Source organism: Juglans microcarpa x Juglans regia, chromosome 7S (genome assembly GCF_004785595.1).
Source record: "Juglans microcarpa x Juglans regia isolate MS1-56 chromosome 7S, Jm3101_v1.0, whole genome shotgun sequence".
Lineage (NCBI taxonomy): Eukaryota > Viridiplantae > Streptophyta > Magnoliopsida > Fagales > Juglandaceae > Juglans > Juglans microcarpa x Juglans regia.
This window is the reverse complement of record NC_054607.1, coordinates 2,148,910-2,293,088: the sequence shown is the minus strand read 5'-3', so window position 1 is coordinate 2,293,088 and position 144,179 is coordinate 2,148,910. Positions and strand designations below refer to the sequence as shown.

Genomic DNA, 144,179 nt, shown 5'->3' with positions numbered 1-144,179 from the left:
TAGAAGAAAATTATATAAGTTTAAGTTTTTTTTTTCAATTGTCTAATAATATTTTTGTTACTTATACTAACTATAATGTTTTTTTATATGACAAGATTATATCACTTAAGGAAACTGTTGCGGATCCATCTGATGAATCATCTGTTAACGGTACTCAGATATTTTCTCAAGTTCTTGGACAACGTTCTAGATATTTAAGGGGCTTAGGACGTTACGTGAACTCATTCTCAACATCATCATCTTCTTCTCAAGTCAGATTGAATAACAACTCTTAGGCAGTGGATTTGAGGTCCAAGCAAAAAAAGTTGATGACCTAATTAGATCAGGCAACAGATTTAGATGCGAGATTAGAAGAAAACATGCAGAACAAGCTGGAGATTCAATTCCAAAAAATGTTTGAACAATAGCAATCAATGATGTTCCAAAACTCTATACTACCACAATCTTAAAACTTATTTTCTTTATTTGTCTTTTTATTATTCTGTCCCAAAAAATTTGAACAAATGTGATGTTTAAATTCCATTATTTAATATTAGTTTCGTATTTTGAATTAAAATTAGTTCTGTATCATGAGTACCGTTCGAATAGAAAATACCCTTCGGTAAATTGCAATTTATAAACCAACGATAGCTTTTTACCTTCCGTTTGAACCAAAAACCAAAACCATTCGAATGACTTGAGAAAAATCCAGTCCGTTCGAGCATCCAAACATAGCGTTAGAACAGAAACCATTCGAACAACCATTTTATATTCGAACTGGCATCAATTGTTTTCGATCATATTAATTTTGTTCGAACATCAATTTATCTGTTCAAACATACCTAATCTATTTGAACACTTTGTCCATTCGAACATGATCAAATATATTCGATCGTTCGAATCAAGTTTTTGTACCCCTTGAACAGGTGCGAGGATGTTTGAACGAAAAGCTTTCCATTCGAACGGATTTTTGGGACAAAAATGTTCCATCTCCAAAAAAAATTTCCGTTCAAACGCCTACGACTAGTTCTACCCAATTTCATCCCTAAAAGGCTTTTTGGGACGAAAATAAAATTTCGTCCTAAAAAACCTTTTGAGACAAGCTTTTTGAGACAACTTAGAGACATATTCTTTTCATCTCTAAAAACATTTTGAGACGAAAATGGAGTTTTTTGAGATGAAATGTTTCATCCCAAAAAACAATTTCTTTTGTAATGATACAATAAGCATTTCAACTTATCTCATTTCATTATTATAACTTTTTTAAATTTTCACACAAAATATAATAAACAATTCTATATTTTTAAATTCCAAAATGTTATGAAGAATGTCAACCATTTAATAAAGGCACATGTTAAATGAGAAGAGAAGTTGTCAGCCTATGTGGAAGACTCGAGTGCAACTGTTTTTGCTGATGTGGAACAGAGGCACTTGAAGGCTGTTATTATCTATTAATGAGAGTTGTGTAAGCTATAAAAGGGAGATGGTTGTATTCTGTAAATGGTATGAGAAAATTACACGAGATAAGAGAGAGCAAGAAGCGTGTGAAATACCTTTAAGAAAGTGAAAGAGACTTGAGTGTACTTGTAATCTCATAGCTGTTTTCACTCATCATTAAAAAAGGTTCTAGACTATTCCCACCTTGGATGTAGATCATTTTGATCAAACCACGTAATTCTAATTGTTCTTGTTCAATTTGTTTCATTGCATTATAAAACTTGCAAGTTTCTTAATAATCTTAGCTGGAAATTTTACACTAGCTATTGCAATAGTTTAATGATTACAACAAGTGATATCAAGAGCAAGGTTCGATGGGGGCTGTCAAGTTTGATGCAACAAGTTTACAGGGAAGAATGACTTTGAGTTGTGGAGGATAAAGATGCGAGCTCTTCTGGTTCAACAGGGTCTTCAAGATGCACTTCTTGGTGAAAATAATCTAAATTTTTAATCAAATAAGGAGAAATCTGGAATACTACAGAAAGCTCACAGCACATCATTCTCTCCCTCGGTGACAAAATCTTAAGGGAAGTTGTCAAGGAGGAGCCAATAGCTACGGTTTGGCTCAAGCTAGAAAATCTGTATATGAAAAAATCCTTGGCAAACAGACTTCACAAGAAGACAAGACTCTACACCTTCAGAATGGCTCTGGATATGTCTATGGAAAAACATCTTGATGAGTTTAACAAGATAATCTTGGATCTTGCAAACATAGACATAAATGTAGAGGATGAGGATCAAGCTATTCTGCTATTAAGTTCCTTGGATGCTTCATATGCTAATCTTAAAGAAACCAAGATGTCTGGTAGAGAAAGATTAACACTAGATGAAGTACAGTCTGTTTTGCATACTCGAGAATTGCAAAATAAAGCAAAAACAAAAATTGAAACTGGAGAAGGCTTGGCAACAAGGGGTAGACTACAAAAATATAATCACAAAGGGAAGAATAACAAGGGAAGGTCAAAGTCAAAAGGGAAGCAACTGAAATGCTTCATTTGTCATAAGGAGTGACACTTTAAGAGGGAATATCCTGAGAGGAAACAAAACTTGGATAATAAACAAAAGGAGGAGGGAAATGCAGCAATGGTTTTGGATGGTTATGACAGTGCCGAGGTGTTGAATGTCTCATATGTGGATTCAAGAAATGAATGGATCTTAGACTCTAGATGTTCAATTCACATGGTAAGATACATACCTGAGCTAAAGAGAAATCTTATTTCTCTGGAAATTCTCTATCAATCGGCGGCACATTCAGATCAGAATTTGGGATATTCAAGGTTGTCAAGGGTTCTCTGACGGTGATGAAGGGAGTGATAAAAAAATAAGCTGTATACTTTGGTGGGTAAGACAATTATTGGTGAGGCATCACCTGTTGAAAGCGCAATGGAAGACAGGGTTAAACTATGACACATGAAGCTAGGACACATCAGTCAAAAGGGGCTACAAGAACTGGAAAAACAAGGTTTGCTAGGAAAAGGAAAACTTGGAGAATTACCATTTTATGAACACTGTATTTTTGGAAAACCTACAAGAGTTAGTTTCAAAACTGCAATACACCAAACTAAGCAAACCTTGGACTACATTCATTCAAATTTATGGGGATCGACAAGGGTCACCTCACATGGTGGGGCAAGATACTTCTTGTCCATCATTGAAGACTACTCGAGGAAGGTATGGCTCTACATCCTGAAAAACAAATGTGACACAATATTTAAGTTCAAAGAATGGAAAACATTGGTTAAAAACCAGGTTGGCAAAAATGTTAAAATATTAAGAGCAGACAATGGTTTGTAATACTTATCAAATGAGTTTAATACTTTCTATCAAAGGGAGGGCATGGCTAGGCACAAAATAGTGAGGGAAACCCCTTAACAAAATAGGTTAGCTGAGGGCATGAACAAAACCATTTTAGAAAGGGTAAGGTGTATGCTATCAACCTTAGGATTACCAAAATCATTTTGGTCTGAGGCTGCGATCACAGCTATACACCTAATAAATAGAAGTCCCTCTTTAGCTATAGATTTTAAAGCACCACAGGAAATATTGTCTAAAAAACCATCTAGGTATGACCACTTAAAGATTTTTGAATGTGTAGCATATGCACGTACAAAAACTGATAAACTAGAACCTCGAGCACTTAAGTGCATTTTTGTGGGATATCCTGATGGAGTTAAATTATGCAAGTTGTGGATTGATGAACCTGGGAAACATAAATGAATAATTAGCAGAGATGTGACATTCAATGAACTATAAATGGCTCGAACACAGAAAAGTAAAAAAGGAAGTCAAACACAGGAGCTTACCACAGATAGTCTACAGCTTGAGGTGGAGCAGTTAGCAAGCTCACCTTGTCGCTAGGACAATCAAGTTGGAAAAACTGAGGATACAAGCTCAGAGGATAGAAATCAAGGTGGAGCAAATTCATATAATCTGGTAAGAGATAGAAAAAAAAGGATTATAAAGCCACCTCAGAGATATAGTCAAGCTGAACTGAAAGCATTTGCCTTGACAGTTATTGAATAAATAATTGACATGGAGCCAAGGTCATATAAAGAAGCCATGGCGAGTAAGGAGGCTAAGAAGTGGATGCTTGATATGCAACAGGAAATGAAGTCTCTAAACAAGAATAAAACAGGGGAACTGGTTCCTAAACTAGAGAAACTGAAACTGATTGGGTCCAAATGGATCTATAAACGAAAGGATGGCATACCAAGGGTTGAGGTTCTAGGGTATAAAGCAAGATTGAATGCAAAAGAGTTTACACGGAGAGAGGGGGTAGATTACAATGAAATATTCTCACCTGTGGTTAAACATAGCTCAATCAGACTGTTGCTATCATTTGCTACCTATCATGACATGCATTTGGAACAACTGGATGTAAAGACAGCTTTCTTGCATGGAGAACTTGATGAAGTTATATACATGCAACCACCCGAAGGGTTTATAAATGAAGCCAACAGAGATCAAGTGTGTCTACTCAAGAAATAATTGTATGGACTTAAATAGTCCCAAGGTAATGACATAAAAGATTTGACTCTCACATGATTGGAAATGACTTCAAAAGAAGCTGTTATGATATCTGTGTATATTACAAGCAAACTGAAGAACTTATGATATATCTACTACTATATGTAGATGACATGCTCATTGCTTGTAAGGATAAAAATTAGATTGATCAAGTCAAATGCATGCTCAAATTAGAATTTGAGATGAAGTAACTAGGCCTTGCTAAGAGAATACTAGGAATGAAGATAGTAAGGGAAAGGAAGAAAGGACTACTGTACCTATCTCAAAAGTCCTATATTTCCAAGGTTCTAACCAGGTTTGATATGGATCAATTAAAAATAGTAAATACCCCAATGGAGCAGCACTCCAAACTGTCAGTCACCCAAGCACCAGAGACTGAGGAAGATAAGGAATTCATGGCTAAAATTCCATATGTTAGCATGGTGGAAGCATCATGTATGCTATGATCTGCTCCAGACCAGATCTGACCTATGTTGTTAGCATAGTCAGTAGGTTTATGAGTAATCCAGGAAAACCACATTGGCATGCTATCAAGTGGGTATTTCAATATCTTTCTGGTACAAGATGTTTAGGATTGAAGTTTGGTGGAAGTGTGCAACTGGGAAGTGAGCTTAAAGACTTTGTTGACTCAGATTATGTAGGAAATGTGGACACTAGAAAGTCATTGACTGGTTTTGTGTTTACAGCTTTTGGAGGAGCCATCAATTGGAAGGCAAACCTACAACCAATAGTTGCCTTATCAATAACTGAGGTAGAATACATTACAATGACTAAGGCAATAAAGGAGGCTATATAGTTGAAGGGTATATCTCACGAACTAGGCATGTATGAAGGAAATATCACAGTCTACTGTGATAATCAGAGTACAATTCATCTTGCCAAAAATCAGGTATACCATGAGAGATTAAATAAACATCAGGCTACACTTTGTGAGGGACATCATAGCAGTCGGGCATATTAGGGTAGAAAACATCCCAACTGAAGAAAACCCATCAGATATGATGATTAAATCCCTACCAACAATCAAGTGCAGACATTGTCTGGACTTGATTAACATGGGAAACTGCTAATCCCCTTTTTGGGAATGAACTTGTAAGAACAATCAAGAGGAAGGAGGCAGCTTGGAAGATCTAAATGATTGCCAAAGTGGAGATTTTTTATGAAGAATGTCAACCAATTATATAAAAACACATGTTAAATCAGAAGAGAAGCTGACAACATATGTGGAAGACTCAGGTGCAACTGTTTTTGTTGATGTGGAATAGAGGAGGCACAAGAAGGCCATTATTATCTATTAATGAGAGTTGTGTAAGCTATAAAAGGAGAGGGTTGTATTCTGTAAATCGTATGAGAAAATTACATGAGATAAGAGAGAGCAAGAAACGTGTGGAATACCTTCAAGAAAGTGAGAGAGACTTGAGGGGAGTGTACTTGTAATCTCAAATCTGTTTTGGCTCATCAATAAAGAAGGCTCTGGTCTGTTCCTACCGTGGATTTAGATCAATTTGATCGAACCGTGCAATTTTGATTGTTCTTGTTTAGTTTGTTTCATTGCATTATGAAACCTGCAAGTTTCTTGATAATCTTGGCTGGAAATTCTACATTAGCTATTGCAGTAGTTTAAGAATTACAACACATAAAAAATAATAATATTAAAAAAATAATATTATAATAATATTTTATTCAACTTTCAAATTTTATCTCAACTCATCTCATTTTAACTCACTTTCCAAACTACATTTTATTTAATTAGTTATTTCCTCATGTTTCTTATGGTCCAAATTAAGGCTTTGAGTTTGAGAATTAATTAAAGTGGACACAACTTTTGTTTTACCGTGGATAGTACGTACGTACAGAGCTCACATGCATTAAAGACTCATGTCTTAGTACTCCATGATGACAAATTTAGCTATTTCCTCATGTTTCTTATGGTCCAAATTAAGGCTTTGAGTTTCAGAATTTATTAAAGTGTGAATGCAAGGGGTCGAAGTGGACACAACTTTAATTTTACTGTGGATAATACGTACATACACAACTCACATTTATTAAAGACTCATGTCTCAGTACTCTATGATGACAAATTGCTAACTCGTGTCTCACGGTATATTAAGAAAGATAAATGATATTTACAATCTTAGAGTGTATTATGAATTATTTTTAAATACACGTGTCTCTATTTGATTATTTTGTACGTACTATAAATACTGTTTTATTTTATTTTTGTAACTCACTTATAGGACTTTACTTTTAATAAACTGATATTTATTCTTCCCCAATCTTCTAGACCCTTCCTATGTAGGGGTTTCTTGTCTTTTCCTCTAGGGTTTAAACTTTACATGGTATCAGACGTTTTTTTTTTCCTTCCATGGTACCGTCTCACAAATCCGTCTCTAAGGTGTTCTCCTTGTTACTCAACCCCTTGTCGGCAACAACTACCAAGCTTAGTCTCGATCGATGTGGCGCTTTCGGCAAAGAACAAACTCTATTTTTTTTTATGGATCTCTCACCATGCCTTAAGAATCAACAAATCCTCTTCTTTCTCCATGGCTCCGATGCAATAATATGGTGATATCTTGGCTCTTAAACTCTGTTTCTCCTAATATCTCTGCTATTATTTTGTACATCACTACTGTGCATGAGATCTGGTTAGATCTTAAGGAGCGTTTTTCATAAAAGAATGGTCCTCGCATTTTTCAATTACAGAAATCAATTTTTGCTCTCTCTCTCTCTCAAGACGAACTTTCCCTGAGTAATTATTTTACTCGTCTAAAAGTTCTTTGAGATGAATTAGCTAATTACAAGCCTATTCTTGATTGTTCTTGAGGAGTTGTACGTACGTTGAACTCTTATGTTCAACAAAAGCATTTTTTACAATTTCTAATGGGATTGAATGAATCTTTTGCACCTGATCGTGCTTAGATATTACTTATGGAGCCTTTGCCTCCTTTTAATAGGTGTTTTCTCTTATTTTACAAGAGGAGCAACAAGGAGAAGTTTCTATTGTTTCTCTACCTTTTGTTGATTCACATGTGTTTGTTTCCTAAACTGATGGAACTAGATCTGTTAAATCATTTTCTAAGAAGTATAGACCAATGTGTAAACATTGTGGAATCCCTAGTCTCGTGATTGACAAATGTTACAAATTGCATAGTTTTCCATCGACTGTAAACCAAAGCCAAAGCAATAGTCTGTGGTCAATCATGTTGTCCTTAGGGTGTGCAGAGAGTGCCGCTGATATATAGCCGTGCTCTTTTGTAAATCACGTGCTGTGCACAGCTTGAAATTGCAGCACCATGATATTATCAGTGATCCAGAATCTGATGGGGCCCCACGCATCAACCTAATGGCTAATACAAATACAAATAAACCCTATCTTGCTCCACGTGTAAGGCCGGGGTCTCATGAAAGAAAATTAATACACACAACACATTTTTTCAATGAGCAATGCTAGGTACAGTCTCAAAATGGGGACTGCAATGTAAGCCTAGGCAATTTTAGTTTTAAAATTTTTTAAAATTACAAAATTATCCCTCTTAAAATGATGTTTTCTCTCATTTAATAAAAGGCTTGCACATGCAGTCCCCAAATGGAGACTGTAAATAAAATTTCTTTTTTTCAATATATTTCATAATAATATTGTAAGATAGGGATATTTTTATAAAGTAATATTACTTTTATAAAATGTTTTACAAAATTATTTTTCATTTAACACATTGTTGTGAAATGTGTTATAAAAAATATTATGTATAAATCATTTTACCTCATGAAAAGTATGCTCATGATATGGACAATGTTACACTGACAGTTAAGACCTCATTTGTTTTCACAATTTATCTCAACTCATTTCATGTTATCATTACAACTTTTTTAAATTTTTACATAAAATAAAATAAATAATTTTACTTTTTCAAATCTCAAAGTAAAAATAATATTAAAAAAATATATTATAGTAATATTTTATTCAACTTTTAACTTTAATCTCAATTCATGATCTCAACTCATCTCATCTGCGAAAACAAACATAAGTTCTGTTTGGATGTATTTCACTCATATGTGAATAGTAATAAATAGTAATAAACTATTTGTAAATAGTCTTAAAACAGTTGTGTGCATGTAGTAATTAATAATATTGATGGAAAAAAGAGAAATAAAACATTTGTTCAAAGAAAATGATTTATACAGTTTCAGAGTGTGCAAGTTTCACATATTTATTTTGAAAAGAATTGGATAAATTTGAAACTCAAATAAAAAAAAAAAACTCATTTTTTAATAATAGATTCTATTTTTTTCAAAAATAATATATAAAGCTTGCATACTCTATGACTTTATTTACCATTACTTTTTGTTTAATGGGAAGAAAAAAAAAAACAGTAGATTCAAAATTGCATCAGGTACCAACAAAAGATACCATTTATAAGTGCTATGGGATTTTCAAGGAGTCAAATTCTGTGATTGCGTACAATTATTATAATAATTCAGTTCTTGTGGCCATAAATGGCCTCCACCATAATACTTCTTCCTGATGGATACATTATTGCGATTAAATTTTATAGGCCTCACGTTGAAAAAGTGGGAAAAGATAAATTTCATAGGTCGAAAATAGGTCGAAAATAGGTCGAAAAATGGTTGAATATATATATATATATATATATATATATATATATATATACAAGATCACCAGCTAGCCTGTGATCACAGATCCAGATCAAAAAGGACCTATGAATTACTTCAGAGGATTATTGCAACTACGAATTACGGTCATTTACTTTTGCATTAATTGGTTCAAAATCATGATGTATTATAAAAGAGCAGTACTACACTTTTATTAATTATAAGATTCACTTTAAATTGTATTATAAAATCGTGATTATATTTTATAACGGAAAATATTAAATATACTTAAGAAAAATTTATAAAAAATTTAGTACTTCTACACGTGATCAGTTTTCATAATTATTTTATTTTATGTAGTTTCGATATTCTCGGGAAACAAACAAAACCTTACGGATGGATGCATGCTTCGTTCGAATTAAGCGAAAAAACAGCAACTAAGCCAAAGTTAAAAAATGATCAGATCAGATCATATATGGCCCACAATTTAAGTTTCCCCGAAGATGCAACGAGGCTTCCTAATCAAGAAAACTAACCTTAGTGATCACGGCCACCAAACATATAATTTTCACGTGAAATTGACAGACAATATCGATACTACGTTTGAGAATAAAACAAACACCATATTTCAACATCAGTTTAATTCATATATATATATATATATATATATACTTATCGACTGGTACGTACCACATGATACAAAAGGCCAAAGGGTACATACGTACGTACAACTTCATCTTAGAATGTCATGTGCGTGATCACTTAAGAATCATCCAAGTACTCTAAAATCTTAAATACAAAGATTTTAAGATTTCATATCTTCTACCATAATCATCATAAACCACGATTTATGAATTGAAAACATATTGGCCAAAAGATCGAGATTTCTTATAATTTTCTGGCTAAAATATTTTCAATGATTTGGAGAAATAAACCAAGTATATGTACTCCATTAAATTAAATATTAACTATGGGTAATGTTATAAATATAGTAGAGTTTACATGCTCGATTTGTATATGATCTGACTTTATATTATAAAAATTATTAAGGAAATCAGCTTGATACTCGGACAAGATCCATAATTTCGGTATGGTGCAATTAGGGCTGTTCACCCGACCCGACCCGACCCGACCCGAGAAGACAAGTTCCGACCCGACCCGACCCGACAACATATTTATATTTATTTATTTTTATTTTTATTTAGGACCCATAAAAGTGCATGGTATTTTTAATTCTTGGACTTCTTTAATCTTGAATATGACATCACGTGACGACTTCTGGTTAATGCACATGTTTATTTTTAGTCACATTAATCTTGTGTTGTTATAAAATATTAATGTGAGTTAGATGCAATTGGCCACATTGAAGGTTGGCTTGACATATACCAAATTGTTTACTGCTAACCAGATTTTTATTCTCCTAGATACTGACATGTTGCCAGAAAAGAAGCAATACCAAATTCAATGTGTTTGAAGCCTCCTTACTTGATGAGGGGTTTGGCATTGTCATCTTGCTGGTGAAACAAACAAACACACTTGAATCTATTATTGGTCTTTAATTACAACAAACTGAATATCCTACAAGCCATGAAATACATTGTCTTGTAAACTACTTTTATTATGAGGAATCTCTAACACATTACAAACTCAACAGAGTAGTATAATTCAAACTCTTATATTCAAATGCCACCTAGAATGTTCTCGCTGAAGTTGGAGTAATTAAAACCAACATTGACCTTCCATTATCCTATATCTAGAGGGTCATATGTGAAATTAATCATGCTTTCTTTATCTTCAACTAGGTTCAAAGGAAATTGTTTGGTTCCAAAAACCATATTTTATTCAATTTCATAGAGAATTCCAGCCTTACATCTTTTATATGTCAATCCAACCCTGGCAAGCCTCGCATGTGGAGTTGCCATTACTGTCTCCCCTTGTCTAAAGTTTTTTCTCAAGAAGTTATACACAAAGTTAACAAGAATCTTCTTAAACAAGGATGATTTCTGCTCTGCCACCACTTCTGCTTCTCCCAGGAGATAAACCACACCATTTTCCTTGGCATTCTGCACAAACTGCAGCTCCTCTTCAATCCCCTAGATCGGACAAGAGACAATTTGGTTTGAGGAATTTGTTGAGCTTGTCGTATTGAATGAATGGATGGAACCCCAAGGCACATGTGACGAGCTACGTTGTTGGCCCACTTCCCAGCAGCTTGATATAAACTTGTGGATAAAGCATGCTATTCAATTGCATCCTCCCTGCTATTCAAGAAATCTTCACTCGACCTCATTCAAAATATTTTTCAAAGTTATCTCTATATGGGAAAAAAAAACATATTAAAAATATAATCAATTGAAAGGACTAATAGAGGTTGATTATACCAAACATGTTCACCACTTTTTCTGTTGGATATTTCTCATAAATGGCATTCATATTTGAACAGAAACTAGCTGATATTCTTTCCTTGGCAATATTCTTGCCATTTGCAACCAGACTGGTTCATGTACCATACTCCATACAGAGGACCATGACATTGAAAATGTTAAAGAGAACTGAATGGGATTACTTATTGATTATTGTGGAAGCTATTAATAGTTATTATACGGAGGACCAAGTTCTAACCAGTTCACGTAGAAGGCAAGAACCAGCACAGACATTACAAAGCAAGCCTGAAATTATCATTAGGATTTGGGTTTACCCATTTGAACCATTTTAAAACCAGAGGATCCACTAGTTCTAATTCCATGCAATCGGCAGAATATGTTAAAATTAAACGCTTCTCTCTCTCTCTCTCTCTCTCTCCATATATCACTAGTGGAACCTCTTTTTTATATTAAAGCTAGAAATCCACCATTTTGATTTGGGAAATGCGCACAGCACATTAAACAATCTTCATCCTCAACATCTTAATTTAACCAGCAGAATAAGAAACCTAGATAGAAAGGAACTAAAATCATTCCAAGTTGGGAATTTAAATATTAATATTATATATATACTATATATCTACCTTGGGTTTGGGCTGTTCTTGACAAAAAATTTTCCATACTTCCTCCACTTAAACCCATCATCCATCACCCCCAGCTCCTATTGGGTTCTAAATGCAACCCTATGACCAGGGCAATCATTTCCAAGGAAAACGAACAACTTCACAAAACCTTACTAAACTTACAACCAACATCTTTCAAGCTTTCGCATTATCAAATATGCCAAGAGATTACATTAAATATACAAAACTTAAGTACCACTTTTCGGTTGTCAGAGAAAATGCAGAAACTCTGCCGTTACAATGGTGTTCCTTTTGTAAAGAGCTCCAGCTCTGGCTTGTATTCTCGTGGTGAGTCGACAAAGTGTGTCGGGTACGAGGTAACCCCCAATGAGTCGACGACGATTTAGAGACGGTTGGATTTGGTGCGCTAAGGCTCAGAAATTGTGCCATGGTTTGGTGTCCCACAACGTTAGAACCTGGGGAATACTCTTTGTTCAGGTTCAAATCAGCCGACCCAAACCCTAACCCTAACAGTTCAAATAATCCTTACTTGAGAAAGTGAAGATGCGACTGAGAGTGGAGAATTCAGTGAGAGAGCGACAAAGGTTGGAGCTGTGAGAGTCGAGATTGAGTTTGAGAGACTGAGAGATGACGGAGTTGGGAGATAGAGAGAAGAATCGAAGATGAGGGATGGGAGACGAAGACCCGATTCTGAGAGAGTGAAATTCAAACAAAAATGTAAACGTTGCAAACATTGGTCTTAATATTTTCGGGTATCGGCTAATTATCCCATATCGAACCGTTTAAACGAAACAAAATGGAAGCGGAATCATTTACTCATTTTTTGTGTTTAGGGTCGGGTAGGTCGAAAATTTGGGTTGGGTCGGCAGCTCGGTTTAAGGTTTCGTTTGAAAATATAATTCATTTTAATTTATTTTAATTTATAATTATAATTTTTTTAAATTTTAATATAAAATATAATAAATAATTTAATTTTTTTAAATTTTAAAATAAAAATAATAAATAATAAATAATATTCTAATAATATTTCATCAATTCAATTCAATATCTAAATATATTTGGGGGTAATTATTTTTATGGTATTAAGATTGCATGGTAATTAGGACTAAAGGCATCACAACAGCTAGCTGGATCGAGTCCACGTTGGAGTGATCAACCACCCCCACCCAAAAAAAAAAAAATAATAATAATAAAATTGAATGTGGACCCTCTCAATCAGAAGCTGTTTAGAAGAAGTTAAAGAAGTTGGACAACATGGTACAAATCCAACCCACGTTGTGCTTGTGCATTGTTTGGTCGCAATAATTACTCTCTGTAGTTTGTGTCAGCCGAAGTTATAATATATGACTTTTTTGGCATGATTCTTATCCCAAATTGACTAATTATAAAAAATATAATTTTTAAATAGATAAAGTTCGTATAAATATTTATAAAAAAATAACCCTGCCTTAAAAAATATAAAAAAAAATATTTTTTATCAATGTAATTTACTTTTTTACATAAAATTTATATGAAATTTGGCTGTTATTTCTGATAAAATTAAATATACATGCCACAAGTTATGGACATCCGTACAGAAAAGACATTTGAATTCCGATCGAGGCTAATATTATAAACCAGTGCAGTTTCTGCGTGAAATTAATTAAGGGATGTATCCATTTGAAGATCTTTACATTTCTGAGAACAGAAGATTAATTTCTACACAGATCCGATAATGAGAGAGAGGGAGAGAGAGAGAGAGAGAGAGAGAGAGAGAGAGAGAGGGTGATTAGATTTATGGGCCATCGAGCTGATTGATTTCTGTATAATATAAGTTTGTTCAGTATGTACATGCAATTAAACGGCGTGCTAGCTAGCTAGCTTACCAAAGGGGACAGCTTCGGGACGTCTTGACCAACCAATTTCCTTCGCCATTAATCCCAGAAAAATTTCTTGCTGCATGCATGCATGGCAAGTTTTTACGTTTTTATATATATATATATATATATATATATATATATTGCGTTCTCGATCGCCCGGCCGGAAAATACACAGTACGTACCACAAAACACTGAATTATATTATGAGTTATCAGTTACCCAAAATAAGGAAAGTCAAAACCTGCAGCCACAACTCCATCGATCTGCAACCAAACAGACACTATTATGGGAAAGTTTCAGTCTTCCGTCCACAGTTTCCCTAGGTAATGAAAAATAAAAAGTACAAAAACAACTTGGGAACCTGGTATTTTCCATGCATGGAGGATATAACATTAGATGCTCCATATATATATAGGATCGATGTTACAAACACCAATCTTGACTAAGCACCGAAATTCAGTGGGAAAACATGCATGAAAAGTAATCCAGAAAAAGAAAGGTAAATTAAACAAGCCGTGATCAATGTATTATTGCTGATAATCTAATCCCCCTTCCATTTCGACACAGTCACCCACTTGAGAATAAAAGCGAGCTTGACGATGCCCAAGAAGCCGTAGCTTGATAAGGTCGCTGCCTGAAGCAATCCAACGACATTCTTGGAGGCGACAAGGTCACGGTTACCGACGACAATGAGTGAGCTCCGGAGTCAGGCGGTGATCCTATGAGAGGAAAAGAACAAAAATCAATCCAAGAAAACCAAATCCTCCAGCTGCTCAAGATAAATTCCATTTTATTGTTCTTTTAAGCTCCACCAATTAGTTGCTGATCATACATTCTAGCAATTGCTTAAGAACATATAACGATCACAATAGATACGTTGCAATAACGGGTGTTTTCCTAATTTCGAAACTGTAAATAATTCACACATTAATTCATTATTTCTTTGTACGTTTTTTAACATATAGAGTTCTAGGTTTGAGTCATCTGATGCAATTTCAGGTGAATATGAGAGACTTACTCGTCAGATATTTATCAGAGGACGAATTCTTTTGAGCCTTTTCGGGTTGGCATGTCTGATTTTCTTGGTTTTGTTGCTGAATTTTCCGCCGGCGACGATTGTGGTCGGCCAGTCTCTTCCGGCAGCTGCGTTTTCCGTTATCGAACTCCAAGAGAAGATGGAATCTGTGAAAATTTGCATGAAACAGTCATCAAGCATTCGTTAACGAATAATGCAGTGATTGAAAAACAAAGAGATAACGTCGCTGCTATTAGTAAGATGTGAAATTTTACGGACATAAATGCCGTCGGGATCTCCTCATGTACTTAAGCCCCAATCATTGGGCAATTAGAAGCACAACTTCCAGGGCCATTTACGCCCTTACGTTGGCGTTTCAGCTATCTTTGGGATTGAGCCGACAAATTAATGATTACTCTAGTTGTACATTTCCGTTCTGATGCGAGTGAAAATACGAATGCATGATGATGGTCTTTCCGTCAATTCACAGTCAAATAGAAGGCATTTTTTTAACGCTTTAATTAGACAGACAAAACCCAAGGGGTATATTTATCAAAAAAAAAAAAAAACCGAAGGGTATTCTCGTCATGCAAAGTCTGCATTAGAAAAAAGACTGAAGAAGAAGGAAGCTCAAAAGCTATTATGAAGACGACGATGATGGTGATTCGAGGGTGGTGAAATATGGCAATATATATGAAGGGTGAATTCCGTCAAATCGACACAACCTGCTACACTGCTGGCAGAATCGCTGAGTCAACCCGGCGGTGATGACGGTTGAGGCCTTGGAGTGGTACTCGCAGACCTTGTGACGACGGTGGTAGTGCTTGGCTTGGCTCAGATCGGCATTGCACCCCTCGGCCTGGCACCGGGGTGAGTTGGTGGGACCGGACTCGGCCTGTCTGGTCCTGCGGTAGACCCGGTTCACGAACTCGTCCTCCGCGGAGGAGAAGTACGTACGGCCACCAAGGTTTAGGCCGAGTCTGGAGACGAAGTCCAAGGGTGGCCGAGAGACCTCTTCGCTCTCGGGGACGACCATGTACCGGCCGCCTCCTCTGGTTCCGGTGGGGACGGGGAGAGGATCGAGGGAGAGAAGCTGGGTAGGTGGGTAGTGCGACGCGCTGGGTGGGTAGGCCCGTGGGTCGAAGAGGGAGTGGTGGGGCTGGGGATGTGTTTGGGTCTGTTGCGGGATGAAGGGAGAGAACGCGGTGGTTGTGGGTTGAGGGACGTTAAAACTGTTGTCTTGGAATGCTTGGGTGTAGTGGTCGAAGATTTGAGGAGTTTGGTCCGAATCAGAGGCTGGTTCTTGCTCTGCCGAAAGCATGATTGTGCTGGCCGGATTGCCCCATTCATACTCCAGCATTTTGCAGTCAAACAGTCTCTTCGTCCGGCTGGCTAGCACGTTGTTTCTGCGCACAGTAAGAACGAGTTGAGAGAGAGATCGAGAAATTAATGGACTGGGCAAAGAGAGCTGGAGCCTCTTTTTGGAGTGGATGTGTGGGTTGGATTCTATCAACAATAGAACTCACCTTCCGAAAGAAGTTAAGAGTGTGGAACTCAGTGATCAGTGAGAGGATTGAGATCTTCGAAAGTCTGAAGTTGCCATTTGCACAATCTATTCCTTACCATGCATTAATATACGATGGCGTGAACATCAAGTTTCGTTCCTTTATTTTCTCCCCCTTTCTCTTTGATAAAGGCTTTCCCAAGTACTCCCTCTTAAAAAGCAGACCCTTTTGACCATTCAGCTATGTTTTTCTTTCTATAGCTAGCTAGACTCAGGCCGCTTGTTGCACAGAGAGCGAGAGAAAGGTGGGATTAGTAGTAAAGGAAGGGGGTAGGGGTTGTTTTGTTACGTAATTACTGATTTACCCCAGAGAAGGTTACACAATTGCTTGGAAAGTCACTGCAGTGAAATTCTGTGTAACAGTAGTACGTAGGGACGAGGGTCCCTACAGCTGCTTCCTAAGTCCAACTAGTTAGGAATGCAGACTTTTGAGTACTGTTCTCATGTTTGCGGTTCCTCAAATGCATTGCCACGTGGTGAGTTACATATTAATGTCTGGTCCCGCCATAGATCTGTTTCTGCCTTTGTAGTTACTCGTCATTCATGGATTTATGCATATAAAGAAGAAAACCTTTACAAGAAAGATTTTTCACACGGCTCGAAGAGATATATAATTTGTTTTCACTTATAAAGAATACATTAATAGACTAAATTTGAATATTGAGATAATTTCAAATATTCTATAATTAATAATTGTAAATAGTTTATAAATAGTAGTAAATTTTAGGGTTAATTACACTTTACCTCCTCTAACTATCGCTCAATTCACAATGTTTCTGCCGAAACTATTGATTGTATCAAAGTAGACTATTTTACTTTCAAAACGTCTCAATCTCCCATTTTGTCTATAACGAGCATTAAATCAAATGGAAGACTCACCCACGTACTTCTTACATGCTAATCCTTCAATGCAAATACAAAATCACCCTTAACTCCATCTACTTCCATTTTTTCAAACTGAACTTCATATCCGAAAATCTCCAAATTCCAAGGCCAAACTACTCGAGACAGGTCAAACTTATTCGAGAAATTCGATTGAGATTTCAGGTTCCCAGTAATTGTCTCAAGGATAGTGTAACACCCCAATGGAAGGCCCAAACCACATGGCCTATACTCCAAAAAGACTAGTCAATGATACAATTGGAGCTCCACTAGAACCTTATAAAGAGCAAGAACTTCTCATTCCCAAGCAATGTGGGATCCCATACACCACCTACCCTTATCCATATCATATGGGGTATCACAATCTACCCCCCTTAAATTCCCGACGTCCTCGTCGGGCCTGTCCATTGTAGGTGGCACGGCTCAAGTCCCACATTTCTGGTTGGGATAGGCTCTGATACCATTTGTAACGCCCCAATAGAAGGCCCAAACCACATGGCCTATACTCCAAAAGGACTAGTCAATGATACAATTGAAACCCTATTGGAACCTTATAAAGAGCAAGAACTTCTCATTCCCAAGCAATGTGAGATCCCATACACCATATACCCTTATCCATATCATATGGGGGCATCACAATCTACCCCTCTTAAATACCCGACGTCCTCGTCGGGCCTGTCCATTGTAGGTGGCACGGCTCAAGTCCCACATTTCTGGTTGGGATAGGCTTTGATACCATTTGTAACGCCCCAATGGAAGGCCCAAACCACATGACCTATACTCCAAAAGGACTAGTCAATGATACAATTGGAGCTCTACTAGAACCTTATAAAGAGCAAGAACTTCTCCTTCCCAAGCAATGTGGGATCCCATACACCACCTACCCTTATCCATATCATATGGGGTATCACAGATAGAGCTCTACTGCGTGTGTATATATAAGAAATATTTTAACTACGAGAGATTCACATGATAAAAATAAACTTACAAATTGACATGACTTAATGTGATATTTAGATTATAAAATAGATTTAACATATCATATGAAATTATGTTAATAATTTATGAGTTTAATTTTGTAATATCTTTTTATAACTATAACACTTTAGATATATATATATATATATATTTATAGGGTACTTGGATCGTTCAAATTTCGTAGCCACTTAAGTATTTTTATTCATGGATACAATGGTGTGAACTTTTATCATGTTTCTCGACAGTAAATTAGGTGCAAAAGTGTATTTTTCTTTTTTAAATCTATGCAAATTAACTAAGATATGACTCCTAAATGTGGTAACAAAGCATTAGTCAAATTATATTATGTACCAATATTAAATTAGTTATCTTTGTGACGACCATTTTCTTAATATTTAAACCAAATAAGAAAACCCAAAATCGAAACATTCAAATTTTTCATTGAGTTACTCTGATATCTTCTTTGATCATTATCATATATAAATTTGGATTAACCCATGCATCAGTTTTTGCTCAAATGGTTGACTCAAACTCTAATAAAAAAGCTCCATATCTGCCACAATTACAAGACTTAGGGTGTGTTTAGCTGTTAAACCCAACTTAACTCATCTCAAACCAATCATTGATGACCAAACTCACTACTTTTTCAAATTTTCATCTCAACATATTTCATAAATTTCAACCTAAAAAGTTAAATCCATATCAACCTAACAAATTTAAACACATCTTAATGAAACTCACAAAATACTACTATTCACAACTCAATTCAACTCAATTCATTTTAACATCTAAATGCAGTTTTAAAGAAAAAAAACAAAAAACAAAAAAGGAAGAAAAATTACATCACAAACCTTAACTACTACCGGCCTCCACCAAACTTTATAAAGTTAAACTATACAAGCAATTTTTTCTTGTTAATTGATTGAGTCAATTGTCAATGAGTACTCTAGGTCAAGTCTCATCATGGAAACTCCTTAAATTGAGTAGAATGAGTACTCTAGGTCAAGTCTCATCATGGAAACTCCTTAAATTGAGTAGAAGTACTTGGCATGATTGGCTTAGTTGATACTTAATTATGTCCAATTTTTCAATAATTTTACATTATTATGCATGTACCCATCTAAGTCAACAGTATATAAACAGTACTATAAAAACTTTAATTTCCATATTTCTATTACATGCAAAGTTCCTACACGTGAGAATCTGTCTTATCCTTTTCAACAGCAACCAAATTGCCAGACACCATTGTCACCCCCATGACTATCGTGAATGTTAGGTCCCCCTTATGGTTACCATCCAACAACTCGTTGGAATTGCACCATCAGCCATCAGGAGAGGGTTTATATCTTTCTATCTTCCCGGCCAGCAGGTTGGTGACAGTTTGTCTGTCTTCCTTCCCAGTTATTTTCGTTCTCCTTTTTGTGACTTTAAACTTGAATGATCTTTCTCATTTAATCCTATTTTAGGATCTCTGTAATATTATATAGTAGCCAAAAGGCACATGCACCCAGCAGTTTATTCCACTTTCTCCGCAAGAGAATGTTCGGATGTACGTAAGATTGTATGGACTTTTGCGAAAACGGTGGGAGTGAGACACAAAATATGTTGATATATTATTGAATTGAATGAGTTTTTGAAACATGTTTTTATTGGGGTTTGAAAAAATAGTACCGGGACTTAATTTGTTGAATGAATGCGTCATGTTTTTCACACATATAGATTGAAACACGACTCTCCCTTCTAATTTTTGTATAAGGTGCAAACAACTGCAAGTTTGTTTAATGTGAGCCATCAGATCATCTGTTTAATTTGAAATAAAAGAGCTTTACATTCTAATCATTATAAGAAAATTGTTTATTTGTGCACAGATATTTTCTGTGAAAATGACTATTTTTTATTAAAATGAGTCTGCTTTTATTACAAATAGTCATTATCGTCACAAATAATCTGTCACAAATGCTCATTTTTCTTGTAGTAAATACTCTACATCAATCCATATTTTATTTTGTAAGATATTTTTATAGACCAAATATTTCTCGTAGTAGCATAAATTTCTAACATGCTTTTGACATTTAAACTGATACAAGTCGATGAATCATCATTTCTATGACAATTGAACACCGAGAAGAGACGCTACCAAGTCTTGTATATAGCTTCCTTCTTGCAAGCTCCAGCTAGGAACCTCAATTATGGAAAAAAAAAAAAAAAACAATAATAAATGATAGTGAAAGAGGGTAAATCAAAGAGGAGAACTATGAAGGGAAGTTTCTCATTAGAACAGCCAAACCACTTAGAATTTGCTTTTAGGGTACCACAAAATGCCAGGAAGGTGATGTGATATATATTGTTCAGTCGCCGCGAAACTTCCACGTTTCTGGAAAAAAGTACAAAACTAGATGGCCCCTCCACATGACAGAAAAGTTTTCCGCTACATGAATTGAGTAGGGAGTAAAAAAGGATAGCTAGCGAAAAACGTGACATATTCTATATTTTCATCAAAATTCTATCACTCTTTGCTCATATTGTGGCATTACCCATCAACTATCGGGCCAACTCTTGTTTTGCAAAGTATCAAGTTTAAATAGGGACGTCAAATCGTGTTAACGGGTTGTGTTCGTATCGTGTCAAGACATGTATATTATACTATATGAGTCAATCCTAACCCGACCCGTTAAGCTTATCGTGTCAAAATTTCAAACCTTAACACGACCCATTAACATAACGGGTCTTGTCATGTCAACCCGTTTTAATCCATTTATATAAATAGGTTGAAGAGACCCGATATTAATCCGTTTGAACTAGTTAAGTTTAGCATAATTTTATATAAATGTTAAAATCATAATACCTATAAAAAATATATAAAACTAACTACAAGTCCAAAATTACGATTCAAACAATAAAAATATTTAAATTAAAATCTCAACAATTTTATTTTTAGGTATAAGGGTATAATTGTAACTTTAACTTTCTGGGTCAAAACGGGTTAACCCGTTAAGCAATCGTGTCTTAACGGGTCAACCCGTTTTGACGGCCCGAACCCTTTAAGACTAAACCTTAACCCGCTTTTATCGTGTCGTATTAGTGTTGAGTTAACGGATTGTGTCACATATTGTCCCCACTAAGTTTAAAGATAGATGGTTAATGCCACATCATCGTAATGGGGTGGAAGTGAGATGAGAATGCAGGATAAGACAACCTCCAAAGGTAAAAGAAACCAGCCGAAAGCTGTTATTCATGGTTGTAAAATCAAACATAGTAGACAACCACCACCAAATCTAGTGAACAAAACAAAGAAGAAAGCAGCTGCCAAAAGCTATCATTCGCGGTTGTAGAATAATATGTCAAACAAACATAGGAGACAGCCTCCACCAAGTTTGGTGAACAAAACGAAAAGGGAAACAAGTCAAAAGCTACCACTCATGCCTGTAGAATTATATACCATACTTTTAGGAGACTAACACCACCAAATTTAAACGTGGAAACAGGTCCCATATAATATGCTATGGGACACTTACCAGAGAGTTATTCACAATGGTGTCTGCACATGTTTACATTGTCAGTAATGCAAAGTGACACAGTGATCACTGAGAACCGCATGTTCACAAAAAAACAAAAAAAACAAAAACAAAAAGTGGAAGTTTAAATTAGGATCGAAAACTATAAGCATAACCACAAAGATTAAGATGTCAAAAACATAAGCAACTTCTAGGTTTGGTATCATATAACTTGTTCTTATATGGGGTTAAATGCTGCAGATGGCCGGAACCCAGGGCCATGAGCAGCAGATCATATTAGGGAAAAATGTTGCAGAACTAGATTATATGTTAATCATAACAGTTGCGAGAACGCTAGAATCGTGAGCTAGAAGGAAAAGATATGAAAGTTTCATCGTTTCTGCTCAATTGGGGACTCGAGGTGAGGTTACTGCCACAGGATAGACTATAACTTCCTCAATCACAGTACTAGAGTATCTTGTTCTTCTCTTCACCGTTATGTAGTACATGAACTAAGTATATTTTTCTCTTGTTTGAATGAGTATGAAAATGAAGAGTAGGAGAAATAGATTTGAGCTAATGATCCTCCTTGACATACATGCATACATACATACAAGTTAGGTACTGTATATACATACATACAAGTTAGGTGAGATTAACATTGTCAAGGTCCTAATTATTGGCCCATTCAACACTAGGAAGTATACAAGTTTGGCGTATATGCAGACATGCATACATACTGAAGCAATAAGTTCTACAAGATCGAATGCCGTCAAACAAGAAAAATGAACTTTGGGAGTCCCACAAGTCCAATCACGTATATGACCAAAAGCAGTACTCGAAACAGACAATGCACTCATGGTTTCTGTGCGTTGATGATGGCTGCCCCACGCTGCTGCACATTGGTGATGAACTCTTTCTAACCTATGAAAACCAAAAAAAAACTGGGATTTTACTTTCATGAAACACACTTCTTCCATGACTTTTGAACTGAAAGGATTTTAAGTGTATGAATTCAGTCAAAGTATGACACTTATACATCAAGCAATGCATTACAACTTTAAAATTTTCCAATCAAGTTTGAATAATCAATACCACCTAGATATTACAAACTGGGATCCATCAAGTACAGTACATGGGTACGTAGACAAGACTCGACACCCCAAATATTATCTAAAAGACAGTGTGATAAGTGATAACCCAAAGAGAGCCCAATTCCCCATGCGAGAGATACCGATAATCTGATACTGGAACAAACTACCTCCAAGTGATTCATACATATCAAACCAGAATCAATAAGTAAACATGTTGGCTATTTGGAGCTACCAATGATCATCAGTGACAAGTTCTCTGAAGGTTTCTCTCCACTGCTGGTGGTGACAGTTGCATTGTTACTGTCGAGTCGAAGAGTGATTGCCCCAGATGATTACGTTCTTGATGTCACTAACATGAACATTTAGCCTCTCAGATATTTGGCCTAATTCTCTGTTATGATCAAGTCATATAAATCATGTGATGTTTTTTTCTTGAGGATAGAAGGAGCAAATTCTTCCGAGATGAGTGCCTTGGTGTTTGCTGGGTTGGCGACAACTAGCACCTGCATGACAAAACCAATTAAAATGCATCAATTAGCAAACTCTTATTAACAATCTGACTGGAAAACAACCCTTTAAAACTTCACTCTACTGATCTTAGTCAGACGAATGTGATCTGGATTTCAATGAATATATCGTAATTGATCTGGCTTTCAACTTTATACAAAGACACACGAGGCTTGAGAGGATCAATAGAAACAAAATTAAATATCTTCAATTTCAGACAATTTTCTCTAAATGGTGAAATAAAACCAGTGGGTATGCCAATGATTATGTATAAAAAGTCATAGTGAGAAACTGAATGGAATATTGAAACAAAGTTACATGCTAATAACAACAGAACAGGGGATGCTAAATCTAATCTTAACTTCATGGATATCATTAGTTCAAAGCAGATGTGGCCATATATGCACAAAAAGATAAAAATATGAAGGTTACTTGCCCACAAAAATGAAGGTTAACTACTACATTTCAAATGAGTGTCAAGAGGGTTGTAGGAGACATTTAGTATGATACCTGAAATGTGTGGGTGATGAGTTACAAAAGGGTTTTGCTTAGTCCTGCATTGATTGTATAATAAATGGATTTGAGTTATAAAATGTTATAGGGAGCACTATTAATGACTAGCTCGTTTAGGATATTGTGTAGATGTGGCTAGCGTGTTCTTGAATCATGACAAATAAAAAATTATGTTTGAAACTCAAGCACTTGCACACAGGAAAGCACCAATCTTACACCTAAAACTCTCGCACATCTCCGCAAAATCTTATGTCCAAAAACTCAAGTAATAGCACACAGGAAAACACTAATCTTGCATCTAAAAGTCAAGCACAGGCATACACAAATATAAATATTATGTCATCATTAGTTCCGATATGACAGATATTACACCTTTCTTGAGCTCATAAAATACGTCATGAAGAATTAAATATAAAATTAATTTCATGCGGGCAAAAATTAAAATACGTCATGACAGATAGGACTTTGCTAAGTGATTCTATCGTTGGGGCTCTTAGGAGCTTCCTGTTCATCCACCACGTTGATTTTTCCTTCTTCTATGAAATCTTGGATTTTTTGCTTCAAAGAATAGCTTGCATCTGTCACTTCCAAATCATTCCCGCAGGAGGTCCAAACCCATTTTTTTCTGATCCTTCGATAAAACTGTGGTGGCAACCACACCAGTTGAACCACATCCCTTAAATGATATAAGAAATCTCAAGGATGGAAATAATTCCATCCACATTGAGTTGGCTCTCAACTCTCAAGTTACGAGGAACGCCATTCAGTAGAAGAAAGACAGCATCAATCAATTCCATTTTCACCCCATTCAAGGCTTCAGCTGCAGGTTCAATACCAAGCAAGTGCAGAAACACTGGCTGATCAGGGACTAACTTGATCCCCTTTCCATCATTCGAACAACAGCATTAACCTATTTGCCTTGTTGAACAGAATCATAATATATGCTGAACCCGATGAACTATTTCCATGTCTAGAAAAAATGGGAAATCACTGTTGTGAAATACTATGAAAAGCACACACACCAACGATGACAAATAAAGTAAAAGCAACATAATCAAGAACATAACACTGGTTCGGAAAATTGCCTATGTCCACAGGAGCTGCAAAAATCTTATTAACCAGAGGAGATTACAATCACTCAATCTCAACTCACACTCTCTAGGGCTTTTTGCTCTCTCACACAATATGCACTCACTAGACAATTATTCTCTCTCTAAATATGCTTGAGGCCGTCCAACACAAGTCTAATATGATGAATATATAGTGAGTGGCGCTGGAAACCTAATCTGGCAAAATCTGCGTATTTCGCTCGAGCGGAGTGTCGAGCGCTACTTGAGCGAACAGCCAAATGAACATTAGCTCGAGCGGAGTGTCGGGCGATGGTCAAGTGAACACTAGGGTTTGCGTCTCGCTCGAGCGGAGTGTCGAGCGAACTTCTCTGACTTGCCTTTGCTCGAGCGGTCTGTCGAGTGACGTCGAGCGAACTTAGCTCGAGCCAACTGTCGAGCCAACTTTCAGCAAACACTTTTTCAGCTCCAAAACTAGTCTCCACATATACCCTAACAATCTCCCACTTGGAGACTGGGTCTCCACATACCAGCCACTGTTTCAAGCCAAGCCCTATCATCTCTGCAGCTCACAGCTCCCGTCTTCAAGCTAGAAGACGCACTGAAGTCAAGCCCGACTTCAGTCTTTCACATACATTGCCCTTAGGGCTACTCACAACTCCCACTGCACTAGAAGTATCCGGTCTCAAATCGATCTTGACAACCTTAGCCAACTTTCTCAGACTTTCATGAGGAACGACAAAGCTGACTCCCTTTGGCTTCCTCACATGTTTCGCACGATCAAGCCTGCCTTTTTGCACTCTTGTATTTCCCTGCACATCACTGGATCCTGATATCAAATACAAAAACTTAGATCTCTTACCATGCGCTAAGACCAGCGCACCCTTATTGATCTTCCAAGTTCCTCCAGAGAACGCCACTCCAAAACCGTTGTCATCAAGCTGTCCCACAGAGATCAGATTTTTCTTCAGATTTGGAACATGTCTGACTTGCTGTAAAGTCCACACGCTCCTATTTGGAAGTGTGATATGCACATCACCCACTCCCACTACATCCAATGCCTCTCCATCAGCCACATACATCTTCCCAAAACTACCAGCAACATAATTCTGCATAATTTCTCGATGTGAAGTGCTATGGAATGAAGACCCTGAATCCAACACCCAATCATCAATCGGACTGTGCACTGCAAGAAGTAAGGCATCATGAATTTCTTCTGCCACTACATTCACAGCATCATCATCAGAACTTTCTTGATTCCTGCAGTTTCTCTTGATGTGGCCCGGCTTGCCACAACTCCAGCACGTGATCTGCTGCCTAGATCTCATCTTGCTATTTCCCCTACTCTTGGAGCTTGACCTGCCATGTCCTCTGCCTCTATTGTCAACAATCAGGGTAGATCTTGAACCCGAGAACTCACCAAAGTCTCTCCTACGTACTTCTTCAGCAAGTACCATGTCACGTATGTCATCATAGTTCAGTTTTGATTTGCCGGCTGAACTACTCACAGCTATCCTCATGGCCTCCCAACTATTTGGCAACGATACCAACAAAATCAATGCTCTGATCTCATCATCAAACTCAATCTCTACAGAAGACAATTGATTTGTGATCTTATTGAATTCATTCAAGTGTTGGGCTACAGACATACCTTCAGATATCTTCAGATTGAACAATTTCTTCATCAAGTGCACCTTATTGTTCGCAGACGGCTTTTCATACATACCTGACAAAGTCGCCATGAGATCCATCGTGGTTCTCTCCTTACTGACATTGTGTGCCACTGTTCTGGACAAGGTCAGCCGAACAAGACCTAGAACCTGTCGATCTAACAGGATCCACTCAGCATCAGTCATGCTCTCCTGCTTCTTTCCCAACAGTGGAAGGTGGAGCCTCTTCCTATAGAAATAATCCTCAATCTGCATCTTCCAGTATCCAAAATCAGTACCGTCAAACTTCTCAATCTCGGGTGCGTTTACTTTATCTCTAGCCATCATTCTCCTTCAGATCCAACCTTGGCTCTTGATACCAGTTATTGTGAAATACCATGCAAAGCACACACACCAACGATGGCAAATAAAGTAAAAGCAACACAATCAAGAACACAACACACAATATACGTGGTTCGGCAAATTACCTACGTCTACAGGAGCTGCAGAAATCTTATTAACCAGAGGAGATTACAATCACTCAATCTCAACTCACACTCTCTAGGGCTTTTTGCTCTCTCACACAATATGCACTCACTAGACAATTGTTCTCTCTAAATATGCTTGAGGCCGTCCAACACAAGTCTAATATGATGAATATATAGTGAGTGGCGCTGGAAACCTAATATGGCAAAATCTGCGTACTTCGCTCGAGCGGAGTGTCAAGCGCGACTTGAGCGAACAGCCAAATGAACATTGGCTTGAGCGGAGTGTCGGGCGATGGTCAAGCAAACACTAGGGTTTGCGTCTCGCTCGGGCGAAGTGTCGAGCGCGACTCGAGCGAACTTCTCTGACTTGCCTTTGCTTGAGCGGTATGTCGAGCGACATCGAGCCAACTTGGCTCGAGCTAACTTTCAGCAAACACTTTTTCAGCTCCAAAACCAGTCTCCACATATACCCCAACAAGGCATTCAGGTAACGAACACACTATTAGAATAGATGGTAGTACTAGAACAGATGATAGTGCTACGACACATGCACAGAAAAATAACCTTCTAGAATGAATTGCAGACAATTGATATTGATTTTCTGCAATACTTGTAACTACTTTTATTCTATTTTGCTTTGTATAAATACCTGATAAACCATCAATGAAATGCACTGAGTATTGAGCAATACCTTACTCTGTCATGGTACCAGAGTAGCAAGACTAGTTGTCGCACAATTCCATGGCCTTGTCCAACCCACCCCTTCCTTCCCCAAACACCTCCGTTGCCTCCTTCTCCCACATTGTCACCACCAAGTTAATTACTGAAAATTACACATTATGGAAAGTTCAGATCAATGACTATCTTCGAGGTCAGGATCTTTATCAATTTATTGATGGCTCTCGCTCCCCTCCCTCTGAGTTTTTACCCAACTCAACTGAGCCTAATCTAAATTTTTCTTCATGGAAATGAACCGATCAACTTGTTCTTAGTATCATTTTTTTCCTCTCTTTCCGACTCTATCATTGGTCATGTCCTCTCCTTTACAACTTCTCGAGAACTCTAGTTATCATTGGAAACCATGTTTGCTTCCCATTCTCAGGCCAAAGAATTTCATGTTCGTTTCCAATTAACCAATCTCACTCAAGGTACCCAATCAATTACTGATTATTTTGCCAAAGTATGTTCTCTTGCAGACATTTTAGCAACTACTGGTCATCCCCTTCCCGATAAAGAATTCGTAACTTACTTGTTAACTGGCCTTGGATCGGCTTATGAATCCTTTCTTACATCAGTCACTACTCGTGCTGAACCCATCTCCTCCCTTGAACTCTATCAACTGCTTTTACTCCATGAAGGTCGCATGTCCCATTCCACCATAAACTCCCCCTTATCTATTGAGCCCACTGCCCACTTTTCTGCTACTGGTGGTCGTAATCAGCAAGGGCGTGGTTCATTTCGAGGTGGATGCCAAGGTTGTAGTGGCAAAGGTCGATTTGCCTAGTTTTCTCGTGGCAATCGTTCCTTTTCCCCTGCTTCTCAGGCTCCCTTCGAACCTTCTATCTCTACCCGTCCCACTTGTCAGGTTTGAAACAAAACTAGTCATATAGCTCTGCAGTGTCTCTATCGGTTTGACCATGCATATCAACTTGAGGCTCCACCTTCGTTCTCCGCCAACCATACAACACCAAGCTCCTTCTCAGACTCCACCTAGTATCCTGATTCCGCTGCAACCCACCATATTACAAATGACCTCCGCAACCTCAACCTCTCATCCGAGCAGTATCATGGTGGTGAACAAATATGTGTGGGTAATGGCTCGAATCTTCCCATCGGGCATTTCAGTGACTCATCTCTCAACTCAAATTCCTCATTTCTTCATCATAATATTTTACATGTATTGTCCATCACAAAAAAACTTAGTTTCTGTTTGTCAATTCTGTGAAGATAATTGTTGCTTCTTTGAATTTCATACTTCTCATTTTTCTGGGAAGGACAAAACGACTAGGAAGAGCCTCCTCATAAGTCCAACCCGTAATGGCCTTTATGTCATCCCTTCTGCGACGTCCCCTGCTTCGTGTCCATCCACTCATCTCGGCGAACGCGCTTCGGTAGCTCAGTGGCATCAAAGATTAGGTCACCCTTCTCTTCAGCTTGTTTCAACTATCTTGCACACCAACCATTTGAAATTTTCGCACAGAGACCCCTTTTTTCAGTGCTCTACGTGTCCTCTTGCAAAGAGTCACCAACTCCCCTTTAGTACAAGTCGGGCCTCTTACACACGGCCCTTACAATTAATTGTAGCAAATCTTTGGGGCCCAACTCCCTTTATTTCTTGTAACGGGTTTTGCTATTATATATCTTTTGTGGACCAATATACACGTTACATATGGCTTTTTTCTCTGAAATTAAAATTGGACGTTTTTCATATTTTTAATTCATTTTTGCCTTATGTTGAACGTCTCTTCAATACAAAGTTCATTACACTTCAAACCGACGGTAGTGGTGAATTTAAACCACTTACTCCTATGTGTCAAAAACTAGGCATTGCTTTTCGTTTTTCGTGCCCTCATACCCACCAACAAAATGGGCTCATCAAATGTAAACACAGGCACATTGTAGAAACTGGGCTTGCTCTTTTGGCCCATGCCTCACTGCCTCTCACCTTTTGTGATGACGCATTTCAAACTGCAGTCTATTTAGTTAATCTTTTACACAACTCGACCCTTCAAAATAAATCCCTCAATTTTATGGTTCATCATCGTATTTCTGATTACAATTTTTTAAAAGTATTCGGATGCCAGTGTTGGTCCAATTTAAGGCCATATAATAAAAACAATGTAGTTTCGGTCTAAATCTTGTTTATTCTTGTGCTACATAGCCAATCACAAAGGACATAAATGTCTAGATCTTACAACTCACAAACTCTATATCTCATGTGATGTTAAATTTGATGAACTCTCATTTCCTTTCTCAAAATCACGGGCCATCCCTCCTTTATCCTCTCAAGCCATTCCTCATGCCCACCTTCCTCTCTTCTCATCATCCATTCTTGGCCCAGGGTCTAGCCCATCCAACTCATTTTCTTCAACACATTCACCTCCCTCCTCATCTACTTCATCCCCTGTCATTTGAGTTACTCCATCTTCCTCTCCGATTCATGTTCCTCCTTTCCATCCCTTCCATGTCTCACACCCAACTTCGGCTTTAGTCCCTCCTCGTTCCCCTATCATTACACTCTCACACACATTCTTCATGTCCTCGAATTGCCACAGATGGTACTGTGCCTTACCCATCACGAAGTTGTTTCACCACCACTGCTACTATGTCGGATAACCCAATCGGCTTCTCCATGGTCTCTAAACTTCCCGAATGGCGTGATGCCATGACCAAAGAATTTTCTACCCTCACCCAGAACCATACTTGGACTTTAGTTCCACCCAATCCCTCTTCTAACATCCTTGGATACAGGTGGGTCTATCGCACAAAATTGAAAGCAAACGGTTCCATTGAACGAAGAAAGCTAGATTAGTTGCCAAAGGTTACCATCAACAGGTTGTGATCAACTATGATGAAACTTTCAGCCCTGTTGCCAAGTCGCCCACCATCCGTTTGATCCTTGCCATTGTTGTAGCTCAAGGATGGCCCCTGCGACAGGTTGATATTGACAATGCTTTTCTTCATGGTTCCTTAACTGATACTGTTTTTATGCAACAACCTCAGGGTTATATTGACCATGTTCATCCCACTTATGTATGTCAACTTCATAAGGCCATTTACGACCTTAAACAGGTCCCAAGGGCTTAGTTTACCCAATTGAGTTCTTGGTTAGTAGGTTATGGCTTTACTACCTCCAAAGATGATCCATCCCTTTTCATCTTTAACCATGGTGATACATGCATCTACCTATTAATTTACGTAGATGATATAGTAATCACATCCTCCATTTCTTCTACCATTGATTCATTTATCTCTGATTTGGGAGTGAACCTTCTAGTAAAAAATCTTGGCCCCTGTCTTTTTTTCTTGGATTAGAAGTTGACTATTTGAAAAATGGCATCATACTGTCTCAAAGTAAATACATCAAAGACCTTCTCACCAAAAGCAAAATGCTTCATGCGGAGCGCATGCCATCTCCCATGGCAACTTTCCTAAAACTGTCCAAGTTTGACTCTCCAAATCATGAAGATGATCAATAGTTATGTATCATAGTAGGAGGTTTGTAGTATATCTCCTTCATAAGACCTGACATCTCATTTGCCGTAAACAAAGTATGTCAGTTCATGCACTCACCAAAACAGCCTCACTGGATTGCAGTCAAAAGAATACTTCGGCATCTCAAGGCCACCATCAATTTTGGTCTGTTCTTCTCCAATACTTATCCTTTTACTTTGCATGCATACTCTGATGCGGACTGGGCAGAATGCCGCCCAGATGATCGTTGTTCTACTGGAGGTTTTTGCATCTTCCTTGGAAAAAACCTCATCTCCTGGGGCTAGAAAAAACAGAGAACAGTTGCGAGATCAAGTACAGAGGCTGAGTACAAGTCTCTTGCTTCAACTGCTGCCAAGGTAATCTGGCTTCAAATTGTAATTTGTGAGCTTGGTATTCCTTTATCTAAGGCCCCAACCTTATGGTGTGACAACATTGGGGCCACCTATTTGGTTGTAAATCCAGTTTACCACTCAAAAATCAAACACATGGACGTTGATTTTCACTTTGTCCGTGATTGAGTTGCTGCCAACACACTCCATGTTTCCTACATCAGTTCAAAAGATTAGCTAGCAGACATATTTACAAAGCCACTGGTTTCAGAACATTTCTTCAGATTTCGGACAAGTCTCAATGTATTGTCCATCCCATTGGACTTGAGAGCGTATGCTAGAATATATGATAGTATTAGAACAGATGATAGTGCTACGTCACATGTACAGAAAAATAACCTTCTAGAATGAATTGTAGACAATTGGATTCTCTGCAGTACTTTTAACTACTTTTATTCTCTTTTACTTTGTATAAATACCTTATAAACCATCAATGAAATGCACTGAGTATTGAGCAATACCTTACTCTGTCACACACTCAGCAAGAAATGCAGAATAAGAGATCTCTTCGATCCAAAGAAAAGAACCCATGCTTCCGTTTGTTTCCAAAGAAAACTAAGCCTCGTTTGTTTTCACAGTTAATCTTAACTTATCTCATCTCAACTCATCTAATCATTACAACTTTTTCAAATTTTCATACAAAATATAATAAACAATTCAACTTTTTTAAATCACTATTCAACTTTTTCAAATCTCAAAATAAAAATAATATTAAAAAAATATATTCTAATAATATTGTATTCAACTTTCAACTTTTATATCAACTCATCTAAAAAAACAAACGAGGCCTAAAGGAACTTAAAAGAAATTTGTATCTAAAGTTTGAAGCTTTCCTTGAGAGAAAAACACCTTTCAAACCACATCAATCAATCTAAACGGTTGGCCTAGACTTTAGCCGAGAGGAGGTTTCGTAATGAAGAATAATGATCTCAGATATAAAATCACAAATTTCCTCATTTTCCTGCATATCCTCAGCTACCAGAAAGATAGAACATTGAAAATAAAGTCATGTAATGAGAAAAGAATTGTACCTGGCAGTGACTGGAATCCAAACTGGGGTTTTCGCCATTGTTGCAAATAATGGTGCTTGCAGAGAAAGAGATAGAGAGCGAAGGTGACGATGATAATGAAAATTGGAACAATGGTGGATATATAGAAAAAGAAAGTGGGGACACCAAGAAAGCAGGATTGAAGAGTGACGGCAATCGAGGATATAGCTAAGTACGATGATTATAATCAGTAGAGTTCTTCTACGGATCAGCCCCTATTCACTGCTGATCCGTAGCACACCTTACCTGTAATTTTTTTTTTTTTTTTTTTTATCTATGAAACGGTGCGCACGGACTTGTTGATGAAGATGAAAATTGTGCTCCTTCCAGACGTGCGAAACGGTGCATACTGAAGAGGGATTTTGTTCTAAAGCTTCTCTTCCACTTACAGCTCCTCTTTGAGGCTATCTTCGAAATCGAACCCAAGAAGCTTCTTCAAAATCGTGCCCATCTCGTGAGCATCTCCCTCTCCAAATTCGCAGCTGAAGCTTTTGCTTTCTTCCTTTCAGTTTTTTTTTGTTCAATTCTATTGGTTTCTTTTATGTGAATTTTGTTCCAGTTTCACCATCAAATCTTGAATTATCGACTCAGCTTAGAGCTGCATTTTGTTTAATCAAGAATTTATCATTTTCTTTGGTCCTAAACGGTAAATAATCTATACTTCAGAAGTTCAAATTATTTTCTTATACTGCATTTTCTTGGAAACCAAACAGAATTAATTAGGACTTTTTATGCTTGTAATTAGAGCCATACCTAAAAATCATGAATAATCATTGATTGTCGATCAAACGCTCACAAAAACTCCTGTAATTTGCAAAGTCGAAACCAAGAGATACACGAAGTCGCAGAAAAATACCAACAAAAAGAGGATAATATGATTCTAAACTAATATCCAACTTTAAGCTCTAATAAATACCCAAAAACATCAAGAAGAATATAGCTTGACTAGAGCTAGTGGCAGAAGATCAAGTTCTCCCTTCTTCAAGTGGATTGAAACAAAGACAGCGAATGAGGAAGGAAATGAAATAAAAGATAAAAGAAGATGGCGATGGGGAGGGAGGAGAGCTTGGCGACGCGGGTAGTTGTAGAAGATCAAATTCTCACTTCTTCTAGTGGGTTGAAACAGAGAGAGATGAGGAAGGAAATCAAAAAAAAAAAAAAAAAGATGGCGATGGGGAGGGAAGAGAGCTGGGCGACGTGGGGGAGAGGAAACTCATTTCAAACTCATTTCAAATGGGTCTGTTGTGAACTGAGTCTGTGAGAGAGGGAAACGTGAAAATGACACGTAAAGTGTGTGTTGGGATGCAGTCAAACAGGGGTTGATCTGAAGACTTTTTCATAATGAGTATGGGTATATTTCGAAATTAAATTCAATTCATCCCAATTTATTATTATAATTTTTTTAAATTTTAATAAAAAAATATAATAAATAATTTAATTTTTTTATATTTTAAAATAATAATAATATTAAAAAAATAATATTTTATAATCTTAACTCAACTCAATTCAATTGAATTCAATATTTAGACGCAGCCTAGACTGCAACGACACACAATTACCATACATAAAAGGGATGTTGGACTTTTGGATCGGCGTGCTTTGAGATTTTGAATTCACAACCCTTCCATGTTAGCTTCTACAACGTTAAAAACTAAACAAATGATTACGTCCTAAAGTACAATTTCTTTTCTAAATTTACATCCAAGACTGCTAAAATCAACTATTTGTATCTTGAATTATAACTTTTAATTAACAATTTTCTTTCTTCCTGGTTGAGTTAATAGTCACTTATCATAATCCTGACCGTCATATCATAATCAAATGATTAAGGCAGTTTGGATTGTAAAAATATTTTATCTCATCCTCTTTCTTATTTTATTTTGTTATTATAATTTTTTTAAATATAAATAAAATATAAAAAATAATATTTTATAATATTTTATTTAAATTTTAACTTCCATCTCGATTTATATTTAAATTATAAAAAAAATGTCAGAATAACTTTGATAATTTGAGGGGTAGGAAAAGAGACGATAATTTAAGGATGTAATATGGTATAACCCTTAGATAATTAAAGAAAAAGACAGTGAAATTGAATTAAAAATTTCCTCTAACAAAACTTTTTACAGAAGGAAGAAATCTTACGAAACATATTTTTTCCCTTTTCCAAAGGCTGTCATATTAACCTTCTTCACAGGAGAGTAGGGAGCCATTGGGATAGTGGAAGGTGATGCAGAGGTTTAAGGCAGCCTTATTGCTGAGGCGCAATCCTCACTTTCCTCGATTCCTCAACAAATACAGAGCCCTCTGCTCTCTTCCGGACAGTGCTGTTATCGATGATCTTGACGACCAAGTCTGTTTCTTGGTTACCCATTCGCTTGTTCCCTCCGTTTAATCCAAACCATAACTCTCTCTCTCTCTCTCTCTCTCTCTCTCTCTCTGCAGGTATTGGTTGAGGGCAAACCTTGGTCCAGAACAGCGATTCTGAACAGACCCTCGGTGCTAAATGCTCTGAGTACCGCAATGGTATGTGCTCCCATTTCTTCATATACTTGTTTTTGTTAGGTCATTTTTCCGTATACTTGTGCAAGTGTTTCTGAGCCTTTTATTAAAATGGACTTATCTTATCTCAATTAGATTGGATAAACGGGTTTCTTTGCGAGTTCTTGGCTCTTGGGTTGGGCCCCAAAGTGTAAACCTTGAAATTCAGGTGTTATCTGATATTCAATTGGTTCAATTGAAGGAATTAATATCTGGGTCTTTGTTCTTCTGGTGTTTGGTTGAGAACCGTTCTGTATGATTGTCTTTAGCACGTAATTCTCTGTATCTTTATTGTTATATGTCCTCCAATTGGTTCAAGTACGAGTATTACCTTCATCATTGCTTTACAGTGTTCAGTTGGCCACTATTATGCAGAGTTATATAGCTTAAATTTGCTCCCTAGTGGCTCAGTTTTTTATCTTTTGGTGTTCTTAAATAGTGTTTGTGTTGTTCTGTGACACTAATAAGAAAGATTTGTGTCTTGATGATGTATCTTTGGTTTTTAGGGAGCTAGATTGCAAAAGCTGTACACATGCTGGGAAAATGATCCTGATATTGGTTTTGTGGCCATGAAGGTAAAACTTTTGATGTTGAAACAGTTATTGGATCCATATATATGTAATATTTTGAGTCTGAATCATAATGTTTAGTTGCAATGACTTTTTGCTGAGTATCTACTTAAACATAGTTTTGCATTTTCTGAAGGGCAGTGGCCGGGCATTTTGTGCTGGTGGAGATGTTGTGACACTTTATCATCTCATAAACACAGGCAATAAATTCATCTGGCTTTTCATTTTAAGATTTACCTGGAAAAATTGTGCGCATAAATTTTTCATGACCAAATTTTGCTCTTCATTGTTTATGACTTGGAGAAAGTAAACCTTAATTAGAGGGAGATGGGATGGGGTTGGGTGAACCTAGGTTAGATCCCTTGGTTCACTCTATGCTTGTTTATGTCGAGAATCTTGTTTTGGAGTTGATGCTTGTTTCCATTCAACTTTTGACCTTTGGTTCCTTCTACGCAGGGAAGATGGACGATTGCAAGGAATTTTTTAGGACATTATATACTTTCATATACTTTCTAGGTACATATTTGAAGCCAAATGTAAGTGTTCTTTTTGTTTTTGTTTTTGGTGAAGCATTAGTGGTTAATATACTGTACACTCTTCAGTTTAGTCTGTGCTATATTTCAATCACATCTTTGATATGGTGATTTTTGCAGAGTTTTCTCTGAGGTACTTGGTCCGTTACACTGTGTACTGATCTTTTGCTCAAATTGCTTTAGTAGTTGAACAAATTTTCTTCCTGTTGTTATCTTTGTGGTCTGGCATTCCTCTGGTTCTGTACTTGGATCTGTTGAAATTTTCTGGTGCATATTGCATTTGAGAGTTTGTGTGGTATTTTCCTTGTGTACTAATCATAACAAAGTCCCCAAGTCATGAATGGATCTGTCTAATTTTAGCTACACCAATCATAATAGGTATGTTCATGGTAGTGCTGTAATGATCTCCATGCAGGTGGCACTTTTAAATGGCATTACCATGGGTGGTGGGGCTGGAGTATCAATCCCTGGGATGTTTAGGGTTGCAACTGATAAAACTGTATGTAGTAAGATTGCTTTTACTTTTATCCTGTTCCCGCTTTTCTAGTTGTTGGTTTTAATGATTGTTCCTTTATTATAGTTTTCTTACTGACTTAAATTCTTTTGAGCTAGAATGCACTCCCTACATCAGACTAGTTTATCAGTATTGATAGTATTGTCACAAGCAATTACTTTTGTACCATAGATTATAATATATTTCAGCAGATTTGCTTTGATGATTGCCATTAATGAAAGGTCCGTGTTTCTGAGAGATGAAGCAGTACAATCTTCTACTTTCATTATCATACAAATACAGTAGTGAAAATTATATGTTTAGTTCTTTTGTGGTGATGTGCTTGTGAGAAGTGTTAAATTTCTTACTTGTTTCACATCTGTCATTTGATGTTCACGTTGTGCTTCAAGAAGTTAAAAAACAGTCCATTCTCCCAAATCACAGGTTTTTGCTACCCCTGAAACTCTCATTGGTTTCCACCCAGATGCTGGCGCGTCATTTTACCTCTCACGTCTCCCTGGTCACCTTGGTATGCTTGCAGTACATTATAGTTTTTCCTTTGTAATCTACTTGCTTACCATGGAATATTTTGCGTCTTGTTTGTTTGATTTGGAGACATTAAGTGAAGTTTTTATAAGTCTTTCTTGTCCTCACATCATTCTGTGATGATATCAATATTTTAAGAAGTTGAGTGATATACTCGCTGCCCTTTTGTGAATATGCCTCTATCTTTATGATTTCCCTTGAATTGGAAGAAATATAATGGACAGATGAACTTAAAAGTTTAAAATAGCCTTTGAAATGACATAAAAATACTTTTTTTTTAATTGGCACCGGGTATCTGAGAACAAAGTCCCAACTAATTCCGGAGATGCACAGGCCCTCTGCAAGGAGCTTCCCTGCAAGCACACTTCAAGTAATTCAAGGGGAAGTTCCCCCAGTCTGATGACCCTTAGAAATTGTTTGCAGCCAAGAGGATTCTAACCTTAGACCTAGAGGAAGCATACCACCAAGACCAAGACTTTGACCACTTGAGCCAACCCTTAGGGTTAAAATACTTTTCTTTTTGGGAGAATGGAAGTAAATAGCGTGTGCAAATTTATTTATAGTTTGCTTCTTCTCATTTCTAGAAGCATGCTGTGGCAGTTGATTAGCAATGTTCTTTAAGGCCTAGTATGTGTACTGAGGTATTACCTCACTACTATTCATTATTTTATTATTACTTTTCACTACTATTCAATATTCTATCATTATTTTTTCATTACTTTTTTACTACCATTCACAAAATACCTAAAAATACCTCATTACCTAAACGCAACCTAAGTGAATTACTTTAGGAATCTTGTGATGATTTTTTTAGGCTCATTGCACAAAATGATTCCACATGTACCAGAGGCATGCTACTAATGCAGCAAAAGTTGTTCATTTATCCTTAAAATTGGTCCAAAGTCTTACTATAGTCATGGCTGTTGGTTTTCGATGCATAAGGAGCTACACTTGGTTCAAGTCCACCATAAGATTAGACTTTCTTTCATCGATTATTAGACTGGAAGTAGATGCTAAAATGGAAAAATCTTCTAATCATAGGCTTATTTTGGATATGACAACTAGCTAGGTGGCTTTAGTTCAATGTCTTTTTCCAAGTATTTTATGGGATTAACCTTTTTGGGCACTTTCTGCTCATCAAAGAATGTAATTAGGAATTAATTTTGGTGTTCATAATTAATTAACATCTATTTTTGTTTAAATTTAATACTTCATATATTTTTTCCGCAGGGGAGTACTTGGCTCTTACAGGAGACAAACTCAATGGATCAGAAATGATTGCTTGCGGGCTTGCTACACATTATGCACATACTGCAGTTAAGTTTGTTGGATAATCCTTATTTTTCAAATTATCTTTCTTGCTTATGTAACATTAGTATGTATTGCTTCTTTTTTAATGCAGAGGCTTCCATTAATTGAAGAACAACTTGGAAAATTGGTTACTGATGATCCTTCAGTCATTGAAACTTCTTTAGAAAAATATAGTGACCTTGTCTCTCCAGATAAGCAAAGTGTAGTTAAAAGGTATGGTTTATTAAACCACCTGATGGAGATTCAGTTATAAATATTTATGATGACATGGAACTCACCAAGGCACATTCTTGGGGATTAATGGATACATGATCCTATCTACCAGAACTGTGTATTGGATAATCCCAGAGAAACTCCTAGTGCAGAACCAAACCCAGAATGTCTAAATTTACAGCTCATCCCAAGCCCGCTCTTTGACCGCCAAGCTGCATCCTTATGGGTTTTCATTATAAATTGAGAAAACCAACCATTTAATATGTCATTAACTTTGGGTGAAGCTCTTGACATTAATGCTTATTCCATCTACGATATTTTAACTTTGGAGGGAACTTTTATGTGTTAATATTTAATGCTCATTCTGTCCACCGGATGGGTTAACTTTGCTGAACTTATTCTGCCATTTTTTCTAGGATCGAAATGCTTGATAGAACTTTTTGCCATGACACAGTTGAAGAAATTATCGATGCTTTGGTAAGCATATTTTTCTCTGTATGTTTCTATTTAGTTCAGAGCTATTAACTATCTCACAATGGATTGAAAAGCATTTTGCAGAGGTACATGTTATTTGTAGATAATTGAAGTTTGTTTTTAACTGGTTTACTTCTTTTTTCTTTTTGCCTATATCTATATGTAGTGTGTGCTGGGGTCTTAGTTTCTGACCTGAAGGTTAGGCCTTGTGAGTTGCAGTTGTTGAGTTCGAATATGATCGTCTTTATATAATTATCCAAAATATATTCCTCTAAATTTGAGACCCTATAATTTTCTGGATAAAATTTCTAACTGACCTTTTAAAATAAATAATTTTATCAGGAGAGTGAAGCAGGTAAAACAAATGATGCATGGTGCATTTCTGCCCTAAGGAGATTTAAAGAAACCTCACCATTAAGTTTGAAGGTTTCTTTGAAATCAGTGAGTTCCTTATCCTCATGGCTTAGCCCTTCTCTTTTTCTTGGTTTTTTCCCTTATGAGAAACAATTTCATTATGATCTGATCCAACATACTGGCTCAGATACGAGAAGCTAGATTTCAGACCCTTGATCAGTGCTTGATCCGCGAGTACCGAATGTCACTCCAAGGGATATCTAATCAGGTTTCAAGAGACTTTTGTGAGGTAGAAAATATCTTGATTTAATTTCAGTGGAACAAAATTTGATAATGTTAATTAATTCATTTGTTATATATTTTCATTAGGGTGTTAGGGCACGGATGGTGGAAAAGGACTTGGCACCAAAGGTATAATCAGCTGCTTGTATTATCTTCATATTTGGACAATTGGAGTTGCATTATTGTCAAGATTATATTATTTTCATGAATAAAAAACGTGTAAATTGAATATAGGCAGTGGTGCAATATCGATACTCCAGTTTAATCATGTCTAGATAAATTTCTACCTATTGTCTTTAAATTTGTAAAACTTCCATGTTTCTTGAATATATGCAGTGGGATCCTCCGAGTTTGGAACGAGTGTCTGAAGACATGGTGCTGCACTACTTTTCCCGGCTTAACGAGTTCGAGCCTGATCTGGAGCTACCCACAAAACTTCGTGAAGCATTCACATAATTCATCCATTTGTAGAAACGAGTTCCTGGTCGTATGTTTACAAAAGCACATTACGAAGGTATTTGAAGAAAACTGTCCGGGTTGTAGGAAATTATCAATACAAACGGAAGAACACTCCCACCATTTTGTAACCTGTTGCCGACTTTGGATGAAAATTTGAAAAATGAAAAATAAATTGGTCACAGATTTTGCATGGATAAGTAGATGTCGACTACAATGAATGTCAATGCTGCAGGAGACATTGATCAAAGCATGCTTCTACCCCTAAAGACTCCTACTTCTGAGTTTTGTCATCAGGGGTCATTTCTGTGACAAAATAAACACTGCCTGGTGTGTATATAGTAAAAGCTATCCGAATTTAAACATCAAACGCTATCGGAAGTCGTTGAGGCCTTACGATTGCTTTCGTAAATGCCTAGCTCGGACAAGCTCCATGGTAATTGACGAGTTTAATTCAAGATTAAAAAAAACAATACCAAAAGGCAAGACAAATACCATGTTGTATGGTTAACTGAGAATAATTTTGATCGAAAATGACAAAAATCTAACGTTCTCGGTAGATGAAACTAATATGTTACATTGTATATAATTGTTGGCAGAACAGTTTATGGTGCCTGTGGCAAGCACGGATATTATTGCTTTTCATCTATTTGTTCCATTTTAACCAAGGTGCTCCCCCGTTAACTAAACATGTATGTATTGTTACATTGATACTACGATGGGAAGCCAGTATTGTTGATGTGCTACATTCAAACATTTAAAAAAAAAAAAAAAATAGTAACAGAAATGAAGGAAGAAAAATTTTTGAGTCCTGTATAATAGGAAATTTGAAAATTCTACAAAGGCTGAATTTCCAAATTGCTTTGCTCGCCATTTTCGGGCGCAGATGGTGCGGACTCCTTGTTCTCGCGAGTGTCCATCTCTTGAACCGGTGGAGGGCTAACAACAGTCATGTTAACTGCGGCATTATCAGATAAATGGTTTTTCATCTCCCTGTGTTCCTGACATATGGCACACCAGTGCAAGCAGCAGTGCACCAGGCAGGGGTCGCATGGCGAGTTCTGCCAAAAAAGAAAAGTAACATAACCAGTCAGCACGCATCCATGAGCACATCTATGAAATACAGGTGATGGCATGTGAAAATGGAAAGTCCCACTTGCTTTTCTGTCCCAAATGAAACTTCAGGATATTCAGCAATAAAATCAGGAACTCAAAAAGTCATGATCAGTTGTCTAAAGCTGTACATGGCCAAGACCAAGTTACTCTTCTCATCAAATGATCAAACTCAGCACATCAGGGTATATAGCTACAGGTTTGTTTGCATGTCTACATGTATCTAAAGAGGCCTGGATAGCTCATCTCTTCACATCTCCCCTCTGGCTTGAAATTGGTGAGTATATAAACTAAGTTCATGTGCCAATAATTCCTATTTAACAAGTGTGAACCACACAAAAAAGTAACTCAACAACGAACCAGCTGCTTTGCACTTTTCCAACAAACCGCATCCATTTTCCCACACCGGAACCATCATCAGATTGAAAAAACGAAAGCAAACACAAAACAACAGGAAAAGATTTTAGTTTCAAGAGATCCCACAACTGAATTGAGGTTACTGATTGTAAAGAAACAACATCCAAAATCCAAATGCAGAAGCAAAAATCCTCAAACCAGCCTTTTCTGTTAAAAACTCAGTAGTACCCTCCCCTTGAAAAGAAGTCACAAAAAAGCACACTTCTCCCAGCAGTCATTCAAAGAAAAAAGTCTAAATCAAAACTGGTGAAACAAACAAATCTCCCATAAATTCATACAACAGAGGAAAAACTCTCATATATGTTATAACTATATTTGCTATATTCGAAAAGCTAGATCTAACAAAAGTTATCCATTTCCACATAATAAATTGAATCTCATTAATTATGAGGAAAAGAAATCATGCCAACTGTAACAAGTGGAAAAACTGAAAGTATAAGTGGACTAGACATGAGTATCTAATTATATGAAGATGATTTCCAAGACTGTGACTGATCTGGCTTTAGGTTTTTGCCAGTGATAAAATTCAAGATACTATGGAGAGAATATTGAAATTACCTTGAGATGATATTTCTTCTGCAATGATTGTCGAAATAAACCAGTGTAGATGCCACACATCCACCAACTAAATAACAGACCCTCAGCAATGAGAAATGATGTCTTAGGATCAATACCGTGGAACAGAGCTGTTGCTGCTGCAAGTGCAAGTCCACCTTCGACACACATGCCATGACAAACACATGCATTGGTCCATGGAATATCTTGCAAATTTTCAACATTACGCCCAAACAACACACATGGGCAGAAAAGTCCAGTCCAGCCTGCAAAACAACCGCAATGATTTTAGAATGAGCAACATTCATGAAAAAAACACAAGGAAGTTACGCTCCTCCCATTTCTAGCCCTTTTACTGCATGCTCGGAAATCTAAGCAATCTATGATCTAAAAAAATTTAGTGGAAAAATTAATATCTCCAAAATTCCACTGCCTGCCGATGCGAATGATGTATCCAATCTAATATTAACAATCAACAAGCACAACTTCTAGAATTACCATAAACATTGATTATGAATTCCATTAGATTGAAAAAATAAATGAAAAGTCAAGATTTGAATGCCAGCTCGATAACAGTACAGCAATGAGGCTCTTACAACTTTCAGTATCTTCAGCACAGCCACATATCCCAGTTGTCCAATCTTCATCAGCAGGTGGCTGGTAGCTTTCAGGCAGTGGTTGACCACATTCATTACATCTATGAACGACTAACTGTGAAATAGGAGATGCAATCAGCAACTAAATATAATTCATCAATAAAAATCAAATTGTAAGCGATAACACCATGCAATGGAACCATGCATTCTCTGCTTTGGAATGTTAACCTTTTGCGTTGGGAGAGGAGGCGCAGGAGACTAGGGGTTTAAGGCAAAGCCGTAGCTTTTGTGTATTGTTGTGGAGCATTCAAAGTTAATACAATGTTCTAGCAAACATCTCTCTCTGCGCATGGCGTTTGTGCAAAAGAATAATATCTAGCAATTGTAGGCAAGTTGCAAAATTGACGCTAAATTTTTTTATAGGTAGAGAGAGATACAATGCCCACATACAAAAGTACAATAACTTCTTTTATAAGTAAAAAAATACAGAAACTGGAAACTACGTATGTACAAATCAAATCACTACAAATATAATATTCTCAAGACGAAGAATCAACGCTCCATGGTCGAATGCTTTTTTCCACGAGACAAATAGCATATTCCAGGATCTCACCTTTAAACTATAAAGTATAAACACAAAATTTTACATCCACCAACACTGAAACAGAGTCAGCAATTCATCACGATACTCGCCCTCTCAATATTCGGCTGGCAAGAAAAACATCAAAATGGAGCGAGAAATAATAAAGCTTGACCATACAAATAACATATTGCTTTTGACCGTTTCCCAAATAACACTCCTTTCCATTTTTCTAGACAACCATACAGAGAAGGAGCAAATTCCGATACAACGCCAAAAAAACCAACAATCACAAACAGAGAATCAAAATCTAAGCAAAACATCGTGCCGTCGACCAAAACGCACAACTTAAATCAACAGAATTCAGTAGAATACATATATATACGAAAAAATAAAAAGATATAATGATTTCTAAAAAGAGAATTGAGATTTGAAAAATTGGAGGACCTGAGGGACTTGAATGGATTGGTTAAGCTCTCCGGGGGTGATCTCCTCCAATGGTGCTTGATCCTTCTTCAACTTCACGTACCGCGACTGCAAGTGCGTGGTCCCATCAGCCATCCTATCTCCCCAGAGAAAAGTCAACAAAAACAAAGAGATCAGAGGGAGAGAGGGAGGAATGTGAAATTAGAGGAACGGATAATGCGAATGGAAGAGGGAAATGGAGACTTCAAGGCTTCAATCTAACCTTCAATTCACAGTCGAAATCCGGAGTTTTTATTTTTTTATTTTTAGATTATTCTTCTCGCCATTGTCATTTATAGATACAGTTTTGATAAGTTGAAACAGTTTACGTAGTTTATAAAGGTAGTTGCAGAACGTTTTATAGTCTAATTTTATAAGAGAAATCATTTGTAAATATGTCATATAGATATATTATGCGCAAATATTTTATAAAAAAAAAAGTAGATCATATTTTAAAAAGGTGTATAAAAAATTATTATTATTTTAATAAGATCTACTTTTTTTTTTTGTTTAAAAAGAAGAATAACAATTCTTATTCATTTTAAATCAAGACAGCTTGAATACAATGAGGAATTCCCTCCATTACAATGCTCTCCTCATAGAGTTTTAGTGCATCCTTAGCTAATAAATAAGCCACATTATTGAGATTCCTTGGGACATGCTTAACCAACTAATGAATGATCATACCTATTGAAGTCCATTTCCCTGAATCACTATTAATCTCATCAACTACAAGCTTGGCATCCCCTTCAAGTATAATTCTTGACAAATGCATCTGTTGGCATAGAATAACTGCATTAAGAGTACCCACTGCTTTAGTCATCGTTGGATTTGGAAAAAGAACCCTTTGAGACTTGAGGGTAGCAACCACCTGACCATGCCAATCTCTAATGCTCACCCCAACACTTATTCTATAGTTTACACGATTTAATGAGGCATCCCAATCGGCCCTAAACACCTGTGGAGGAGGGCAGTCCGCTGAGAGACTTGGTATGCTGTCACCCCTTCTGCTACTTGCTTCTGGTTGGCAACCTGGAAATCACTAACAATTTGCATAGCAGCTTGAACAATTAAGTTTGGATTTGTAAATTTGCCCTCAAACACAAAATTGTTCATTCTTTTCCATATCTGATGACTGGTTTCTGCAAAAACTGCCATATCAGAGACACTCAAGACTGAAAATAGGTCATTTACCAAAGCCTTGAATTTTATTTCCTCTACTTTGATTTTCTGCAAACTCTTCAAACTAGCTCCCCACACATCTTGAGCAGAACTGCATGACCAGAGAGCATGAGTCACAGATTCTGGTTCAATTTGACAGATTGTGCACATAACATTCTCACTAATTCTCCTTTTAACGAGGTTCTGGTTTGTTGGTAAAGACTCATGGCAAACTCTCCACAATAACATGCAAGTTGCATTTGGGACCATTAACTTCCATATATCTTTCTAGACTTCACCCTTATTCACCCTATAAGATGATTGCCCCTTTTGATCTGCTACCATATCCCCTGCTAAGTGATATGCACTTCGAACTGTGAATCTGCCATCAGTAGTGCATCTCCATATAAGCTTATCTTGAACATTACTTACACTGATTGAGATCTTACATATCAGGTTCACTTCCTCTTCTACAAACAACTCTCTCAAAAGATTCATGTCTCATACTCCTACTTGCTTGTCAATGAGATCAGAAACTATTCTTCCGGCATCAGACTCAAGATGAGGAGATTGAACCTTGTAAGTAGATGGACGAGGGAGCCATTTGTCTGACCATATGTTCACTGATTCCCCATTGCCAACTCTCCAGAAAGACCTTCTTGCAGAACTGATCTAGCCTCCATAAAACTCCACAAAAAAGAGGCATTACTTCCAACCTTAACATGTAAAAAATCAGATCTATGAAAATATTTGGCTTTAAGGACTCGAGCAGCTAATGATGATGGTTGTTGAATGACTCTCAACCCTTGTTTTGCAAGAAGGGCCAGATTAACTCCTCAAAGTCTCTATACCCCAAACCTCCTTCCCCTTTTGGTCTTCCCATTTGCTTCCATGAAATCCATTGAGTTTTAGTCATTTCATATCTACACCCTCACCAAAACTTTTTCATGAGCTTATTGATAACATTTAAAACTGCATTAGGAAGTTTGAAAATACTCATGCAATAGGTTGGAATTGCCTGAACTATGGACTTCAACATCACCTCCTTGACAGCCTTTGAAAGAAAGTTGACCTTCCAATTGTTCATTCTATTTCTAATAGACTCTAATATGGGTCTGAAAGCTGCCACTTTGTGTCTACCCACATATGAAGGGAGTCCTAGATATTTCTCATAAGATCTTGTCTCCCTCAACCTTACTCTTGAAAGAATAGTATCTTTAGCAGCTTGAGAAGTATTCTTACTAAAGTAAATAGCTGTTTTCTCCAGATTCAACCTCTGACCTGAGGCATGTTCGTAACAATTCAGCAGTCTATACAATATGCTCCATTCCAATGCATTTGCTTTGCAAAAAAGTAAATTATCATTTGCAAATGATTAACTGATAAGGAACCTCGAGCAAAAGGAAACCCAGAAATGAGTCCCTTATCCTCAATTTTATCCAGCAACTTGCCAAGAACCTCTGAGCAAAGAATGAAAAGATAAGGGGATAGAGGGTCCCCTTGTCTTAACTCTCTTGAAGGATGAAAAAACTGCTGTGGAGCTCGATTAATCAACAAAGAGTAGCTCACTGTTTCTACACACTTCATGTTCAGACTAGACCATTCCTCACCAAAAACCCATTTTCTTTTAAACAGCAGCCAAAAAATTCTATTCAATTCTATCGTAAGCCTTGCTCATATCCAATTTGAGGGTCATATAGCCTTCCTTTTTACCTCTCATCCTATGTTGTAAAGAATGCATGGCTTCATAGGCAACAATGATATTATCTGAGATTAAACGGTCTGGAACAAAAACACTCTGTGAATGTGATATCAGAGAAGGAAGAAACTGTTTTAGCCTGTTAGCTAAGACTTTGGAAACAATTTTATAAAGAACATTACATAAGCTTATAGGTTTGAACTTAGTGACAAATCGTGGTTTATTCTTCTTTGGAATCAGTGCTATGAAAGTCTCATTAATTCCACTCAAGCCTCTCCTAGAAGATAAGAAATCTTTAACTGCCAGGAACACCTCTGACCCCACAACAAACCAATTGTCTTGATAGAACCCTGCTGAGAAACCATCAAGGCTTGGTGAACTCAAAGGGTCCATCTCAAAAACAGCCTTCTTCACTTCATCAAAGCTACACTCCTTCTCAAGCTGCCTATTCATCTCAGGTGTAACTAATGGTTCAAAGTCACACAAAGCTTCATCAATGTCTCGAGGATTGGATGTCTTAAACAAAGACTGATAATAATCTTGGAATAGTTTGCTGATTTCCATCTGATTTTTAGATTTCCATCTCTTTCATTCTCAATTTCCTTTATCTCATCCGATTGACTCCTTTGTGTGGCACATCTATGAAAATATTTAGAATTTTTGTCCCCTTCTTTTAACCAAAGCTGCTTAGATCTTTGTCTCTATTTAGTTTCCTCTTCCTCCATTAAAGTATCCACTTCTTCCTGCATGTTTTTAATAGCAACATTAAAATCACCCTTGTTAATCCTTTGGAACTCTTGTAACATACATCGCTTAGTATTGAGGATTCTCTTCTTCTCCCCACCCTTTATTTTAGACCAGACAATAGCTTGGACATGCACCTTGATAGAACTTCCTTTAAGCTAAATATAGAGTTATCCCTTCTCTTACTATCCTCCAAGCCTTCTGAATAATATCCTTACACTTATGATGCTTTGACCAGCTTGCCTCATAACGAAATACTTTATCTGGTCTTCTATTAATACCATCATCAGTCTCACAGGAAATAAGAAGAGGAGAATGGTCAGATTGTAAAACTGGAAGTACTCTCACCCCTGTGTGACTAAATAGAAGATGCCAAGTATAATTACTAAAAGCAGGATCCAACCTCTCTTTGATAAAAGCAACCCCTTCCTTTTTGTTGCTCCAAGTAAATTGAGACCCTTCATTCCCTAAATCACACAGATCACAAGCATCAAGAGCCTCTCTAAACTTTTTCCATTTGAGAGAAAGGTCTATTTCCTACACCATACTGCTCATTATTAGTAAACAGCTCATTAAAATCCCCACAACATAACCAAGCAACTTCTCCCTTGGGTTTTAACCTTCTGAGCAGTTGCCAACTTTCCTTTCTTTTTTCCACCATTGGATTACTATAAAAACCTGTCACCATCACCTTCTGATCACCATCATCCATGCTAAGTGACAAAGAAAAATGGTTCTAGGGATAAGAGAATAATTCTACTTGTAACTCAGTTTTCCATAACATGGTCAATCCACCACTTTTTCTTATGCTATCCACCACATAGCTACCTTCAAAACCCAACTTGTTTTGAATACTCTCCGCCTTTTCTCTCCTACACTTCGTTTTTGAGAGAAAAATGATCTTTGGGCCCTTTTCCTTTATCAAAAGGTGAAGCTCACGAACTGTCCGAGGGTTCCCAAGCCCTCAGCAGTTTTAACTAAGTAGAATCATGAGGATTGGCATGGCTGCTCAGTAGCCTCTGCCATAACTAAATTGTCACTCTCCTCATCTCTTAGAATCAATTTAGCTATTTTTTCTCCACCTCCCTCCTGAATAACCAGAGCCTTCCTCTTAACAGATTGATCAAACATTTCCAAATCCTTGTTTATCTCATGCACCTGATTACTAAAAGTAGCTCTACATGCACGTGCTCTCCACTTCCAACTGTTTGCTTTACAAGACCCATTCTTTCCAAATTTAGACATAGTATCTTGCATGGCTATCAAGGGTGTATGGTCAGGTGATGCCTCGAGCTGATCTGTCACCCTAGCTCCCTCATTAATGATAATATTTCCTTGATGGCCTTAATTAGCATCAATAGTTTCCTTGTGAGCAGATGCTGCCATATCGTGTAAGCCAGCTGCCTCTATACCAAGGTCAACTTTCCTGGCACTGAATGAGAATATGTTATTACCATAATTAGAGCCAAAAATCTTATCAACTCCCCCATTAGTGGGATGTAATAGAATATCTTCCTGACTCTCAGCCACCTCCACCTTCTTTCCATCTTGTCCACCATCAATCTTAAACTCGCCTGAAAACTCCCTCCGGCCATTCTTCGATGACCCTCCACCACCCTGCTCCTTTCCTTCATGGACTCTAGTTTGGTATATGCTTTTGCTACTAGCCCTCAACCATGCACCATACTGTTGACTAAAACTAGCCACTGCATGCTTCATCATCTCCACCTTTTCACATCTTCCAACACCATGCTTGATCGTGCCACAATGATAGGAAAAGTTGGACATCATTTCATATTTAAACTATATCCAATGCTTTGAACAATGCAGAGATATGAATCTCCCTTTAGCAAGGGGTTTGGTGATGTCCAACAAAACTTTCACACGTAAAAATTTTCCCCAGCAAGTGTTACTCCCATCTGTATCCACCATCATAACTTTGCCCAAAGAACTTCCCAGTTTCTCTCTCATGCTCACAGACATACCTGCAAAAGGCATGTCATGACATTGAATCCAAAAGGGTTCATATCGAAATTGCATTTCCTTTACAGACTTTGCCCCTTCACAATCTTGTATGCACATCAGACTTTTATCAAAGGACCACAGACGCCCATTCAGGACTCTTATTTTATCTGCTCTCTTTTTAAATTTCACTAGAGACTTGTTTCTCCCACCTCTTTGAAGGCTGCTTGACCCTCTACATGCCATACTTTATTCAAAGTATTCATGAGGGCCCCTCTATTTGTCTCCTTATTAGCTATCAAACAAATTAAAATACACAGTTTACTCTTCGATAAAGACAATGAAACTTCTTCATCACTAATCTCGATCTCCTGTTTTTCTTCTTTTGTCAACTTCAGTCCCTCATACAGTAATGACAAATCACCATCCATCCTCCCAATCTTCATAGACTAGAGTCCAAGAGCAAGAAGTCTCTAAGTTTCCAAAGGAAAACTTAGAGAGAAAACCTTACTTCCACGAGGTGAAAGAAAGACTAATTTTTAAAAACAGTTAAAACTTTATTCAAACGCTTTTTTATAAAGAATTATTCAAAATTTATCTATTTGAGATTTGTATCTAATGCTACTATTTTATAAAAATAAATTTATAAATTGACATGTATTGATGTAGTAAATCAGATTATAAAATATTTTTATTACTATAATACTTCTCATAGAAGAAATCTAATGAGAAAAAAGTTTTGTACTAGATTCACAAAGAAATCTTCCCAACTGATTTGATGTGATTCATATAATCTATTTTATAGTAAAATAATCTTTATAATCTAATGAGTCAAATTAAATTATAAATTTATTTTTAGTTGCGTAAACGAAGCATTTCTCCCGAGTTTTTTTTTCCAAGTTTTTTGTTTAAGCCAGCATTTCTCATTATTAATTGTACCGAAATGCTTGGAAATAAGAAACAATTTAATAATTTATAAATTTTAATTATCGAATTTGGATGAGAAAAAAAAATCATCTCCAGCGTAATTACCAAGCACGGACAATCCCACGATTCCCATATTTTAATGAGGTGGTCGAAGTAATTCGACCTCACGCGTCGACTTCTAATAATTTTGTAGTCGATTTCTGTTGCCACTTCTTTTTTAGATTTTCATAAATTTATAATTAAATAGAATCTAGGATAACTCGGGAAGCGAAGAGATGTTGTAGTCAGTAGAGTCGGAAAGAGATGGGAGGAGAAGCCATGCATATCGACCTTCCCACCATTCAGTTCAAAACTTCTTCCTCTAACGTTCCTCCTCTTCCTCCTTCCTCCAATTTAAACCTTCCAGTTTCAGCCACTTATACTGGGTCGCTTAGAACATCTTGTTCTGCTCCCAGCTGCTCCTGCCATGGTGGGAATTCTGGGCGGCTACAGACCGTAGATGGGAGAGAAGAAAAAGGAGCGATTGGGTCTGTCTGTAATCATGTTTTTGCACATGTTCCATCGCAATCGGAGGTTGAAAATGCCGTTGATGCTCTTCGGAAGTGAGTAACAGTGTTACATTTCTGCTTCTTTTGCGATTACGTACGTTTTTGCTTTTCAGATTTTCTTGGTTACGATTGAAAAGCTTGCATCTAACCACAGTTTCAAGAAAATCCAACTATTTTCGTATCCCCTCTCTATTTACTGCTGCTGCTTTTTTTTTTTTTCGCAAAAAAAGGGTCTCTTTTTTCTGCTCTTGGAAATTCAGTTTGAAGATTATTTTACAGTCCTTGTCAAAACTCCATAAAACATATGATGCATGTTGAATTTTGTGATGGAAATATTGGCATCCTTGGTGTTACTGTGAATGACTGCAGTAGTCGATGAGATCATCTGCGTTCTAGCACAAACTTCTGTTTCTCAAGTTTAACTCGTCTTGGAGGCAAGTTGTTAATCAATTTCGAGGTGTTTGTATGGACAATTGGTTTTCATTCATCTTATAAAAATTTCAAACCATTTTGAATCGAAGATTGATTATTATCTCGTTTAGAGTGTAAACTTTCTAATCATATTGCTATTGCAACCAGTTTTATGCTTGGGAATTCCTCATCTGGGTCCCAGTTGAAATGGCTTCAGAAGAAGCTGGATTGTTTTGATGCGAGACTATTGCTGTCTCATGGATACAGAAGAGTTGCTAATGCTTTTCGCTTGCTGCAAATAGATCCTTCTGTCAAGGTACCTTCTCGGTTTTGGCATTACAGTGGCTTTCTTTGGACTTGGGAAGGTTCAATCCTCCTTTGGATAATCTCTGATATTGATATATTTCTTTCCAAAAGCAATACTAACATGATTGATACATAAGCAAGGGAGGAGTAAGCAGAAAATGATTGCCTCAAAGATAAGTCCTTTGCAAGTGATTGAACCTTGTGAAAGTCCTACAACAAGACCTTGTTTGTGTTCATGTGATGATGTTGATTTTTTGATGGGGTCTAACTTGTTAGGATCTATCTCCTTTCATCTGTAGATATCCCACATTGTTTTGACTATAAGGACCGTATTATTTCGTCACCACAAATGTTATTCCTACGGAATTTAGATAACTATCTATTAATCAAGAGATGTGATTTTCTAATACTTCAAAGTGATACTATTCAGTTTGCATTTTTATTTTGTCTGGACAGACAGCAGGGATGTTTTTGTTAATTTATGTTTCTTCAAGGGATCTAAATTTGTTGTAGGGACTAGTGGTTTCAATAGCATCTGATAAATCTGTATGGGATGCGATTATGAAGAATGAGGAGGTTCAAAAACTTCGAGAATCACACTACACAGGTTTGCACTCTGCTCTTCACATATTTGGTTTGGTTGATAGACTTTTTCAATATAGTTTCTTTTCTTTTATTTTTTTGGCCAAGGGACTTGTTCAATAAAAAAGTTTCTATCTTCTGTCTAATTTCTGGATGCATCTCAACCGCTAAAAAACTTTTGGGTATTATCTATTGCTGGTGGTGTGATCAATTATGTCAGTAAAGCATACAACTTTAGAGTAGATGTGCAACGTAACAACATGTAAAATCTTAAGTGCAATAGAACTATGGGAACAAACATTGCTGTTGTCACTGGACAATACAAAACAGCTAAATGGTGGTGCCCTTGTTGCGATTAATTTGAGTTGTTTGAAATTAATTTTCAACCTTGGGTTATCATGAGAATATATGAAGGAGCACCCCGTTAGACCTGAACAAAACTCGCAGCACTGGGTCCTAGATTTTAATTGTGATATTTTGCGTCTTTTTTTGGTTGACTCAGTGGTTTATGTTGCTTGATATTGTGTCTTTTATAAAATAGAATAGACTGAAGAAATCGTTTTTTCCCGCATTCTTGGACTACGTTTGTGATTGAAGCAGAGAAGTTGATGATTGCCAAAAAGATATTCCCTAATATTGTAAAAGAAAGGATAAGATTGTTACTCGCAATAAGTGCTTCTTAGAGTACTGAAATTGGAGGTTAATCTGAATTTGTATTCTGTATCTACTGCCCTGAAGTATCAAACATCGTCACTATGCACGAAGATGATGGAAAATTGTTTTAAGACCTGATTTTGGCAAGATGGGATCAGATAGTCCTTTCTTTTTTGGGTTGTGAGACTTGAGAGTTAACACCTTGGAAATCCTCAATACAAATTTCAGGATACCACTTTAATCCAAAAGTGTGCCACAATAGGTTAACATCCAGCGATTTTAGATTAATCAATCACTACTCTCACTACTATCGGATGTTAGACCCTGACCTCTCAATCATCATATTACTCATATGTGAATATTCCAACATTTGCTTTCTAGTTTCCACTACTAATTCGCTTGCGTTTTGCCCTGCAGTTAATTATGAAAGGCCTCGGGGCGTTAATGAAGAACCAGACTTGGCTACAACCTTGCAGAGGTGGATTTTGGATGTCACAAAAGCAATAGTTATGGAGCTCATTGAGAAGCTTGTGTCACTAGTGGATGAGCTGTTTCAACTTCCTGGAAGGATTCAACCCACAAGAGGTAACAATGAGCAGATGGAGGAAAAAGTTAGATCGTCATTCCTTCTCTCTGTTGTGATCCTCTTGATTGTGATTGTGGCTCGAGCCCAGAATGCTTGATCATCAAGAGAAAGAATGTGGGATTAATCTACGTTACATACTGTACATTTGATCAACATAAAAGAACTACCTTTAAAGTAATTAATTTTCCTCCTTTTATGTACGGTACATGAATTGGAAAACCTTGTTGTTGTTTGTCTAATAATCTCTTGAAGACCTACATCTGTTTCATAAAAGTCTTGAAGGGAAACCCACGTCATTATGGGTATGCCCAAAATCTTCTATGGCTGCTTGGTATGTCTCCGAAAACCTTTCTATATACACCTCAGATTGCAAACCCTGCTTCTGAAAGGCAGCCAGGATCATTCTTTCACTCGCATGATACGAGGTACTCGTCCATGGGGGCGAAGAGCTTGATTCATTTCGATAAGATCAGCAAATCGGGTTGATGTTTGTCACGTTGGTGTCGTTATTTTGACATTTTTCACCATTGATATAAATATTAAAACCTAAAAGCTCTTCTGCCTAGATAAGCAAAAGAACAAATTAATGTTTATACTTTATGTGCAACTACATTACCCGAAAATGATATTAAATGTTGTGGAGTCCATGTAATGTATTTAGAGAAATGCTTTTGCTATCTTATAAAAGTAAACCTACAAAATGACAGTTTCATATAATACGTTAGATCTGCTTCATAATACTACTCTTCTTATGAATTTATATCTCTCGACTATTATACCATTCAATTCGGAGATGCTTTATACCCTAAATAGCTTATTATTGAGTCTCATCATCCAATATAATGGGCCTTAGTAATAAAAGGTTGATTAGGAGTTTGATCCAAAAGAATTGTTGGATTAAAGAATGAGTTTCATAATTCAGTATCTTCACATACTACACGCACACTTATTTTTATTTTTAAATTTTATTTTTATTTTTTTTGTTTTATTTTTTATAGACTAATTGATTTCTTATACTCATCATCTATACACCATATATTTGGTAAGAGAAAAAAAAATTATATGTAATTTGTGGTACGAGGATAATGAATATAATTTTTTAAAAAAAATAACCCAAAAATCAAGGGCCGAGATTTAGCCGAAACTTGGGCTCCAGGCCCACAATCTGACACTAGGCTCGCTCGCTTTATGAATTTCTCAGCTTCCGCGTGCGGCGTCTCCGCCTCATCAAAGAACCGAACGGGTCGTACGATACGACGTCGTCTACTAGTTCCTTTCAGTTGTTTTTGCTTTGCCGTTAAGAATTCCTCCTCTCTCTCTCTCTCTCTCCTCAAATCTCTCTTTCTGTTGGAGAAACGAATCTTCCAAAACCCTTATTAAACGATTTTCAATTCAACTGTTTTTTTCCCCAAGAACTGCTGCCTTAAAATTGGAATAATTTTTCAGGTAATACTTTATATAAGTTATCCGAAATTAAGGGTATATTATTGCTGATTTTTAGTTAGTATTTTTGTCTTTTACCCCAAGCTTTCTTTTATTTTTTGGTTGCTTGCTATTAATCTTCCTATGGATTTCTTAGAAATTGTTTCCAATGAGGGAAGCGGGAAACGAGGGACGGGGAGAGCCGAGGGCACCGTTGGTTGTGAGTATCGCCTTCTTAATATATTCTCGACGTCGTTAATTTGAAGAATTTTGTACATACTTAGTTTTCTCGCTAATTTAGTATCTAGAAGGTTTTTTAATGAATTGTATTAATATTTGAGTGTAATTGCGGCTGTGGGTTTGGTGGTATTGAATTGCGCTTTGGATTTGGAATCTGATGGAGTTGGAGGGGCCCTAATTTGGAGTTTTTGAAAGACAGGACTCCAATTCCTTATTTTTAATTTCTTGGACTTGATTTTCCGCTAGCAAACTTTGATGTAGGCTGTGTTAGTGTTAATTTGTAAATGTCTCGGTGTCTTCAGAATTATGCAGAAAATTTGTTATGCGATATTTTCTTGTTTTCCAATGCACTAGATTGAATGTTGTTAGTTCATTGATATGGGTGTTTTGTATTTCACTCTTAGTGCTTCATGGATTGACTGGTCAATATTGCTTTGCTTTCTGCTGAAGCTGTAGCTGGGTGAATCAGGATGTTAAGAGAATATAGTGTGATGTTTTAATGAGATGGGCAACTCTGAAGCCCTTTATGAGAATTAGGAAATCAATCTTCTAGTTTGACCCTTTTGACCGAGAATTTGGGAAAGATTTCCAAATAAAAATGCTAGAACTTGGTAATGATGAATTATCCAACTTTTAAAGAAAATCCACAGTTCTTCAAATAATGGAGGAGGTGTGATTGTTTTTGTGAGCGTGGTTTATTGATGGGTCAGTTTCAAGTTATAATGCTCTGAAGTCTCACTTTTTAACTGTAATGCATGACACTTTTTAACTGGAACCTGTGGGTTTTACCTCCTTTGTCATCTGTTTCATTTTGGAGTCCTACCTGGGTTGGCCATCTCGCCCATCGATATCTGTTATAATCATTGGGGAGGCTGTTAGTCCTTTGTCTGCTGCATCTTCATCGAGATGTTGTGGTTACCCTATATGATTTATGTCTCTCACTGCAGCTGTCATTATTGTTGCATATTTGTTGGCAAATAAAAGAAACTCTCTTATTGTAGCTATAACTAATTTCTTTTCCCTAGTTGATTTATATACTGAATAAGAATTATTTTATATTTTATATTGAAATGTATTTTGATTGGGTAAGCTTCCATCTTCAGGCGCCAAATGATGATTTGAGGAATAGTGGCCTCATTCCCCAGCTATTTACCTCTGTACCATCGCTCAATGAGGCTGCCTCCTATATTGCACAAACAACTTCTTTATTTACTGGTTGTTTCTCTGATTTTTCTGGTAAGCTTCCTTACCACATATGTGCATTTATCATCTCCTTCATTTCGTTTTTCTGTTTCTGGGAGAAATGCCTGTAAATACATTTGTTTTGTACTCTTCTTCTTTTGCCTTTTTCTGTAAATATGTAAACATAAAAACATGCTAATGCAAACTAATCAAACTACTTGAATATGTAGTTGGATTTTTATGACTAAACTAATCAGTTTGATGCATAGTCTGATTATATAAAAGTTCTATAAAAACATTGCAAAAAGGATTTCGGAATTACTAGCTTATGTTTCCATATCTAAGTAATGTTCTGAAATCTCCTTTTCTTTTTCATTTTTGAGTCTCTCCCCACCAAGGAAGCCTATGTATGTGACCTCATCTAGTTATTTTTTAGCCTTAGTATTGTTTTCATGGTCATCTTCCTTCAATGTTCTATCCCAGTTAATGTTGGAATTAAAGATTGAGTAATTTAACATTCCATCAAACGATTTAGTGCAGATAATCCTCTAAAAGATGTCCTTACTTTCGTCTCTGCATAGAATTCAAAATGCATCATATTTTTGCTTTGCTCATGCCCTTTAGTTACCTAATTGCAAGTTTTTCTTTTTAACCACCAGCTGTTGCCATGATTGAACTTCTATAATTTTTACTGAGTTATTTTGAAGCATTGACGTTGGCTTTCTTCGATTGTATGCTTCTGTTATTTTTGCAGTAGAACCCTCCCCTAGAGGTTCTGGGAACTCCATTCTACATGCACAGGAATTGATAACGCTTTCTTCTGGACAAACTGGGGACCTGTGGCTACTACCAATGATCAGCCCTCTTCAAGTGGAACTGCTGCTCCTTTACATGGTGAAATAACAAGAACCTCTTCTGGAGAGTCATCTCCCAATACTAGTGCACTTGTAAGATCAAATGGTAGTGGACAAAATGGAATTTCCCTTTTTAAAAGGTATTGATTCTTTAGATACCAAGTCTGAAGATCTTAAACTAAGTTAATTAAGGAAATAGAACACGATTTTAAATATTGACCAGATCTGCCTTAGCGTATAATGAACTTAACAGAAGTAATCCTTCATCTTGATAAGTTTAATATGCATGAGCACTTTTCCCAAATATATTAGTCAGTGATTGTCTTTTTGATTGAATCCAAACTTCGGGCATTTCTTGTTGATCCTGAATCATGATTTCCTTTTATGTGTTACTAAGGTTAGGTTTGGATAGTGAGTTGAGATAAGATGAGTTGACATGAAAGTTGAATAAAATATTGTTAAAATATTATTTTTTAATATTATTATTGTTTTGGGATTTGAAAAAATTGAATTGTTTATTATATTTTGTGTGAGAATTTGGAAAAGTTATAATAATGATTAGATGAGATGAGATGAGTTGAGATCAACTCTGAATCCAGACGGGGAAATTTTTTAGTAATGTGACTATTAATGAAAAGTATAAAATCTAAATAAGTTAGTAAAATTCCTTTCACTCTAAATAGGGGAAATGCACGACTTTTGATAGGAATAGTTTGCTATGAAAAATGCGAGGGTAGTTTAGGAAATGTAAATAAACATATGTCGGAAGTCCTAAAAAGGAAGACAAGACATTCAAATTGGGACAGAGGAAATGTTAGCTGGGATCGAATGCTTAACTAAAAGAAGCTTGGCTTTAGTTGAATAGGCACCTATTCTGGTTGTGATGGCAGTACGATAGCAGAAGGCCTTTTTTAGGATTAAAAAATGTATTTAGTTCCTTTCTTTCTTTGTTATGCATCCCTGTTACAAATGCTGGTCAAGGCATCCTGATTGTGTTAATCAATAATGATACTTTCAGCCTTATTGACCGGGCACGACGGACTGTCCATGGGTCTGCAGATGATATAGGGTGGCTACAACGTGCTTCAGGAATGCCACCAGTTGAAGATGGGACCGAAAAATTCATAGAAATTCTTGACAATATCCGGTAGAGTTTGCTGCTCTTCTATTTATATGCCCAAGTCTTCTTTGCATTGTGCTTTGTTGTTATATCAGTTGTTTCAACATCTGTCAGGCATGGTCTGCACAAGTTGCCAAACTCGATGGTGTACTTGCTGGTTCCAGGTAGCATTTGTTATTGAGAGCAATTGTATGAAACTGAGAACCGTTTTTATTTTTATTCTCTGAATGATGTTGTGGAAATTAGAAGTTTAATTAGAACATTTAAATCCTGCCACTGTGGCGTTCCAGACAAAATATGATGCTTTTGGCAGGTTTTCACTCAATTTAAGCTGTGATTTTCATAATTTCTTTATACTATTGAATAAGAATTTATTTTGGAGACATCATTATCCGTCTAGGGAGCTTTTATCTGTGATAATGGTTTGACCTATCAAATAGTGAACTCCAAAACTGCTGTAGTGGTATTTTTTTTATGAGAAATGATTTGTACAAGCCTCAAATAGACAAGCCCCATACAAGCCTTTGTAAAAAAGTAGACCCCACCTTAAAAAAGTGTAAAAAAAATTATTATTTATTAGTGGGACCCAATATTTTACAAAATGCTTGTAGGAGGCTTGTCTATTTGGAGCTTGTACCTAGCATTACTCTTTTTTTATTAGTAAAACCAATGTATTGATGTTACACAATGAGAGGCTCATTTTTAAGATCTATTTGATAATTTTTTTTGATAAGTAAATAAAAAAATCTAAAAAGATCTATTTGATATTTTACTTGCACAAGATATATCATTTTATATAAATATCTTCAACTGATATAATTTAAATATCTGCAACTGATATAATTGTAAATTAAGGTTTTGGGTTTTAGATTTAATGTTAACATGTGGACATTTTTTGGGGTATTTTGATGTTTTCTTGAGCTTCACGTAACTTCGGGAGAGGGAATGGTCTAATTGGTTCAAGAATTAAAATTTTTAAAACGCCAAATGGCTTGAGAGAGACAGATGCAGGGTGAACATTGAACAGGAAATTTCATTTTGGACCCTGAGTTCAAGCTGTGCATGACACGAATGCTAGGGTTAGGGATCATTCTTTGATGCCATCCACTGTTTATAGTTTCTCTGAATTTTAGTTTCCACTTTAGAATTTTTTGGAACTTTGGTAGTTTGCTTGTCAAGTTTGGCTAACTAGGCATTTGGCAGGTCTTTTCAGCAACCATGGACCACTTTATTTTGTTAATACGAAAATGAGTTTCTCAAAGATGGGTCTGGCCTGTCATATTGCCAAGATTCACAGCGAGGTACTTGGCCATGTCAAACTCATCTGCTCTTTCATCATGTTAATTTTGGACTAAACGTTAAGCAATTACTTACCAGGCCTCAGTTGAGAAAAACGCCAGAGAGATAAAAGAGTACATTGAGGAAATCTATTGGGGTTCCAGGAAACGCGTTTTGCTTCTTGGACATAGCAAAGGGGGAGTAGATGCAGCAGCTGCTTTATCATTGTATTGGTCTGATTTGAAAGATAAGGTTGCTGGATTAGCATTAGCACAGAGTCCGTATGGTGGCAGCCCCATTGCTTCTGATATCCTGCGAGAAGGACAGCTTGGTGATTATGTCAATGTGCGGAAACTTATGGAGATTCTGATCTGTAAAGTGATTAAGGTGTGTTGAGTTTTGCTCACTATATTTTCTGCATGTCTGATTTGTTGATGTTGCTGTTTTTTATTTGGGGGGGATGGAATGGGGCGTTGTTCCTTGGTCATACATTATTTCTTGTATTTAAACTGAAAAGAAAAGGAAAGAGTTTTTTGAATTTTACATGCACTAAATTACATGGGCTATTAAATTGTTCCTATATTCATTGTTTATTCTCTTTCTGACTCCCTCCTCTCTTAGAAAAATTCACTCTCGTTTCATTTTCATTGTTCTTGGGCATGGATATGAATATATTTTCTTCCCCGGTAGAATATTCATTGATATGATTTCTCATAGTTGCAGATGTGTGAAACCAATTGTCACCTTCTTTCACAATATTTTTTTTCCTGTATCTTTCAATGAGAGTAAAAGGTGTAGAAATTATCTTTATAGTATCATTGATCTTGTGTTGCTTCTCAGGGAGGTAATCATTTAGCTTTGATGTATCAGATGACTGTTCCTAAGTTCATTTAGCGGCTAGACATGCAGTTTGCATGTCCCCATATTTATATACACTTAATTTACTAAAAGGGCCACGTGATGCAGGGGATGGCTAAAAGTGCTAAATACATAAATAACATTAAGTGTCAGAATATGACACCTTTCCCACTTGTGGAAATGCGTGCGAAATACATATAGCTTCTGAAAAGAAAATCATGTTTAGATTTTCGGGTGTTAGGCAAGAGTATAGAATTTTGAATAAATTACTTTTGTTGTAATCTAGACTAGTTTTTCTTTTGTAAGAAACGCTGCTGAGGTGTTCTTGACTTCAGACAATGAAGCTGTGACCCAGTTGAATTTCAGTAACTTGAGTTTAATCACTTTTCAAATGAGTCTGCTTTTAAAAAGTATAACTTCTATGTATGGTAGGTTTGGCTAATACATAATAAGAATGATTTATGGGTCACTCCTTGCATGAAGAGTTTGACTGAGTAAATATGCCAAAAGCAAATTAATTGTTGACATATCATCTGATGTTCTGAAGGGTGACATACAAGCTTTGGAAGATTTGACTTATGAAAAGAGGAGAGAATTTTTGATGAAGCACCAATTGCCGAGAGAACTCCCCGTGGTTTCCTTCCACACAGAAGCTGGCATTTCTCCTGCTGTTTTGAGCACATTATCTCATGTTGCACATGCTGAGCTACCATCTGTAGCTGAACCTACAAAACTCCCTGTGGTAATTCCCCTCGGAGCTGCAATGGCTGCATGTGCCCAGCTGCTGCAAATCAGGTATGGCGAGAAGAGCGATGGGCTCGTCACGTGTCGTGATGCAGAAGTCCCTGGATCCATTGTTGTGCGGCCAAAACGAAAATTAGACCATGCTTGGATGGTGTATTCATCATTGAACGATGACCCATCAGAAGCAGATGCCTCCCAAGTGTGTGAGGCTCTTTTGACGTTACTAGTGGAAGTTGGGCAGAAGAGGAGGCATGATCTTTCGATGAAAGATGAATGAGGCCAGTTGTATTGGTTTACATCTCATTGTCATGAGGTGGTTGTTCTGTCAGCCTCCTGTTTCTTTTCTTAACCACTTTGCTCTCTCTTCTCCAACCAAGCTGACACTAGTTTAGAGCCTGTTATTTGTTTGTACATATAGCAGATGCCTTGATAAATAACTGGGGGGTCCACACGAATTAAAATTGTAGAAAGCAAAACGTGCTGCTATCAAACTGGAAGAGTGTGGATAATGTTGTGTCGATTATGATCTTTTTCCTCTCTCTCTCTCTCTCTCTCTCTCTCTCTCTCTCTTAATTATTATTATTATTCTTTTAAGAAGTTACATATTTGGAAAATTAGATAAAAAAATTAAAAGAACAAAACTGATGAAAAAAAATTGTTGTTAGTTGTTGGTGAGACCTTCAAAAGAGGGAATTAAAACTAACCCTTTATAACTCCCAAGTCCTCAATCGTTTCCGTTAATATTATTCACAATTTCTTGTTTGGCAGATTTGAAAATTAAAAATGGGGCCTTAATAAAAATAAATCCAGGCCTAAAATTCGAAATTTTTTTAATTGCAGTTTATCGGATTTCAAACTGCCTATTTAATATTTTAGGAGAAAAAAATTAGAATTAGAAATTTCCAAGTAAAAGAATTAGAAAAAAATAAATAATGTTAGATACAGTTGTAGAGTGTGTAAGTATTGTGCAATCATTTTTTCAAAACGAGTTAGATTTTTTATTAAAAAGTTAATTTATATATATATATCATATTTAATTATTTTTTCAAAAAAATTATACAATAATAATTATCACCCACTACTGCAAAGAGAAAAGTTATTTTGCCTCACCAAGTGTACTGCTTGGGTAATTTTTTTTTTTATTTAGTGATTAAGAAAGTGATTTTAAATGTATTGATGTATTTTTTTATTTTTTAAAAATATTTAAATATATTAAAAAAATATAAATAAATTAAAGAAACAAAACAAAACAAAACTGAACGGTGCTACACTGGCTCCGCTGCAAATATATTTTTTGTTAAAAGAATTCCCTTAAAAGAGCTCGCGGCACAACGGAGACCTTCTGCAATAACCTATTGATCCTCACTCTTTTATAGAAGAATAAGGGTGTGTTTGGATGTTAAAATAAGTTCAGTTGAGATGATAAAATATTATTTTTTAATATTATTATTATTTTGAGATTTGAAAAAGTTAAATTATTTATTATATTTTGTGTTGAAATTTAAAAAAATTGTAATGATGAGTTGAGATGAGTTGAGTGGAGTTGAAGATCCAAACTAAACCTAAATCTTTACAACCTCCCAACACTCCCCCCACTCTACATTTTATTTTAATTTTTATTTTTTTTTTCTTTTATTAAATATTTATTATATAAATAATGCATAGAAAATTTAAAATAATTTAAAAAGAATAAACTCAAAAAAATTTAAAAAAATATTAAAAAATTTAAAAATGTAAAAAAAATGTGGAGTGTGAAGTGTGATAAAAGTTGTGTAGTAAAACTCTTTATAGAAAATTGTAAATTCCAAGTCAAGGCATGGGGCCCAGAGCTCTTTCCACAGGTTTTACCAATCAGACTCCGCCAAGTCACCAACTTCGCTCCCACTTCCCCGTGACGTAGTCACCAGTCACCACGTTTAGATTCCTCGAACAGGTGGACGAACGCAAAGGCCGCCACGTTCAATACCAAAATTACCCTCCTCACTTTCTCAAAATTCCGTGCATGGTCTTTTATAGAATCACACAAAATCTCGCACATTTTTCTCTCTCCTACTTGAGCTTCGGAGAGGGATAGAGAAACTGGAGAAAGTGCGTCGTTTGAGAGAGAAACAGCCTCGAATCCATGCTCTAACACAGAGATAGGGAGGCAGATATAGACAGAGAGCTTTGATGCAGGTTTGGAGAAATTAGGGGTTGGAAGCTAGAGAAGAACATTATTTTTGGTGGAAAGTTTGAATTAGGGTTTTGAGGAATTGATTAGTCTAGGGTTTGTTTCTGTATTATCTAGTTCTGATATTTATATTAGGGGGGTTCTAATCTTTCAGTGGTATGGTATTGTAATACCAAATTTTGGTGTTGCTTAATGCTAGTGGAGCTTGTGGGGGGTAGATGCTAGGGTTTCCATGGGGAGCACAGGTGAGCCAGACCGAAAACGGCGTCATTTTGGCTCCATATCACCCACGGCTGCTGCTACTCCTAAGAAGCAACCTTTTTTGCCCATTTCCGAGGACAAAAAGGTTAGGAGCGTTTACTTCCGTAGTTTCTACTTTCTAATTTTTCGAAAGTTATATTGTGTAGCTCAAGAAATTTTGTGGGTTTATTTTGACTTTATAGTGTTTTGTGTATTTGGTACATGTACTTTTATCCTCGTGTTATCTGGCTTGTCTGAAAAATTTATTCAGTTGAGGTGGTTATGAATTGCTAGCTTGGTACTAGCATAGAATTTCCATTTCTAGCTTGAAACCATTTTATGGATGTTGGATGCTAAATTGGATGACCGCAAATTTGTAGGGATCTTTTTTCTTTATTTCTAGTGGTTATTGCCTTGTATATACTTGATGTTGATTATAATATGGTGCTCTGTTTTCTCCTTTTGATATATATATATAAAATATTTTTACTTATAAAAAAAAAAAAATATGGTGCTCTGTTCAGCATTTTTGGCATCTGGAATTTGGTTAAATTGGTGATAGTATTGTGCTTTTAGCTGTGATGGAGGTGTAAAGCCTACTTTTTTAAGGGGAAAAAGTGATCTGGCTGTTAGGATTTTGATCATACAGTTGGATCACCAATTTCGGGATGACTTCATCCTTTGTCAGTTGGAACCTACATTTGCATTTTTATGATGATACCATAATAACATGTTCACACCACGCATTTTCAGCTGCTTTTGGGTTGCAAAAAGATAAATGGTCTTCTTCATTATCTTGATAGTTTTTAACTTATGTTTTCCATTTGTGGTGATGTAGCTTGATGTTACTGTTCTTCAATATCAAAATCAAAAGCTTGTCCAGAAGTTAGAAACTCAGAAGGTTGAGTCTTTTTCACTTGAGAATAAATTCTCTCTATTGAAGCAGAAGCAACAACCATATGATTCCACGTTAGCAGTGGTCAATAAGTCTTTGGACAAGGTAATAATTATTTTTGTTTACATTGCTGTGCTCTTCAATAATCTTGGGCAGTTTTTTTGGTTTTATGTCTGCATAATTGTAGCATATTGCTTGATGGTAATTGTCTCTTTTCTGAGATCAGCTGGTGAATGACTTGGAGTCATTTTCCATCAAAACAAGAGAGTCGAGCAGTGAACAAGATGGCAAACATCTGCCACTTATTGATGGTGAGGATCAACTGCCTTAAATATTGTTTTGTTTATTGTTTTGTGCTACTTTTATTTGATTGAATGCTTAGTTTATTCTGAGTGCCTCAGAATTAGTTTTCTTATGCTTAATAGCCTCTTAGCATTGAAATTGGTTGTTTAGTAAGGAGTCAGTAAAATACTCTTGCCTCTTCTTCTAGTACCTAATTCCTTATTGAAGTATTTTGTTTTGGTTTTATTTCTTTTGGTTCCATAAAAGGATGTGAAGGGTACTTTCAAACAAGAAATATTGCTAATCAGAATACCTTTCTCAAAGGCAGTGATGAGACAAGGAATCAAGTTCTCAAAATTCTTCTAATAGACTTATGGAGGACAGCTCCTTTGTGTTTATTGTGGAGTATTCAAAACAAACACAACGCGTGGAATTTTGAAGACTAGGAGATATCCTAATAAGAGTTGTAAATCACGTTGCTTAATCATGATTTGCGAACCTCCCATTAGCATATTGCTCTTCCGACTTTGTAGATTTTCATATTCTTGTTCTCACTCCCATTCTTAACTAAGTGCCCGTTTGGGATTTGTGCAGGTAATTGAGCTTTTACTTGTAGAGTTTTTTAAATAATAATGTACTTATATACTGATGAAAAAAAATGTAGAGTTTTGTTAAAAAGCTCTACTATTGATAACATACGCCTAAAGCACTTTTAAAATTGTTACGGTGGTTTTCCGCAATTTCTGGAGGTGCTTTTCAACAAAATCTTCAATTTGGAGCTTTTTAAAAACATGGAGTCTTAGATTTTTTTTTTTTTACAAGTAAAAATATTATATATATCAAAAGGAGTAACTAAGTACACTGAATGTATACAAGAGAACACTTTGCCCATAATAGAAAACCCCTAATAACCCAAAAATCCCGTGAAAAACAGCCCAAAATATACCAAACCCGACCCCAACCCCTTGTTTCCCATAGAATTAAAACTCTCCCCAAAAACCCCACGCCAACCCCTTGTTTCTAGTCTTCACAATGCCCTCCCGTTAGACTTCCCTCTAGTTGAGCTACCACCGTTAGCGTTGTAGTTGATTGCCCAAGAAAGACGCTGTAACTCCCTGCTTTTCTTGAAACTTGATTTGGTTTCAAACGCGTGGCTTACCTTAATCGTAGTGATTAGTTCTTTAAATTGGTCTTCACATCCACCATGTGAAATTCCCACGAACTGCTGAATTTCATTAACTTTAGGTAGAATTCAATCCACTATTGGAGGAAGAGAGACCAGGGGAGCAACATTATCCCAGTCCTAGTATCTAGCTGCACTCCCGACTCTAGGCATTCCTTTACACAAGGCACCAACGCTAAATCCATATTCAAATCCCATACCTCCTCAGCAACTCCATTGGTTCTCTCCAATGGTATGACATCAAGTCCCTTCACCTCTGGTGACCCTTTATGTGCAACTTCAGCGGGTCCTACATCTCCTATAGACGTTGGCAGTTTACCATTTTCCTTCAATTTCGACGAGGGAGCCATAGTTTCTTCGGGTACCAAGGGTGTAGTATCGACTATTGGTCTATCCTATGTTACCTGAGGCGAATGACATTCCATTACTGATGTCATACTCTCCTGGATCTGGTTATAGGGACATGGCCGAATCCGATTTTCCGTTTTCCTTTATCTGAGTTTAAAGGATTTGGGCCTATTTTAGTCTTATTGCCTCCAGCTGAAAGCAGGTCTATTTTTGTAGACAAGAAAGCTATTGCTGCCTTCAACTCGACAAGTTGGGTTTCCATCTCCTTTAAAGAATTATGCATCGCGACAAGTTGGTTCTGAGGCTTGATCTGCCGACCACTTTCACCAATCCCCTCACTGTGAACCCCCAAAGCATGGCCCATCTTCAGAGCTGCAGCATATGATCGCCTCGCCACCATGGATGTACTTGGGTCTTTATGATACACCTCCTAGTTGATGTTCTCATTCTTCTTTGACCCATCAGCAAAAAGCATATCCGTAGCTCTGCGTAATTCCGCAGCAAATTTCTCACTAAGTGTTCTTATGTATACTTCCAATGTGCTTGGGTTCTGCCCTAGTGTCCTTTAATGAATATCAATGACATTACTCAGAAGGCCTCCATATTTGTAAGAACCCAAGAAACTCCAAATCAGCAGAGATGGTTGCAAATTTAAAAATTTTGTAATCTTTGAGTGAGCCTTCTTTATATTGTATTAATGATTGGAATGGCTTTCTTTGTTATAGAAACCATTTTCTAATTCAGTATATTATGCAGTAAAACCTCAAATTTCCAGTATTCATTTAAGGACTCCAATAATCAAATGCTGCTTCGGAGAGTTTGTATGTGACATGTTTGTCTTTGTTAGAGTTCCTATAATTCTCACTTATTAAACAAAAAGAAGTTCCTATAATTCTCGGAAGCAGCAGAACATAGGACAGTGACAAAATGAGAGACTTGAGACTATGGTATTCTAAAATGTATCCTATGCTATATTTGTCTAGCCTGTCAAACATTTGTTTATGTGGATGCCGCCTTTTATGCAATGCGATTGGCAATTCTAATGTGAAGTGTAAGTTCTCGTTCAATCAAGGGCATAAAGTTCAAACTACATGGAGAGTACCTGGAAATGTTATTAGTATAATGAATCGTTGTACTCTTTATGATCTGCTGATCTCTTATCATCTCAAGCTCCCCCCCCCTCCCCTCAATCTCTTAGATTTTAATTTAATCATTGCCATCACTATTGTGCAAATCGACTTGTGGATAAGGCTCTTTTGAAATGCTTTTCAGATGGGGTTCCCTCTACATTTAAGGATGCTTTTCTTAGTCGACTCATAGAAACAGGTGCAACAGAGAATTCTTCTACATATAATTGTGCAAATCATGTGAAAGAAGATAGCGAAACTGCCACTGAAAAGACACAGAACATTTTACGCAACATAGTAGCTGCTGTTGATAACCTGTGGTATCTAAAGGATGGATTATCAGCTGCAGTGTTGAAAGAACTACCAGAAGATGGTACGGATTAATAGGGCTAGATGACTTTCACACTTTCTGTTGTGACCTTGTTGGTCCTCAAGTTAGCCCTCAGTTCTATTCATGTACTTCTTCTTTTGCTAGGTGCATGCAGGCAAAAGACCTGCCATGATTTAGAGAAAGAAGTCAAGAACTTGAGAATGGAATTTAGTGATCTTCATTTGAAGCACAAATCACTTGCAAGGGAATTGCAGAGACACCAAAACGTTCATGCAAAAAATAAAGCTGAAATGAAACATTTAAGAGGTAACTTTCTTATCATATATCTGGTCAGTTATTTACCTCTCAAAAGCATCAATCATATGAGTGAATACTAAATGAGAAATGTGAGTAATTTGGATGAAACATGGGGTAGACTCATTTCTCAGCAAGAAAGTGAGTATTTGAAAATTGAAAATTGGTTGGAATTCAGAAAGCTCACCCCCGCCCCCAAGTAAGCTTAAGACAATCTGGAGGCTAGTGGGGGGAGGCAGATATTGGGGCTTGGTATGCATCGATATAGGCAATGAAAAATTGATACCATAAGTGTAGCAGGTCAGTAGCCCGATCCAAAAAATAAAAAATAAAAAGAAGAAAAGTGTAGCACATCAGTATCATATATATGCAATATGTTTGCCCATACAGTTGCTTTGGCGTGGGTGTGAAAACTGGATTCAGTGTGTCAAAATTCAAAATGCACTTAGCATGAGTCAGATGGCAAAGTGTCCTATTGTTTGTCTGCCAAGTATATGACAGTTAGCATTGTCTATTGAATGGCAAGGGTATGCTTCAGATGTAGCAATTTTGGCTATATCACTATTTCTATAACCTATAATTGCAATCCCTGAGCAGCTGTCAGTTATACCATTTACTTCTATTTGAACATTGTATTCAAAATGCATGAAAGATTAATTTTTTTTTTTTGATAAGTAAAAAAGATTAAAGTTTTCTTGTATCACTAAAATAGCATGCATTGGCAATGCTCTTGTATCCGTCCTCTATACTTGGGCTTTTGCCTATTCTTATGACAATAAAATTTTGTTCACCAGTTAGAAAAAAAGATTAAAGAAGTTCAGAATTGAAACCTGTGATGAGACTGGAATGCATGGTGTAATAATTTGCAATGATTAGTTTACTAAGACAAATTTCTTGGGATGTGAACGTAGTAGAGTAGATATTAAAGGGCTTCCTAACATACACTTATAAATTTTTGTCTTTCCTCTTTTATTATGCATTTTTTTGTAGCTTCTAATGGAGGTGTTTTTCAAGAAAACTTTTTTTCCTGTGCTGGATACAAATTGGCATTTATGCTTTCCAGTTGCATTATTAACATAGCCCCCGAAACAATAAAGCTTTCCAATTGCATTATTCACATCATCCTCTTCTTTTGTAGATTTTCTGAATTCTCTTCTTTGACTTATGAAAATATCTGATGAATTACTTATCATATATATATATATATATCTGATGAATTCTTGTTGTTCACTTTTCTTTGATTTACTTATAAAAATATCTTTTGTATACCTACAGTGTACTTGACCCCTAGTGCTCTTTAATAATTTGTGGCAACTTTACTTATAAAAAGAAAAACAAGGGTGATATCATGAATTTCATAAATTTCAATGCATCTGACATACTCATCCAAAAACAAAGGTCATATTCATATTGCATGGCGGAAAGAGTGAAGCATATTATTTTTACAAGTTATAAATTATACATTTTTATCAATCTCACAAACGAAATTCAAGAATAAGATTAGTTGATAGACCAAGAAAAGTATGTCTGGGGATCAACTGCTAGCAATATTTAGAGATTTGAGCCTTCGAGCGCAAGTGTTTATTCTTGAGAGCTTCCCCTTTGTGCGAGGTGAAGGTCGGAATTATTCTACTCTAGCTTCCAAGTAACCTCTTTTTTTTTTTTTTTTTTTTTTTGTTCACTGAAAAAATGATAGAAACATGTGTGAAGACCATGCATATGCACATTGATCCCTTAAATTGCCTACTGTCCTTCAACATAATGAGACATATGCAATTGGTACAAGTTATGCCATTCTAAATTCCAGATATTTTACAGCCCCTCCACCCAACCTGAAAGAAAAAGAGAACCTTTTTTTTCCAAAAAAAAAAAAAGACTGGGTTGTGGTAGGCATTGATTTTGATGCTCTGCTAGGCGGTGAGTGACTCAATTTTATTGGTTTTTGAAGAGGAGTTGGAGGTTGCACTTTCAGAGCTAGAAGAAAATAATTGCAATTTAGCATCTCTGAAAGCACAGAGAAATGCTGCAAAAGGGGCATTTTTCCCTATCTTGAATCTAGGAAATAATCAAGGTGCTGGTGATAGAGTTAGAGATACACAAAAGGATCTTCATGACATGGAATCCACTCTCAAAGAACTAACAGTAAGTTGTTGACTTGAGACAATCTTATTCCTTTGTCTTGGACCTTTTTTCTCTCTCTCTCTCTCTCTCTCTCTCGGTCAGCATTTTGAGAATTTTAAACTGGAAGAGACGTGCACATTAATTGGGTTGAGCTCCACAGGACCAAGCTTCATGTCGGCTTACAGAACTGAAAGGTCTTCATGATGAAAGGATAAAAATATTACAGCAATTATCTAGTTTGCAGGTCACTTTCTATTACATTGATGTCTCTGCTAGTGTCATACTTGCAAATACTTCTTTCTAAAGAATCATTTTGAATAACAGTTCTGTTTATCCAGTCACATAATTACAATGGGGATATTTCATGACAGAACATGTTGAAGAATGTTAAGTGTATTTCCTCGTCCAATGCTTACCTCCTGGTGAGAGATCAAAAAGAAAAGTCAAAATCAGAAGTTTTGCAGTATCAGGCCTTATATGAAAAACTACAGGTTGTAACTGGTCGGTAGTTTCATTTATGCTTCCATCTGTCATCTTTTTTGCAAGGGTTTTGGTTCTGAAGCTTACCATACTTTTTCCTTGGTGATTGTAGGTTGAGAAGGATAACATTCTGTGGAGGGAGAGAGAATTGAATATTAAAAATGACATTGCCGATGTTTTCCGAAGATCATCTGCCGTTGCTGATTTCCGAGCTGCTGATCTGGGGATAGAGATACAGAAACAGATTGAGGAGATTAATATGATTGAATCTAAGCTAAAAGAGGCCTCAAGAGAACCAGGTTATAATAAACATGATGCTTTTCTTTGATCATTGAACATGTGCTACTGCATCTCTGAAGGGTTATGCTGCAATAATGATGAAGATACTCTGTGTTGCAGGAAGAAAAGAAATCATTGCAGAATTTAAAACCTTGCTTTCTTCATTTCCTGAAGAAATGAGCATTATGCAAAGTGAACTAAGTAAATACAAAGAGGCTGCTTCAGATGTTCATTCTCTCAGGGCTGATGTCCAATCTCTTTCCTTTATTCTTGAGAGGAAGGTTAGTATTCTTATCTGTTCAGTCATATTCTTAGATGCAGTTGAAGAAGCTCCTTTTTTCCCTTAGCAGGTGAAAGAATGTGAAGCCTCATCTGCAAGATCTGCCGACCAAGTTGCAGAGATGCAGAAGCTGCAAGCTTTGGTACGATATGTTCTTTCTCTTGTATCTGGATGCCCCAAACTGTCAAATGGATATATATGTGGAATTTCCGTGAAATATTTCTCATTTACATTTTCACTCATTCAAGAATTGTACAACTTACAAATGACCTTTTTTTGGAAGTTCATTTATACTGTGTAGGTACCAGTTTGAGTATGTGCTACTTATTGGGGGAAAATAGCTCTGTGTACAATAATTGTATAAACTTGACCTATACAATGACATTTGTTTTAAGGATACTTTTGTTAATAAGCTAAAGGGCACTAGCCAAGTACACTTGGAGTATACAAGAAAAAACCCTAGACAGAAAGACGAGATGCATAAACTTATGAAAACTAAACTAGAAGGACAAAAAATGGCACCCATCGATTGGTAAAGAGCATTCAAAAAGACTTAAGATCCATCATTGACTTCTCAATGTCTTTGAAGTTGTGGCTATTCCTTTCTCTTCAGATACACTACATTGAGCGACGTGAAATTATTTTCCTCAAATATTTTCTTTGGTGACTCAAACTTCCATTTCCGACTCCAAAATAGACCCACCACGTGGTGAGGCATAACCCGAGCTAGCCTGAAGAGGCCATTTATCAAACTCCATAGAGAACTAGCTATCTCACAGTGAAATAACAGATGCTCTATGGTCCCCCAATCCTAATTACACACACAACATCAGTCAACTATCACAAGATGCCGTTCTTAGGTTGTCCACGTGAGTTATTCCCTAACACTAGTTGAGGCTAAATATCCCCTTCTCGGGTGGAGCCTTACTACACCATATGTTCCTCCAAGGAAAGGTGGTGCTATCATGGGAAAAAAGGCCTCTGGAGAAAGATTTAACTTCAAACACCTCTTTTTTGGAAGGGCCCCAAAACATGTTCTCACCTCCCACGTCAACATGGTAGAATATACCTGATTTGTAAATTGTCTGCTACCGATGCTTCCTTGAAGTGTGCTATACAATTAAGTGGTTGGTTCCTATACCACACACCAAACCGAATAAGTGGCTTCAAAATCTGATATTGCTGCTTCAAAGGAAGGCAAAGCAGGCTGAACTACTAGAGTGCATATGGCAACTATCACACCCATCCCTCCTATATTTTTCCAAAGACCAGATTCCCCTGCATCACAACCCCGTAGTGTTTGGAGTGAATTTTCTGATCATTGAACACAGGCTCCTTGGAGACATGACTTAAATGAGGAGGCCATCCTCTCACTGGAAGGAATAACAATTATGGGGAACTATATGAAGTAGAATTTTTTTGTAAGAATCCTATGCCTGTTGATGTTTTTCATTGATGTGTTTTCACTTCCATTCCTTTATCTGTACTGATGCAATCTCCTGTTTGGTACAACACATTCATGCTGTAAGCAGAGTTTTTTTCTTGAGAAAATTATTAGATGTTATTTGTTGTCATATTGAATCTTTGGTTTCAAAGGGGCCTGTTTGACCCGTTCTTTATCAATTGAAGTATACAATCTACCAATGATTTGGCTTTAGTTAGTTTTCCTGTTTTCTTTTCCAGGTCCAAGATTTGAAAGAAAGTGATAGGGAGTTAAAGTTGATTTTGGAAATGTATAGACGTGAATCCACTGATTCAAGGTTAGAGATTCTGCACAGATCTTTTTCCTTTAGTTCACATTTATAATTTGATATGCTTATGATTGCATAATGTCAATATGGTCTAACAACTAAATTCTGCATAAAGTAAGTTCTGCGCATTCAGCTCAATTACTTTTTATGGGTGGCTTGGATGATGTGAGGTATATTAGTTAGTGTGTGGTATCATGATGTCACTGTTCTTAGAAGCTTATAAGATCTGCAGGGATGTCATGGAAGCCAGGGACTTGGAATACAAGGCATGGGCTCATGTCCAAACTTTGAAATCCTCTCTTGACGAGCACAACTTGGAATTGCGAGTCAAGACAGCAAATGAGGCTGAGGCCATTTCCCAACAAACACTTGCTGCAGCAGAAGCTGAGATTGCTGAGCTGAGGCAGAAACTAGAAGCTTCTAAAAGGTTTGGTTTACCATGACGAGGCAAAACATTTTATTTGACCTGTTGTTACTGCTGAACCTTCTTTTTAGATTTTTTTAACATTTTTTCAATTCAAATATCTTCTATGAAAACCATTGTGTGCATGTTACTCTCTCTCTCTCTCTCTCTCTCTATATATATATATATATATATATCTGGGTATCTGGAAAGCTGCTTTCAAAAAAGATCCCGACCATAGATAACTCTATTAATCTTAAAAAGGTCATTGATAGGTATGTTTTGTGAACAGAGTAGAACCTGTTTTAACAACCAGGGATGAAACTTAGGCTCTGTTTGGCAACACAATTGTTCTCAAGTATTCTTAGACATTTCCTTCCCAAACATCACTCGAAACACAAAACACTTTCAATTTCAAATCTTCTACTTTTTTGTCTAATCATTATCTAATCATTACAACTTTCCCAAACTCCCAAACAAAACACAAAAAACAATGCTACTTTTTCAAGTTTCAAAATAAAAATAAGATTAAAAAATAATATTCAAACAATTTTTAACTTTATAATATTTTTATTCAACTTTTTCTCTCCTTTCTTCAAACCCAATAAAATATCTTAAACCATTTCACTTCTATTCACAGATATACTGAGATATTCTAATTATCCAAATGGGCCCTTAAGCTTCTGTTTCTATGATAATGTTTTGAACATTACACTTTGATTGGATGGCTACATCAAGTGTCATTTTCTTTTGGTTTTTTGTATGGTTTAAATTTGGGAGCTATTTGTAACCTTCCAATAGAAGGCCCAAACCACATGGCCTATACTCCAAAAGAACTAGTCAATAATATAATTGGAGTCCCATTGGAACCTTATAAAGAGCAAGAACTCCTTCCCAAGCAATGTGTGATCTCATTCACCACCTACCCTTATTCTTATCATATGGGGTATCACACTATTGTTCCATTCTATTATCTATTTTTCTGTTTTCTCTTATACCTGGGCTATGCCCTTTATGTTTTTTTTTAATGAACTATTTGACTAGTCGTATAAAAAAATATTTATGTTTAGTTGTTACATTGTTGCGAGAGGTTTGTGTTACGTAAACCTGGTTGGTATTGTGTTTGAAAACTTAATAGCTTCATTTTATCATTTAGGCCCCATTTGGTTTCACAGATGGTCTCGTCTCATATCATCTTATCTCATATCAACATCCACCATTCAAACACAATACTTTTCAATTTCAAATTTTCAGCTTTTCAATTTTTTCATCTAATCATTACCTAATCATTACAACTTTTCCAAACTTTCAAACAAAACACAAAAAACAATTCAAACTTTTCTAAATTCTAAAACAAAAATAATATTAAAAAATTATATTCTAACAATATTTTAACTTTATAATATTTTTATTTAACTTTTTCTCTCATTTCCCAAAATCCCATAAAACATCTTAACTCAAACCATCTCACTATTATTCACAGATTTCTCATCTCATTCGTGTAACCAAACGAGGCCTTAGTTTCCTGATGATCTAGAATATTGTACGTTAGACTTTCTTATGTAAGTAATAAAGCTTCCCTAATAATACTAAAAAAAATAACAAAAGGTGCATCCAGGTACACAACGTGTATACAAGAGTCATCTATTTAGAATTAGAAAACGGTACAGAAAATCATAAAAACTTAACCTACTAAAGTCTCTAGAGGCTTTCAAAAGAAAAAGAACATAAATTTAGAGTTTTGAGCTCCTTCAATGACCATTTGCGATCCTCAAAGTTCCTCCCATTCCTTTCCCACCATGTGCACCATACCAGGCAAGTAGGAAACATGTTCCACACTACTCTTCTGGGCATGATCCAAGTAGGAACCATTTACGTCCTATTTGACCATTGGTTTTTTGTTGTTTAAACATGATAACGGTGTAAAAGAAGTACTTTCAAAATTCAAATTTAATTCTGTTTCAGGGATATTTCTAGACTTACTGATGTCCTGAAGTCCAAGAATGAAGAAAATGAGGCATACTTATCTGAAATAGAGGTTAGTATCCTGGAATCTAAAAAATCTGGGGACTTATGAACGTTCATAAAATTGATTTAATTAATGTTGTTTTTCTTCAGTCAATTGGACAGGCATATGACGATATGCAGAATCAAAACCAACATCTGTTGCAGCAAATTACGGAGAGAGATGACTATAACATTAAGGTAATTTTCTATCACACAATTTTCTTTTAGGGGAAAATACACAAACTCCACTCGAACCACCACCCAATTTGAAATCACTTACCAAATTATCACCTTCGGCAATCACCCTTCAAACTATCAAAAAATTGCAATGTACCCCCCATTTTCCCCTTACTTCTCTTAAAGAATCTTAAGAAAAAAAGACAATGCCCTATTACATTCAAAAGAATTAGTTTTTAAGAAAATAAATTTTTTAAAATAAAAAATACACTTGTAAGAAAAACATTTTTGAAAAAGCTGAATATTTTTTTATAGAAATAAAAATTACCTTTTAAAAATAAAACTGGTCTCTTAGAAAATGTTTTTCAATTTTTAATAAAAATGATTTTTTAGAAAACGTTTTTAATTTTTAAAAAATTAATCTCCAGTCTCTCTTGGTTTTTTATGTCTTTAAATATTTTTTACAAATTATATATATATTTTACTTTTTTTTTATTTGATTGCGTTTGATTCTATTGTTTTTTAAACTTTAATTATTTTATAAAGGGTATTTATGTCAATATTTCTGAGGGTGTATATTACAATCTTTTTTGTAGTTTGATGGGGTGATTTCCAAAATTGATAGTCTCGGGGTGATTGCAAATTGGAACATAGTTTGATTGTGGTTTGTGTGTTTTCACGTTTTTTTACGAGATGATGTAGTATTTTTTGTTCCTTCAGCTGATATTTCTTTCCTTTTTGGTTTTAGATAATGGGTTTAATTCTTGTTATGGATATGAAGATGTCAGATGTGTGTCATTGTTTTGGTCTAATATTACTGCTCTTACCCCAATAATGTTCATTCTTGATTGCAGAAGTAATGACCATTGCTTCATGAGCCATGGTCCTGCATAAACTATCCCACTATATGGGGTTAAGAGTTATTGTTTTGTATATGTCTGTAAATCTAAATCAACTCCCTTTTGGACACCCAAACAAGACTTGAGTGACATGCTTTGGACATGTACTGTTCTAATGAAAGATGAAAAGTGAGGGGTTGTGTTGTTTATATCTCATTACAAATAGCGCATTTTTGTTTGTGTTCACATGCCCTGCTTGCTCCATATAAGGAATTGGTGCTAAGGTGAATCAGGGTTATTACAACAGCCGTCAGCTTATGAAGATGTATGTTGTTTAAATATATAGGTAGTAGGTTCTGAATGTGGTAGTAGTGCCAGGATATACGTTGTGGTCCTTTCATACGTTCATAGAACTTGTGTAACTGCATTTAAAGGAAAGTGTTCGAGCTGCATATTGCTGCTACTACAAGACATGATGCATTTGCTGATGATAGACTCGCCCTGTAAATTTCATCATGTTGAGAAACTTTTTTTTGTTTTGCCTTGAGTTAAACATTGTACAGCTCTTGTATATGTGGTTGAGTTTCACTTAAACCTATAGGCTATAGCTAGTATTTGTTGACTTTCAGACCTCTGAAACTTCTGTCTCATCATTCATTAATTGGTATGTTACATTGTGGGTTAGCTGTTTATGTTGTTCTGTATGTAGAATGTCAATTTATGAAATAAGTGTTTGTTCAGCTGGTATTAGAGGGTGTCAGGACAAGGCAGCTTCAGGATACTCTGATCATGGAAAAACGAACCATGGAGAGGGAGGTTCAGCAAGCGAATGCATCTCTCTGCTTTTTTGACATGAAAGCTTCAAGGATCGAAGATCAGGTATTTTTGAGCCGTAATTTTGGATTTGAATTGATAACAACAAACTGTGTAAATATCTTGAGTTCAAATGACGCTTCCACTTTAAAATTTTCTCATAGCAAAGGAATATTTTGAGTCAAATGTGCTTTGCTTTGCAGTTGAAAATTTGCTCAGAACAAATTCAGAAACTCATAGATGATAAGCTTCATGGTTCATTTACCTTGGAAAGTACACATAAGAAATTGTTGGATGTGAGAAGATCATTTCAGCAGGCACAGGAGTCACTAGAGGAATCACAATCTAAGGTTGAAAAAAGTCGAGTGGCGCTTGTGGAGCTGCAGATAGAACTAGAGAGGGAAAGGTACAGAAAATATTGTGCTTCTTTACTTCCAATTTCTGCAGTGTGTGGGTTTACCTATCAAAAAAAAAAGAATTTCTGCAGTGTGGGTGGTGATCAATTTTTCATTCTTGGTCAGGTTTGACCAGAAAAGAATAGAGGAGGAATTGGAAGTTGTAAGGAGAAAGGCTTCACGTCTTAGAGCAGAGACAGAGGGCTCATCAATTGTTGAAAAGCTCCGGGAGGAACTTAGAGAATATCGGGATATTCTGAAGTGTAGTATCTGCCTTGACAGGACAAAAGAGGTAAATAAATATTTGATCTGCGATTTTATTATTGTATGGGCTTTAGTATTGTTTTTATCTTGGAGTAAGTGGTGATTGAAGCACGGTTCCCAGTTTAAGAAGTGGATTTGTGAAACATGGAAAATGGAGTTTTTCACCTGAAATAGGTTTAATGATGTGGATCACGACTGCTTTCCAACCTATTTCACACCTAATAAAGGGCAGCTGAAAACAGTTTCCCCAAACTTTGCTTAGTGCTTGGCTAACAATTTACATGACACATTTCATACTATATATTATGTATGTTGAAAGAGGGTAAGTTTGTTTTGGTTTCATTATCTGCTACACATCCAAAAAATTGTCAAAGATGAATTGGTCGACCTTATTTTTTGCCATTTGGAATTTATATTTGTTCTATTTCCAAACTGTTGTTTAGAATAGGACAAAAAAATTATATATAATAACTAGAGTTAACATTTGGTGTGCACTATAACAATCCTATGCGAATGATTAAAAAAATGGGTAGTTTGAGTTTCATGTTCCTTCTTTTTTGTATTCTTGGAGACGAAAAGAGGAAAAAAGGAGAAAGGGGGAGCAAGTGTTACTGGTGTTGCATGGTAGTTTGTGTTGAAGGCTGCAGATTTTTGTGATTTGCATATTGTTCTGATCTAGTATATAACTTGTCCGGAAAAAGAAAAAAAAAAAATAGAATGATTCCAGCCTCGGTAAAATAAATCCCAAGTCCTAACCCCTTGGCCCAAGTGGTGAAGGCCTTGGCCTTGGGGTATCACTCCTTTCAAGGTCCAAGGTTCAACACCTCATGGGTGTAAACAATCATTTGGGGTCAAACCTCCTGGTGAAAAACTAACAATTTAACCAGTTCCGTGTAGAGAAACTTCCGAGGGTGCGGTGCACGGGACCGTGGTTTACTCTGCAGGGGTGGGTCCGAAGGGCCCTGCCTTGGAGAGGTTTCCCGACATAAAAATAAATAAATAAATCCCAAGTCCTTGGTGGGGGCTCAACCTCGTAAAATGATAGCAATTGAGCTTTGATGCTTCAGCTACGTTTTATTTCATGCATTTGGCAGATCTACCTGTGCAACACAAGTGACTTAGGAACAGAAGCTCTTTCCCTTTCCTCCTCTTCAGGGATGTTGTGATTGTGCAGATTGGACTAGGGCTTGTTTGGTTACACAAAACCAAACCATCTCATCTTATCTCATATAATCATTACAATTTTTCCAAACTCCCACAAAATATAATAAACAATTCAACTTTTCAAATCTCAAAACAAAAATAATATTAAAAATTTATATTATAATAATAATTTATTTAACTTTTAACAAAACATCTCATCTCATCTGAGCTGCGTAACCAAACGAGGCCTTAGGCGAGTGGTACTTGGAGAGGCTACTAAATAACTATGGTTATAGTTTTATGAATGACATGATGCAGATGTCTATTACATTGAGGTTTCCTGTGAATAGTCTCCTAAGATCATCTCTTTCCAAATAAAAAAATGTGAAATAAAGATCGTCAATATTGTTACAAGTGTTCCCCTTGGTTCAAGCTAGAATTCCACGTAATGTGATGACGTCAAGTGTCCTACTTAACATTTATGCTTTGTTCATTTCTCCTTCTCACAGAGAGAGAATATGGTGTTATGATAAATTTGGATTAAGGGAACAACTGTTGGTCTATTTACTGGTATTTCGTTGTGCTTTGATGGATGATAATAAATACATATAATTTTACCGATCAAAAAAATATAAATACATATAATTTTAACGCTGGGTGCTTTCTAGGGGGATGGGATGGGCACGCAAGTATTCCAGTATGTTTGGAATGAAATCATTGTCTTTGTGTGATTAAGATCTTTTTCCCTCCAGGTTGTGATTACAAAATGCTACCACTTGTTCTGCAACCCTTGTGTGCAAAGAATTATTGGAACTCGTCACCGCAAGTGTCCGACATGTGCCACAAGTTTTGGGAGTAATGATGTCAAACCCGTTTACATCTGACAGGAAGCTGAGAAAACTTTGTTTCCTGATTCTTTATGAGGGGCCTACAACGATAAGTTGTGGGGCATAAGACCTGTTGCACGTGATTTGAGGCTTGATATGGATACAAACAGGTTCACATGTATTGTTATTAGAGAATTGTAGGAGTAACATTGGCAGAACCCGGTCAAGTTCTTGCCCTTTTTTATCCACTAGTGGAAATCATCTTATTTTTGCTGGTTCTAGGTTCCAGGTTTTTATTATTATTATTATTTTACTATTGTTTCTTTGAATTTTTAATTGTATTTATTATGTTTGTTTTCTCATTTAACTGCTTGGAGCCCCTAGAAACTTTCAATTTGTTGCAGATTAATACGTTTCGACCCAATGCTTATTCCTTGAGACCTTGGAGGATGCGTGATCAAATGAATTGTTATGCTAATTTTCATTGAAGCATCCTTGCATACGCCACGGGGGTAATATGGGATGTCGGATTTCTTTTGTTTCTTTTTGGTCCAAGCGTCTCTTTCACCTTGAAAGAGCTTGTGCGGTGACATTAAATTTTGGCTTGTCCAGTTTTTTAAGTGCATGTAGGTCAGACCTTAGAGCTTGTCAATTTCAATTTTTGTTGTTTTTAGAGCAAGTTATCTTTCTGTATAATTGTAGCATGGTACTGTACTCAACAGTATGCCAGGTATGTAAAAGAAAAGACCCATTCTTATTTTATCTGAAATATCAAAGCACTTACTATTTTTATTATTGTTTTCAAGGCAGGGAAGTGATTTCTTTTTCTCGCTTTTTTTTTTTTTTTTTTTTTTGGAACTTTTGAGGTAAGAGTCGGCTTGTTGACCCCTTCCTATTGTATGATTTGCCCCTTGTCTACCACATTGCTCCATCTCACGGTTCTCTCCAAAATGACCAGATTTCTTATATGCCTAGTGAATAGCCATGTAGGATGAGTTTTTTTTTTTAGAAAACAAATTACCATTTGTCATACTGGAAAAGTTACATAAATTACAAAAAAATTAGAAAAGGGACATTTTGCTTTATTTATTTAGGGATTCGTGACTTTAAAAATTTAATAGATTTTAGAGTCCCAGATTCCTTAACTCATTCTATCCAATGGGAGGGTTCAGGGTTCCATATTTGCGCGCACGCACGTCTAAAAGCGAAAGATTTATAATCAATCAAATAACAAATTCGGGACATGCGATCGAAAGGTGAAAGAAAGAACACAGGTCCATATTTTCTATATTTCAGGAAATTAAAATATGAGCAAGATATATATATATATATATATATATGCAAATAATCTATCTTAGCAAATAATTTGAACGGCTGCCTCCCAAATAACACATTCAACAACTGCGAGAGATTCATTTAAAAATAAGTTGAACCATATTTACAGGGCCTTGGTTAAGCCGGGGGAACATATATACTGAGGTCGTAAAGCACCATAAGCCGTTTCATATCTGCAATATGTCCAAACAGAAACACAGTCAAGCAAGAGGCAACAAAAGACAAATGCAGTGGGACCCTCACATGAACAGTGGCCCCGTGCAGCAAGCATTTTTGTAAAAGGCAATCAATCAATTGTACTTCGGAATGTTCAATACAAGGTGACTTGCAATCAGCTCTTCACTAACCCCATTATCAAGCATATAAGATGTATACATCTAATTGTGTTTGAAGCCATGTTTTAAGTTGGTATATCCTTGTTGGTTTTCAGCAGCAGTCTCAATAATATAAAATCTCATCATCTACACTAGATTGTCATCAAATCTTGAAAATGATCAATTTTCTGTTCACATTGATAACACTATTGTACAGGACTTTTTTTTTTTTTTTTGTGAAAAAAAAAAAGCAATTTTGTTTCCATGGGGGGACATTTTGAACACTTTTTTTCTCTCGGCAAACATATAATAATTATTTACTATATACAAATATTGCAATGCAAAAATGCACAATTTATCAGGAAATTTGTCAGATTCCAAGTGAAGGAGACTTCTGTCCCACAAAAGGACAATAAATGGAAATTTGCACCAAATGGCTCAGAGACTGACATAACAGCTGAAAAATATAATAATGATGATGTTCAAATGTATAACAGTAACAAATAACAACCGAAGATATGCAAAATTATGTTAAGCTAATAGATTATATACTCAAAAGCATCTATCAAAACAAACAGACCTACAGCATGGGATGAAAAGACATCTTACTTTTAGATTTTTACCTATGGGTCAATTGCTGGAGCTGCCAAGATCAAAGTCCATTGTGTAGTCATATTCAATTGTTGGAATTACAGAGGCAACAAATTTCAAGAAGAGGAATAGGTACCTGAAGAATTAAAATAGAGGTGATGAGGGGAATGCAAATCATTAACAGAATTATGTAAAAGCTACAAGCACATGAAGCAGCAATTTATAAAATGTACATCTTATCTACCTGCATACGCACTAGTTTCAATGTCACAATTATTGTTCTTTTATTAGAAAGAAAGTGTCACAATTATTTTGTACTTAACTGGTTTTTCTTAGTTCCATGGTAAGGAGGTTGCAGATGAGTAAGTGTTTATGATTTGATAGTTTATGGCAAGCATGTTGACTGACAAGCTTGAGTGTTGCTTATTCAGAAGATAGGGGCAACAAAATCTCAATTTCGTTGTTAGAAATAAGAAACGTTCACGAAGAGTAGTGTGAAAGACCAATATGGAAAGGACATTATATAACATTTCAAAGTACATTAAATAATTGTCTCCGACACAATGCAGGTTGAGTGAGGGTATCAGATGTTGGTTGTGTACTAGAAATTCTTTCAGAGGGAACAAATCAATGCATATTTAACAAAAAAAATGCATACCCATGCGAGCACACATTTGAGTGTGTGTGTGTGAGGTTTTCTTTGTTTTTTGTCTTTTGTTTTTTTTTTTTTTTTTTTTGGGGGGGGGGGGGGGGGGTTATGAAATCGAGCAAACGATGGTGAAAATTAAAATTACTTATCAACTTCTGGTTCAACTCCACGTGACATTAGTACGTCGATGATCTTTTTCATCACAGCTCCATGTCGGCATGGATGCACCGATGCATGCTTCCCAGACATGTGTGGATGGCCCTCAATAGTTACCTGTACCCACAACATTTAACTTTAAAACACATGCATAACTGGGCGGGGCATGAGGAACACAACTGTTTTTTATTTTTGTGCAGTATTATCACAAACAACTTATGATGCAAACCAGGGCAATTAAAATAATTTACAGGTTGAGGCTTCAGAAAGAATAATTAAGTAATCTAGTCGAAAAGAAACTATTGAGGTAAAAGTATAAGCAAAAGAATATCTAAAGTGGGAATATTCTTAAGTCATAATATTACACAAGGAAGCATTGCTCTTGTATGTGACCCGTGTACTTGGGCTTTTGCCTATTCTTATGATCAATAAAATAAAGAAAAAATATTAAACAAGGAAGCCATGAACAGAATCAAGGAGACATAGCATCAAGAAGTATATTAAGCACAGCTCATAGCAGGCAGATGGTGGCTTCATATATGTGGAAGTTCATGCCAAGACTTACCGTTTTGCGAGCATGATCTTGACTAACATCTTCAAGTACAAGCTCCGGCTCCAAAAGCATCCTTGACTAACACAATTGCAAAGGAGATTTTCTGTAAGTCCTATGAATGCATATTTGAATGAAAAACTTCCCTATAAAAAGGGATTTGAAATGTTTGAATGAAAGCTAATCTTTCCCCCAAGATACATCATATACACCACTTTCTTTTTCCTTTGTGACACGACATATAATATATACACTTCCTGCTCAAGAAAATTACATTCAAGGAACAAAACAAATGTCATAGTGGCATACTAAATTCATAAATTGTCATCTAGGCTCATAAAACTAGTGAATGTGTACCCAGAACAGAGTTTCAGCCAGTGTAAAGTACTTGAGAAAAGGGTCTCAAAATGGAAGCCAAAATTCACAAGATAAAACTTAGCAGAGTTTGCGAAGATCTGGCTTAAAACACAATAACAACTTAAAAAGCATGTTCCATGAATAACATCTGCCACAGGTACTTTATCAGCAGGATTTGAATCTTAAATACGTCAGGGAAAAAAATAAAACGACAAAAAAATTAGAAAGGAAAAAGAATGAATTGGGGGACTCTGCTATTTGCCTCGACATTGTACTGTGTTTCACTTTCTTACAAGAAATGAAACCATAGTTCAAATATTTTCTCCTAACTGATATTCACCATCCTTCAGCATAAACACATTGATCAATGTATACAGTGACCCCAATAATCAATAACTACGATTGACACTCTTTTTTGATAAGTAAAAATATTATATATATATATATATATATATATATATATATACGCACACATACTACGATTGACATTCAATTAGCAGAGATGTAATTTACCTTGACATGTGAAATATAAATCAGAATAGGAAAGAAATATGTAAATAAGGCAAAGTTGAGCCAAAACTAGAGATGTTTGAGCTTGGCTTAATCTGATGCCACCATGAACCCATGCATTTGGCTCAACTCAGCCCAATTTGTTAGCATATGAACTACAACACCATGACCGAGTCCTAATTCCACGAATGTAGCTCAAGCTTCTTGTTTAACCCATCTTAGTTCGAAAGCAAATGACAACCACCAATAGCAAATCATAATGCTACTAGGAAACTCAAAACAAGTAAGAACACATAATTAATGAGACGAACCTCATCATACCCAGTAAGCCACACGCGAGGTGTCTGATAGTACTTATCATACCTGGAAAGAAGACAAAAATGAGATAAGATCTTAATGGATGGAATGTGTAGAACTTATATTAGTTTTTATGACGTATACACAAATAATAGATTTCTATGTGCAGGATTTTTTTTTTTTTTTTTGGGTAACAAAATTAATTAAAAAGCGCAAAAGGCGCAATCAAGTACATAGAAACTTCTATATATGGAATTTTACTGCCTTATTGAGCATTGTAGTCAATAAGGCAGTAGAATTCCATATCTAACGTCTTTCTTGGGCAATCAACTATGACGCTAAGGGTTGTAGCTCAACTAGAGAGAAGTCTAAAGGGAGGGCATTGTGAAGACTCCCACAAGGGGTTGGGGTTGGGTTTTCAGGTAGAGTTTTAGTTCTACGGGAAACAAGGGGTTGGGGTCGGGCTTGGTGTATTTTGAGTTGTTTTTCACGGACTTTTTGGGTCATTAGGGGCTTTCTAATATGGGCAATGTGTTTTCTTGTATACATTCAGTGTACTTGGTTACTATTAATATATATAATATTTTTACTTATAAAAAAAAAAAGTATAGCCACCGCAATTTTTTTTTTTTCTTTTTTATAAGCACCACAAAATTAGAAAAGAATAAATATGAACTATATGTCCAAAAAAGCAAGGTGGTTTCCAAAATTTTAAAAGGTAAAAGCAACGCTAGTTTAAATAAAATAAAAAGAAAGGAAAGAAGAAAACAATCAATCGTACGTGACGCTGACATCATAAGTTCGAGTCCGTAAAATATTGTCATCATCAGGTTGCTGAGCAACAATATATGTTGATGGCAGAGTTGCCTGCAGACATAGGTACAAGATGATAACGTAAATTCAGCTCACCAAATAAACTGAATGAGCAAAGACATCCATTCATGACCCATACGAGTAAATTTAAGTTAAATATAACAATTTATAGTTTAAAAAGAGTTAATTATATTGAAACCGTCAGGCGCACTTAAGCGCAGACACCTCCTAGAGTCTAGGCACTGAGTGAAGTATAAGCATATGTTTTTTTTATAAGTAAAATACAAAGTATGAGCATATGATTTTTAAAATAATAATAACAATAATAATAAAAATCATAGTAATAATTCAGCCTATTAACTGAATTTGTTAAAATTTTATGCAACATGCCAATCAAGTGATCAACTAATTAAGTAAAACTCAAATATAGCATCTATATAATTCTCTTGTGCTTTACAAAATATAGAATACCATGATAAAGTTAAACAAAATAAGGTACATGGCAAAATCCTAATATACCCAAGGTAATGACCAAAAAGCACAAAAAATTGACCCAATTCTAAGATAAGCAATACAATGCAGTCCTATAATATATAATCATCCTCATCATTAAGCATTGGACCATCATCATTGTCATCAAAAGACTTGTAAGTTTGTAACCCTCGTCATCTTTTTCGTCAACTTTATTTAAACTGATTTCCACACAAACAATAATAGTTAAAATTGATAATCTATATTTTTCTCAAAAGACTACCAAAGCATGCTTTAATAAATGCACTTTGGTTTTCTATGCACCCCTGGGATCAGTCGGGACATTGTTTCTAGACACCGGGTGCCAACAAAAAATAAAGGCGCTTCGGTTTTTCTAAACAAAGTGCTTCTACCTTGGTGTTTTGCTGGTTCTGCAAATGCACTTCGGTTTTGGTGCTTGCAGTGCTCTAGCCTTGGCACTTTGCGCTTTGTGATTAGAGCATTTGTATGGTAGTGCAAGAGTTTCCCCTTCAAGGGGATAGACCCTACCCACGCCTTCTTTTTCATCGAGGGAATAGAGATCTCCATTCTATCCCTTGCATGATGCAAGGGTGATTGCACCACCTCTCTAGCGAAAAGGAGGATCCCTCCACCCCGTTTGGAGTGGGGGACAGGGAGAGCCTCGAGAGAGGGGCAAGCCCTTCTCTTCCTTTTTTAAAAGAGTAATTCTACATACAACCATGAAGTGCGTAAATGCCGCATAATCGCTTTGAAAAATAGTGGGCTTCACTATTAAAAAATTAATTTTTTTTCCATATGTATCCCATGTTTTATTCACTTTTTTCAAAGCGATTATGCGGCAATTTTACAATTCACGGTTGTAAATATCTTTTCTCTTTTTAAAAAATAATGAAAAATTATGATTTGATTATATTTAATTTTTTTAATTTAAATTTCTATTTTGTTATTTTTATATTTTACAAAATAATTAAAAATAAAAATTTCCCCGTTGTAGCACTACTAACTACCATGTGTTTTATGTCATTGAAGTTAGAGCAATATATTAATGGAGGGGTCCATTCACAAGCCCTAAGCAAAGTAAGTTAAAACTTAAAAAAACAAGGTAGGCAAACTCTAAAAGAGCCAAAGCATAGAAGAGAGATTAAATCACTGGATCAACAATTAGCATGGCCTAGATATAGTGATGGTAATATTATTATGAAACCTTGGGCTCCCAACACCCGGATTTACACTGGATAGGAAGACAACCAATGGAAAACCGCTCAACTTTTTCTTCCAACCATAAGAAAGAACGAGAAAATGTTTTTAAGATTATGTATGAAGCTTAAAATTGCTCCAACGTAAAACACTGAAAGGATGTAGCAGCATCATATAACCAATATACGTTTATATCTGACTTTAGTATTCCATTCATTTATGTAAAATAAAGGGAAAAAAACCATTCAAATTACTAACTCTCAACAGTCTATGATAGCATGATTGTATCCTGTTCATCAAATGCTTTTCCAGATATCACATATTGCTAAGTGCAGCAATATGAACACTAACGTAACACTACTGAGCTCCCAACACCCCACCCCCCAAAAAGAGGAAATAAAAGCAAAAGAGAAAAAACAATTAGATCAGCCATGACATTTAAATCCTTGAACCAGTACTTACCCGTGTAATAAAACATCAAATCATCCACTACTAGTTTTGAAGAATACAACATAGAAAAACTTACAGCATCTACTTCAACAAGGTTGTCGGGTTCTTCATAATCGGCCATGTCAGGAATATCTTCTTCATCCTGATCACCAAATTCTGAGACGATCGACTTCACAGCCCTGTGCTTGCTAATTTCTAAAGTCTCCATAGAAGGCAAGTTTTCCACCTCATCACTTTTATCTTCAAAAAGGTAAAAGATGGCTAAGTGTATATTTGACTTGGATTTTTATGTACACTAAAAGAGGTATTGTACCCTTGGGCTTCCCATGAGTAGCCAACCAGCCATCGTTGTCTTCATTATCAAGAAGAACCTCCCCACCTGCCGCTTCGTATTCCTCTTCAACAGATGCAGCCCTTCGTAGACAAGGGACTGAACAAGAATGACCAAATTATCATCATTATAGTCTTATTTCTCAAAAGAACTAATCAGGTAAAAAAAGACAAAGTGAGAAAATTACCATTTCTAGTAATTAAGAACTGCTTTTCAGAAGGTAGGTACGACTTCCTCTTGCTTGGCTCTCCTGATTCCCTGATGCGATACCATCCACGGAAAGCAATCCAATACAATTAAGTTCAACATAATTTGTATATCTTGTTAATTTATACACTCAATTTTCAGATCATATGAGGAATAGGAAGGGGGGAGAGAGAGAGAGAGAAATAGATACCAGGACCAAGTGGGGCATTTAGAGACGAGGTTATCGCCAGCGATGATGAACTCGGAGACGCTGAGAACGCCTTTCTCTTTAAATGCGGATACTGTGCGGGGGGACGTGATCCTCTCTACGGTCCCCTTGAAGGCTTCGTGAAGCCTCTGCGTCAGAGCCATCTCTCTCTCTCTCTCTCACAAATAAAACCCGAGGAATTTGAAAGAGAGAGAAGGCAAGGGAATCGGAATTGGAAACCCTAGCGACTCGTCGGGACGAACAAGGACTCGGAGCCTTCCGGAGTTCTGAGAATTGAGAAATTCCCTTCGTACGCAAGACCAATTAAAAAGAAAAAGGGGAAAGAGAGAGAGAGAGACTATCCGATCCGATGGGGCCAGTACATTTCTGTGGCCTGTGGGCTCGTCTTTCTTTATACATACCTAATTTTTAATATGGACTGGGTTCGGTTTGACAAAAGGGTACCCCGATCTGGATCCGGCCCATTCAGTCGAATCTCCATTTTATTATCATATTGCAAGTATATTTTATTTCATAACTTGCCAAGACCATTTTGTTATGCTTTGAGTTGATTTAGGTCAAATAACCCATGTTACAAGTTTAAGCCATGATCCTCCCAATTCACTCTTGGGACCTCCTCATGATGTACTTATGAAATAATGTAAAAGGAATACAATTTAACACTTCGAATAATCCAACCTCATGGTAATCTTATCTATAGGAGAAGGGTTTTATTAAACAATGCATTTAAAATACACACACTACAACATATAAGGTTTTTCGGACAAAAATTTTTGTTTCAAAAAATTGGGATTTCGTCCCAAAATACTTATTGGAATGCAAAAAAAAAAAAATCGTCCCAATGTCGTTTCAATAACGGTGTCTCACAAGATATTTTGGGATGAAAATATCAATTTCGTCTAAAAAATATCTTTTGAGATGAAATTCAGTAAAATCGTTTGGTCAAGCTGACACAAATTAGACTTTGTTTGGCTGAATATAATCGTATACTATCAAATTATTGAATGTCTCAAAAATTTAAATTGATGAGAAATAATAAATTTGCTTATTTGTTATTTTTAACAAATATAAACCAATGTTGGTTTGGTATATAAAACACTGGGGTATATAGATATTGTTCACTAGGTTATTCTTTTTTTTTTTTTATTCTTATGTTTCAAAAACCAATGAAATTGATCCTTTGGCTTTCAATTTTGAAAGAAAATGAACATTTTCACCCATATTTCGGCCATATATATAAACCTCAGTGACAAACCGCGTGTTAGTGCCAATCATATTTCACACACCATCTATAAAAGTTATATATACGTACGTAATGTTAGTCAATTTGCATCCATGTATACGTACATAGTTGCCATGTCATATAACACATTATAATTTGCCACATCTTAAAAGAAACAAAATCCCAAAATTAATCAAGCCTTGATTGAAACAAAATCCTTGATTTCCTCGTGCAAAATCACCAACCACAAACTGATCTCAAACAACGATGTATCGCATAATATCCAAACTCATCAACTCTCTACCTAAGTGTCTGTCCTCCTTAAAACTTTAACTGAGGAGTAGAGCGAGTAAGATGGACATATATGATTTAAGAGTAGTGCTATATATACTTTCACTTTTACTTACACTTTTATTTACAAGACTTATTTTGTTAGTTTTTTTTTTTTAATTCAAATTTCATAAGTTTCAATATAACAATGATTGACATGTAGAAAAGTAAATTTTTCTTAAATACATTTAGTATTTTCCATTATTTAAACTATATTAATTAGAGTAATATTATACACTGTACCACCATCTTATTTTCATATCACTGTTTAAGATGTGACATATTTATAACTATTGTATGATAAATGATCATTTAATAAAAGATCATTCAATAATGATAAATATGTCACATCTTATATAGTAAGATAAAAATAGGATGGTAATGTGACATATAGAATTTTCTTATTAATTATGAGATAGTATTTAATTACAAGACGCGGTTCTTTAGCTAGCATCAATTAAATAATTAACTAGCTTTCCATGAACATGGCATCATGGAGATGCTCCGTACGTGTTTCTGCCACCCTTCCAAGATCATCCATCTTCTTTTTCCATTCTCATTTTAATACATACATAGCATGATGAAGTACGATATTGGACAGTGTTAATTTGTACGTTTAATCAATTTTAAAGCACCGTTTCGGTGGGAGGGAAAATGTGTGCTTTTCTACATGATATAGTACGTTCTTCAAGAGACATCATGATGTCGGCCTTTTTAATGAGTTGGATACATTTGAAAACCTTCATCTACTTGATTAATTCATAAAGGGTAATGTAATATATAATCATATAATATGTAAATATTTAAATATTATATAATTAATTTAAAAAATAATAAAATTTATTATTAAAAAATTAATTTTATTTTATTTATGTGAATCTTATATTTATTTATATTTTTTTTAAACATTAAATATTATACAATTATTTTGAAAAATAATAAAATTTATTATTAAAAAATTAATTTTATTTTATTTATGTGAATCTTATATTTATTTATATTTTTTTTAAACATTAAATATTATACAATTATTTTGAAAAATAATAAAATTTATTATTAAAAAATTAATTTTATTTTATTTATGTAAATCTTATATTTATTTATATTTTTTTTAAACATTATATAGTACTTACACCTTCTATTATTATAAATATTATTTTTTATCAATAAATATCAAAGAGCTAATAAAAGCACGTACAAAAGAAAGAGACAGGAATGAGTTTGCAAGCAATTATTACAACTAGAAGCTAGCCCAAAAATCAATAGCTAGGGAGCCATGCATATTAGTTATTTGAGAAAAGCAGCTTGTATGCCGTTATAGTTGACCGCTACAGTATGCTGCTCCAATTTTTTTATTTAATAATTAAAAAATTAATTTTAAATATATTGATATATTTTTTTTTTATATTAAAAAAATGTGAAAAAAAATTAAAAAATAACACAAAAAATAACTAACAGTATAAATAATAGGTGCTGTTCAGACGGCAGAATAACACTTTTATACTCAAGCAATATTCCAACGACAAAGGAGGAAAGATTCCATTTTTACAAGTTAAGTTAGCATTGCCTTCCGCCCAAACTAGCAGTGGGAAAATGAAAATTATCAAAACCAATACTCCTATGATTGGCTAATATTGAAAATCTATGACTATTCTTCCTTTCTTTTTTTAGTGGCATCGAGAACGTTGTTCTCGACTAATTTTAGGGGCATAAACTCTCGACAATAAATTTTTCACAAATAGACATTAGATAATTCAAAAGGAAAATCCTCCCGTCCGATAGTCTCAAAATATTGTTTACATCTAAGTAAATTCGAATCTTAGGCCTGGTTTCGATAACAAGAACTTCTCATCACATCTCATCTTATCTTAATATCTAAACACTACACACAACTTTTTAAATTTTAAATTTTAATTTTTTATCTAATCATTACAATTTTTTCAAATTTTCAATTAAAACACAAAAAATAATTCAAATTATTCAAATTTCAAAACAAAAATTATATTCTAACCATATTTTAATTTCAGAATATTTTTATTCAATTTTTTCTCTAACACTATAAAACACTTTAATTCAAACTATTTCATTATTAATTACAAATTATTTCACAATTATTTACTAATTCTTTTATATACAGTCGTTAGATATAATTAGCGTGCAGTCGTCCATGCTACGTCAGATTTAAAATGAATTCTTCCTCTTTCATCAGCTCTCTCTTATCAGTTAAGTCTTTCTCTTTTATCAGCTCTCTCTCATCAGCTCGGTCTCTACCTCTCATCAACTCCAACAGATCGATCTCTCGTTCTCCTCAACGCTCTCTCATCAGCTCAATCTCTCTCTCATCAAATATTTTTACGTCAACTATATTTATACGCTATTTGCACCAACCATTTGAAGCGTTTTTCATTATTTACTTATCTTCTTATTTTATCTCGCGATTCAAACTAATCGTCACACCAATAGCAGACCACCAAAATTAAAACCTTAAGCTGACCCATCTCCTAGAGCTGATCTTTCTGCATGCATTAATTGCTGGCCATTTTTATTATGACTACACGCAAATATACGTCCCTTTGAAAAGACATAAAGCTAAAAACTGTGTGGACGATTCACTAATGCCAACTAGGATCAGACGTGGGAAATGCTGATGCTAGCAGAGCTGAGGAATTCAGTCCACTTATCTTCCTCAGTGGTCCAGACATGCAGCAAGTTAATGCTCGGTAGAGCTGAGAGTCTTTCAGTTCCATATAAACGTACGTACATGTCTCTGCATGGGTTGTCCTTTGCGTAGATAATTTGTAGCTCAAGGTCTGATGATGAGGCGGACAAGACCATCCCCCGATATGTTCTACTCTTGAGCCCGATGGCACGTGTACTTATGCCGCCGCTCGTTATCAATTAATTTGACACTGAAAAATAATCAGATGATCAGTACGTACGTGTGGGCACTGTTTTCATTTCGAGTGTCATTCATACGTCAATATTACGCTGAATACTAACTAATTTATTGCATTAATTTGTCATGCAACGTCAACATTACGTAAGGGCAGGTTTGAAAATGAAAAGAGATACAAAATTTTCATCTCATCTCATCATTATATATTTTTCAAATTTTTATATAAAATATAATAAATAATTTAATTTTTTTAAATTTTAATTTAAATTTTTTAAATCTTAAAATAATAATAATATTAAAATATAATATATTAAATTCTCAAATAAAATATAAAATTTTCATCTCATTCCAAACCTACCCTAATATCTAGGCTAACTTTTACGTACATCCTAATATTCCTGAATTATGGAAATTTTTTTCCTAGGGAATTTGAAAGTTCTGGTCCGAAATCATTTTCTGCGATTAGAGCGCGATGGCGAAGTTTAAATTTTGACTAAAATTTTAAGTTTTAGCAAAAGTTAAATTTTGTGAAGAGGTTAATTTATATTCATCTAATTATTTTAAAGTTAAAATAATAATATAATATTATATATTTTAATAATTTTTTTATATTTATAAACACACTATATATATTAATTAATAATTTAATTTTAACTCTTCAAATAAATTATTGAACATGAAGAAAAAATAAAGAGAAATAAAAAGAAGAAAGAGAGAAGACATGTGAGTGTATCGAGTGAAAAAAGTAGAAATACTTTTTAATAAAATATATATTCTTTTAATTGGTAAATAGTAACTCATTAAATATGATTTTGGTTTTTCATTTATTGTAGATTATAACTTGACTTGAAATGATTTGTCTAGTCCATTAATGCAACTGATTTTAAAAAAATTTAATCAAAATTTATACTTGACTTACATTTTACTAGTGCTCTTATATAGTTTACATATACGAATATTATATATATTCTCATCTCTCGAGGATTAAAAAGTCTTAAATATTTAATGTTTTAAGAATTAGATATTTGCTAATAACCGGCCAAACAATTAAGATTAACAATTTGATTGTATATATAAATGAAAAATGTTATAATCATAAAGATATCTCACGTGTAAAAGTAAATGTACAAACTGACAAAAGTTCGTATATATGATACGTTAGATCTACTTTATAGTAAAATCAATTTTACAATTCAATACACTATATCAAACCGCGTAATTATTTGGTGGTATCTTTTCATAGCTAAAACATTTCTCTATATAATATGTTAAAATAATTAGATCATTTAGTAAAGGTTTGCATCAATTACATATCTTATCAGTCTCCAATATTGTCCAATTTTATATCTACGTATCAACTAACTCATCTGATAATTGGCTTGATAAATAAAGACATTTTTTGAGAATTTCAATCCATTTAGGGGGGCATCCAACATATTAAGAATATAATATAAGTAATTAAATCTATATTTTCGCATCAACTTAATCTTTCGGGACAATTGATGATTTCACGTGGTATTAAAGTAGAAGTCCTGAATTCGAATCCTGACTCTACACTCTACCTCATTTAATTAAATATTTCACGTGTTAGGCCCACTCATTGAGGAGGATTTAGCCCACACGTGAGGAAGGTATTAAGGATATAATTCAAATAATTAAATCTACTTATTCTCATTAACTTAAATTTTTAAGACAAGTTATAATTTCACACAACATTATTATACTTAAAAGTCAAATAATAATTAGAAGCCTACACATTTGTTTTTAAGTGGTAGACCATATATGAAAGGCTAACTTCAAAAAGTGTACAGCTATATAATTATTGAACTAGTTAAAGGGAAAATGTACTTCTAAGTACATAATTATAAATGTAACTAGCTAGCATGCACACTCATAGTATGGTATGTACCACGTACAGGCAGCTGTGTCAAATCTTAGCATATAGAATTACTGTATTTTTTATTTGCATGTGAAATGCTTAAAGATATTGAACATGCATGGTAATCAGCATTGTTCTCCATAAACAAATGAAGGACTGATCTCTCTCTCTCTCGATCTCTCTCAAACTGAAAACAAAACATGCATGAAAAGCATACAAGTATCTCATGATTTGAGCATGCAAAAGCGTTTGAGGCACTTCTTTCCAAGTTAAAAGGGGAAATGAAACTTGATGCTTTGCTCTTTTCCCCGCGTCCTGTTAACTCTAATAAGTTCCGGCTGACCATATATAGAACTCGATCGAGGTCTTGCATGCGTACGGCAAAAAGAAAGAAAAAGTAAAAGGAAAAAGAGAAATTTAATTACCCGGCCTTATTAATGCATGCAATATTTATATATCTCGATGTTCCTCACGAACCTTAATTAAATAATATTAGCTATTTTGACCAGAATATGGAAAACATGACAGACCATGATTGTCCTTCATTTTCATTCAGCCAATTGCCAGGAGACATTATTAGGGTAGATCGATGCATGCATGCATGGACTGATCATGATCACATATATATAAAAAGCTAATGTCGACCAAAATTGTCTAGCAGCTTTGTTTGTCTTTTCAAATAATGAATATGTCTCCTTATAAGTTGTATATATATGTGTTATTAATATTAATTCAAGCTAGAGATCATGAATTAAGTACCCCTTTATAGAGATTCTCCACCCCCCCCCCCCCCCAAAAAAAAAAAAAAAAAAAAATTAGTCTCGTGGTCTCGTGCAACGTCTTATATAATGTTATTTTTTTAAAAAAAAGAATTAATCCTTATAATTAAAAACATGGCGGCCGCCGGTGGCCGTTTAAAAATAAAGGTATGTATATAGTACTAGAGCTTTAAAAATTATTTATATTTAAATAATTAGATTATATACAAATTAAGAACCCCATAACCCATTTAATTTGTTAATTAATTTTAAAATTAATTAAATAGGTTAGATGAAAAAACGACTTGATATATATATATATAAACTATATTATTATTATTTTATATATAATAGAATGAGAGTAGCGCATGACTATTCGTATTCCTTAATCAGATAATCCAGATGGTATATATTGACGTACAATTAATGATCCAACACATGAAGCACATTATGAAAATGGCAAGAGGATCGGAAGAAGCTCGAAATTAAGACAATTAATTGACGGTTGTTTAATTGGGATTCAGTACTTGACAAATTAGTAGCCAAGCATATATGCATGAATGAAACTTCCTCACGTAATTAATTATCGCGCATCAACTACTTCTTGTGAAAGCTGCCTAATTAGAAGTGATCAATCTGGATATATATATATATATATATATATATATATATATATGTATGTATGTCTTGATCTCTACCGTGATCAGTAAGTACCTCGTCGACATTGTTAATGGACTAATCCAATAAATAGTCGCAGAAATCAAACGAACGCTTGTCACTAGTCATGTCACTATCAGATAGTTAATTAGATTAACACCATTTTAGAGGTTGTCAAGCATATCATAAAAAAGAAATTCATGTGTGTACATAGATTAATCTAATTCCGACCCATTATTTTTTCCTCATACAAGTGTCATGAGATTCCAAAGTTTATCTTTCCTTTTGTCTTTTCTTTTGTCACGTTATATATTTAGAAGTTTGAACAAAATTAATGGTACAAAAGTACCGCTTCGATTTTTTTAAAACATTCACAGCTAGATCACCAGCTAGCTAGATCAATAATTAATAGATATTTGTGGGTCAATAGCCATAACTTCTCATTAATGTCTGCACAAGATTAATTATATATATATATATATATAATATAATATACGTGGGGCAAGCTAGGCCGGATGATCATCGATCGAGAGATTATATTTTGTCTCTAATGAAGTTGTAGCAAATGGCCAAATGAAGCGTGGTCAAAATGATGGGAAAAATTAATGAATGTGGCCGGGGAAGATGATGATGAAGTCAGTTATATACGTACCCACTTATACAAAGTGGCTTGAATAAGTCTAATTGGGTGAATAGAGACCGTTGATTTGCTAATAGATGATGTTGTAACCTAGTTCGGGTACACATGACATGTGTGTCCACTAGTGAGCTTTGGGAATCCAGATTATTTTTCTTCTGCTTAATCATGGCAGAAAAAGTGATGTAGGCCATATGAAAAAAAAAAAAAATATTCGAAAATGGCACCATGATCGAAACCATTAATGTAGCACACTATATATCATCTAGCTAGCTTTATATTTCAAAGCATAATATAAAGGAGAAAGAGAGCCTGTATGGAAATTATGCTACAAGCTGATTCATCTCATCTTATGGGTGTCTTTCCAACTAAAAAGGGAGAAAAGAAAGGGAAAAAAAAGTTGAGAAGGGTATCTAGATTTATCAATTTATGTTGGTAAGTACTTTAGTGTCAATCATATCAAAGCTTCATCAAAATGTACGTTAGAGATCTAAATCTAGCGAGGTGCATGGTTTTCTTTGGAAGTCAGTTTCCCTGCAACCGACTATCCCCAAAAATAAACATAAATTACACCTCATAAAAGCCACCATAAATGAAGAAAATGGATTATTGAATAATAATCCAAATGCACTCGTAGATTATTTCTCATTTATTATATAAATGCTCATGATATAATATTACAGTAAACCTTTTTTAGGAATTTTTTATCCACAAAGAGATATAATTTTCACAAAGGTAAACTCCCAATGTATCTGATGATGTGAAATGAAAAGCGAGAAGAACGAGATCAGATGTAACCACTCCAGTAAATCCAAACCGAGCTGCAAGACTGAAAAATCCATCCAACCCATTTGGAAAATATTCAAACAACATTTTCCCGAGGGGGGGGGGGGGGGGGGGGGGGGGGGGGGGGGGGGGGGGGGGGGGGGGGGGGGGGCTGGGGGGTGGTGGCGGGGGTGTTCTTGGTGCATGCGCATGTCTCGTAAATTATATGCTGATGATGATCATGAACATCAAGCTGGTTAATGCATGTTGACAAAAGATACATATGATCTCTAGCTATAAAAATATATATAGATAGCTAGCTAGCTATAGTAGGACTACTTATACTCCCATAAATTATATGAGTCTTCAAGCCGAAACACTGTATCTGATGCACACAACTGCCACATCGACGAATAATAGCACAGTCCGTGATGATCACGACTTAGATCCGTTCCCTTGATGAAAAGATCCGGCAAATCAAACAATGTGTCATCCTCGTCGGTACAAGGTGAACATGTTGTTGATTCTTCTGTGTTGTCCATGGACAAAGTCGCCGATATTGATGACTCCGAGCCAGGAATCGGCTCCACTTGGCTTCTAATTCTCGGCTCTTGTACAAATGTGGAAGCAGCCGCCTTGGCGGCGGCGGCTTGGATGTCCTTTGGAGACTTGGTTACCGGCCGGGGAAGTTCTTGTGCCAATTCAGGGAAATTTAGATAAGCAGAAGCACCTTTGATTGCCAGCGCCGCTACATCATGGGCTCGAGCTGCCATTTCTGCTGTCGGGTATGTTCCAAGCCATATTCTCGATTTCTTCCTTGGCTCCCGGATTTCAGACACCCATTTGCCCCAGTTACGCATTCTCACTCCCCGGAATGTGGGGTGCTTGCCGTCATCATTGCCGTCTGTAGTACTACTCTTCGGCCGTTTCCTATGATCATGATCATCTTGATCATCTTCATGATTGTCCAAGCTGTGATGATCTTGAGCCGCTAATGATCTTGATCTCGACCCTTTGGGAGAACTCTTCGTGTTTTTGTTGGCACCTGAATTGTTCTTGGTTGTAGAACTACCACAAGTCGTTGAAGAAGAAGAAGAGGAGGAGGATGAGCTGAGCAAGTTGTGATCATGAGCAGCGCCACTCTCTAGGTTGATATGTTCTTCCATGATGGATGCTAGATTCTGTGTGTGTGGAGGTATATATAGATAAAACAATGCGAGTGATGGTTGCATAAAAGTAGAGGTGTTGAGCTTTTATGACCCATTAATAAAATAGAATATTAAAAAAGATTAAAAAAATGAAAAGGAAAAAGAAAGACAAATAATACAAAGAGGATTGGGCCTTGGGGTCCATTGGCACAAGGAAGACCAGTTCAGCTTATTTGTTTCCCACGTGAGAATCGAATAATCTGGCTTTCATGAGTTGAATATTATACGTACACTTTTTTATTTTTTTGTCATGGCTTAAAATTTTGGGAGATCAAACTTCAAAATTTTAAGAAAAATTCTATTTTTTTTTAATTCAATGATAAATATTGAATTTTAGCAAAAAATTTAAATACAGATATATATATATATATATATATATATATCTTTAGATTTGGGTTAATTTTTCAAAAATTTAGAGGGCATATATATATATATAGAAAAATTATTCTTATCAGTTACTATTCATCACCCTACACTCCATAAAAAACATTCTATATCTTATGAAAAATACATCCTCATACCTTATAAAAAAGTTATAGGTGTGAGATGTGAGAGTGAATAGTAGTTGATGGATAACAAATCTCATACATACATAAATATATATATATATATATATGTATGTATGTATGTATGGATATATCTAACTAGCTAGCTAGCAAGCAAGCTTCCTCCGCCATGAAATGTAATGTAAATTTTGGCCTTATGTCGTGGGTTGAGCAGGGCATGAGGGGTAGGCCATATAAATGTTTTGCTCATCCAAACCCATGAGTGTCACATGAATACTTTTAGGGTACTGCCCACTAATTTCAGCTGTCCTCCATAATTAAACTCACCATTGATTCGCAGGTCCCCACGATCACACACACACCCAAACAAAATCTTTTATATTTGATTTCTTTATCTGTATAGTACACATATAACTAGAGTATTACAAATACGTACCCACAAAATTAAATTAATTAGAAGTATCCTAAGCTGGTTGATATGTGTCATCTTCAACTTCAAATAAATAAATAATTAATTTTATATACATATATTATGATCTGGCCTCTATTACAATTCCTTAATTGTCCCAAGTTCTTCGATCTTCTTGGATATAATTAATACAATATTATTAAAGTTCTAGACTTTTGACAGTTCTAAATTAAATTAGCTGTAACAGTGGAAATTGAATAATGCTATTAATATGGTGACGAAATGAGCACGACTAATTATGTGCCACGGTACCCATATAATTATGAGTTGCTTGTAGAAAAGTAATTATAAATAGGTAGGTTTTATTTTATTTTTTATTTTTTGTATTTTTTGTGTGGATGAAGACAGTTGATGATGCTACATCCTAACATGCACATGATAAATAAAAAGTAACTAGATTGTTATATATTCCCTATAAGAAACGTGCTAATTAATTTATTGTTAAATCGGCTAATTAATTATACATGACTCTACTTTTAGACATGTACTTTTGCATAACTGCGTAGTTATGGAGTATCTTGGTCAAGATCATGAGATTAATTTAGTTGAAATTGACTCTGAATTAATAATGGTTTATAACTTATAAGTTCATCCTCTAAATTAAATATATACCCAAAGTCCAAGCTTCAAGAATATTGTAATATATCATCGATCGTCCTTGATAAAACTAGCTAGCTCGCGACTTTTACACTTTCTTCCAAGTGAGGTAAATATTATATTCATCTAGTGATCATGATCAATTACGAATTCTACGTCATATATTTAAGTTCCAAAATTCTTTGTTGGTTAGGCCTTTTAATTGACACGTACAGTATGCATGTACATATAGATATATCATTACAAAAAAAATGTTTATATGTGACTAGTTATTTGCGATGAAAATAACAATTTCCTATTAAAATGAGTGATCAATTCTCATCATATTTAAGTTCCAAAATTTTTGGTCGGTTAATTAGGCCTTTTAACACACACATGTATATATAGATATATCATTACAAAAAAACGCTTATATGTGATAAGTTATTTGCAATAAAAATAACCATTTCATATTAAAATGAGTCAATTCTCGTATTATCCAAGACTTGTATCATTTGATGATACCATATGAATCTCTAGAAACACGTGAAGTGTATGGCTAACCCAATAACGAAAGTTTCGTAAGGAAATAAGAATAGGCTACTATGAGACAAAAGATCTTATTTCTAAAAAGATTTGATTCAAAATTATTATATGTCCAAGATCTAATATTGAAATAATTTTAGAAGTTTGCCTTGACTTTGGCCGTGTCAACAAACAATTCCAAATGGAATCGAATGGAAGGGATCGAAAGCCAAAATAATCGGTTTATAAGGAGTATAGGCTGAGGAGTGTGAGCAGGAACAAAAGCAAGCTTGAATTGGTAGTCGCTGGGGTAGGCACGGAAAGGAAGAAGCAAGAGTCACTTCAATCGCTACAAGCAAGAGGAAGGAATGGATAGTTCTTTATAAAAGGTACACAAGCAATCGCCACAGGAAGCAGCGGTATAAGTATAATGCACGCGGAACCACAGGATCTCCTCCGCCTTGCAAGCAACCTCCACCGAAACTAGATTATATATATATATATATATATATATATATATATAAAAGCAAGCAGCTGGATTAATTAAATTTTAGATCTATATTAGCGTCAGTACTCAAGGGTATGGCCGTCAAGCTAGCCAAGGTAATTAATGCTTAAATTTTGGTTATTGATGAATATCATGTACTTGATTTTAATTTATATATTAATTATAATTTTTAAATAAATGATAGTTACAGTTGTGAATGTACGTGTAAGTGTCGCATAATTATTTTAAAAAAAATAAATACATACGAGATGAAAAAAAATTAATCTTTTAATAATAAATTTCATTTTTTTTAAATAACTGTACGATATTACTACTGACAAAAGCTTTTGTGATCTACACGTGGAAACTCTAATTATTAGTACTTTTGTTTGTGAAGTTGAAAACTTTCATGCACCTAAATAATTTATAATTTTGATGGGCCCTTGATTTCGAATTCATACGATAGTCATGATGAAAAGGAAGTACTTCCTTATCACCGGAAAATGATAGGAGATGTCCATGCCACTAGCATGCAGTAGATGCTTCTCGGAAACTCCTACCAAGAAGCGTACGTACGTAGCGTCAATAATTCAATCGATCCTTGGAGTAATAGTCAAGATCTCCTATCTAGGGTTGGGCGGCAGGCCACCGCCTCCTGCCATCCCACCTAGGCAGCATGGACAACCTTGAGGTATCCCGCCCGCAAATTTTGAAGGAGCTAGGGCGGGGTTGGGCCTAGGCCCGCCCGCATTATATCCCGCCTCAGCCAAATCCAATAATATTTATATATATATATAAAAACAATTTCTAAGTATAAAAACAAAAAGGCCTAAAATCATTCCACTCTCTTCTCTTCTCCTCTCCTCTCTCTCTCTCAAATGCGTATCATCTCATCTCTCTTGTTTATCTTTTCTCCTTATGTGAGTTCTTCTTTCTCTCCCGATCCTCCTTTTTTTCTTCTCGACGTCTCTTTCTTGAACGGTTGTTGTTACTTTGCTCAAACCGTGGTCTTAATATGGTCTTGCCGTGTGTTGCGGCGGTGATTTTATTTTATTGTTTTGCCATGTCACTGTTTGTACTTTGTAATTTATTGAATTTGTTGTTGGATGAAAGATTTGTGGATTTTAGGGATGGATATGCAGATTTGATGTTGTATTTTTGGTTGTTTTAGATTTTTTTGATTGTTTTGCACTGTGGGTGGGCGGTGAACGGCGGGGGACTAATAGACTAGGATGCCAATTCGCACCCCAACATGCGGACGGCGCACCTAGCCCACGGGGTATAGGGACGAATTCTAGGGGGCAAATCCATCCCCTGCTCTTGCATGGGCAGGGTGCGGGAAGGGCCCAGGGGTGCGGGTAGAACCCCTACTCCTTTCATATAATTTATATTGCAATTTGTCAAACTTAATATTATTTGATGTATCCCATTCAAATTAATGTCTTTATCTTAACACATTTTTACCCGTTTTATTTTATCAAACAAATTTAATTTTAAATGTTTTTATTATATAAAAAGTCATCATGTGGAGTATATTTTTAATTATACTGACTTAAAAATAAAAATAAATTTTCCCTTTTTGAAAATTTTCTTTTTATTCGACGTTTAATTGCATGAGCTCTAGTACTTGGGCATTGTTTCGGAATTTGGTAACATATATCACGGGACGTACGCGTTATCGAGACATCTAATTAATTAATAGTGGTCATTCCTACCAGAAAAATGATCATTTCGCAAGTATTCCAGATTAATCTAACGTTTATCTGAATTTAATTTTGGAGATGGTAAGATCCTTTGAAAAAGAAGAAGAATTAATATCAACCCATGCAGTTCGAACCATTTATATATACTTTTTTCAAAGAAGCCGCATATGATCATTGATCAGAAGTTTATTATATATTGACATTTGTGGACTTTAGCAAAACGAGATTAATACAAGAAATAATGACAAAGTGATCGATCATAATTATTTCACAACCAATTGACAACTATATAATAAAATAATAATTTTTAAATAAATTCGTTTAATTTTTTTTTTTAAATCGATGCGTGTAAATTTAAAAATAATAAAATCTTATCATGAAATTGTGAATAGTTGTGTATAAGTTGTTTTTGTATCAGTTTCTCCGTAATCTCTACTTTATATATATAGTCATATCAGTCTCATATATATATATATATATATATATTATATGTTAATTATTAGTAGATCGATCGTTACCCTACTTTGTCTTTTCAAAACAATATCTCACTTTCAAAGTTGGAATGCCCCTACTTTTTTGGAGTCTAATCAATTTAAGGACGTGCCTGGCAAGGAAACCGCGTGTGGATATAGCTCAAATCTGCATTATGAATATAGGTAGCCGAGTAAAGACGTTAAACCCTCAACATATTTGCGAAGATCACAAGCCATTTTTGTCATGGACCTTTGAATTTTTATGCCAACAAGTCATTTTATTTCTTCAATTTTCACCGTCAAACCTTCGATCACCTCAGGTTTAAAAGTTAAGATAGCGGGCAAGATTAGGGCTCCATTCCAATTAAAATTATATATATATATATATATATATATATATATTTGCTTATTGGATGAGATCATGTGTTCCACATGTAATGAATCGACCAATCACTAATTTTTTTGTATACATCCAACATTTTCTTATAACAAATTAACAATCAAAATGTGATGTCTTTGCTAGGGGCTCGTTTGGATGTTAGAAGCATCTGAGTACAGTTCACTTTTAGACGTCGTACAACGGCATCCAACATGTTTTGCCTTTATTGAGTGTTCACTTCTGAACTTCATGGGACCCACAACTAACAAACATAATTTTTCCTTTCTATTCCGTGTTTCCATCTCTTTCTGTTTCTCTTTCACCTTAACAACCCATCTCCTTCCCCAATCTCAAAAGCCACTGAACGAGACCCCAAAAAATGGAGAAAAATAATGGAATGAAACTGAAGCCAAGCTCGGGTTATTGTATATGCCAGCAAACTCCCATTAATAAAAAAAAGCAAACGGAAATCAATTGTAACCACAGATGTGGGCATCGGCTTTCTTTTTCTTCTTTTTTTTTTTTTTTTTTTTTAAAGGATTGTGTCGACTTTCTCATGTCAGGTGAACAGTGCAACGAAATGGCGGGATCCATATATTTTACAACTTCTCATAAATATATCTAAACTCATCTTAACATTCAAATACATCTAAACTCATCTTAGATGAGCTTCACAAAACTTACACCACTATCTCAACTCACTACTATTCATAAAGAGCTCAACTCAATATCCAAACGCAATCTTAAATTCTATTTAAGTGCGTTGCTGTTATCTATTGTAAACCCTAATTGACAGGGTTAATTTGAAGGAGAATTTTTATGCCAAAGACAAAGCCATTTTCTTTAGTTTTAACGGCCAAACTTTCGATCACCTCATGTTTAAAAGTTCACTTAAGTTCGCGGGCAAGATTAGAGTTCCATTCCTATTAAAATTATGTTTATTAGATGAGATGATCACGTGTTCCACATGTAATGAATCAACCCTTCATTAATTTTTTTTATAGGCCAAACATTTTTTTATAACAAATTGACAATCAAAATACGATGTCTTAAATTAAATTTAAGTGTCTTATGTTATCTGTCCTAAGCCCTAATTGATAGGGCTAATGTGGATGGGAGTATTTATGCCAAAGACAAGCCATTTTCTTTAGTTTTCACGGCCAAACCTTTGATCATCTTATGTTTAAAAGTTCACTTAAAATCGTGGGCAAGATTAGGGTTCCATTCCTATTACAATTATTCTTATTAGATGAGATCAAGTGTTCCACATGTAATGAATAGACCATTCATTAAATTTTTTGTATAGACCAAATATATTCTTAAAACAAATTAACAATCACAATGCGATGTCTTAAACTCTATTTAACTAATTTGGATGTCTATAGTTTTGCCAAAAACAAAAACAATAATAAAGCAATCATGTCATCATTTGATCTTTACACAATGATTCCCATATATGGAGATTATTTTTTTCAAATTGCAAATCATTTTTGTTCATATTACAAAAAAATTATTTATTTGTTGCCAGTTATTTTCTGAGAAAATTATTATTTTCTGTTAAAATGAGTCAATTTTTATCCCAAATGGTCATTCTTATCGCAAATAATATGTGCTACATGTCTTCTTCTTTTTTTTTGGTAGTGTCAGTACAATCAAGACATTCGTCCTAATGATAAATGAGAATAGAATGCACATATTCATGATGTGATTAATGATGATTAGAATATTCCTTTACCCATCACCTCTTATATGATCATCTACTAATTACCAAATTAAGTTCAAAAACTCCATAGGAAATTGGTGTGGAGAATCCTAAGGAAACTACGTCTCACGTGGCAAAAAGAATACGACTTTGTTTATATTTTTGTTAGTCTTCTCTTTTTATTTTCGTTTGAGTTTTCCCCCATCTTTTTTATCTTCTCTCCGTCTTCCCCTTTTCCCCATTTTCAGACCTCTGTCTCTAAGCTTCCATAGCTAAAAACTCTTTTTTAGCTACTAAATCCAAATGGGTGTAAAACAAATGTGTCAAAAAGAAAAGAAAAGAAAGAGAGATCCTCTCAGGATTTTTTTTATTAGCGAGTGCAATGGAACTAAGACAAAACCAATGCAAAAAAAGAGAGAGAGTCAAATCGTCAATAACAGTAAAAAACAGAAAGAGAAGAAAGCTAATGAGAGATAGAAGCAAAAGCAAGAAATTGAAAAAGAAGTTTAGAAAGAGAGAGAGATCACAGATGAAGATAGACTGCAAATGAAGTGAGAAAGAGGATGCACAAAGAAAAAATTGCAATCGTGGTCACACTTTCTGTGTGTGGGTGAGAGAGAGAGAGAGAGAGTAGTTACATCTCCATCTCCCTTTTGCTTTTCTAAAATTTCCCTCCTTCGTTTTCGTCGTGTTATGTTTAGGCTGATGTGTGACAGCTGATACTTCATGGTTGTGCGCGCCGGTTGTCTGTAGTATTTCTAAATTAAGTTTCCTACCCTAACTTGCAGTTTTTTGAGTCTATCTGACATTTTATTTTAACTTTTTTAGATTGCGAGAGTGTTTCATTCCTCCCATCTTATAATTTTTATTTTTTAAAATTCTTATATAAAATACGTTAATAAATAATTTATTTTTTTCAAATTTTAAAATAATAATAATATTAAAAAATAATATTCTAGTAATATTTTATTTAATTTTTATCTTTTATCTTAATTAATCTTATCTTAACTCATTATCAAAATTGAATGTTATTTTCCCCCCTTCAATCAACAAGAGTTTGTCAGAATATATAAATCCAAATTCTGTTTTCCAGTGAGGCATTAAAGCAATCTACAATACTTTGAAAGAAAACTTAAATATCATTTAATATTCGTATATAAAACATGAGAGGTTTCTTTTTTCCTACGCTGTAAAAGATGAGAATTTTTTTATTGGTGTCAGGGTTCGAAAATAAAGTTCCGATTAATTTTGAGAACCAGAAAACAAATGTTCACAAATACAATTCGGATAATTCAAGGGCTGAAGCTCCTCCAGTTCGATGGTTACTAAAAATGATTTGAACTAAAAAAGACTTGAGGCTAGATTTGGATACAAAATTAATCCCAATTCATTTAAATTTCGTTTAGTTACTCAATTCATCTTAATTCATCTTAACTCATAATTATAATTTTTTTAAATTTTAATATAAAATATAATAAACAATTTAATTTTTTTAAATTTCAAAATAATAATAATATTAAAAAATAATATTCTAACAATATTTTATCGTATCAACTCAACTCAGTTCAATATTTAAACGCAATCTAATATAATCATTACAATTTTTTTAAATTCTTATACAAAATATAATAAATAATTTAAATTTTTTTAAATCTTAAAATAATAATAATATTAAAAAATAATATTATAATATTTTATTTAATTTTTACATTTTATTTTAATTTATCTTATTTTAACTCGCTATTCCAAAAATAATTCTCGCGTTTTAAACCCTGATCCGGGTGGTAGGAGTCTTGGTACTCTTGAAAACTATGGCCCACACGCATGTCTTAATTGACTCTATGGAAAGTTGAATTAATTGATCACAGACACACTACTTTCTTTTAAAAGTGGTCGGTAGCAACTACTTTTGCAAAGCTTGAAATGCCTGGAAACTACATCCCTCCGAGCTATGAAAACATAATAAATATTAATATTAAGTTGAGTAACGAAGAAAATTATGTATAATTTATTTAAATTAAATTAAAATTATATTTAGATATTAAAATGAGTTTAATATTTTTTATAAAAAATTAAAAAAAGTAATAGGTCACACGTATAAAGATTTGTTAAGTTAAAAACGTTTGTACGTTCTACGTGTAAGGAAATTTTGAATTGAGATGAGTTTAATAATTTTAGAATTAAGTGTTTAGATGTTAGACTCAACTTAAAATTAAACTAAATTTAACTCAATTTTACAACCAAACGGAGGCTTAATCAACTACCAAAACACTAGTCGTGGTGGTACGAACGGCATACAACTATTACTGTTAGATGTCAATTCTATATATATATATATATATATATATATCATTTTGTATTTTAATTTAATTTCAAGGTATTAATTAGCCTGAAACGAGACACTCTCTAAGCCGCAAGGAATGGTACTACTTGCTGATCTTAACTCATCAAAAACAGAGGCGGGAAATTAAAGGAATTGGACAAGTGAGTTAATTAGAAGCTATAGCTATTAGATGCATGGGCCATCTTTGTCTACATAGCCTTGAAATTAAACCATCTTTCTTCCATATTGATCATGTCCTTTGTCGATCAATTGTCATTATCATGCATGAAGCTGTGGCCCTCCAAAAACCTCTTAACAAAATTAAAATTAAAATAATAAATAAAGCCCTTCATTTGAAACCAATCCATATCATGCATATGTGACATGAATTTTATGTATGTTTTTTTTTTCTTTTTAAAAAAATCATGCAATTGGGTAATATTGATCATTTGATGTCACTTTTGTTAAGGAAACAATCCCTTAATTCACGACCTCATATATTTCACCTTAATTTTAGGATATTCATTGTATAGATTGATTCTAATTTCCTTTTTATGCTTGATTCTATTTTCCTTTTTATGTAATTAGACGTTATGTCAATGATTTGTAAATATTGAATATATAGCAGAATACTCACCACGTTTGACGTGTTGTGGTTTTACTCAAACCTTCTCATGGTATCTCGAGCCATATCGGATTAGCATCCTTCGATCCCTTTTCTCCATGGCTGCCGAACCCAACCCCATCCTTCTCCCCTTCAACATCATGATCCACATGGTCACCATCAAGCTTTCATCCTCCAATTACCTCCTGTGGAAGAGCCAATTACTTTCCCTACTTGAGAGCCAAGAGTTATTAGGCCATGTGGATGGCACCCTTGAACCTCCCACACGTTTTCATCCCCCCACCTCTCAGACACTAAATCCCAAACATCTGGCGTGGAAGCAAACGGACCAATGCCTTCTAAGTCTTTTGCTCTCCTCCCTCACCGAAGAAGCTATAGCTGAGGTTGTGGGTCTCTCCACCTCACGTGAGGTTTGGCTTGCTCTCGAAAACTCCTTCAGCCAACGCTCCAAAGTCAGAGAACTTCGTCTCAAAGACGATCTCCAGTTGATGCCTCTGAGTATGCCCGTAGCTTCAAATCTCTATGTGATCAACTTCACGCCATCGGACGACCTGTTGATGGCACTGACAAATCCCATTGGTTCCTTCGAGGCCTTGGGTCTGATTTCACAAGCTTTTCAACAGCACAAATGGCTCAAACCCCCCTGCCTTGTTTCGCCGATCTGGTCTCCAAAGCTGAGAGCTTTGAACTTTTCCAGAAATCCCTTGAACAATTGGCTCCTCCCATTGCTGCTTTCACAGCCACCAACCATGGCAACTTTCGGTCAAACCAGAGGAACTCCTCCTCTCGCATGCAACAGGGCCATCGCAGTGGCCATGGCAACTCATCCTTCAATCGTAGCAATGACCCAACGAACCAGCGCCATCGTTCTTGTGGCGCCCCCAATCCCCCTTATATAAATACACAGGGATCGAGACGCCAGGATGGTGACAACACGGTCACACATCCCAACGAAGTGCCAGTGTGTGTACATGCAACAGTGTACAAATATAATAACGCAGCGGATAGTCAACTAAGTACCAGAATTTAAATACAAATATTTAAAACAATTTATCTTTAAAAAAATTATACAGTCATCCCAAATATAATACAAAAGGTGAATACATAAACTGATAAAAACACATAACTCACTAAACAGGAGCAATCCCAGATCACTCCTCCAACGGAGCCAAGCTAAGGCTCGTCATCATCGTCTGCATCAAAATCTGCGATACCATAAAATGGTACCACAGGTAAGTATAAACCAAACAACTCTCGGGATAAAAATACATTAATGCAACCAACAATATAGCAAAATACAGTTAGCCATAAAATACCATTTTTTCCCAGAAAAATGATTATTCCAACACACGCCAAAAATCCCATTTTGGCCCAAAATGTCCGTAACACATTTTCCCATAAAATGATTCACACAAACAATCCATTTATCGGACACTGTAGGCGGGAATCGCAGGCGGGACTCTACCACCGTCCCTGCTTACCACCATCCCTACCGCGTGCACCGTAGGCGGGAATCACAGGCGGGACACAACCACCATCCCTGCTTACCACCATCCCTAACGCGTGCACCGTAGGCGGGAATCACAGGCGGGACTCTACCACCATCCCTGCTTACCACCATCCCTACAGTTCCTTTACACACAATAAATACTTAACAGAGCACTGTAGGCGGGAATCACAGGCGGGACACAACCACCATCCCTGCTTACCACCATCCCTACAGTCTCTTTTCCTTTTACTCACATGAAAATCCAAATCCAATAAATACATAAACATGTATGCAATACACGAAAACCCAGTTTTCTTTACAAACATGATCATGCATGCAATATGCGATGTACGTGAACAAGTCATAACCAACAACCACAATTCACAATGCAAACAAACACAACTCCGTCCACAATCCATCCGACCCCGAAAACTCCTCGGACTCAGTCCGGCAAAACAACCCAATTCACAGATAATATGCGTTAGTGCAAAAATATATTTAAATCACGAAAGTTCTTTAAGGAAAATACTTACAGTGCAATATAATAATTTCCGGAGGATCTCGAAGTTGCAAGCGGTGATTTCTGAGCAACACCACAGTGTAAAATACACTGTGGCCGTGGGTCACAGATACCCACTTTTCAACGAGGACAAACGAAGACCCAAGATTGATAGGGTAGGGCCTAGGGAGGTCGGTGAAGCCAATGGTGGTGGTGGTTTGCCGTGGGTGGCGGCGGAATGGGCGGTAGAAGACCAAAATGCCCAAATCGGAAATGTAGTTGGTGGAGCTTCACCGGTGACGGATCGGAGGTGGGGTTGGGTCCAATGGGTTGCCAAGAGGTCGGGGATGAAGTGGTAGGAAGATGGTGGCCAATGGTGGTGCGACGGCGGCGCTACGGCGGAAGGAGTGCCGCGGCTTCGAAGAGCTACTGGTGGTTAACGGCGGCACGGATGGAGGTGAGATTGGTGGGGTGAGGTCGCCGGCGGCTGGGGAAGCTAATGGGCTGGGCGGTGAGGGCCACCGCCGGCTCACGGCGGCGCTGGCGTGAAGGTGGCCCGCGGCTTCGTGGGGGGCGTGTGGGCTACCGGCGGCGAGGTAGGGGCTGAGGTTTGGGAGGTGAGGTCGCCGGAGGGAGGGGAAGCTGGTCGGCTGGGCGGTGTCGCGCACGGCGGCGCGACGGCGGCGCTGGGAGGAGACGAAGGAAACGGGCGGAGGAGAGGAGAGAGAGAGGTCGCGCGGGAGAGGAGAGGAAATAAGGAAAAAAAAGAAAAGAAGAAAAGAAAAAGGAAGGAAAGAAAAAAGGAGGGAAAAGAAATGAGGTCCAATCCTCATAACTTGGGTCACAAAAATGATCCAACGGAGACGATTTTAAAACCACAAGTTAAATAAAATAATTTAAACGTAATGGTAAAGTCAAATTGAAATAATTAAATCCCACGGTAATTAATTTAAATATTAAAAGCAATTTAAATGCATAACAATAAATAAATATTTAGAAAGCACATAAAATTAATTTTCACCAAATTAAAATCATAGAAATAAACTTACTAAAAATTCAACCAATTTTAAAATAAGAGGATAAATTTTTGAACAATCAAAAATAATCCTTCAGTAAAAATACACTGAAATACGGGGCGTTACATCCTCTCCCCCTTAAAATAAAATTTCGTCCTCGAAATTTGTAGGGCCAACCATCACTCTAAAGCAGGATACCAAGTACAACCAGAACACTCTTAAGAAAATCACACAACCTCCAACACCCAACGGGCATGGATACAGCTTGCATAACTTTCCAAAACCCAAGAATAAACCACACATGGCATCCATTACGAAAGGTAAGATTAGACCCATACCTGCCGTAACTCCAGCGTCCTGAGTCCCTGGAATCTCGTCGCTAGCACTACCAGGAGTCACTGCATACACCCGAGCCTGAACTAGTTGCCTCTGATTAGTCCTACCACCGCGATGACCACCCTGATTTCCTTGGGTCCAATTAGGGCACTCACGAGCAAAGTGTCCTGTCTGACCACACTCAAAGCACTGGTTCCAACCCTGACGACACTCGCCCTCGTGGGCTCTATTACATCTACCACAAACTGGAGCTCGACCCCCAATACGTATACCGGAAGCTGCCTGCGCTCTGGCCCCGATCCTTTGCACAAACTTCTGTGGCGACCCGGAGCTGCTCCCTTCACCATCAACGTTCAGTCGCTTCTTACCCGGAGGGGAACCTACCACAGCACCTCGCTCTCGCTCAGCAATTGAGGCCACATTGACCAACCTCTGAAAGTTCTGGATTTCCAAGCATGCGACCGGCCTGCGGATTTGAGGGCGCAACCCTTCTTGGAAACGTTCAGCCCGCATCTCTTCCGTAGCAATGAGGTGAGGAGCGAACCGTCCAAGCTCCATAAATTTCCTTGCATACTGCTCGACAGTCATGTCTCCTTGAACCAAATTATTGAAATCCCGAGCCAATTGCCGTCTCACCGAAACAGGAAAGAATCGATCATCAAATTCTTTCTTAAAACGCTGCCAAGACACAGCAGCCAAGGATCCCAACTCCATCTCTAAAAGTGACCGCTTGGTCTCCCACCAATTCGCCGCTTCACCTTGCAGCATATAACTCCCATATAATACCCTCTGGGCCTCAGTGCATCCACAGACTTCAAACGTTCTTTCCAGATCTTGAATCCACCTTCTAGCCCGTAATGGATCCTCTTCACCAGAAAAAGCAGGGGTCCTATGCGCTAAGAAGCGCTCATAGGTGCACCCGGCCTGCATCGCCCTGAACTGCTCTCCTTGCTGTGGACGAAAATTCTGCTGAAGAAACTCCGTCATCCTATTCAACGCCCTCGCCATGGCATAATTTCCATCACCCCTCGGTAATTCATCCTCGGGCTCATTAGCTTGCCTTCTTGGTCGTACCATTTTCCTGCCATAGCGTAACCCTTAACCCCACTATCAGCTTAAAACAAACTAAAAAAAAATATAACTATAATAAAATAAATTAAAATACAACCATATCACATAAAATAAAATAAAATAAAATAAAACCAACAAAATAAAATATCATAAGACAAAAGGAATAAAACAAAAGAAATAGTATACAAGAAAATAATTGAAACAAGTAAAATTGCCTGCCATAAAATAAGATAACTAAATAAACTAAAATAACAAAAATAAGATAAATAACAAACAATTAACGTACAATTAAAATAAATAAATTATATTAAAATAATGTACTCCCAACAAAATAATTTCAAATCAAAATTTTAAAATTTTCTGGTACTACACTTATGGGACATGTGGTTTTACCCAGAGCCGAACTGCTCTGATACCACCTGTGGCGCCCCCAATCCCCCTTATATAAATACACAGGGATCGAGACGCCAGGATGGTGACAACACGGTCACACATCCAACGAAGTGCCAGTGTGTGTACATGCAACAGTGTACAAATATAATAACGCAGCGGATAGTCAACTAAGTACCAGAATTTAAATACAAATATTTAAAACAATTTATCTTTAAAAAAATTATACAGTCATCCCAAATATAATACAAAAGGTGAATACATAAACTGATAAAAACACATAACTCACTAAACAGGAGCAATCCCAGATCACTCCTCCAACGGAGCCAAGCTAAGGCTCGTCATCATCGTCTGCATCAAAATCTGCGATACCATAAAATGGTACCACAGGTAAGTATAAACCAAACAACTCTCGGGATAAAAATACATTAATGCAACCAACAATATAGCAAAATACAGTTAGCCATAAAATACCATTTTTTCCCAGAAAAATGATTATTCCAACACACGCCAAAAATCCCATTTTGGCCCAAAATGTCCGTAACACATTTTCCCATAAAATGATTCACACAAACAATCCATTTATCGGACACTGTAGGCGGGAATCGCAGGCGGGACTCTACCACCGTCCCTGCTTACCACCATCCCTACCGCGTGCACCGTAGGCGGGAATCACAGGCGGGACACAACCACCATCCCTGCTTACCACCATCCCTAACGCGTGCACCGTAGGCGGGAATCACAGGCGGGACTCTACCACCATCCCTGCTTACCACCATCCCTACAGTTCCTTTACACACAATAAATACTTAACAGAGCACTGTAGGCGGGAATCACAGGCGGGACACAACCACCATCCCTGCTTACCACCATCCCTACAGTCTCTTTTCCTTTTACTCACATGAAAATCCAAATCCAATAAATACATAAACATGTATGCAATACACGAAAACCCAGTTTTCTTTACAAACATGATCATGCATGCAATATGCGATGTACGTGAACAAGTCATAACCAACAACCACAATTCACAATGCAAACAAACACAACTCCGTCCACAATCCATCCGACCCCCGAAAACTCCTCGGACTCAGTCCGGCAAAACAACCCAATTCACAGATAATATGCGTTAGTGCAAAAATATATTTAAATCACGAAAGTTCTTTAAGGAAAATACTTACAGTGCAATATAATAATTTCCGGAGGATCTCGAAGTTGCAAGCGGTGATTTCTGAGCAACACCACAGTGTAAAATACACTGTGGCCGTGGGTCACAGATACCCACTTTTCAACGAGGACAAACGAAGACCCAAGATTGATAGGGTAGGGCCTAGGGAGGTCGGTGAAGCCAATGGTGGTGGTGGTTTGCCGTGGGTGGCGGCGGAATGGGCGGTAGAAGACCAAAATGCCCAAATCGGAAATGTAGTTGGTGGAGCTTCACCGGTGACGGATCGGAGGTGGGGTTGGGTCCAATGGGTTGCCAAGAGGTCGGGGATGAAGTGGTAGGAAGATGGTGGCCAATGGTGGTGCGACGGCGGCGCTACGGCGGAAGGAGTGCCGCGGCTTCGAAGAGCTACTGGTGGTTAACGGCGGCACGGATGGAGGTGAGATTGGTGGGGTGAGGTCGCCGGCGGCTGGGGAAGCTAATGGGCTGGGCGGTGAGGGCCACCGCCGGCTCACGGCGGCGCTGGCGTGAAGGTGGCCCGCGGCTTCGTGGGGGGCGTGTGGGCTACCGGCGGCGAGGTAGGGGCTGAGGTTTGGGAGGTGAGGTCGCCGGAGGGAGGGGAAGCTGGTCGGCTGGGCGGTGTCGCGCACGGCGGCGCGACGGCGGCGCTGGGAGGAGACGAAGGAAACGGGCGGAGGAGAGGAGAGAGAGAGGTCGCGCGGGAGAGGAGAGGAAATAAGGAAAAAAAAAGAAAAGAAGAAAAGAAAAAGGAAGGAAAGAAAAAAGGAGGGAAAAGAAATGAGGTCCAATCCTCATAACTTGGGTCACAAAAATGATCCAACGGAGACGATTTTAAAACCACAAGTTAAATAAAATAATTTAAACGTAATGGTAAAGTCAAATTGAAATAATTAAATCCCACGGTAATTAATTTAAATATTAAAAGCAATTTAAATGCATAACAATAAATAAATATTTAGAAAGCACATAAAATTAATTTTCACCAAATTAAAATCATAGAAATAAACTTACTAAAAATTCAACCAATTTTAAAATAAGAGGATAAATTTTTGAACAATCAAAAATAATCCTTCAGTAAAAATACACTGAAATACGGGGCGTTACAGTTCTAGTCAGGGACGCCGTCAGCCCCGTTGCCAGATTTGCCTGTAGGAGGGCCACTATGTCGACCGGTGCAACCAGAGGTATGCACGGGGTGACTTTGCTGCTCATCTTGTCGAGGCCTTTAACGCATCTTGTGCAATGAATGGGCCTGAGCCTAGTGACTGGTATTTGGATACTAGGGCTTCGGCCCACATGACCACAGACCCTTCCATTTTGGACCACTCAAGTAACTACACGGGTAAGGATAGTGTAATTGTAGGGAATGGTGCTTCCCTACCCATTACCCACACCGGTACCATCTCTCCCATCCCAAATCTTCATTTATTGGATGTTTTAGTTGTTTCCCGTCTTACCAAAAATCTCTTGTCCATTAGTAAATTAATATCTGATTTTTCTCTATCTGTTACATTTACTAATAATTTTTTTACTATCCAGAATCGTCAAACGGGAAGGGTGGTGGCAACCGGTAAACGAGATGGTGGCCTATATGTGCTGGAGCGCGGACACTCCACCTTTATTTCTGTTCTTAAGAATAAAGCTTTGCATGCTTCTTATGATTTATGGCATGCTCGCCTTGGACATGTAAACCATTCCATTATCTCTTTTTTGAATGAAAAAGGTCGCCTTCATCTTACGACATTTTTGCCTTCTCCAGCGTTGTGTAGTACATGTCAACTTGCAAAAAATCATCGCTTACCTTATGCTTGTAATGAACATAGGTCATCTAATGTGTTGGATCTTATTCATTGCGACATTTGGAGCCCTTCACCCGTTAAATTAAATTTGGGTTTTATTTATTATGTCATATTCATTGATGACCATTCTCGATTCACTTGGCTCTACCCTTTGAAATTAAAATTTGATTTTTATGATGTTTTCATTCAATTTCAAAAATTTGTTGAAAATCAACATTCCACTCGTATCAAAATTTTCCAAAGTGATGGTGGTGCCGAATTTACCAGTAATCTCTTCACAGCGCACCTTCGTACCTTGGGTATTCACCACCAACTCTCATGTCCATATACACCCGCCCAAAATGGTCGCGCCGAAAGAAAATATCGTCATGTAACCGAGACTGGTCTAGCCCTTCTTTTCCACTCCCATCTTTCTCCTCGTTTATGGGTTGACGCCTTTAGCACTGCAGCTTACATTATCAACCGCTTGCCCACACCGCTTCTTGGAGGTAAGTCCCCTTTCGAGCTTTTCTATGGTTCTTCATCCAATTTTGAAAATTTTCATCCTTTTGGTTGTTGTGTTTACCCTTGTCTATGTGATTATATGCCTAACAAATTTTCTCCTCGCAGCATCCCTTGCATTTTTTTGTGTTACAGTCTTTCTCATAAAAGGGTTTCGCTGTCTTGATCCCACTACATCTAGGCTATATATCACCCGACATGCTCAGTTTGATGAAACCTATTTGCCCTCTCATTCTAGCTCCCATGCTCAGCCCATATCCTCTCTTAATTTTTCCAATTTTCTTGAACCGCATCCTCTCCATACCGACCTCCCTCTCCCTTCCTCTATGCACCATTCCTCACATATTACTCCATCCGCATCCATCACATGTGCTATTTGTACTGACCCAGTGGATGAGTCTTTGTAGGTTCCCCATTCTCTTGCAGATCCTTCATCACCGGTCTCGGATTCTAGACCGCCTTATGTTGAGACTGACATAGATCCCCATGTTCTTGATCACACTCTTGTTCCAGTATTTCCGATGGGTTCTCACTTGATGCTCACACGAGCGAAAGCTGGTATCTTCAAGACTCGTCATCCGGCGAACCTCAGTGTTTTGGGATCCTCTAGACTTCTTTCTGCTCTTCTTGCATCCACTGAGCCCAAAGGATTCAAATCTGCTGCTAAGAATCCTGCCTGACTTGCTGCCATGGATGACGAAGTTCATGCCCTGCAAAACAATCGCACCTGGATCTTGGTCCCTTGACCTGCCAACACCAACATTGTGGGTTCCAAATGGGTGTTTCGGGCCAATATCTACCTGACGGATCCATTGAGGGCCTCAAAGCCTGTCTTGTTACCAAAGGTTACACTCAGGTACCTGGACTTGACTACACCGACACTTTTAGTCTTGTTATCAAGGCCACTACTGTTCGTGTTGTGCTTTCTCTTCCTATTACTAACAACTGGCCTCTTAGCCAACTGGACGTTAAGAATGCCTTTCTCAATGGTACTCTCACTGAAACTGTTTATATGGAGCAACTTCCTGGGTATGTTGATCCTCGCTACCCTAACCATGTCTGTTAGTTGAAGAAAGCTCTCTATGGCCTCAAGCAAGCTCCTCGAGCATGGTTTCAGCGCTTCAGTTCATTTCTCATTACACTTGATTTTTCTTGCAGCCGTGTTGATACCTCTCTCTTTGTGTTTTATCAGCATTCTAATATTATCTATCTGCTTCTTTATGTTGATGATATTATCATTACTAGCAACAATCATTCTCTTCTTGACAGTTTGACTCGCAAGCTTAATTCAGAGTTTGCCACTAAAGATTTGGGTTCTCTCAGTTATTTTCTTGGTTTGGAAGCTACCTCCACTACCGATGGTCTTTTTATCAGCCAGCTAAAATATGCACGGGATATCCTTACTCGGGCGCAATTACTTGATAGCAAGCTCGTTCACACTCCCATGGTTGTCTCTCACCATTGACTGGAAATGGTTCCCCTTTCTCGGACCCCACTATCTATAGATCTCTTGTTGGAGCCTTTCAATACTTGACCATCACACGACCTGACATTGCTCATGCTGTCAATTATGTTAGTCAGTTTCTACATGCTCCTACTACAGATCACTTTCTTGCTGTCAAGCGCATTCTTCACTATGTCAAGGGCACCCATTCACTTTGGTCTTACCTTTCGCTCCTCTGCTGCTTCCGGTGCTCTCGTTGCTTACTCTGATGCTGACTGGGCTGGCTATCCTCTGGCTACTCTATTTATCTTGGCGATAATTTAGTCTCCTGGAGTGCCAAGAAGCAACCTATTGTCTTCCGTTCTAGCTGTGAATCTGAATATCGTGCCCTTGCGACCACTGCAGCTGAACTTCTTCGGCTTATGCACCTTCTTCAGGACCTTAAGGTCCCCCTCTCACATAAGCTACTTCTCTTATGTGACAACAAAAGTGCTCTCTTCTTAAGTTCTAATCCCGTCTCTCACAAACGGGCTAAGCATGTTGAAGTAGATTATCATTTCCTTCGAGAACTTGTTGTTGCTGGAAAACTTTGGACGCAGTATGTGCCTTCTCATCTACAGGTTGCTAATCTCTTCACCAAGAGTGTTCCTCGCTCTCTCTTTGAATTCTTTCGAACCAAGCTTCATGTTTGTTCCAATCCGACGCTTAGCTTGCGGGGGGTGTTAAGGAAACAATCCCTTAATTCACGGCCTCATATATTTCACCTTAATTCTAGGACATTCATTGTACAGATTGATTCTAGTTCTCTTTTTATGCTTGATTCTAGTTTCCTTTTTATGCAATTAGATGTTATGTCAATGATCTGTAAATATTGAATATATAGCAGAATACTCACCACGTTTGACGTGTTGTGGTTTTACTCAAACCTTCTCAACTTTGAACATCGTGTACAAGGTTCCTTATCTGGGATTTAATCACCCCAAAGCTGGACTATATGCCCCAACATTACAGATAATAATTTTATGATCAAATCTCGTATAAGATCCTATTAATTCTAGGCTCCACATAGTTCGTTTTGCATTTTTATTTAATGTTAAGTTTTCTTTCTCCATATAGATAAGGAAAATGATAGGGTAACTACCCTCCTACTACTCATTTATTATTTTTTTTATATTTGATTTTTTTTAATTTTTAATTTTATTTAATGGTTAAGGAAGTGACTATTAGTAAAATTATATATATATTTTTTTAAATTTTTTCTTAATAATTAAGGATGTTAAAAAAAATACTTAAAATAAAATGATAAAAAAATAAATACACTATAAATAATAAATGGGTAGTAAATAAGTAGTAACCCTATCACTACCCTCCATATAATTGCGCGCATTCAGGTTAAGTACTAATTTTAATAATTCGAACCTGATCAGCCTGTCAAAGTGAACGTGCCATTTGAATCACAAGCAAGTGGTGTTTGGATTTATTCGTATATATATGTACAAAACTGAGAGAAGAACTGATAGTTTTAAATCAGGAATCACTTTATATATATATATATCCAGAACACTAGATGAGAATTTGGTCCTTAATGTTATTCGATCCAGAACTCAAACTACGTACTTTCATCAATAATACTGAAAAGGTTGTGGTACTGCTAGCTTCTCCAAAACCTGGTTTGGTGTACACAACATCATTAGAATGAAGAAGTTCATGTTCTTGTATATTTGTCCAAGATAATTAACAAGCCTGCCTAAATATGAATGATTAATATATGTGGCCTGACATAAAAATACCTAAGAATAAGGGAAGTTGTTCTCAGCGCGCATTCATGTCAGTTTCAGAACACCACCCCCACACCCCCCCCCCCCCCCCCCCCCCCCCCCCCCCCCCCCGAAGGACTGTTGATTCAATATATAATTGGTATGTAGCTTTTGGCGGATAACTTATCTGTATTTTTGCAAACTAGTTGATTGAATCTGTTTTGCTTTTGACCCTTGGCCAGGTGCATATGATCATATTCTTGGTGTAGCAGTTGGGTGTGTATATATGTTGGGTTAGTTTATGTTGCCTGTTTGCACTTGTTCGTAGGTTTGTCGTGCACCTCTATATTAATATTACTGATATGAATAAAGCGGAAAACAAGGACCATAAATGATGATTTTTTGTTGGCCACATGAAAATTACAGAGAATACCATAAATAAACTGATGTACGTTAAAAGAAGATCGACCGATATAGTAAGATCTGTTGAAAGTTCCACATTAATTAACAGATCGCAGCAATAGCTAGAACTGGGCTGCGAGCAGAAGATGACAGCTAGCGGTGGATATTGCAGAGTGATTAGGAAATGCTTACGGCCGGGGGATTTAACACAGAAAACCAGGCTGATAAAATTGAATATCAAAGTCATGTATAGGCCAGATAAAATGTAGATTTAGAGTTCAAACTTAACATCTTTGTTATGATATTATGTGAAATCACCACTTCTCTAAAAAACTTAAACTGATAGGAAGAGATAAATTTAATTATTTATATTTGTCACCCAATTATTGCAGAAAATGTTAAAAATGATCACCACATGGTATCAGCTTCAACAAAAGCTAACTAATCATGTGTAATTTATGATGTTACAAACAAATCCCTGGCCTATGGTTGGAGAATGAAAGTATATGATCAAACAAGCCCTCCGGCCACTAGGTAGGAAATGCATGGCAACCACTAGTGGAATTATTGATTACAAGGCTTTGAGCCATGCAAATTCCATAGACAAGGCGAAAAATCCTTAAGTGAAAAACGAAAGAAAAATTGGCGCCACACATTAATTATCTACTGTAAATCACAGTACCTTACCTTCAAATAATAAAATAAATATTTTTTTCCCGAGAAAATAACAAAATAAATAAATTATCATCCTTTTGCCACGATAATTTAGCATTCTAAATGTTGATGGCTGCCATTATTCGAAGAATAATACAAACATTAAAATTAAGATGGCTGCCATTAATTATAATTGCACGTGTGAAATTATGCATGGCCAGTTCTTTGTTTCCTGTAACGCTTTATTCTGCATTATGCAGATCGATCTGCGCGCAACATGCTCGTAATCAGCGAGTTTAGCAGCAATTCAAACATGAAAGAAGTTTATAAAGAGAAAGCTTGGTGACTTAATGGACATAGACTGATAGATCACTAAAAAGATAGATTTCTATTAATATATATATAATAGTCCACCGAGTTTTAGTACAAATAACAGCAGCTACGATAATTTATATTCCACCCAATAAACTAGTACTACAAATTTCAGCCACCTGCAACACAGAATAACAACAATGGCAATGACGAATTATCGCTTTAAAGCGCTTGGAGGTGGCTCAATATGATCAAACACGTCTGTTGGGAAGTCATCAAAGAAGCTGCCGGCCTGGGTAATGGGGTTGCCAATTTTTCCATTGGCACCGTTTCTGAAACTTCCAACGGGTTCAAATAATTGAGGCCCAATGGAAAGTTTAGTTCCATTTCCGAGCCCAGAAGCATCCAACGTTCCAAACATATCAAATATACTGCTGGGGTCTTCAACTCTATACATGAATTCTTGGGTTTCTGGTAAGAATATTGTGAGGTCTGGTTGGAGTTGTGGGATCTCAGAAAGAGGGATTTGGGGTTGGGACTCTATGCATGGGTTATTCTCAGCCGGGGAGAATCCATGATGAATAAGTTCTGTATCGAAATTATACAACTTGGGGCTAACAAGATCCGGTAATGCCACCATTCTGATCATTTCAGTAGTGTTCTCGATGCAGGATGATGCGCATGACTGAGCCCTTGACGATGATTCTCCCTCCGATGAGGAACTGAACTTTGGAAAATAAATAGGCAAAAAATTTTCAAGGAAAAAAAAATATTAGGAATAATAAACTAGTGTATGTAAAAATTATGAACCATACCATCACGAGTAATGCTACTCATCATCTATTTTTTCATCATCTTATGATGCGGCATTAGATAATTAGAGACTATTTATTATATTTCACTTGTGAATTTATCATCTAATGCTACATCATGTAATGATGAAAGAATGATGAAAAAATAGATGATTAATAGATTTACTCATAATAATAATAATAATAAATAAATAAAGCAGTCAAAATGAAGGAAAAAATGATGTGGCCATTTAGCATTTGATCTCTTGTAACATTCCAATGGTTCAGTAAATAATATTTTAGTTTAAAAACTCCAAGTCAATAATGGTTTTGCATTAGACGCTCTGAAATGAGAGTTTAATGGATAGCTTTTCTGTACATTTACCTCCAAAGCAGGACAACTTATATTAGAACCTTGACAACAACCGTGGCAAGACTGAAGCTCCCTTTTGTACTTCTGTGATTTGGGGGGTGTTGCTGAAGTCTGCAGAATGCTTGCTAGCCTTTTTCGCCTGCTACTCCAAAAGTTCTTCACATCATTATCGGTTCTTCCTGCAGATACGTTGCAATTTTAGCCCATTTGTTCCCAAACTGTGCCTGCAACTCTATCACCACCCTCTCTTCCCCTAGTGAAAATTTGCAGCCACTGAGGGAAAGACGCCCAAGGAAGAAAGAAAATTAGAGAACGCCCATGATCTCCCATTTCTTGGTTATAGATCACACATGCATGTTATGAAACACAGTATTTACAAAAATTGGAGAGGAGAGAATTAATCCATTATCGGCGTTTTCATCAAATACGAGCATATTGGTGGGAGAGTACTTTCATAGATCCATGGTTACAAGATTACATGCATTGCAGTGACAACAATTGGAGAAGAAGACAACCCATGATCGACATTTTCATCAAACATCACCATTTTCATGGAAAGACAACTGATAAGAAACATTATTATACATAAAAGTATAATTGGAGAGAAACCCATCATGAAAATTCTGAGTAAGTACCAAAACATATAGACATAAAGAGAGACCTCAAGGGCCGCCGGCGGGGGAGGGGGGGGGGGGCGGTTGTTTGCTTACTTCTTCAAGTTGGGTCTAAGTTTATTGACCCAACGAAGGCGGCATGACTTTCCAGTCCTCTGCAGCAGACCATTGGATTGAATGGAGCTCCAGTCTCTGGGGCCATACCTTTTCACATGGTTTAGCAGCACTTCATCTTCCTCTGCCTTCCATGGCCCTTTTCTTATACCCTCATGATCTCCGTAACCTTCCATTTCTCTCTGCTCTCACTCTCAAATTCCCAAGTCTATCTCTACAACATCGACTATTTTCTCTGAAAACTGAAAAGCTTCACTGGGTATTTGGTTTTCGATCTCCAACTCTTGACTCTTCATGTATTTTCCTTATCTTTGTTATGGAGTGACGGTTAATGACAGTTATTCCCACTTCCCTCAATGCGAAGTGACAGAAATGTCCCCTCCCCTGATGCCGGCTTTATGGACTTCTATTACACATCGGATGCAAATAAAAGGGAATTGATATTTATAATTTTAGAATTTGTAAATTTTATATTTTTTTATAAAAATAGAATCTATTATTAAAAAAATAATATTTTTTTGTGAATTTTAAATTTATTTATTTTTTAAAAAAATAGTGTGTGAGATTTGCATACTATGAACTGGAAATATTATTTTTCTGTTGATTTGCATGCAATCCCTCTTTTCGTTCTTGGTCTCTTGATATTAAAATGGCTTATTAATTAGGACTGTTCACATGATCCGACCCGAATTTGAAGCTTCTCGTCCCGAAATTGTACACTTCCGTTCAACCATTCCCGACCCAAATTTTTGCAAATAAGGTGAATTTCGAACGAAATCGAGTTTTCCACCCAGAATCGATTCTTCTTCCTCTTTTTTTTTTTTAAAAAAAAAAATAGTAAAATGGCTTATTTAGTCTTAATGAAGAGTCAACACATTTGTCTCATTTTAAAAATTATTTTTGAATTTCTTGATATTTTATTAGATTATCTTTATTTTGTTTACCTTTGTTTTAGTTTATTTAAAATGTTTTTTTTCTTTTAAATTTGGGCAAATTTTAATGCCCATGTTTTATCTACAATTGATATATTACGTTGAATTATAAAACTATTTTTTATGAATTTGTTTTTATAAAATCTATATACCAACATATCACTTCCCATTAAAATTGGTCCAATACAGTGACCTACACGTACAGTGGAATTTGCGAGCAGCAGTTTTGAAATGGAACTTCAAACACTTCATTTTGCTGTTGGGCTGTACAAACTATACAAACTATCTAGAAAAATCCTCAGTTTTTTATGTTTTACTTTCTTCCAGCATGGAAGTAAATTTATAAATTGGAAAAAATAATTTAATACTCTTTCGCTGGAAGGAAAATTGGAGTCCCTTTAAGAAAATTTCTACTTTCAATGCCACGCAACAGCATCTAGCTTTATTTATTTATTTATTTTTTTTAGAAGAGTTGAAGATCACATGTCTATTTGTGACTCCATCTCAAATTTTATTGATCAACCATCACTTATGACGGAAGAAAACCATGGTTATAACCTGAAACTTGGGGGTTACAAATATTATAATAAAAACCAAAACCCAAGCCTCAAAAAACCAAATAAGCTCAACAACTATACAAATGCCTCCAAAAAAACATTCAAATCAACAACCTGCAAGAAAAATCTGCACGAACATAGAGTAAGAAATGAAATGATCAAATGCAAAAAATACATACCTCCCGTAAGACCAGCGCACATAGCTTTCTATCAACTATTTCGGATTTTTCGTATGTAAGGGAGGCCCCCTCTGTCCAGCCTAATATTCCCTCTAATAGAAGGAGGCAACTCGGAAAGAGAAAACCATGATCTCGTAAGACCATTAGCACCCATTTTAACTAAGCCATCCGCAACCGAGTTACATTCTCTATAACAGTGAACAAATGAAACATTAAGCCCAGCTAGTCGACTCTGAATTTCATCCCAATAATCTTCCATGTACCACAAGCCACATCTTTGATTCTCCAACTAGTTTAGCACTAACATGGAATCAAGTTCAATGTCCACAAATAAAAAACCCATCAAGCCAATATGTCGAAGCCCATGAAATAAACCCATTATCTCTGCATAATTGTTCGAATGATGCCCTGTGGCTATTGCAAACCCACAAACCAGATTACCCTTTTCATCTCGAATAATGCCTCCCGCACCCGAAGGGCCCGGATTACCTAGAGAACAACCATCAACATTTAGCTTGACCCCACCTTGCTTAGGATGCTTCCACTTGACCGGGATGACAATCTCTTTCCTCATGACATTTAAAGGCATATTAAAACAATTTAAAATACCTTCATCACGCCGATTGAGCAAATTAATGTCCTTTAGTTTAAATGCAATCCAAGAAACCCAATTTTTTATAGAACACCAAACTTGTTGGACCGATTCCATTAATCCTTCCATCCGGGCCTTACAATGACGCCCCCATAGCCGCCAAATAATGATTGCCGGAAGAAGTCCCAACAGTTGACCAGGGCGATTAGAATTCTTAGCCCGCCTATACCAACACTCCACCCTCTATCTCCATGAGCAACCTTCCACCCAAGGAATTCCAAGAACCACCGAACAGATACGCCAATTTTTTTTTAGCAAAATCTCCTCCCGCAAGAATATGATTAAGGTCCTCATAATTATAACTGGAACAACAATCACAACGGGAAGTGATAGGAATACTAATTCTGCAAATTCTGTCATCCATTGGAAGACAATCATGTATGGCCTTCCACATAGTGATCGGAATTTTTTTTGGTAGAGCAGAATGCCAAGCCCATTTTGCCCAAGGGAAATCTGGACCCCTCAAATGAATACAATTCCAAGCACTATTAGTAGAGAAATTTCCGTCATCATTAGGGAGCCATATCAATATATCTTTCGCATGTTTAACGCTACCCAGCTGTAAAATAATATCTTCAGCTTTTTTATGACCAACCAACCGAGCAAAAAGCTCTATATTCCAACCCAATCCAGTTTTACAATCTTCCAACTTAAGATTTGGCATATCCGAAATCTGAATATTATCGCAAAGGGGGGCATCATCAGCCCACTTATCATGCCAAAAAAGGAGCTTACCCTCCCGAACTTTCCATTTAGAATTAGCTTGCACTAAAGGAATACTTTGCAAGATCATCTTCCAGAAAATAGACCCTTTCTTAGGATCTATCATAGAAATATGTTTATCACCAACATACTTAGTATGAAAAAAATTAGACCAAAGAGATGTACCTTGCATCAGGTTCCAAGCTAACTTCATATGCAGATATGTTTGCATGTCTTGAAGACTCCGAACACCCATCCCACCTTCCGAGACAAGCTTACAAATATCCACCCAAGAACGCCATTTTTTCTTAGCTTTACTATCTTTCACATCCCAGAAAAAGGTACTGATGATTCTTTGAAGTTTCTCAAGAACAGCTTTAGGTGTCCTTAAGATAGAAAGGCTGTGAACGGGAATACTTTGAAGCACATGTTTAATGAGAATTAGACGCGCCCCACTGGATAACATTCTGGCTTGCTATCCCTCCAATCTGGATTGAACTTTAGCAATCAAGTCATCAAAATAAGCAATTTTCAATCTTCCTGAAATAATAGGAACTCCCAAATATTTAAAAGGAAAAGTCTCTTCAGTAAAACCCGTGAGGCGAAGAAGAACCGACGTCTAGAGATAGAAACCTGCGAAGAGAAAAATATAGAGGACTTATTTTTGCTAAAGGACTTATTTTTGCTAACTACTTGCCCTGACCATTGTTCATACGTCTTCAACACATCAGAAATAGCTTTTAATGAAGCTTTGCCCCCATTACAAAATAGCACCATATCATCCGCATAGAGCAAATGAGAAATAATGGGGTACCCATCGGATGGTAAAACGGAGTGATCTTACCCATTTCCACCTTTTTTTTATCATCCTTGTAAAAATTTCCTCAACAAGAATAAATAAATAAGGAGAGATAGGGTCACCTTGCTTCAACCCTCGACCTTCTTTGAAAAAGCCTTTGGGTACCCCGTTCATGACCACAGAGAACTAAGGATTAGTGATGCATTGTCGAATCAACAGGCAAAAAAATTCTGAGAACCTAAAAGCTTTAAGAACATGCAAAAGAAAAGACCAGTCCACACTATTATAAGCCTTAGCCATGTCAATCTTCAAAGCTACATTACCACCATATGTCGGTTTGTTAATAGAATGGATAATTTCTTGCATAACACTAATATTCTCAAAAATGCTTCGACTCGGAAGAAAAGCTCCTTGTTCAGGAGAAATAATTTTTGCCAACATGGGGGAGAGGCGATTAACTATAATTTTAGTGCACATTTTTTAAAACACGTTACACAGGCTAATCGGTCTAAATAATTCTAGCTTTATTTAATTTGCTGGTAATATTAGTAACAGAGCGAATAACTTAATTAGTAACAGATAGACAGACAGACAGACTCTCCACTGATCGATCGATGCTAAAACAAAGTCGATCTAAATTACCTAGGACTCCAACAAACACAACCACAGTCGATGCTTTAGACCTAGACCTTGCTAAGGAGCCTGCTGAAATTCCACAAAGTGAAAACCAGGACAATAATTCCAACAACAGTAGCAGTGCCTTTAAAGAAGTCTGTGAAATACACCCTCGTCAAGGTTCCCACCAGACGATTCCAATTGCTCTCGGAGTACTCATTAAGGCTTCCACAGAGATCGCGGTAATGGTACTTTCCCCTTTCTAATTCAATCTCCAGGGCGAGGTTGTTAACCAGTTTTGTCACTGCAGCGCTGGAACCTAACTCGTTAACAATGATCTTCTTTTCAACAAGCAACATTACATCTGCTTTCGTTGTGATAAGATCATCCAACAGCACAATGTAATCGCAGACATAACTTTCAGATGGATAATGGCACTGCTCCAAGGCCATCAGGTTTCGGAAAAGACCTTCAGTTTTGTCGTCTATCCAAAGGGGTGGGACTTCCAAGAAACGTTGCATATCCACCAAGCAAGTGCTTTTCAGGCATGGTAGGCAAGACAAGAACCATGAGAGATTGAAGAACGGGAATCTTTCTAAGCATTCATTCGGCCGGAATTTTATATCAAGTAAATATGTTTCTGAATCTGGCGTAGTAAATTTCAATCCTGCCTCGTCAAGCTTTGTTGCGGTACCATATAGGTGTTGAACTCTTTTATTTTCGTCTTCTTTTTCTTGGTTTGGTGGACGGGAACAACCTGTGCGCGTGCAACATTTGGGTTTGGATCTTTGCCCTTCTTTTTTTGGTGGACGGAAAAAATATCTCACCAATTCTGTGAAATGCTTTACTTCCTTCTTGGGCTCTGGTGAGCTTCGGTTTTGTTGATCAGGGTTAAAATATTCCACCAAACCTGCGATGAAACGCTGCTCGGGGTCTGGTGAGCTTGAGTTTGAGTCTTGTAAATGGCAACAACATCCCACCAAATCTGTGAGACCCTGCTTTACATGACCACAATTCTTGCAACCGTCATAGATCAGATCACCAAAAAACCCACATGAGAGCTCAATAAGAGTCCCTTTTTTTTTCTTGGGTTCCCCATTTTGGGGGCCTACATTCAGCTCATTAATGATGTATAGCTCCTCAAGAACAAAGAAAGGAAGCTGATTCTCAAGTAGAAACAGGTCTTGCTGTATGCTGCGTTCCATGCATGGTCGGCTTAATATATAGTCTTTTTGATCATGAGCCTCTGAGTTTTCAGATTTCCTGCGGAAGAGCTCAAGTATAAAGACAGCATCCAGTAGAATCATGTTAACAAACCCTTCACTGCTGAGTAGAAAGTTCTCTGAATAGCAGCGTCGGATTTCCATTTCTTTGTGCTCGATCATGCATGCAAGATCCTCGATGCTCTTCCCAGTACGATTACAGAAATCCCTCAAATATATGAGTTTTTGTATATCCATGTCCTTCAACTCTTCACTGCGGTGATGAAAAGGGCCGATGGAAACCAGCCGAGGGGTGTAGGCCATGTTATTGACCTCGCGAAGTCTCTTGGGAACCCTGTAGATACAACACTGATCAGGCCAACGAGAAGCCTCCAGTGCCAGTGGAATGTCAATGATCAGCTCTTTGCATTCAGGATCTTGAACTTTTGTTTTAATGGAATCATCGGCCGGGTGTATTGCATGGTAGACCAATGTCCGTTCCATTCCTCAAGTTCCTTTCCCTAGTGACATTAATAAAGAAGATAGCAACATCTTGAGTTTTGACATCTCATATATACCTTCAAATATGATCTATAGATCAGCGATTTGTTTTAAAACGAATAATCGGATCTGAGTTTGAACTTTAAAAAAAAAAAAAAAAAAGGCGAACATGCAAAATAATATAGAACATGCATGCTTATGGGTCCAAAGGTTCAAATAGCTAGCTTAGCTACTTGTCTGAAAATTTTAACGTTGCATAACAGATTAGTACTGAAAAATGAAAGAATAAAAGGAACCTACAAATTTAATTTGGTTGCAAGAAATGCTTAAAGTACGTACGTACTGGAAGAAGTCTGATCATCCTACTCGACCAACGTACGCTATCTTAATTCTAATCCCTTGCTGATTATCTATCCTCCGTTCTCACCTCACACACATATATATAGGGACGTTGGTGTAAACAATCAATGATTGATATTTTGATTCATTTACTTGCATGCTTATATTAATTAAATAAAATGATTTTTGCAGATAGCAAGTCTCGCACACTCTTTAAAAAAAAATATATATATAAAATTTGTATGAAAAAAAAATTATTTTTTAATATTAAACCTTATTTTTTTTATATGAATGTACAGAACTTACATATTTTAAAACTGTAACTAACATTACTCTTAATTATTTAACAAATTCTGCGGTCTATTGCATACCTGTTTTGGTCAAATAAAACGCAAAATGCATTCACAAAAGAATGGCTAATGTTTGACAGATGCATGCCTGGTTCTGTTGTTTTATACAAAGAATTGAATGGAAAATGCTGCCTAATACATGATATTATAATTGATGATCGTACCCTTATCCTGATGATGCGGTGTTATCCATCCATATGATCCACCTTGTCATTTTCTAGCAAGACATGATGAAGACATCTGTATTTTAGCTCACCACAAACCGTAATGGCTTAATTGATTCCAGAGACCATAAACAAATTAAAGTCAATAATGCACGTTTATCTTATTTAATACGGAGTTTCTGCCTAGGGTGTTAGATCAAGTTCTTTTCAAATTTTTATCTAAATTATTTTATTTCTCATTTATTTTTTATTTTTCTATAAAAAAGTAATAGAAAAATAAAATAATTTTTACGGTATTTATCACTATCATTAGTATAAATATTTTGAATAATATTAAATGAATAGTCAATATTACAAGAGCCATTCTATTTATTTATCTATCTTTTTCACCGGAAGTTCTCAAATTCAAATAACTAATTAAACAAATCATTTTCTCGTACTATTTATGTGTAGCATTTAATGTTGTGGGGTCTCTCTTTCATTTCCAAATTATAAAAAAAAAAAAAAAAACAAATGTCACAGCTTAGTCAAAAAGTTAGGTGGATCTCGATAGCTATTATATATTAGGTATATTATATTATCATAGGTGCGGTAGCATTTAACGTTGTAAGATATTTAAGTGAAAAATAATTCACATAATTATATGATCCATATATATTGATTCATTTTGGAGTCTAGTGCGAGTCTTTTTCACTTTGATAAAGGCCTCTTATCGATTCTGATGTAGGTCATATCTCAAACAATTATCTTACCAAATCAGATATTTTCAACATTTCCTTTCTATAAAAAATAATAATAATAAGAGTTATGATATATTCACAGCCCTTTTTCGTTGGATTCACACGGATTGTCTCACATGATCGAACAATATCTAATAAAAAAAAAAATTCAGTGTGTTCCTCATGTTTGAAAAATTAAAGAATCTAGATTTTCTTTTCACATGATGAGAAAGACATTGATTTTTTCTTTGGATTGGATTTTTTTTTTCACACCACAAAGATTGAAGAACGTGGCATAATGCTCATATTAGATATTTCATCTAATTATTACAATTTTTTTAAATTCTCACACAAAATATAATAAATAATTCAACTTTTTTAAATCACAAATTTTCAACCTTTTCAAATCTCAAAGCTTCAACTTTTTCATCTAATCATTACATAATTATTATATGAATTTTCTTAGACTTCTATATAAAATACAAAAAATAATTCAATTTTTTCAAATCTCTAAACAAAAATAATATTAAAAAATTATATTCTAATAATATTTTAATTTTATAATAATTTTATTCTTCTTTTTCTCTCTCTTTTTTCAAAATCCCATAGAATATATTAACTCAAACATTTCACTATTATTCACAATTTATTTTATTACTATTCACATATCATCTCGTCTTGTCTCATTATCCAATGAGGCCTAATTGTGTATTAGTGATGGTGAAACATGCCTAAGGGCTAAACCAAACTATCTCATCTCATCTCATATAATCATTACAACTTTTTCAAACTTTTACACAAAATATAATAAATAATTTAATTTTTTCAAATCATAAATCAAAAATTATATTATAATAATATTTTATTAAAATTTTAATAAAATATATTATCTCATTTCATCTCATCTAAACTGCTTAGTCAAACGAGACCTAAAACTGAACTTAAATATTACTGTTGCACATTTTTATACAATTATTTAATAAATTATTACTTTTTAAAAAAAGTTTTTTTTATTTTTAATTTGATGCGTTAAATTCAAAAGTATGATTTTACTGTAGAAATTATAAAATAATAGTAATTATATCCATCTCCTTTTAACATATTATTGTTCGAGATACAATAAATGCACAGATTTTGCAAAATTATATAATAAAATATCATTTTTTTAGTTTGTTTATCTATTAATTGCTTTATTAATTAATTATATAATTTAATAAACACAAATAGAAATCACTCACTAACAAACAATCCCCGTGCTTAATCGCGAGGTGAAGCGGTAGTTTTATAAATATATATATAATAATATTAAATAAATATATTCTAACATTGTTGACGAGTTATTCGGGATATTCTATTCGGTTTGACAAAAAAAATTGATATTCACACTACACGTGGAAATTCTTTTTAAAAAAATGTTGTGTGTATTACTCCTCATGGAAATAGTGAGTGTTCAAGTTCTATAAACTCTTTTCCAAAAAAAGATTGTTCGGTCTATCATTAAAACATAATTTTTTAGCACGTAAATTTTAGGTTTACTCACTTTTTTTAAAGAAAATGTACTGTAGTTACACCCTTTAAAACTACAAATATAATTTATTTATTGATTTGCATCCAATCCCTCTTTCTTTCTTTATTTTATTTTTTGATCCGTCCAGCTTGACTCCGGTGGCCAATCAAGCATCTTTCTCCTCAGATTCCTCACCGGTACCGGGACTAAAGCCGGAGCTCTATCAAAAATTGTTGGATCTCCTCAACCCGACACCCATTTCCTTTGTCGGTAATGTTGTTTCTCCCCCCCTCTTCCTTCGACAGTCATAGTCGTGGACAGCAGCGCTAGCGCCCACATGTGCCACAACCGCCGCCTATTCTCTGCACTAAAATCCCCACCCTCTTCTCTCTTAGTGAAGTTGCCGAATGGCCATACCCTTTCCATTATGGGTATCGGCCATTGCACCTTATCCCCAACTCTCATTCTTTCAAATGTCTATTATATCCCTGACTTCCATTTCAATCTCTTATCTGTCCCTCAGTTTACCACTAACACCAATTGCATTGTTTCTTTTTCCTCTAAAAATTTTTTGTTTCAGGACCCACAGTCGACGAGGCTGATTGGAGCGGGTGATTTTTGTAATGGACTTTATGTGTATCCGCCCAACAATGTTCTGGCTCTCTCCGTACAATCCACTGCTAATAAAGACTTATGGCATCGACGACTAGGTCATCCTTCCCATCTTTTTATCTCTCAATTATTTAATAATTCTCATATTATTTCGGATTGTGATGTTTGTGCTCGTTCTAAGCACACACGTTTGCCTTTTTCCTCTAGTGATAATAAAAGTTCTTTTGCTTTCAATAGAATATTTTGTAACATTTGGGATGACTATCATACTCCTTCCATTTGTAGTTCTCATTATTTTCGCACCACTTGAATCTATCTTATGCGTTATAAATCAGAGGCATATACAAATCTCATACATTTTTTTGCCCTTGTTCAAACTCAATTCAATACCATGGTAAAAAAAATTCGCACTGATAATGGACAAGAATTTCTTTCGCAAAAATTTCAATCTTATCTTCAAAATCACGGCATTATTCATGAACATACCTGCGTTGAAACTCCGCAACAAAATGGTGTTGCGGAGTGCAAGCACATGCACCTTCTAAATATTGCTCATAGTCTTCGCTTCCAAGCACACTTACCTCTAAAATTTTGGGGAGAATGTGTACTCACTGCGGCTTATCTCATTAACCGTAGACCGAGTCGCATTCTTCAAAATAAATCTCCTTTTGACTTCTCTTCAATACCATTCCAAATTACAATCGCTTTCGTGTGTTTGGTTGCTTATGCTACGCACAAACCCTCCGTGCTCATAGAGATAAATTCTCTCCCCATGCCTCCAAATGCCTATTCTTGGCTACCCCAGTAACCACAAAGCATACAAACTCTATAATCTCGACACACAAAAAATATTCTTTTCTCGAGATGTCACCTTTCATGAAGACATCTTTCCCTTTCAAGATCTTCTAGATATTTCCCATCCATCCCTCCCCATTCTTCCCTTACCCGTTCCCGAACCTATCATCTCATTACCCGTTGCCGAACCAATCCTACCAAACCCATCCTCTCCTTCTACTACCACCACGGACTCTCCTCCTCCCTCTACTTCTCTTCGTCCTCCCAGCATAACTTCTCGCCCAGCTTACCTCTAGGATTATGTATGTCCGTGTAACACCCCGTATTTTAGTGTATTTTTATTGAAATATTATTTTAATAATTCAAAAATTTATTCTCTTGTTTTAAAAATTATCAGATATTTTAAATTGTTTATTTTATGATCTTTAAATTGTGAAAATTAAATTGTTATATTTTCTTAATATTTATTTATTGTTGTACATTTAAATTGTTCTTCTTTTTAAATTAATTGATTGTGAGATTTAATTATTTTATTTTCATTGTATCATTACGTTTAATTTATTTTAATGGATTGTTATTTTAAAATCATTTTCGTTGGATCATTTTCTGTGACCCAAGATGTGAGGATTGGATCTCATTTCTTTCCCTTCATTTTTCTTTTTCCTTTTTTCTTTTCTTTCCTCTTTTTTTTTTCCCCAGCTCTACCCCGCGCAACAGCCTTTCCCCTTCCCTTTCTCGTGCGTCCGTGTCTTCCTCACCCAACCCACTGCCGTCGCGCCGCCGTGCGCAACACGGCCCCTCCCGTTCGCTTCCCCACCGGCCGGCGACCACTCCCCGTCAATCCCAGCCCCTATCTCGCCGGCATTCTCCTCCACGCACGGCTTGAAGCCGTGGCGTTCCTTGAGCTCATGCGCCGCCGTCGCGCCACCTCCGGCCACCATTTCTTCACCACTTCATTGTCGACCTCCTAGCAACCCAATGACCCAACCCCAGCTTCGATCCGTCACCGGTGAAGCCTATCTATCTCTATTTTCGATTTGGACATCTTTGACCTAAAACCACCATTTACGCAGTCACCCAAGGGCAAACCACCACCACCATTGGCTTCACCAATCTCTCTAAGCCCTACCCTATCAATTTCGAGTCTTAGTTTGTCCCAATTCAAAAGTGGGTATTTGAGACCCACGGCCACCACAGTGTATTTTACACTGTTTCGTTGCTGAGGCACCACCTTTTGCACCACCGTGATCATTCAAAAATTATTATATAGCACTGTAAGTATTTTTTCAAAGAACTATCGTGATTTAAATATATTTTTGCACTAACTCATATTATTGTGATCTGGTTGGACATGCCGGACTGAGTCCGAGGAGTTCGAGGGTCGGATTTATTGTGGATGGAGTTGTGTGTTTGGTTGGTATTGTGAAATATTGGTTGTTGGTATGGTGTTGTTCATGTACATGGCATATTGAACACATGATCATGTTTGTAAAAGAAACTGGGTTTTCGTGTACATGCATTCATGTTCATGTGTTTCATGAAAACTGAGTTTTCATGTGTTAAAGGATTTTGGGTGCTTGTGTATCACGACCCCAAGCCGAGATGGGGTATTATCTCGGTGGAGCTCCTCTGGTCACTCGGGAGCGGAATATACTGAGTGACGTCCCCTCGATTGTCGCTGGGCGACAACAGGATCGGACGAGATGGTCTCGTGCTTACTCCGTGGCCCCTCTGCTGGCGGGGGCTAGAGGATGCTTGGCTACGAACGCGCTGGGCGCGGAACTGGGCATCGCTCGTTGGGTATGGGTACATGGCCACGAACGCGCTGTGCGTGGAACTGAGCATCGCTACGAAGTCAGGACGTGCGGATGATCCCTAGGGGAGATCATGGTGCATTGGTTAATGAAATAATGGGCTGTTTTCTGAGAAAATAGCGTGTGTTGAATAAAAAGATTTTATGTGATTCAATTTCTGGGAAAATGAGGTTTTATTGATTTGGGTCATTTTCTGAGAAAATGACGGAGTATTATTTTTGGGCCAAAATGGGATTTGTGTGTGTTGAAAATATCTATTTTCGAAAAAAATAGTATTTTTGGATCTAATGCATATTTCATCATATGCATGCATGTTGGTCGCATTAATGTATTTTTATCTCATAGTTGTTTGGTCTATACTTACCTGCGATACCATTTTGTGGTAATGCAGATTTCGATGCAGATGAGGTTGAGGGTGAGCCTGAAGATTCGGCTCTGCCCGAGGAGTGATCTGGGATCACTCGTTTTGGTTTGAGACTTGTAAAATATTTATTTTGGGTGACTGTATAATTTTTAAATCTTTTTACTGATTGTTTAAATTGTATTAACCATTCTGGTACTTAGTTGACTTAATTATCTACTGCGTTGTTTATTGTAAACTGTTGCATGTACACGCACTTGGCACTATCGTTGGGATGTGTGACCCTATTGTCACCATCCTGGCGTCTCGATTCCCGTGTCTCCTTACATGGGGGTCGGGGGCGCCACAGTCTGACTCTACACGTAGGGCCCACGACATCATCACTCACTACATCAACCTCAGGTACTGCTTATCCTTTATCTACTTTTCTTTCATATTCTTGTTTCTCCTCTTCTCATCTTACTTTTTTACATGCTCTCACCTCTTCTGTTGAACTTTTTGCTATTCCACTGCCCTTCATCATTCCCATTGGCGTGAAGCAATATCTAATGAGCTGCATGCACTTGAAGCCAATTCTACTTGGATACTTGAACCCCTCTCTCCTGGTAAAAAGCCCATTGGTTGTAAATGAGTCTTCAAAACTAAACTCAAAGCAGATGGCTCCATTGAAAAGTATAAAGCTCGTCTGGTTGCCAAATGCTAGACTCAGGTTGAAGGCCTTGATTATCATGAGACTTTTGCTCCTGTTGCAAAAATGACTACTGTTCGATGCTTGCTAGCTGTAGCCGCCGCTCAGCAATGGATCATTCATCAACTTGATGTTCATAATGCCTTCTTACATGGTGATCTTGATGAAGAAGTATACATGACACCACCTCCTGGATATTGCCCTAAGGAGGAGACTTGTGTCTACCGCTTCCGTAAATCCCTTTACGGCCTCAAACAAGCATCCTGCAACTGGTTTTTTAAACTGACCATTGTGCTTCTTGATGCAGGTTTTTCTCAATTTCAAGCAGATCACTCTTTATTCACTTTGGTCACAACCACGAGTATCACCATTGTGCTTGTCTACGTTGATGACATTCTAGTTGCTGGAAATGATCTTTCCCAAATTGAGACATTCAAACATGCACTCTCTACCAATTTCAAAACCAAGGATCTCGGCCCTCTAAAATATTTTCTTGGTCTCGAAGTTGCTCGTTCACAAAAAGGCGTCTTCCTTAATCAACGAAAATATGCTATTGATATTCTGAATGACAGCGGTCAACTTGGCGCCCGGATTGCTTCCGTTCCCACGGAACAAAACTTGAAGCTCACAAATCAAGATGTCACTCTCCTTTCTGATCCTAGTGCCTATCGGAAACTTATGGGACGCCTCATCTACTTGACCATCACTCGTCCTGATATTGTCTTTGCAGTGAACATCCTCAGTCAGTTTATGCATGCCCCTCGTCTTCCGCACATGCAAGCCGCCGCTTGTGTTCTTCGATACATCAAAGGCAGCCCAGGCCAAGGCATTCTCTTTCCCTCTTCCAATACTTTACATGTTACTACCTATACTGATTCAGATTGGGCCAACTGTCCTACTACTCGTCACTCCACCACCTGCTATTTCATTCAGCTTGGCACGAGTCTTATTTCATGGCGCACCAAGAAACAAACAACAGTAGCTCGCTCTTCCCCTGAAGCTGAATATCGTGCCATGGCTGTCACTACTTGCAAGCTCACCTGGTTAAAACAACTTCTTGCTGATTTGGGTATTTCTCATCATGAACCTTTCAGCTTACATTGTGATAATCAATCTGCCCTACACATTGCTCATAATCCTGTATTCCATGAGCGTACCAAGCATATTAAGATTGATTGTCACATTATTTGAGATAAGATCCGTTCTGGTCTTCTCACTGCAGTCCATACGTCATCACATGAGCAAATTGCGAACATCTTCACCAAAACCTTAGGCTGAGAGCTTTTTCACCATTTTTTATGCAAGTTGGGCATTACGGATCTCCATGCGCCAACTTGAGGAGGAGTATTGACACAATCAAATCTGCTCATTCTCAGGATTCCAAATTGCACAAAATCAGCCATGGAATCATCACTATAATTCTAGGAATAGCCATTAATTTGTAAATATCATTATTTCCTTATCTTTGTTTATTTCCATACTTAGTCTAATCTCTTGTATCTATTTAAACAAGCATGTATCATTGTATTTAGTAATACAAAGAAATAAAAGATTATTTTTGTTCTTTACATTCTTGACAGCAATGGTGGCACTGGTGGACGTGCGGAAGGGTGTTGCAGGCAAGGTGGAGGCCATGCATGGAGGCTATCTTCAACGAGGGTGGTTCACGACGGTTGGTTTCGGTTTTGAATGGAGAGGACATGTGCAGGAGGAGGCCATGCACGGAAGGCTCACGCCTGTGGAGAGGACGTGCGATGGAGTGGTTCGTCTCATGGCACTGTTGTGCATGGCTGGTATTTGGATGTTTGTCTGGACGTGGCTGAGGTGCATGACTAGGCTTGGCAGAGGTGCAGCTGGGGGCTCACGGTGGTGACGAAAGGTGCTGGGTGCTGCAGGCCGTGCATGGCTAGTTGGTGCTGCCGCTGGGTAGTGGCGGTGCTTCTAGCTGGGCAGTGGCAAGCGGTGGTGCTACGCATGGTGATGGCGTTGGTGGTGGCAGCTGCATGGTGGTTCTGTGCCACTATGGGTGCTGCAAAACAAACAAAAAAAGAAAATAAATAAATAAATAAAGACAAAAATAAACCTAGACAAAAATTGAAGAATAAAATATTAAAGATGTGTTGTGATGTGAAGAAATATCATCAAATTAAATCACAAGTATTAAGCACAAACCATGATATAAACCAATTTAAATCATAATTTGGATTTATACCTCTTAACTATTTTTTCATCTAAAATCAATAATAAAATAATGAAATAATTAAAAATATATTGGTTCTAGATATAGAATTTATGCAATAATGCAACTCAATCATGAGGCAAACGAATTGACTCGTTAATTGACCCCTCAACTTCTTTTTTTAAGACCAATAATGTTCTTTTACATCTTTTACCATTGTGTGGCGAGAAGGAAGATTAAGCCTTAGTTTCAAGTAGTGAGAATACACTTGGAACTCTTTTCCATCAACAACTTAAAAGTGTAGCTCGTCTATAATGACCATACGAGCTAGGTGTTTCCTACATTTATTAGGATCATACTTAGTATACCCTCGTAACGTAGAACCCCCACTACTCCTATCCGTCATTTTTTTAAGCTCAATCTCTAGCCTAGATTGGCTCTTCTCTTATTATAATGATCTTAATATTGGATTTTTTTTGTATTGCTCTTCTAAGTGCACATTTAAATGTGAGGTACCATGTTTTTTATAGTAGCATCCATAAATTATCTCACAGTGGTTACATTTAGCTTGGGGGTTATTGGGGTCCCCACCCTTTAGTTTGGTGAAATGAGACCAAACTATGGAAGTAAGTTTCTTGTTGGGCTTGGGAGCAGGACAAGGTTTCGTAGGAGTAGGGGTAGGTGTTGGGCTAGGGGTAGGTGTTGGGCTAGGAGTAGGAGTAGAAATAAGGGTAGGGGTATCTTGGGTAGGGGAGCTCATACTAGAATCTACCGAATTTTCCATGAACTCAAGTAAACAATAAATTTAAAATTATAGCAAACATGATAACATGTCAAATAATTAACATCCAAACATTAACATCCAAATCATTCGTTGATATACAATATAGTTTTTCGTAAACCAACACAATAACGATTGGGAACCAACAAATATAAAATACCGAAGCTTTTCCATACGACTCATTATTACTGCGCTTTTGGTCAAGATTACAAAACGATGCTTCCTTGATTCCTCTAGTGTGGTTTCTTCTTATTTGTGGTTTCTTCTATCATTAGTTTTCATTAAACAAAGAATGCACTTGTTTGTGGTAGGGCTGCAGGCCGACGCACACGACCTCCCTGAGCTACTAGCTAAGAAGAAAATGATCCACATTTGGGATGAAAATGATGCACTTCTTTTTGATTGATCTGTTTTGTTTTGTTTTGTTTTTTGGATGATCTAAGTTAAAGGGAACTTCACCAGCAATGCATCAAGTAGTACTGTTGATGAAAAAAATGGTGGTGGGTTGGGAAAGAGGAGGTTGGGATGGAGCAAAGATGGTTTGTGGGATTTTACTCTGGTTTTTCACATCTTACCCACTTTCTCATATTTTGTAGTATTTTACGGCCCTCCGTAATGGTCATTGTACGTTGTTATTGCTTGTAGTTTTTCACCAAAAAAAAAAAAAAAAAAAAAACAGAAATAATTGTATGCGCAGAGTCGCAGACCCATTCATATCAAATTAGGGTCGAAATATTGATGATAATAACAGAGTATCAGTGATTATCATGGAGCGGAGACAGAAAGATTTTTTAGTCATTTATGTGGGACATTATCATCTCATCAATTGCATATGCACAATATGAGTACTAGTGAACAACAATTATTGAAGATTAATTTAATGAGTCAGAGATCAACCAAACCACCAAGAAACTCTTGACTTGCAAGCGGGAACAATTTTAATTTAGGATTGCATTTTGTTTATGTTAAAAAATGAGATTTAAGATGTGGAGAAGCTAATGATCAGCAACCATAAAATGTCAGCCATGTGACTCATTAATCCCCCTTCCCCAAATATAATTGTATCATACCATCATAAAAATATAATAATAAGTCTCATGATGCCACTCACTTTGCCACTACTATAGAAGGGTGCGAAGAATCTTAGTTCTTTGTTTTTATGTACTATTTTAATCAGCAATAAATATATATATATATATATATATCTTTAATTAAAAAGAGAAATGCAAAATGAGGGATGTGAGATTTCGACCATTACACAACAAGTTTAGTGCATGAGAAAGTCTACTTTGCCTCCTCAATTTGACACCTCTATTTGACCCCTAGTTAAAATTTATTTTTTTATTTTTTTATTTTTTTTACTTAGTGGTTAAGGAAGTGATTTTAAGTGTATTGGTGTATTTTTTTTATTTTTTAAATATATTTAAATATGTTAAAAAAATGTGAAAAGAAAAAAGAACAAAAAAAAAAAAAAAAAAAAAAATTTACACTGGGCGGTATGCCCAGCGGTCAAAATGGGGCGGCATAGTAGCCGCCCCCTTTAGTGCATAGGAATATAATTTCAAAACCCTAAATTAGTTTAGGATTCCAATCCGAATTAATATAGCCACAAAATCACTATCACTATCATATATTCAATGATCAAAACACATCACAAACCCACAAAAATCACTATCATAGAACAAATTCACAAACCACAAAAATTAACACACATCAATCATCAAAACACATCACAAACCCACAAAAATCACTATCATAGAACAGATTCACAAACCCATAAAAATTAACACACATCAATCATCAAAACACATGCACGATTAAGTCTCCACAGCACACAATTCACAAACAACATCCCATCATCCATATCCGACTAAACTCCATCCTTCCTCTAATCTCCATTTCATAACTCAACAAAAAATAAAAACTGTAAAATCGGAGACTGAGAGCTTGGGCTTACCCCTACTTTGAAGGCTTTTATTTTACAGGTCTATAACCAGGTTTAGAATTTATTAGATTCCATTGAAAATAATGAATTATATTTTACAATTATTTTTTAATTTAAATTATGTAAAAACTCAACTACTTGAAATATTAGAATCGGAGTTAGAGTTTGAATTTTCGATGTTGAGTCCCATTTTTTTATATCAGGTACGATTGGAATCTGAAGCCCTTTTATTTTTACCAGCTCTAAAATATATGAAGTAAACTTATTTTACAATCTGAAATATATAGTTTGTAGGGTTGTGAAATTTTTTTTAGGTCAAATCATTTCTACTTTTTAAGTTTTGGATAGATCTTGGTCTAATTTAGCCAAATATAGAAATGATATAAAAGGCTAATAAATATTGATTATTGAACGGTAAAAAGAAAGTTGCTCGTAAACAAAATATTAAGGTCATGTTTGAGAAATGAGATGAGTTGATAATCTCATCTCAAAACTTTCTATAATTTTCTTTCCAAATATCATCTAAATATAAAATAATTTTTAATTTCAAATTAGATTTTTTTATCAAATCATTACAAGTTTTTGAAATTTCAAAACAAAAAACAATACAACTTTTTCAAGTTTCAAAATAAAAATTATATTCAATATTTTCTCACTCATTTTTCAAAATCTAATAAACTATTTTAATCCAAATAATTTTACTACTATTTATAAAATTCTCGTTTCATCTTTTTATCCAAACATGCCTTAGTCCCGATCAATGGCTACCAGACAGTCCTATTCATGAGGACGTTCATCTTAAATCAGCTGATTGAGTATATAGTAGACTATTTTTATCAAATCATCTACAAATTATCTAAAAAGAAAACCATCAGTTTTTTAAGTTTTAAATATTTCTTCCTGCATGTGAGTAAATTTAAAAGTTGGAAAATATCAATTTAATACTTTTTCGCTGGAAGAAAAATTGGAGTCTCTTTAAGAAAATTTCTACGTTCAATGCCATGCAGCAGCATCCGGCTTTAGTAACAGAGCGAAGAACTTAATTTGCTGCATTAATACAGACAGACAGACTCTCTCCACTGATTTCATAACGTTTACGTTTTTACGATTATATGTAGAATACCTCTCGATACAGACACTCGGACAGACAGACCCTCTCCACTGATCGATCGATGCTTATAAAACAAAGTCATAAACTTCCAAAATAAAACTGTTTAGAAAATCCTACGAATTATTTAGCTGGATGAGATCCATTAGTACTGCATCTAAATTACCTAGCTAGGACTCCAACAAACACTAGCACAGATGCTTTAAACCTAGACCTTGCTAAGGAGCCGCTCGAAATTCCACAAAGTCAAACCCAGTACAATAATTCCAACAACAGTAGCAGTGCCTTTAAAAAAGTTTTTGAAATACACACTAGTCAAGGTTCCCACCAGACGATTCCAAATGCTTTCGGAGTAATCATTAAGCTCTTTACAGAGCTCTTCGTAATAGTACTTTCCACTTTCTAATTCAATCTCAAGGCCGAGGTTGTTAAATAGTTTCGTCACTGCAGCGCTGGAACCTAACTCGTTAACAATGATCTTCTTTTCAACAAGCAATCTTACATCTGCTTTAGTTGTGATAAGATCATCCAACAGCACAATGTAATCGCAAATGTAAGTTTTCAATGGATAATGGCACTGCTCCAAGGCCATCAGGTTTCGGAAAAGACCTTCAGTTTTGTCGTCTACCCGAAGGGGTGGGACTTCCAAGAAACGTTGCATATGCACCAAGCAAGTGCGTTTCAGGCATGGTAAGCATGACAAGAGCCATGAGAGATTGAGCACCGGGCAGCGTTTTATAAAGCATTCGCAATTCTTCTCCCGAAATTGTATTTGAAGTAAATGTCTTTCTGAATCTGGCCTAGTGATTTTCAACCCTGCCTCGTCAAGCTTTGTTGCAGTATATAGGGGTTTAGTTCTTTTCACCAAATCTTTGCAATGCTTGGGTTCGGGTTCGGGCTCTGGTGAGCTTGGTTTTGGATGGCAACAACATCCCACCCAATCTGGGAAACACTGCTTTACATGACCACACTTCTTGGAATTTTGCCCTTCTTTTGTTGGTGGACAGAAAAAATATCTCACCAAATCTGTGAAATGCTTTACTT

The 144,179-nt window shown here is 36.3% G+C and overlaps 8 protein-coding genes, 1 long non-coding RNA gene and 2 pseudogenes across 13 annotated transcripts in view; 4 read left to right on the top strand and 7 right to left on the bottom strand.

Moving 5' to 3' along the window:
* Positions 1-14,061: 14,061 nt before the first annotated feature.
* On the bottom strand, positions 14,062-16,790 carry LOC121240222 (squamosa promoter-binding-like protein 8). The gene is made up of 4 exons (XM_041137618.1): positions 16,522-16,790; positions 15,721-16,401; positions 14,999-15,162; positions 14,062-14,699 (listed from the first exon to the last, which is right to left on the bottom strand). The coding sequence occupies exons 2-4, from the start codon at positions 16,353-16,355 to the stop codon at positions 14,548-14,550; spliced, it is 951 nt and encodes a 316-aa protein (XP_040993552.1). The 5' UTR covers positions 16,356-16,401; positions 16,522-16,790; the 3' UTR covers positions 14,062-14,547.
* Positions 16,791-35,034: 18,244 nt separating this feature from the next.
* LOC121241576 (3-hydroxyisobutyryl-CoA hydrolase-like protein 1, mitochondrial) lies at positions 35,035-40,828 on the top strand. Its single transcript, XM_041139397.1, has 14 exons — positions 35,035-35,237; positions 35,330-35,410; positions 35,932-36,000; positions 36,131-36,194; positions 36,451-36,530; positions 36,943-37,026; positions 37,465-37,549; positions 38,797-38,882; positions 38,969-39,090; positions 39,507-39,567; positions 39,907-40,005; positions 40,106-40,207; positions 40,288-40,329; positions 40,537-40,828. The coding sequence occupies exons 1-14, from the start codon at positions 35,115-35,117 to the stop codon at positions 40,654-40,656; spliced, it is 1,218 nt and encodes a 405-aa protein (XP_040995331.1). The 5' UTR covers positions 35,035-35,114; the 3' UTR covers positions 40,657-40,828.
* Positions 40,829-41,260: 432 nt separating this feature from the next.
* Positions 41,261-44,713, bottom strand: LOC121241679 (cell number regulator 6-like). The gene is made up of 4 exons (XM_041139552.1): positions 44,365-44,713; positions 43,338-43,452; positions 42,745-43,007; positions 41,261-41,717 (listed from the first exon to the last, which is right to left on the bottom strand). Exons 1-4 carry the CDS (start codon positions 44,476-44,478, stop codon positions 41,493-41,495), a joined length of 717 nt encoding a protein of 238 aa, XP_040995486.1. The 5' UTR covers positions 44,479-44,713; the 3' UTR covers positions 41,261-41,492.
* Positions 44,714-51,122: 6,409 nt separating this feature from the next.
* Positions 51,123-54,201, top strand: LOC121241583. Its single transcript, XM_041139409.1, has 4 exons — positions 51,123-51,477; positions 52,003-52,150; positions 52,654-52,747; positions 53,794-54,201. The coding sequence occupies exons 1-4, from the start codon at positions 51,179-51,181 to the stop codon at positions 54,057-54,059; spliced, it is 807 nt and encodes a 268-aa protein (XP_040995343.1). The 5' UTR covers positions 51,123-51,178; the 3' UTR covers positions 54,060-54,201.
* A 958-nt stretch (positions 54,202-55,159) lies between these two features.
* LOC121241543 lies at positions 55,160-62,177 on the top strand (annotated as a pseudogene).
* Positions 62,178-63,695: 1,518 nt separating this feature from the next.
* On the top strand, positions 63,696-80,631 carry LOC121240308 (E3 ubiquitin-protein ligase BRE1-like 1). Of its 2 annotated transcripts, XM_041137705.1 has the most exons (19): positions 63,698-64,176; positions 64,909-65,070; positions 65,192-65,276; positions 68,051-68,278; positions 68,381-68,542; positions 70,479-70,672; positions 70,812-70,895; positions 71,023-71,142; positions 71,244-71,430; positions 71,531-71,691; positions 71,761-71,832; positions 73,374-73,450; positions 73,674-73,868; positions 75,810-75,882; positions 75,963-76,049; positions 77,609-77,746; positions 77,884-78,086; positions 78,202-78,367; positions 80,235-80,631. In XM_041137705.1, the coding sequence occupies exons 1-19, from the start codon at positions 64,063-64,065 to the stop codon at positions 80,364-80,366; spliced, it is 2,640 nt and encodes an 879-aa protein (XP_040993639.1). In that variant the 5' UTR covers positions 63,698-64,062; the 3' UTR covers positions 80,367-80,631. The 2 variants fall into 2 exon arrangements, with proteins under 2 accessions (XP_040993640.1, XP_040993639.1); XM_041137706.1 differs by lacking the exons at positions 77,609-77,746; positions 77,884-78,086; positions 78,202-78,367; positions 80,235-80,631 and adding an exon at positions 76,625-77,537 and having other exon boundaries at positions 63,696-64,176.
* On the bottom strand, positions 74,580-92,596 carry LOC121240310. The gene is made up of 3 exons (XR_005935514.1): positions 92,438-92,596; positions 75,302-75,310; positions 74,580-74,591 (listed from the first exon to the last, which is right to left on the bottom strand). It is a non-coding gene; the product is annotated as an uncharacterized LOC121240310 (long non-coding RNA).
* Positions 81,667-89,072, bottom strand: LOC121240309 (autophagy-related protein 3-like). 4 transcript variants are annotated; one of them, XM_041137709.1, is made up of 11 exons: positions 88,749-89,072; positions 88,539-88,609; positions 88,334-88,450; positions 88,097-88,260; positions 85,850-85,935; positions 85,083-85,134; positions 83,920-83,985; positions 83,344-83,471; positions 82,582-82,685; positions 81,795-81,817; positions 81,667-81,763 (listed from the first exon to the last, which is right to left on the bottom strand). In XM_041137709.1, the coding sequence occupies exons 1-9, from the start codon at positions 88,907-88,909 to the stop codon at positions 82,589-82,591; spliced, it is 942 nt and encodes a 313-aa protein (XP_040993643.1). In that variant the 5' UTR covers positions 88,910-89,072; the 3' UTR covers positions 81,667-81,763; positions 81,795-81,817; positions 82,582-82,588. The 4 variants fall into 4 exon arrangements, with proteins under 4 accessions (XP_040993643.1, XP_040993642.1, XP_040993641.1 ...); XM_041137708.1 differs by having other exon boundaries at positions 81,667-81,817; positions 82,568-82,685; XM_041137707.1 differs by having other exon boundaries at positions 81,667-81,817.
* A 5,507-nt stretch (positions 92,597-98,103) lies between the features above and the next one.
* LOC121240348 (ethylene-responsive transcription factor ERF034-like) lies at positions 98,104-99,105 on the bottom strand. The gene has a single exon (XM_041137768.1). It carries the CDS (start codon positions 99,074-99,076, stop codon positions 98,246-98,248), a length of 831 nt encoding a protein of 276 aa, XP_040993702.1. The 5' UTR covers positions 99,077-99,105; the 3' UTR covers positions 98,104-98,245.
* Positions 99,106-121,797: 22,692 nt separating this feature from the next.
* LOC121240279 lies at positions 121,798-123,992 on the bottom strand (annotated as a pseudogene).
* Positions 123,993-127,987: 3,995 nt separating this feature from the next.
* Positions 127,988-144,179, bottom strand: part of LOC121241613 — a 17,511-nt gene continuing 1,319 nt past the window's right edge. The window contains 2 exon segments of the mRNA XM_041139452.1: positions 127,988-128,907; positions 144,011-144,179. The exon segment at positions 144,011-144,179 is cut by the window's right edge and continues 552 nt beyond it. Coding sequence (XP_040995386.1) covers positions 128,139-128,907; positions 144,011-144,179 — 938 coding nt within the window. The 3' untranslated portion in view covers positions 127,988-128,138.

Excerpts from the sequence above, each read along its gene's own strand:
- LOC121240222 (XM_041137618.1), bottom strand. The coding sequence starts at position 16,355 with ATGCTGGAGTATGAATGGGGCAATCCGGCCAGCACAATCATGCTTTCG. Across the intron at positions 15,163-15,720 it reads TTCTGCCAGCAGTGTAGCAG|ATTCCATCTTCTCTTGGAGT; the intron begins GTTGTGTCGATT and ends AAATTTTCACAG. Across the intron at positions 14,700-14,998 it reads CTCTGATAAATATCTGACGA|GATCACCGCCTGACTCCGGA; the intron begins GTAAGTCTCTCA and ends TTCCTCTCATAG.
- LOC121241576 (XM_041139397.1), top strand. The coding sequence starts at position 35,115 with ATGCAGAGGTTTAAGGCAGCCTTATTGCTGAGGCGCAATCCTCACTTT. Across the intron at positions 39,091-39,506 it reads AAGCAAAGTGTAGTTAAAAG|GATCGAAATGCTTGATAGAA; the intron begins GTATGGTTTATT and ends CATTTTTTCTAG. Across the intron at positions 40,208-40,287 it reads TTTCAAGAGACTTTTGTGAG|GGTGTTAGGGCACGGATGGT; the intron begins GTAGAAAATATC and ends TATTTTCATTAG.
- LOC121241679 (XM_041139552.1), bottom strand. The coding sequence starts at position 44,478 with ATGGCTGATGGGACCACGCACTTGCAGTCGCGGTACGTGAAGTTGAAG. Across the intron at positions 43,008-43,337 it reads TGCTGAAGATACTGAAAGTT|GCTGGACTGGACTTTTCTGC; the intron begins GTAAGAGCCTCA and ends GTTGTTTTGCAG. Across the intron at positions 41,718-42,744 it reads AGAAGAAATATCATCTCAAG|AACTCGCCATGCGACCCCTG; the intron begins GTAATTTCAATA and ends CTTTTTTGGCAG.
- LOC121241583 (XM_041139409.1), top strand. The coding sequence starts at position 51,179 with ATGGGAGGAGAAGCCATGCATATCGACCTTCCCACCATTCAGTTCAAA. Across the intron at positions 51,478-52,002 it reads GCCGTTGATGCTCTTCGGAA|TTTTATGCTTGGGAATTCCT; the intron begins GTGAGTAACAGT and ends TATTGCAACCAG. Across the intron at positions 52,151-52,653 it reads AAATAGATCCTTCTGTCAAG|GGACTAGTGGTTTCAATAGC; the intron begins GTACCTTCTCGG and ends AATTTGTTGTAG.
- LOC121240308 (XM_041137705.1), top strand. The coding sequence starts at position 64,063 with ATGGGGAGCACAGGTGAGCCAGACCGAAAACGGCGTCATTTTGGCTCC. Across the intron at positions 70,673-70,811 it reads CCACTCTCAAAGAACTAACA|GACCAAGCTTCATGTCGGCT; the intron begins GTAAGTTGTTGA and ends TGAGCTCCACAG. Across the intron at positions 73,451-73,673 it reads CGTGAATCCACTGATTCAAG|GGATGTCATGGAAGCCAGGG; the intron begins GTTAGAGATTCT and ends TAAGATCTGCAG.
- LOC121240309 (XM_041137708.1), bottom strand. The coding sequence starts at position 88,909 with ATGGCTCTGACGCAGAGGCTTCACGAAGCCTTCAAGGGGACCGTAGAG. Across the intron at positions 88,451-88,538 it reads GTTCTTAATTACTAGAAATG|TCCCTTGTCTACGAAGGGCT; the intron begins GTAATTTTCTCA and ends ATTCTTGTTCAG. Across the intron at positions 85,135-85,849 it reads ACTTATGATGTCAGCGTCAC|GTATGATAAGTACTATCAGA; the intron begins GTACGATTGATT and ends TCTTCTTTCCAG.
- LOC121240348 (XM_041137768.1), bottom strand. The coding sequence starts at position 99,076 with ATGGAAGAACATATCAACCTAGAGAGTGGCGCTGCTCATGATCACAAC.